The 127,585-nt window shown below is 29.8% G+C and overlaps 1 protein-coding gene across 1 annotated transcript; it reads left to right on the plus strand.

Annotated features, from left to right (window-relative positions):
- Positions 1 to 33,203: 33,203 nt before the first annotated feature.
- On the plus strand, positions 33,204 to 121,143 carry LOC142324028 (uncharacterized). Its single transcript, XM_075364593.1, has 5 exons — positions 33,204 to 33,455; positions 90,057 to 90,322; positions 103,569 to 103,721; positions 113,917 to 114,079; positions 119,015 to 121,143. Exons 1-5 carry the CDS (start codon positions 33,434 to 33,436, stop codon positions 119,017 to 119,019), a joined length of 609 nt encoding a protein of 202 aa, XP_075220708.1. The 5' UTR covers positions 33,204 to 33,433; the 3' UTR covers positions 119,020 to 121,143.
- The last annotated feature ends 6,442 nt before the right edge of the window (positions 121,144 to 127,585 follow it).

A 127,585-nucleotide genomic window follows, 5' to 3' on the forward strand; every position in this document is an offset into this window, starting at 1 on the left:
TTGAATATGCTATTAATTAATTGTTAACTAATCATTTTAATATCAATAGTACTCCTACTTTTATTAGTAAGTCAAATGCTTGTGTATCCCACTCATCCCTTTCATGCTGCAACTACACACACTTTGAATTCAGTTTAGTTTAATATACACAAAAAGAAAAGTTTAGAATATTATGTTATTAGTATTCTGTCTACCAGTATAACAGAGAGGTAACATCTTTACCTTTTACCTAGAAGTTTCTGGATTCAAATCCAGTAAGGCTTGGCATTTTCTCTCATGCTACAAAAATTTATTTCTCATCTACTATATTAAAAGAAAAAGACTAATTAATGACTCAACCTTCAGCAGTGAAGCAGAAATAAATATTGTTAATTTCTTAATATATTCACTAACAACTTTAAATTAATATTATTTGTACTCTGTCTGAAACATCTGGTAAGCATTTAAAAATTTTCTTCTACATTATATGAATCTCTCAACCCATAACTATTTTCTTATTAATCCTAGTTATATTTGTAGGTAAATACATTAATTCTAAAAGTAGATATATTAATTTTAAAATAATTCAATGTTAAATAATTGCAGTAATCTATAATACAAGTATCATTAATGTAACAAAAATGTAAAAAATTACATCATATCTTTTTAGGCAGTTGAACTCTGTGGAAACACATCCCTAGTTTAACTTTCATAATAGCATAATCATTTTACCATCTAACTGTTACTACCATTCTAGTTTCAATATTATGTGCACTATAGTCATATGTATTATTAGTGTAGTCTTCCTTTATAAAAGTTTGTTTAAATATTCATTTGTGGTAAATAAATACATTTGTTATGAGACCTCCTCATTTCACTTTGCTTATAGTCTTAGGCTTCATATTGATAAAATTAAATTTTATCAATTTCCATTTCTTAAAGCAATGCTTATTAAGTTTCAATACTTGGCATATTTTTAAAAGATTTAAAATCAGTAGATTGTATTTTAAAAATATGATTTGTATTGGAACATTTATAGAATTTTTAGAACAAAGCCTTTTTGAGCCACTCACACTGTTATTGGTAATTTTAAAAGGGCAACAATTTTATTAAATTTCGAAGACTAAATGAAAATTCACTGAATAATTTCTATATTCTTTGCGTTTACAATTATTTACAGTGTTATGGATTCAGTAATGAATAAATTAATTTTCTTTCTTCCATTTATTGCTATTAATTTAGTTTTATAGGTTTGTTATTTAGAATCTACTTGTATAATTAATGCATTACTGTTATCTGTTTTATTTACTTATATATATTAGTAAAATGTTAACAATATTCACAAGTTTTCTATAAACATGCACCCATTTATAAAAGAAGATTTTCAAAAGAACACCCATATAATGCTGCCTATATTTTGAATAGAAGATTGTAGTAATGGGATAGAATAAGATGTATCGAACAATATACTCGTTACTACAGATAAACTGCAATGGTGTGCAGCACAGATCTTGAATGACTTGTATACAAATATTATGATAATGCATTACTGTTATATGTTTTAGTTACTTGATTGTATAATAAACATTAAATCTTTTCTGATAACAGCATTTAAGTTTGTCTTCGCTTTTTAAACGTGTGTAATCTGTTTATAAATAAATAAATACAAATTTTTATTTTATTAATCATGTTACATAAAATCTGATTGCAGTAATTATTTTCCAAATATTGTGTCGTCACCACGGCCACGGTGAGAACGATGACGACGGAGGTGGCAGCGTTTACACTGCTACACATGCTGTGTGTGATGACGCTTGTGTCATCACCATGGCCACGGTGACAACGATGATGACTGCGGTGGCAGCGTTTACACCGCTACACACGCTGTGTGTGAATACACTTGTGTCGCCGCGTCAGACGGTGGTGGTGGTGGTGGTGGTGCCGCCGACGGTGTTGTCTGTAACAAAGTAAAGATTATTTAAAATCTCAATTTTAAAAGCTGATATATTGTAAAAGTTATTAATGTTGGGTAAAATTAACAAAAAATAAGATGGACAGCTCATGTTTGCCAAAAGAAATTGGTCTTAGAATAAACATAACATATACAACATAACTACATATAAAAGGAATATCAGCTGAAATTAACATAACTATAATATTAAAATGAGAAATACATAAACATACATTTTTCAAATAATCATTATTTGTGTGATAAATTCTAGATTTTCATAAACTGCATATAGGCTAATAAATATGAAAATCTGCAGTTTAACAAAGTCTGAAAACAAAGAGAACACCTTTTTTACAATTATAAACTTATAAACATAACATCAATAAACATAGTGTAACTGGAAAACTGTTATTAGTGAAACTGGTAAACTGCATTAGTGACATATTCTGTAATAATGATAATTAGCAATGAACAAATGTCATTAACTTAGAAAAATAAATTACAGTAAATCTTATTGGCACTGGCCTTTTCTGAATTATGAACATCAACATACTAGAATTACATGTTTTAATTATTTAATGCTAACATGTAATTCTAGTTTAGTGTAGAAAAAAGGCCATGATAATATTCCAGTACAAAAAGTGTTAATTACAATCAAATGTGTAATATGTAATCATATAAATAGACTTCATTAAGTAAGCAAGCCTTTTTTGAAAAAAATTTAAGTTTCTTAGTCATTCTCATGTTAATGACTTTCTAAAATAATATAATATATGATGGAGCAAAACAATATTTAACATTGACCAAAAATTACTAACAGCAAGAAACTAAAACATTGAAATTATGTAGTAGTTTGAATTACAAATTTTAATACTTGTTAATAAACAATTATCAAATAGCTATAACTGTCTCATTAAAATTGTTATTTTCCAAAATGAAATCAAGAGGTTGTGCAGTTAAGAGGCAATGAAGTACAATAGAAAACAAACATTCTTGAAAGTTGTAATGTATATAGAATGCTATTAACAAACACATTTATGTTCATTAATGTTTGTCATTTTTTTTTATAATTTTGAAGTATTTAATTACCAGTATATTGGATAATAACAATAGTTGGCATTAATAGCACATAAAATATGCTACACATGAAAAATAATAACATAACCTTTATCTAAGCCACTTGCGTGACTGTTTAGGAATTTAACAATACGGAGCATCTCAGATATGTAGCAACGAGTTGCTACATATCGTCTCAGTTTGTAGCAACTAAACCACTTTCAACAGAGACGATAACTACTGAATTCGAAACTTGACTTATCAAAGAAACGAGGCAAAATGAACATAGAAATCACAGACGAGTAGAACAAGAAGAGGATGGTGAGAGAATTACCACAACGTTTATGAATGCACGAAAGCGACGAGAGTACGAGAGAAAAGAGACAAAACCGAGACGAAGTTAACCAAACATATTGAAAGTCTGAACCATACTATAAGAGACAAAGCGAATCGCAGGCTGGTTCCCAGGCCAGAGGACCAGCCCATACAACTACACAACTTAAAAATCTAAACTGGAAGTGACCTGATGGAATGGAATGCAAAGTTGGTGGAGTTTGCAAATTCTCCCTTCGGATTGCAGAGCCTGGACAGTGTCCCTTGCTGTTGGACGATTCTATCGGGCGTGTTTTTAAAGGTTTACTATAGATTGTTTGTAGCTAATGACACTATGGTGAAGTGTAGATTTTATAATGATGTTTGGTCATCACTACTTTTAGAAAAAGTATAACCATTGATTATTTATTTTTAAATGTAAACAATAATCATCATTAGTTTTGAAAAATCAGACATTGAGATGGTAATTGTTATGGTTATTGTTGAGATGGTAATAGTATAATGACACCATGTTTGTAAACGTTATGTTTGTTCATCACTACTTCTAGAAATCTAGAGAAATCTAGAGTGAACAGTTGTATTATAAATTGACCGATTGGCCATATACGTTTTCAGATTATAAAAACAAATATCCCTTGTATTTGATTGTTCACGACAGGATGAATCGATAGAAATGGGCGTTATTGATTTGAAAATTAATATTGAAGTTGAAGAGAATTTTAAGCCCCATACAATTGCGTATTGTTTATTAATATATGAAAATTTAGTGGCTCTTACCCACCACCTTTGATGGCTTAACCATCAAAGTAATTAAACAACTTTATAAGTAGACAATTTTTGTTTTCCCTGAAAGTAATTATGTCCGGGTTTTTTGTGTTTTTTTTTTGAGAATTTACAAATAAATTTTTTATATTACCTCATTTTTTCCGTTTTTTTCTTGTTCTTTTTCTTTAAAAATCAAATTCACAATTATTTTTAAAAAATAAAATTAAATTAATAAATAAAAATCTTTCGGCACGAAAGGTTTCATCAACCCTAAATAGGAGCTAAAAAAGATTTCCACCTAAAGTTAAAAAATAAATTTACTCAATATAACAATTGAATGTGAAAAACGTTTCACATGTTTAGCATACGAAAAGTCCAATCTTACAATTCCAGGAATATTTTGGTCATCTGCCAAAAGGGTTGCCAAATATACACATGTGTATATGTAATGGATTTACATGCCTGTAAATATACAATTTCCTGTAAATGCCTGTAAATAGTACATAAAATTTTATTTCACTAATATTTTATGATTTTTTAAAACTATTGTAAAGTTTTTTTACAGTCACAGGTTAATTATTAATAAATCAATATATTTAAATTTAAAGTTTTTAAAAAAGAGAAAAAAAATCGATGCGTTTTCCCCTTGTAAGATGAAAATATTTCATTAATTAAAATTTTATTTGGCTATAACTGTGGAACCAATGAAAATAAGTACCACGTATGATATCCTTTTGTTTCAATGGATTGCAATCAAAAGGGGAGGTGCACAACTAGATGTTACAACAGTTCTAAATCCAAAATTTCAACATCCTACGGTTAATAGTTTTTGAATTGTGCAAGATACGTACGTACAGACGTCACGCCGAAACTAAAAATGGATTCAGGAATGGTCAAAATGGGTAATTCCGTTGAAATCTGATAACCGAAATTTTTCGCGATCACAATATTTCATTTACTTCGTACAAGGAAGTAAAAATGAATTAATATATTTTCACAGATTCAGGTTTAATTAATTTACTCCAATTGTCAAACTTGTTTATATATTTCCCTTATAATCTACAATTTAAAAAAAGGAACCTGAAATGTTCACCAGTTATTTCTTAAACGACTACTTTTCTTTATCTTATATAATTAAATAATTAAAAAAATAAATACCTTTTAAATACATGCAATCTTATTTTTTAAACTAGACAATGGAGCAATATTCTTTATTCTTTACTATGTGTGAAACCAATGATAAATGAAAAATACTCCCATTTAAACTTAATTGTTAAAAGAATATTTATTCTTAATGTCAATAACAAATAAGAAAAAATTTATAAAAACAATTTCTTCTTATTTTTCGTTTTGAAAAATTGTATTAATATTTATTTAAAAGTATTTTATTTTATGTATAATTTTTTGGAAAGTTTATAAACATAATAAAAATATAATACAAATTGTAGAATAATAGGCTCTTATAAAAAAAATTTCATTAATTTTATTAAACTGTATAACTAACATCTCAAAACAAATATTAAAAACAACGCACAAAATTAACAAAAAAAGTAAACTCAATTAGGAAAAAATAGTATATAGTATTTATTTGACATATGGTATATACTTACACAAAAAAAAGTTAATTTGGTATTGTACCTCATAACTTATCGGGATGTTCTAGTGGTGAGCGCGTCTACCGAAAACAGCTGAGTTAGAAATCGAGAGTTCCAGCGTTTAAGTCTTAGCGTTTTATTAATTACCTTCTCTTTATATTATAATTTCGTTATATCATAGAGTGACGTAGGTGTTTTAATAAGCAAATCGCTTTCACTGAAATTACATTTATTCTTTCCATTAATTGCTAAAATTACTTTTTTATTTTGTAATAGGTAGGCTAAAAATACATTCTGTATATCACTTGAATCCTCTAAAAAAGGCCTCTGATTCCTTATAAAAAATAAGTATTCATAGATAAATGCATATTATATTATATAGATGAATCATATATATATATGATTCAGGAAGAAGGAAATATAATTTGGGGACTGATTTCACGACTTCAAATAAGGGAAAATGTTGTTACTAAATTAACGTAGTGGTTTCTAAATCAGCCCATCATGGATTTAATCCTTGACAAGGGTTCGATATATTTTCACCAGTCATTTTAAACATATTATCTTACTTAATAAAATATATGTCGCCAATTTGTGGCTGAGCCGTGGCTCTGCCAACCGTTGTTTTTATTATTATTATTATTATTTTGACGTTAGGCTTGTCATCCATTGACAAACAGGATGATACCAGTTCCTGACAAGCTGTTGCTTCCTAGTGGGTGATAGCGAGGCAGATATTAAGTCGCAGTTCGTCGTAGTATTGGTGATACGTTGTCGTCGAAAAATAATCACCTCTATTGCGGCTTTCTAAATATCACTCGTCACCCGCTGGCTACCAACAGCTTGTAAAAAACTAGAAACATGCTGCTTGTCACCCAATGGCGTTCTCGCCTAAGAGACCCGAGGATCATTAGCCCAGTGTCTCAACCGGTGCCCAGCCACCCAACGGCGTGCCATGGTTTCATGGCACAACCACCCAGTGACTAGCCTTCCGGATGTAGTATCTGCTTTTTCAGACTAGTAAAGTAAATATGAATTTTATTTTAGTTACGCATTGCTATGAAACAGTATTTATAATAATTTTATTCTAAATTTAATTTTAATTTTATATACTTGGAATTATTATTTTTATTATATTTATATATACAGAGTGTTTCGAAAATGGTGGGCTGGCTATACTTTTTTGAATTCTACTTGTAAAACTAAACAAAAACCATCGTTAGAAAAAATGACAATTTCTCCTTCTTTTTCCCCTGGCCGCCATTTTGTTATTTTTATATAAAAATGTATATCTCACGTCCGCATTGAGGAATGACATTAATATTTTGTAAGCCTTTCGGTAATAAAGTTTTAAAATTACTAAATAATCAGGAATTAAATATCTTCGCATATTATAAGATGGCGGCCATTTTTATTTTTCATTCCGTTATATCTCCATAAATATTTTTTTCTTGGATAAAATATTAAGCATTTTATTTTGAACTAAATGACAATTCAGTTTTAAAAATTGGTTAACAAATAGTGGAGTTATGAGAGAAAAATTATGTAATTTTTTATCTGTTTTCATTTCCTCCACTTTACGTTCAATTCGATGAAATATTAATGGTTTTTATTTATTGTTAATTCTAGTATGTGTCAAATTAAGTAATAATTTTCGCCCAATAACAGACCTAATAATTGCTATATAATATTAATAGCAGTACTATATATATGTATGTATATACATTTATTATATTTTCTGTTTTTACAATAATACATTTTATTTATAATAAGTTATTGCATTTGTTAATGTCTGAATATCCTTGCCGAACCTCGAACACGCGACATTATTTACTCGCGATAAGATTTAGATCTACTACTCTGGTCGCTCTACATATTTTCCGATTAGTTTAAAACTTTTTTACTAAAAAAACGTGGTGCTCTTATTTTTCTGTTAAATTACACAAATCATCGCATTTTCTTCAAAATAATAGAAAAGAGTCATTGATACTTTTCAACGATATATTATAAATGACACTGATTTTCATTGGTTCCAGAGTTATAGCAAAATAAAATTGTAATTGATGAAATATTTGTATCTTACAATGGTAAGTTAAAGTGGTCTGATGCGACTTCATCTCCTTTATTTTTAATTATTTAAATATATTGATTTAATATTAATTATTAACCTCTGATTGTAAAACAAAATTTACTCAACGCGACAATGGTTTCATATTTAACCACATTTAAATAGAGAGAGTGAGAGAGAGAAAGAGATAGATAGAGAGAGTAAGAGAAGGTAGCATACATAGAGAGAGGATATAGAGATAGATAGAGGGAGTTTGATCTAGAGAAAGAGAGAGAGAGAGAAAGAGAGCAAGGTGAGAGAGTGGGAGGGTGAGGGAGATACACATAGATAGAGAGAGTGAGAGAGAGCGAGAGAGATAGAGTGACATACATAGAGAGAGGTATGATATAGAGATAGATAGAGGGAGTTTGATCGAGAGTTGAGAGAGAGTGATAGAGAGGGGGAGTGAGAGAGAGGAAGTGACAGAGATACACATAGATAGAGAGAGAGTAAGAGAGGGAGAGAGAGAGAGAGTGAGTGATAGAGAGGGTGATGAGAGGGAGAGATAGATTTATATATATAGAGAGAGAGAGGGTGCGACAGAGAGATTGATATAGATAGAGAGAGTGGGTGCGAGAGAGAGAGAGAATGATATAGATAGAGTTAGAGGGAGACACACATACAGAGAGAGATAGAAAGAGATTGATCGAGACAAAGAGAGAGTGTGATAGTGTGGGAAAGAGATAAAACATAGATAGAGAGAGAGAAATAGGGTAAGAGAGTGAGAGAGAAAGAGATAGATAGATAGAGAGAGTGCGAGAGAGATAAAGAGAGATAGAGAGAGATTGATCGAGGTAAAGAGAGAGATTGATGTAGAGGGGAGGGAGAGATAGGCATAGATAGTGAGAGGGGGGGAGAGAGAGGGAAAGTGAAAGATTAAGAGAGATAGAGATTGAGAGAGAGGGTGACATACATAGACAGAGATAGATTGGTCGAGCGAAAGAGAGTGATTGATAGAGAGGGGGCGTTAGAGAGAGGTTGAGAGAGATAGACATATATAGAGAGAGAGACAATGGGAGAGAGAGAGAGAGTGAGAGATAAGCCCAATCTTCTTATAATTAGAGAAATATTTTGGTCATCAGAAATATTTTGTACATATCAGAAATCGCTTCAGACAAAGATTTTAGGTAATGTTTTAAGGACTAACGACCACTTTAAACCGATTCGATACTTTGCCTATTAAGGGAGATATGATTTTTTTGTCTTTGAAATCCCATTTTTCCATCTCCTGTTCCTATAATTGATGATATCAAAAAACGTTCTTAGATAAGTTTAGGTTGTTATGAAAAGAATTGAAGGATTTTTAAACGAATTCGTTATTTTACTTAATTTAAAATTTATAGCCATATTTTTTTCGAAAACCCCACCCCATTTTCACCACTATGGTCTGATTTTTCCATTAACGAACTGAACCGAGTTTTTGGGTCGTTATATTTTATGTATCAATTTGAAAGTGACTGGCACAAAATTCCGGTAGTTATCGTCTCCACAAGAAAGTGAAATATATAAACTTTTGAACTGACGGTGGTTTTGGGATCTGCGGGATGTGAAACGGGAAGATATGTCGAAATTTTCCGAAAGAAAAATCATGGTACCCAATATAATAGATAGCCTTCTTATGAAATCTATCTAAAACTTACCTTGAAATTTACGTTTTTCTTTCATAAAATGCTTAGAAATAGACTTCAAATATTTTTCGGGGAAAAATGTTAATTTTCTTAATATATAATTGGGAGTTTAACTGTTATTTCTTTATAACACACATTTGTTGTGGCTTTTTGACAGATATTTGGTGGTGAAGTGCATTTAGATACATGTAGAACAGCTGATTGATATTTCCCCTCTGAAGCACCAATCATAGTGTAAATTATTGTGTACAGAATTTCCTGATAAATGATATTATTGCTTGTAACTCAGGAGCATGATCTTAGTAAACTTTGTAAGCTAAGAGAGTAGTTCAGTACAAAAATGTAAATGATGTACTTAAAACAAATATAAAATTATTTTTGCAATTTCTTGAAATAAATGTATTATATTTATATTAAATACAAAGCGTGCTAATTTTGGCTGATCTGCGCTGCGTCCCCCTGCCCTCCAAACCCGATTACCAGTGACGCAAACTTAATTAATATCGGCGAGAAGACCATTTAAATTATAAAAATAGCCCGCAAGAGACTAATAGTTAGGGAGTTATTAATGGCAAGACGATATAAAACTTTTCGTTACGCTACAAGTTTCTGTTCTGCAATTGTTTCGGTGTGATTTTAAAGACATTTCAAGTCAATAAAAAGTAATTCACCTGTATATAATATTTTGGGTATGATTTATAATTTTTCTACCTCAGATTTGACATTTTCATTAGTTATAATTATCTTCTCATTAATTGTACAGGTAGACATTTATAAAGGAATCGGTCAGCCTTTTAAAAGAAGTAAATACCAACCAAACTGTTGTCTGTTAATTGCCGGAACTAAACAAAGTTGTAGAAAATCTGACAAATACTTTCTCTTATATTATTTTCTCTTATATTAATTCTTCTATATTATTAGACACCCACACGGATGAACGTCAACTGCTGTGCCCACAGACAAATTAAGTAATTTTTATAAATAATATACGATATCTCAGAAACAAATAAATGAATTTTCTTCGTAACTACTCATTGAGTTCGGTATTTCAAGAGATAAACCTTTAAAACAATGAACACCTTTTAATTTTAATTAAAAGGTGTGTATGTCATTTTAGTCTTGTCTTAAAATATTTCATTCGTTTCTTAACAATCTATTACTGTATTTTAAGAATAAACGTAAAGCATTCTGAAGTTTAGATGGTTTAAATTTAACCCCACCGGGTTGGTCTAGTGGTTAACGCGTCTTCCCAAATCAGCTGATTTGGAAGTCGAGAGTTACAGCGTTCAAGTCCTAGTAAAGCCAGTTATTTTTACACGGATTTGAATACTAGATCGTTGATACCGGTGTTCTTTGGTGGTTTGGTTTCAATTAACCACACATCTCAGGAATGGTCGAACTGAGACTGTACAAGACTAACACTTTATTTACACTCATACATATCATCCTCATTCATCCTCTGAAGAATTATCTAAATGGTAGTTACCGGAGGCTAAACAGGAAAAAGAAAGAAAGATGGTTTAAATTTGTAGATTGTTTATTATTCTAGTAAAATGTAAATTTAAATCCCTTTCCTTAGGGTACTTAAATGTTGATTGGAGAAAATCTCTTTTTATTTTCTCTGCTTATTCTCTTAACTGTAAATATGAAAATGTGGGAATAACGTGCTGCCCTTTCTGTAGCTTTATTTGTTCAAATGGGATATAGATGTGCATCTACTCTTGGTTGTTCACAGCTTTTTAATAACTGATGCAATAATTTCATGCCCTTTATAATGACTTAATTTTATTACTTTTTTGAGAAGACATTTAAAATGTGTTAGTGTGTAATTCACACTAACACATACTTTAAATTTAAAAAAAAAAATATTCATCTAAGATTAATAATGTAATGAAATAAAGTAGTTTTGTATTTAGAATTAACAGCTAAATCAGTACATTACCATCTGCTTCAAATAACTAAACAATAAATATTGTTTTATTGCCAACAACTAATGTTTTCAGGAAGTAAGACTATGCCTGTATTCCCCTGTCTTTACCAGGCAACAGGATGCAAGAACTGGCACAAGTACAGTATAGATTAGTAATTTTTGTTTCTAATATTCATATTACATAGTTCTCCTTATTACCAGTATTTAATCTTTGTTATGATTTTTTTTGGACATCTTTAAATATTTTTAATGTATTAACTGAATAAAAGAATTGAAGATAAAGCTGTTTGGATTTTGCATAAAATTGTGTGTGTGTGTGTGTGTGTGTGTGTGTGTGTGTGTGTGTGTGTGTGTGTGTGTGTGTGTGTGTGTGTGTGTGTGTGTGTGTGTGTGTGTGTATGTGTGTGTGTGTGTGCGTGTGTGTGTGCGTGTGTGCGTGCGTGTGTGTGTGTGTGTGTGTTTAGGCAAAGGCAGTTACCACTACTGGCTTGCCAAGCCTGACATAGTGCAATGTAAAAGTAAATGTAAAGATGTACACACTCAGTTCGACCACTCTTGAATCTGCTATTAATTACATGTTTTAAACCTCCGGATTGGTCTAGTGGTGAAGTTGTCATTGCAAATCAGCTGATTTTGAAGTCGATTCAATTCACAGTAAAGGCAGTTACTTTTATATGGATTTGAATTCTAAATTGTGGATACCGGTGTTCTTTGACAGTTGGGTTTCAATTATCCACACATCTCAGGAACGGTCAATCTGAGACTGTACAAGACTACACTTCATTTACATTAATACATACATATCATCCTCATTCATCCTTCTGAAGTAATACCTTACGGTGGTTCTGGAGGCTAAACAGAAAAAAGAGAGGTCGACCACTCTTGAATATGCTATTAATTAATTGTTAACTAATCATTTTAATATCAATAGTACTCCTACTTTTATTAGTACGTCAAATGCTTGTGTATCCCACTCATCCCTTTCATGCTGCAACTACACACACTTTGAATTCAGTTTAGTTTAATATACACAAAAAGAAAAGTTTAGAATATTATGTTAATAGTATTCTGTCTACCTGTATAACAGAGAGGTAACATCTTTACCTTTTACCTAGAAGTTTCTGGATTCAAATCCAGTAAGGCTTGGCATTTTCTCTCATGCTACAAAAATTTATTTCTCATCTACTATATTAAAAGAAAAAGACTAATTAATGACTCAACCTTCAGCAGTGAAGCAGAAATAAATATTGTTAATTTCTTAATATATTCACTAACAACTTTAAATTAATATTATTTGTACTCTGTCTGAAACATCTGGTAAGCATTTAAAAATTTTCTTTTACATTATATGAATCTCTCAACCCATAACTATTTTCTTATTAATCCTAGTTATATTTGTAGGTAAATACATTAATTCTAAAAGTAGATATATTAATTTTAAAATAATTCAATGTTAAATAATTGCAGTAATCTATAAGTATCATTAATGTAACAAAAATGTAAGAAAAATTACATCATATCTTTTTAGGCAGTTGAACTCTGTGACAACACATCCCTAGTTTAACTTTCATAATAGCATAATCATTTTGCCAATGATTTTCATTATTATTAACACTGTTTACAAATTTACTGGTTATTAGTTTTTAGCAAGGCTTAACAATTACTTACCATCTAACTGTTACTACCATTCTAGTTTCAATATTATGTGCATTATAGTCATATGTATTATTAGTGTAGTCTTCCTTTATAAAAGTTGTTTAAATATTCTTTTGTGGTAATAAATACATTTGTTATGAGACCTCCTCATTTCACTTTGTTTAGAGTCTTAGGCTTCATATTGATAAAATTAAATTTTATCAATTTCCATTTCTTAAAGCAATGCTTATAAGTTTCAATACTTGGCATATTGTTTTTAAAAGATTTAAAATTAGTAGATTGTATTAGAAGCTCTATTTTGATTTTCATTTTATTTTAAAAATATGATTTATATTGGAACATTTATAGAATTTTTAGAACAAAGCCTTTTTGTTTGAGCCACTCACTGTTATTGGTAATTTTAAAAGGGCGATAATTTTATTAAATTTTTAAGACTAAATGAAAATTCACTGAATAATTTCTATATTCTTTGCTTTTACAGTTATTTCACTTTGAAATTCGCAACAAAAACTAAACATATTTTTTTTAAATTTAATATATTAGTAAAATGTCAACAATATTCACAAGTTTTCTATATCTGGCAATCACCCATTTATAAAAGAAGATTTACAAAAGAACACCCATTTAATGCTGCCTATATTTTGAATAGAAGATTGTAGTAATGGGATAGAATAAGATGTATGAAACAATATACTCATTACTACAGATAAACTGCAATGGTGTGGAGCACAGATCTTGAATGACTTTTGTATACAAATATTATGATAATCTGTGCATTTCTTAAACGTTTGCTGTTATTTAGAAATATTGTTAGCTCTTTGTGCAATGCACATGGTTTATTAAAGTGTTATCATGGATTCAGTAATGAATGTGTTAAAGAAAGAAAATTAATTTATTCCATTTATTACTGTTGTTAATTTAGTTTTATAAGTTAATTATTTAGAATCTACTTGTATAATTAATGCATTACTGTTATGTGTTTGTATAATAAACATTACATTTTTTTCTGATAACAGCATTTAAGTTTGTCTTTGTTTTTTAAATGTGTTTGTTTTACTTTATTTATTGTTTTCAAATATCTGTTTATAAATAAATAAAAAAATTTATTTTATTAATCATGTTACATAAAGTCAGATTGCAGTAATTACTTGCCAAATATTGTGTTCTGTGTCTAAATTACTATAAATCTCAAAGTTTTAGTTTGCTCTTATTTTTATAATATTATTTATACTGGTATATTTAAGAATATCAAAATGGCAGAATCACTTGAAAAATCCATAATTACTGTTGAAGAACTAGCCAAAAATGTACCATAGATAATATTTTTTAAATAAATTGAGTAGAATATTAAATATAAATTGGATAAACTATATAAAGTAACTAGAGTTTGAATGCAGTTGTCGCATTATCGCATTATTGCGGTTATGCTTGTGCTATAATCACCTTCTTTTTAACTATAAACATACTACATTTATTTTGTTTTGTTACAGCAAGTTTATATTTTAAACAAATTGAAATACTAATAATATAAGGTTCTAGATAACAGTACCACTTATGAGAGTAGGGAGTTACCATACAACAGAATTTCTTGATACCCTTTTGGGAGTCCCTACTTTAAATAAAATAAGGCAGATTTCAACTTGGTGCTATTTCTGAGTAAAGTTCATTTAAAATATCAATTTTTGAGTGGTTCCAGTAGCTTATTTGTATATTTTCGATCACAGCGAATTACCAGTCTCATGATCAAGGTTCGGGTTTGAGTTTCCGTATTGCTTTTTGACATTTTTTTCCTACATGCAATCTTAACGCAGATGATTTTTTTTGTTCTTTAGCAATTACAATAATATTTATAAGTATCTGGAAAATACTATATGAATTTAATTTTTGCTAATAATTATTTTATTTGAATATAACAATTAACTTAATCAGATTTTGTTTATGGAATTTGAAGAAATTAAAATAAATACATTTATTTTATTTTCACCTTGCCTGTTTTCACAATCCGAAAATATTTATGACACATAATATTTCTTAATTATCCTACTTATTGTAACAGGCGTACTAAAAGTTCAAATAAATTTATTTATTCTAATTTGTCAAGTTTTATAAAAGAAAACTGCTTACTGTCTATTTTTTCATTCTCCAGTCGACCCCAATTCCCACATGTTCATAAACATTTTTACGTTAATAATTGTTATCTATACTATTACATAAAGTGGAAGAGGTTTCTTTTTGTTCGGAATAAACAAAAAAACTACCCGATGAATCGCAACCAAATTTTTACCCGTGTTTCTTGGTATAACTGAGAATGTTTATAGATATTTCATCTTGAAAAATTTCGAAAAGTCATTAAAAACAATAAAAAAAAACATGTTAAAAAATAACGCTTCACTACCTCCGTAAGTAGTATGGTTGACTCTCCACTAGGCTGCTGATACGTTGCGCTCAGGCAACAACTTTTTACGAAGTATATTGGCTCTCCCCTAGGTGGGGGACATATTTTTTTTGTTTGTTTAACCTCCGGGACCACCATTAGGTATTGCTTCAGAGGTTGAGATGAATGATTTTTAGCGTGTGTGAAAATTCCATGCCCGACCGGGATTCAAACCCGGGATCTCCGGATGAAAGGCCACTCGCGCCACGGAGGCCGGCTGTGTGGTGGACACTTTGCGCTGAATTCATTCTACTTTCACGAGAGCATAAGCTGCCGATAATTGTTGAATTTTCAGAATTAAATAAATAAAATTAATAAATGATAATAAGTAAATAAAAATACAATTATAAAATATAAATTAAAGTAATTAAGCTTAAAAATTAAATAAAATAATCTGTAAATTAATTGACAACGGACTTCTTTTAGCGGGAGCCGTATGTAACGGCTCTGTTACGCTAAATAAAGAATCCTCTTTTTTTTGCTGGTAAATATTAACTAATAATCCCTTTCTTTTATTAATAAAATTAATAAATAACAAGTAAATAAATTCCAAATATAAGAACAAATAAAAATAATCTACGCTTAGAAATTAAATTAAATAACCTGTAATTTAATTGATAACGGACTGCTTCTAGCAGGAGAGAGCATAAAGTAAAGCTTTTCTTTTAGCGTGAAGGGAGCCGTGTGCAGCGGCCCGGAGCACCACCATTGGTCCGCTCTGCGCCAATAACAGCTAAAATAAAAATGTGAGCACATACGACAAACAAACAAGCCGTCCTCCGTGGCACGAGTGGTAGCGTCTCGGCCTTTCCTCCGGATGTCCCGAGTTCGAATCCCAGTCAGGCATGGCATTTTCACACGCTACAAAAATTGTCATTCATCTCATCCTCTGAAGCAATACCTAACGGTGGTCCCGAAGATTAAAAAAAAATCCAACCACAATAATGTTTTATAGAGAATGATTTTGGCGGTTTTTTCAGCGATAAATATTTGATTATTCAGTTTTATTTATTTATCTATATATTTTGGCGGTATTTGTTGAATTTTTGTTTTAAAATCATACCGAAACGGAAGAGACGTAACATTGGCAGAAAATCTACAGATGCCAGGTAAATGTCTACATCACGTTTACATGAGACTATGGAAAAGCGTGAGGATTTATTTTATGATGCTATATAATATAGGAAAGCCTCTTTAAAGATCAGTTTTGAATATGATCCTCATTTGGATTATATTAATAGTAAAGATTTAAAAATTGGGCAATGATTAAAATGCAATGCAATCATTGTTTTGCAAAAAAAATGGAAAGATGAAGCACCTGGTATTTGTTGTTCTGGTGGAAAAGTTTCACTTCCTACAATTAATTGGCTACCAGAACCAATCGTTTAGTTTTAGGATCTCATCCTTTGTCAAAACATTTTCTCAATAATGTTAGAAAATACAATAGTTTATTTCAGATGACTTCTTTCGGTGCTAAACAAATTGTAGAAGGGAATTTTATGCCTACGTTTAAATTGAAGGTTAAGTTAACCATCACATAGGAAGTTTATTGCCAGCTCCTGGTATCGATCACCAAGTTTTACAAATTTAGATGAAGTATTGAATAAAGGTCTCACTGAGATTGAAGATATTGTCGTTACGTTAAGTAAGAAATACTTATGCGATTTCGGTTTACCAACACCAATATGTGATAATCAAGAAGCTACTAATGCTTATGATACAATATTAGAACTTTCTTTCGACGTCGATGAACAGAAATGATTTGTAAGTATTAATCTTCCTAAAATAGTACCAGATCAATTTCAGGCATTTGATATAAATGACAGTGTTGCTAGCAACAACCCAATATTTTTTTTCTTAGATGCTCCTGGAGGCACTGGGAAAGCTTTATTAATCAATCTGCTTATTGCTCAAGTTCGCTCAACTAAAAACGTTGCAAATGGTGTAGCATCATCAGGAATAGTTGCTACACTTATATATAAATGATGGGAGAGCTGCACATTCCACTTTTAAGTTACCGTTAAATGTTGCATGTGGGCAAGAATCTGTTTGTTCTATTTGTAAAAATGGTCCACTTAGACAAATTTTGCAAGATGCTAAACTTATAGTGTGGGATGAATGCACAATGAGTCGTCGAGCTCATATTGAAGCCATTGATCGAACCCTTCGATATTAGATCATGCGGTAAATTAATGGGTGGTGTAACTTTCGTGTTCCCTGGACTTTCGGCAAACATTGCCAGCCATCGCGAGAGGAACTAGGGCTGATGTTGTTCAGCCATACTTTAAATCATCACTCTTATGGAAATTTGTCTCACTATTAACTTAAAAACTATATATGAACTGAGAATTCATCATGGGGGTGGCGATGCTAACTTTCCCTTGCAACAATTAAACATTGGAAATGGGACTCGATGAAAACATTGGTACCGTTGTGCATACAATGAATGATCTCATTTCCAATATTTATCCAGAAATTAGTAAGCTTTTACAAAAACGGTATGATTGGCTTTGCGAAAGATCTATCGTAACTCCTCGAAATATTTCGGCATTTGAAATTAATAATATGATTTTAGAAAAAGTTTGAGGGCAAAGCAAGGAATATCGATATCGGTAGATTCTGTAATCAATACTGAAGATGCAGTCCACTATCCTCCAGAATTTTTGAATTCTCTTAATCCTGCAGGTTTTTCAGCTCATAGTTTCAGTCTTAAAATGGAAATTCCGATTATTTTTCTATGAAAACTTAACCCTTCAAGGTTATGTAATGGCACGTGATTACAAATCAAAACTATGTATCATTGAAGCTATTATTCTGACAGGTCCAGCTGCAGGAGAGCTTGCTCTTATAACCCCCATCCCAATGATCCTAACAGACTACCATTTCAATTCAAGAGGCTGCAATTTCCTATAAAATTTTCGTTTGCTATAACAATCAATAAAGCGCAAGGCCAGATATTCAAACACACTGGTATTGATTTACGATCAGACTGTTTTTCTCATGGACAATTATATACTGGGCTTTCCATAACTGGTAATTCGGAAAGTCAATACATTCTGCTACCAGAAAATCAACACGCCGCAAAAAATAAATTTACCCGGAAGTTCTATCTATTTAATACTGTTAGAAAATGGGTTGGTACATTATAATCTCGGGCGAAGCTAAGAGGACGGATGCTATTGTCGTGTGTTAGCGACTCGATCAGGATACTGAGAGACTGACAATTTAGAATGTTTATATAATTACAAACAGTTTATTATTGTTAGTTTATTGATTTATAAACATAATTACAACAAGACTAATCAATACTAATGACGATGGTGATAATAATAATGATAATAAGAGATAATAATAAAATAATTAATAAAAGATTTAAATAAAAAATATTAACCATACTAATTACAACCACAATAATAATCAGGATAATAGTATTAACAATGGTAGTAAACGATAATAATATTACATGTCAATAACAAAGAAATCAAACAATATATAATATAATCAAAGCAATAAACAATCATCATATTACACATCAAACAGTCATAAATGTGTACACAAATGAAAATTTGTGTACTCTCTCCATACGGTGTAAATGCATACTAAGAAAATCCACTTTGAAATTCCAAGTTCAGTTTTTTAAAATGGAGTAACAATGAAATTTTTTATTTCTCATTAACAGACGTAGATATCAATTTAATTTTTGGTGTGTATAAAATTAATATGAAAAATCGATTTCTACATTTTTTGAGAGATTAAAAGTGCTAAAATGGATTTTTAATTTTTTAAACCCTTTTATGTTTTTAATTTCTCGGTGCCAGATGAAGAAATAAACTTGATTTTTGGTGGTGTAATCTTCATGTCAATAAAGCAATTTCTAGATCTTTGAAATTCGACCTTGAAAGGGGATGAAGAAAGGTAAAATAAATTTTGAACAATTATTGTAAATTTTCCCAATTCCGACTACAGTAAACTAGATATTCAGTAGATTTGGGCTTGCAAATGCTCTTCAGATAAATATTTAAAAACCATTTTAGGGTTTTTATTAATTCCAATTTTTTAAGGGGTGCGACGGTATATGGTAGTGTGGCTCAACCAACACAGCCACTGCCACTATAACTGTATGTGTGACTGGCTGCACTTATCTCCGATTACTTGACTTTTTTTTTTGTCTTCAGTCACTTAACTGGTTTGATGCAGCTCTCCAAGATTCCCTATCTAGTGCTAGTCGTTTCATTTCAGTATACCCTCTACATCCTACATCCCTAACAATTTGTTTTACATATTCCAAACGTGGCCTGCCTACACAATTTTTCCCTTCTACCTGTCCTTCCAAAATTAAAGCGACTATTCCAGGATGCCTTAGTATGTGGCCTATAAGTCTGTTTCTTCTTTTAACTATATTTTTCCAAATGCTTCTTTCTTCATCTATTTGCCGCAATACCTCCTCATTTGTCACTTTATCCACCCATCTGATTTTTAACATTCTCCTATAGCACCACATTTCAAAAGCTTCTAACCTTTTCTTCTCAGATACTCCGATTGTCCAAGTTTCACTTCCATATAAAGCGACACTCCAAACATACACTTTCAAAAATCTTTTCCTGACATTTAAATTAATTTTTGATGTAAACAACTTATATTTCTTACTGAAGGCTCGTTTAGCTTGTGCTAAAGAACATAAAATAAAAGAATTGACTGCTGTGGGAAACGCAAGTAACCATATAGCGCATGCGTAGCTGTGATGGGGAGCTAGTTTTCAAAAATAATACTAATAAGCAAACATGAAATTAGTATGGTTTTTCTAGATTCTTATAAATGTTATTATTATAAATTTTACATAATAAAAATTTATTTGCGTTAGTTTATATCTAAGAAAAAAATAATTACATGGAGTCTTGAACCTGATTCGTCTCAAAAAAGGGACCAGTATAGTCACTACTCATCTGTGCTGCTGCTGTGATCATAGATATACAAACAAGCTACTTGAACCATTTGAAAATCTTTAAATAGAGTTTACTGCGAAATAAGGCCAAGTTAGAAGCTGCCATTTTGGATTTTAAACTAGAGCCACCCAACAAAGGATGCAGATGGAAGAAATGCAGATGCAGATGCTTCCTGTAATCTGCTAAAACAAAAATGCATGAGAATTTCTGTATTCATCCATAATTCGTTCAATTATTATTCGCATTTTATTATACGAAAACATGATTACGATACGAAGAATATTTACGCTATACCAAATTCAGTAGAGAAATATATCTCGTTTTCTAAAAAAATATCCAAAAAACTGTCCGTTCAATTCGTGAATTCGTTTTGACTTACGCCGGATAGTCTTGACGTTCTGGTTTAAATTGAATCATATCAGGAAATACTTTTCCGAAAATGAACTCCCGTTAGTAACGCGTAAAGGTGTGTATCCCTATGAATATACCATCTCGTGGTCTGTGTTAGACGATATAGAGTTGCTGCCTAAAGTAACGTTTTATAGTAGTCTAATCGGTTCGAGTGTAGATGATAAAGATTATGTTCATGTGGAAACTGTGTGGGACTATTTTAAATCTCAACACGACGGCGTCTTCACCCTTGGAGATTATAGCGGTCTATATCTTAAGTACGATGTTTTGTTGCTAACCGACGTATTTAAAAATTTTAGATCGTTGTGTCTTACAGAATGCAGATTGGATTGTGCACATTATCTTACCGCGCTGGGTTTCTCGTTTGAAGCTATGCTGTACAAAACGAAAGTAAATCTCGAACTCTTGTCCGATTATGATATGGTTCTTTTCTTAGTGAAAGGCATTCGAGGCGGGGTTTCCATGTGCGTCACAAAATACGCTTCCGCAAATAATCCTAATGTAAAAGACGGTTTCGACCCTCACTCCCCTCGGAAGTGTCTTACCTATATTGACGCCAACAACGGTTGGGTCATGAGTCGGTATTTGCCGTTCAACATTTTTATGTGGGTCCGTGACGATTTAAAGGATATTATCCTAAAAGACGTGTGTAGTATTCCTGCCGAATCCCGAGTAGGGTTCATTTTTTATGTTGACGTTAAATACCTGGAGAGTCTGCATTTTGATCACAACTAGTTCCATTCCTCCAGAAAATAAACCGTCCGCTTTTTCTAAACAATGCAAGTTACTAGCCACTAGAGACGAAGAAAAATTATATCTGTCACTATGAAGTCTTGAAATAGGCTTTTTGTCACGGCCTAAAAGTCGTTAAAGTGCACAAAATTCTTCAGTTCAAACAAGCAAGATGGTTGAAACCGTATATCGATCTAAATACGGCTAACAGGCAAGCCGCTTCGAACGAATTCGAAAAAGATTTTTTTTAATTAATGAGCAATGCGGTGTTTGGGAAATGCATGGAAAACGTAAGGAAACAAATCAGCTTAGATTTGGTTTCATGCCCTTGTCGTCTTTCCGAACTTATATGAAAACGTACGTTCCTAGACAGGATAATCCACGATGAAAACCTATGCGCTGTACAGCGCTCTAAAGAGAAAATATATTTCAATAAACCGATTTACGTAAGTTTAGCCGTTTTATATTTAAGCAAAACACTAATGTATCAATTTTATTACGATGTTATGAAATCAAAATATGGCTCGCACGTTAAATTATTGTATGTGGATACACACAGTTTTTCTTATCAAACTGAAACTTTTGATTTTTACCGCGATATGCAAAACGAAAATTTGATTCAAAATTTTGACACGTCAGATTATCTGATAAATCACCCTTGTTATTCCCTCGCTAATAAAAAGGTTCTTGGTAAATTCATAAATGAATGTAAAAGAGTGCCGATTGTAGAATTTATCGGTTTAAGAACAAAGCTCTTACGTTCAAGACAGAGACCGGAAAAGTAGAAAAAAAACAATAGGCGTTAAGAAAAATGTTTTAAAATTTAAATTGCTTTAGACGATTATAAAGCCAGTTTGGAAGAGCCCGCGTCGACTTTATATAGTAAGATGAAAATCTTTCGATCTAGAAAATATATTATTCATACGATTACAATTAATAAGTTGGTGATATGTAATTATGACGATAAAAGAATAGCAATCGATGAATATGATACGATCGTGTACGTACATAAAGATACACCATTGGAATTGAGCAATCTATTTGAAAGTGTCATGCTATAAAAATTTTAATATGTTTAGCGACTTATTTTAGACGTAACATTCAATAGTATCTATTCTGTTTCTTTTCAGTTGACTATGGTCTTTTTTAAATCAAATTTTAGTCATATCAGCCACAAGAAACTAATATCATTAGTAGCATATTCACGTTTAGCAGTGGTAAAGACCATTCTAAGAGGAAATACTACTCGATGAAGAAGTAAAACACCTGTTATCGATATTAGATAGACGTAAATTGCAATTTAATGTAAACGCTTACTCAGAATATAACATGAAAAAGGATCCAGATCCATCCATATGTTCAAATTGCCTTGCTAAAATATTTTTTTTAATTTCAATACCATCACTATTAAAGATATAGTAGACTTTTACATTTGTAGCGACCCCACGGGTCGCCAAAACAGCAGTTTTTTTAAGCTGTCATCAACTGATAAATTCAGTAATATAATATCAATTCTACTTAATCAGAGACATGTAACTTCGGTTAAAGTATATTTTATCAGTATTAATTCAAAGAAGTGGTTTGAGTATTTATTGAGTGAAAAATATAAGCAGGTATTTTATAAAGAATAAAAGCGTTCCCGCCCTGTAGGCCGGGTATTATAGAATACGTTTACGGTAGCTTCTGCCTACCGTAAAAGGAGATGATCGCTTTCCCTCTGTTTTTAATACGTTCTATTTTGTTTACAAAGTGTAAAAAGCTAACGTTAATACACCATATATCTATTACTTTATTATAGATTGTTGGAATTTTGTATGTACTTTTGAGCTCATAATCAGACTACGTATTTAATTATTTGTAAATTATATATATAATCATTCTATGTTAAGTATTTTTTTTAATCAAATTATGTATTTTATAAATTATATATAGGTATTCTATGTTATGGTTTAAAATTATTTTCCAAAACACTAAAATTAAATACAGCCGGAACGGCGTTACAATATGTACATACACATATATTATCGAATGAAAAATACAAATATATAGTAGAAAAAGATTGGCGTTAAGTTTAAAATACAGTAAATAGAAAAAAAACAAAAAGCTTAATTTTGATTCCAGTCTGTTGTCTTCACTCCAGTCTTTGCCGTCTACAGGAAACGGTTGATTGATCTTGATTTCTGGATCTTGCTGCAGGTAGACGGGTAGATCTTCGTATACCTTTGTAGGGACGTAATGACCGTAATGGTCGATGATGAACCATTTAGGATGGTAGCCTAAGACCTCTCGTCCGGGACTGTTTAAACAACACGTTTTCGCTTTTTCCATGGCGTTTCCCACCGCCTCCACGATATTATAGAATTTGGTCTGTTCGCACCATCACATGTGCATATAACTTTGTTCATAGGCAGTCATGATTTTCACCGAAAGGACAGATTTTGTTCGTTTTACCGGTGAACATGTTGATCGGAGGACAATTGTACTCGTTAAGATTTTCCACCTTGTAGCGTTGTTTATAATTTAAAGTGTCCTTTAGCAAAGTCTTTTTGTCTTCGCCCTTTACGTACATTGTGAAATTAGACTCTAAACCTATAAGGATGAATGGCAGTGTCGAATACGAAATGAACCCCGAATTTCAAATATGGCCTATTTCTTTTTGTAAGTTTTGTATTTTAGATCTAGTAGCTTGAGACAATATGTCGTAGTAGTCGAAAGGCGGTTTAAATAAATAATGTTCGAATTGACGCCCGTCCGATGAAACGATGACCAGTTCTTTGACATACACATCGGTATCAGAAACGCGTAGACAACTCACGTCGGCCACGAAGAAAAGCATGCTGAGCTGTTGAGATAACTATCTATACTCATTAAGAAACGCTTTTTATTATCCTGTTAAAGGGGTATATTGTATGACACAATCACATCATCAAGCAATACGCGGTCGTGTCAACATCGGGGATATTGACAGAGGTTTGGATCTCGATTTTTATCTCGACTGCGCCAGTTTTCAAATTATCGTTCTGTTTCTAACAATCTATAAAGATCAGCGGTATAGAAGGGTATTTGCTCCAAATGATTAACACTCCTTCAGACTTCCTGTTATAGTAAAATCGATAAAATCTTTTAAACATTTCATACAGTACTAGCGGATCTCCCTGAATATTTTCGTACGGATAGTATATAGAATTCAAATATAAACGAATGTTGTTAATAGAAACGGAATCAAAATTAGAAGCGATTTTAGTCGCCTCTCCTGTTCTGGAAGTTTGAAATCCTACGATCACATAACGAGGTTTTCCTCGCGTCGTTGTTTTCACCGTCCGTATAATGTCTTTTCGTTTGCACTTCCAAGGACCCTCTACACTGCCTGCACTATAGCAACCAGGGAATCTCGATCCCCTTCCTGGAATCATAATAAATGCCAAAACGACTTTTCGAGGCCGCCTCCGAGTCCTTGCTCATAATCATCGTGACTTCTCTGGCTACATCGCCAGGTTTGATGTCAGGCTGCTGGGCTGAGCCGTCACCCGCAGACTGCGTCTGGAACAGATCTCTAAAATAACATCTGTCCCCTGTGACAGGTCCTTGGTCACATTGATCTTCTGAATAATACCCGCAGGCCATCTGCGAGGAATTAGATCAATCAATTGGTCGTCAGAAAGGGTCTCAGACAGAATATCTTCTTATATAACTTCTTTGGGTCCTTCTGTCTGTGTAACTTGCGAAATACCGTCTATAGGAGGGGATAGCTCGGTAAGCGAATGCAGACCTTTCTGAATCTTGACTAGGTCCTTTTCTTGCTGGGTAATATGTTTATCCATCCCCGAACCCAGATGCTACCGTAATTTATAAATCACCAGGTTTAACTGGTTCGCCAAGTCCTTCAATCTTACAGGAATAGGGTCCTCCTCTTCAGACGACACCGGCCAAACCCTTTTCGTCCCTTAGACTCCTGTCGCTTCGAATGTTCCTCCGAGGTCCCAGGAACACCTTTCTCCGCTGATCCGCAGACGGGAGTGAACTACGCCGCATCTTGTCACTACTGTTATCAGGGCCGTATTCCAATTCACAATAACACAGAAACATAGCGAGTCAGTGTTATCAAGACATAATCACTAGCTAAATTAAAATTAAAATTAATTCCGATAACCAAATAATAATATTAGTCTGTACTACCAGAAGATAACCTCTATTCTTATTCTACCGAAACTAGATAACTGATGTTATGCGAATGAAATACGGTATGCATGCGTGGTATAATTAAAATAATTGAATTAAATAAACAAAAAGTATTAAATTGAAATAAAATTATAAATATTTTAAATTAAATTGTGTGTGTATGTTTAAGCCCTACAGCAGAAAAAAGCCGCGTGACGGGAAAGTCCTACAACTGTGGTGTCAGTTTTTTTTTTCTGGTTATACCCTTTTCCATTACCGAAATTCTTACAAAATAACTTTATTCTATCTTATTTACAGTCGATTGTTCCTTTTCCGATAATTTTTCATTATTAGAGTAAAATCATTTGACATGTAAACTCTTTTGCAACTTCAGTAGTCTGTTTATGCATAATGTGAGTGCATTATTTTCAAACTAATCACTTAGTCTCTTATTGTTAAAATAAAACAGTTGTATAAATGAATGATGAAACCATGAATGATGTTAAATATACAAATTATAGTTTGGAGTCTGCTTGCACTAAATTATTTTTTTATTATTATTACTTTTTTTTTGCATTGAACGAGTAAATAAAAGATTATATTAAGTAATTTCTAGTATTAAGATGTGGTAAAATGAAAAACATAAGACTTCGTTTTTTTGTTAAGTTCATAAACTTATCAAGTGGTATTTTTCTTTTGAGTTAACCTTCAAATTATATTTTAAAAACTACTGAATACTAATAAAGGAAAGAATTGGACTATGTTTCAGATGTAAACTGATCAGTAATAGAAAACTTACTTCACAGTTTCATGTTTACGAAGCCACTATTTAATAGATTCCAATATTAACCGCTAAATAACACAAATGAGCAAAGGCTTATATGAATAGTTACAAGATTACCGCTAGATCGCATTCTTGTTTATTAATTAATAAGATCTTGTTTTTACATAGTTTAAACATTTTTGTGTGATTCGTTAACACGAAAATAATGTTTTTCACAACTGTCGATGGGATTTTTATTTTATTTGAATATTATCCATGAATGCATTTTCATTCTCTTATTGTAAAAATGTCAGATGTATAGTATAGAATTTCCCTCCCCCCATTAATTTATTGGTAATTCAATATTGCTTAAAAGCGGGTAACTGCAGGACTAAAATAAAAAGGGCTAATTAAGCTAATAATAAGTTGAATTGATCGCGGTTTATCGTATGGAGTATGCACCAATGTAACTAGGCTGTCTGAATTTGGAAATTTAAAAACTTCATATTCTAAAAAAATTAAATTTTGGTTAAAAAGAGATTTTAGAGGGCAAAATTTACCCATAACTAGATAATAAATGAATTACATACTTCTTTGGTATTTCTGCAGTATTTTTAAGAAAATAAAAAATATTAGTATGGATAAAAGCCAACTAATACAATTTAAAACTATGATTTAAAGTACTTACTTTTGTGTTTTTAAATGATTTTGCATTCTTTATTTAAAACAATACCGTATGCCTTAATTATGATTCAGGAAGGGTTTACAATTTTTTGAAGTTTGTAAACCCTTATAATATTTTTTTATGATCATTTGTTTATTTATCTTTATTAAAAAGAAAACTAACCTCGGCAAAGAAATAAAAACCATTGGAGTGACATTTTTATTATTTGGAATCATGGGTTGGTTATAAAGTTTCGTTGTTTAATCTACAAACTTCTGCTATCTAGCGTCGTTTATCGAAAACGAATGAGGCTGTCGTGTGGGAAGGAAGGAAGAAAGGAATAGGCTCATATTAAGTTAAAGGATGTAATGAGTAAAACAAGAAATTTAGTGGGGGAAAAGGCGTTCGAGGAATGCAGGGAACATTGGGGAAAGCAGCTGATATAGCAGGATAGCAGAATTATAAAAGAATCAAGAAGTATACGGAGAGAAAATTTATACAACAAATATATAAAATATGTGCGGTGAATTCCTGCCAAGTAGCAGTTACATATCCCGAACAAGTCAAATAACTCTTTGTAGATACCAGGCTAGAAGAAATAAGTAGAAGTTAGTACTATAATCGGCCACAGCGCAGCACAACGTACATTTTACTTGTTTGAATCTCTATTCTCCTGGTATCTGGCGGGCAAATACTAGTGTTTTGTGGACTGCCATAATGAAACGTCACTACCTTTTCATCCCCTCCTACTCTAACCACCATTGACATCATTATTTCTATATATTTTGCTATATCGTGCAGCAATCCACTTGTATTTATAAGGAGTATTTATAAATCTGCAGAGTTATTAACGTGAGGGTGTTTTAACAATTAGATTGAGAAAAAAAAAAAAAATCAGGGTTAATTCCTTATAATATTCAGTGATCTCTAACCATTAAATATGATTGTGACTGATTGTCCACTTTCCTATATATTAATTTAATCTTATGTAGTATTTTGATGAATTTCTACATATGCATTTAGCAATATACTGTACAGGCACCCATACACACTAACAGTAGCAACCTTAATGAGCAAGCAACTTTACTATTTAACAATATTTATTTTTCATGGTCTATATGTGTTTTTACTTTACCAGTTTATATAGTTATACTGTATCGCTATATACCGTAAATTATAAGGGAAGATATTTTCTGGCCAAATCTTGCTTCAAAACTATTGCAATTTTTGATGATTCATGATTCCTTGAACTAATAAACACAATTTTAGCATTGAAAAATCCCAAAAGAATGTCTGTACTTATGTAAGAATATGTATATGTTGGCCTGTTTTTTGTTTAATATCTCCAGATTAGACAGACCAATTTAGATGAAATTTGATATGATTTCTGTATATTCATCGCAATTAATTTTTGTCAAAATCGTCAAGGAGGACGGGGAGATATGGACCTCATGAAACCTGTATTTCAATACTTTAATCAAAGGATAGGTAAATTTTTTCACAACTTAATCCCCCTTAAATAGTTAAGATGTTTTCATCTTATTCAAACTACATAAATGGGAGAACAAAAATCTCTTTTTTCTTTTTTATAATTTCTGGACTCAAGTCATATTTTTGCATTAATTAATTGCTTTCATTACATTATTATGTCACTTTGGTTATGCGTTTGGAAAATTAATGGGTGCCAGTATTTTTTTTTTTTTGAGGCTTGAGTCAATAATTTGGTCAATTTTTATAGTTCAAAGGCCAGTTTATGAAGCTGGTGTAGCCTAATGGATTAAGGCGACAGTTCAAGGGCCAGTAATGTACCATATTAAAGGTCTATATTTCAACAAATACAGGAATATTTTAAGACTTTATCCGTAAAATATGCCTGAATTTGTTAAACTGTGACAAAAAATTTAGATTTGTAAACAAAATAAAATGCATGGTTTTTTTTTAATTAAATAAAAATAAAAACATAATGATATTGTTAGTTTTTGAAATTTTTTTAGGAAGAACTCAAAATTCTTTGGATTCTTAAGAGCAGAAAATTTTTGATTGAAAAGAAAAGCTTGTTTTCCTTTTGTTCAATTATTACTGATTACTTTATCTAGTTTTATGAGTCAAGTAATTAATTTATTCACTTCAGAAATTACTGGCTGAAATCCAGTTTCAAATATTCTCCCTTTTTTTCTGATGATGAAATATTAATTTTTTGGCGTGTGAAAAATGTCAAGAGTGACCAGGATTTGAACCCTGAACTTTGTGGTCAACATGTGGAAACACTTCTATCTGCCACACAATGGTAATAAATATTTTACTTAGGAAGAGGAGGAATCTTAAAAAGCTTCTGTAATAGATTTACATGGAGAAGAGGTGGTAAGTTAAAAATATTAAATTTTATCTTTATGTAATTAATGATTTTAAAATATTATAAAATTTTATATTCAGGAACGTACATGAACTACATATATATACAAATTATGTCAATACACTAATCAAATGAATTCCTAAGAGACAAGTCTGGCTTACCCAATCCATTGAAAATAACCAGTTTTTCCTTATTTTTTTTTTCCATACAACTCTGTCTCCAACTGAACAATATGTTAACTGAATAATATCTTTCTTTTTCATAAATAACTGTCTGACCTCTATGCTAGTTTATGTACTCACTAACGTTGAGGAATCAAAAAATGTTACTATAGTGCAAATGATCTGCAACTGTTGACATACATCATACACAGACTTGCTAGCCAGCTCCTACATCAGAATCAAACCTGATTTGGGGGGTTAATCTATCTTAATAGGCATATTAAAGAAATGCAGCTACCTCTGGTCGATAACTAAGTAAAGCTGCACATAATCCTTGAAAAATCATATATTGTTGTCTGACTTAGTCAGATGGGGATATTAGAAATGATATTAAAATTGATTAATATATATAAGTAAAAAGCAAAAAATCCAGAAAATGGTTGTACAATCTGATAAATAAAAAATTTGATCTGTACTGGTTTTGTTGGAAAAGTTGTGTAACCCTGGCTACCAAAGAATTCACTCTCAACATACTAATACTTAGCAAAAAAATTAAGTGGAACATTAAAGTGAGAAGTATACAAGTAAAGAATTGTGTAAAAAAGTGATGGAGTACGGTGTAGGAGGGAGTAGGCATTGACCTCACTTCCGAAAGCGGAATAGAGCACCGAGAGATAGGGTATGTTTCATTAGAGCCTTATTAAATTTGTGGATTTGTTTCTTGATTTTTAAGTAAATCAAGAGAACATTGAGTAAATTGAATTGTAGAACAAAATTGCTGTTGCGATCAACACGTGTTTTGTTGGTATGAGGATAGTTTTTTTTGGTGTTTAAAAACTCAATCAAGTATGATCTGAGTGCATAGTCTAATTCAGTGATTCCCAAACTGTGTGCCATGGCACCCTAGGGAGCCACAGCCTCTTCATAGGGGCACTGCGAAATATTGTAAAAGCTTCATAATTAATTGAACCAAGACATTTATAATTATTAATTAAGTGTTAATAAAGTAAAAAAATAATGAGGATACAAGAGTTTTATTTATTTTTATCTCTTACTTACAAGTAGTCATACTTTTACTTAGAGTAGGGCACCATGGAAAAATTGTAATTGAAATAGGGCACTGTGACTCAGAAACATTTGGGAACCACTGATCTAATTGAAGTTAGATATAGGAAGAGTTGTTTTAGGAAACCTTCGGTGTTAAAGGAAGGCACGGGGATCACACTTCCGTAAACTGGTTAATTTGATAGTTGAGAGTTGTAGGTTATGGTAGTTGGTCGTGATTGGAAAAGGCGATACTAGGTTGTGTAAATACACTGATGGGATGTCTGCCAAGACATTTGCATTGGTGGCATCCTGACAAAGGCCAAACTGACAACTGTGTCGTGTTATCAAGTTTAGAGGGTCTAAAAGACGACCTCCAGAAAAGCCCATCAGGGCTAGGAACAGAGGGGGTGGTATGGCGGCTGGGATCATCACAAAGCAGGTGTCTTTCTCTATGGGAGTCAGAATGTGTAAAAATGTTTACAGATATAGAATGTATGGTGACCATATCTCCCTGTCCCACTGATCAATTGTAACCAAAATCAATTGGCATCAAAGGTTTGTCTTCAGAAATCATAGTATATACATTTCATCAAAATCAGTTAATCCAGTCTTGATAATATTAATCGAAAAGATAACTGATAAAAAGAGAAAATGTTTTGCTTAGTATCCATCCCTCACTCCTGAATGAAATTATACATAACCAAGATGATATACTAATCTAATGGAATCATATCCTTAGAAATTTTTAATGCTTTTAGATCTGTTTCTATTTCTTTAAACCGATTCGTCTTTGTAGCTCTGTTTATGTAGAAATTAAATTGTTTTTTGTCAATCTTTGGTCATTCAGTCTGCATAAATGTCCATAAAACTGTAATCTTCTTTTATGTATTAAGTCCCCTATTTTTTCTGTATGATAGTAAATTTCTTTTTCACTTTTCAGTTTGTAAATTCCATCTTCGTATTTTCTCCTCCATAAATTTTTGTAAAATCCTTTCCTCACCTTTTGCTATTTCTTGTTCTGAAAAAAACTGCAGACATTCAGCCCCATACAGTGCTTCTGATAGGACTACAGATTTATAGTGCTTCAATTTGGAGTTATATGACAGGGATTTTTTATTGTAAATGTTCTTTGTGAGATGATAGGCAGTTACCATTATTCATACTCTATCTTTCATCCAATTTTTTTTTAGTTAAATTCAATGGAAACCAGTTAGGCTTTTTCATAAGAAATTTGAAGACCATTCGCTTAGTTTTAGAATTTTGATTTTAGCACCCATTTTTATTTTTTCGTTTACGTTTAACTTTTTAAGTTTTTTCTTCCATTCTCTTGTACCGTTTTCAAGGGCACAATTAAAGAAGACTGGAGACAGTCCATCTCCTTGCCTTATTTCAGTTTTAATTTTGATCGGTTCTGAATGTTCCCCTAAGAATTTCACTTTTGATTTGTGTTTAACGTATTTTTTATAATGCTTATTGTCTTGGGATCTATTTTAAATTCTTCAAGGATTTTAGGTAAAGATTCCCTGTGGATGGAGTCTAGGCTTTTGGAAAATTTATAAAAACTGTAACTAATTTTGGGTTTTTAACTTTTTAGTATAATAAAATTTGTTTTAGATTAAAGATTTGCTCTGCACAACTTCATCTAGGTCTAAATCCACCTTAAGTTATATTACTAAAAAGAGAAAAAAATCGATTCAATTCAATTATAAAATTGCTTTAAATTATATTTAATTTTATTACTAATAAAAATAATTCATCATTATTAAATTGTACTTGGCTAAAAGGATTTTAGTTCATAGTTATCCTTTCACCATATATCTTAATAAATATATTAACTATGTACGTAGAAAATTTTTTATTATCTGTGAACTGATTTTTCAATTCAAGCAATACCTAAGGAAAGAGTTTTCAAAAAACCATTATCTCAAATATTGTAAATATTGAATAAAATTGTAAATATGAATTCCGATCAGGTTGTTTTAACTGATTATATTACGATTTCGGAACAGTTATGCTATAGCTAAGTTATAAAATACAAATATTTGTATTTTTTTTTTAATAACAGGGTGATGTGGTTTGAAGTACATCTGTACATTAACTGTACTTATTCCTACGTTCAAACGTTGAAATTATGTCGTTCTTAAAATACACATACAAAAGAATAAGGGCAGAAATATATAATTCAGTGAATACTATGTAAAAAAAAAAACCATCAAAGTATATTCAGTATTGAGCCATAACGTTTGGAAAGCAGTAAACATTTGTGGGTTCATGAACTTATACAGCGTTACATATTCGTATATCGATTATAAAAAGTTGCAGATTGGTAAAAAAATAAAATATAAGGGAATTCAATAAATAGTTTTAAATAGTATTTTTTTGTTCTATAACTTGCATCTAGCATTATTAAATAGTTTTTTTTAAAAACAAGGGAGGTGCACGGAATCGATAAGTATGCAGAGAATTGACGCATGCGCAGATTTACCACAGCATAGCAGGCGCCATCAAGCGGAGCGTCTGTCTATACATGATCTTTGCAGAGGCATTATAATTACTTCGCTGTTATTCGTTCATTTGAGTGGAAGGAAGGTTAGCGTTGGAGATTTGTTGTCTCGTTGATTACACCGTTTCCTGCTAGCTATACAGTATATTGTATAAACTGACCTAGTATACAATAAAATATATTAACCGGCTTTTGTATACCGTCCAGTCTTTTGTGTTCAGTTTTATTGTATTTTAACAGACAAGTAAATTTACATAACCAAACATGTTTGGAGGATTTGGTGGAGGTAAATAAATCTTAAGTAATTTATTTTTTCTTGTATTATTTTTATAAGATTAAAAATATATGATATTTAATTATGAATTTATCCTATACTATATTTGTTTTAGTTCAATTTATGCCTTAAATTGTGATTTCCTTTAAATAGTTTTTGTATTTTTTAAAATGTATCGAGAAATTCGTTTATACTGTATAAAACTTGTCAATTCTTGTTACAAAACAGTTTTGCGAATTGTGCAATAGTCAATTTGATCCGGTCTTTATTACAAATTATATTTGTGTACATCCCTCTATTCTCTTAATGCATTATTTGTTTTAACTAAGAAAAGTTAGTGAAACTATTTTGTTACAGTTATGTCTTTTGATGTGTTGTAGCACATCTTTTTGATGTAGCTTTTAGTTGTAGTCATGGGAAAATGTTTTAATTTAGTAATAAAATTACAAATGATGCAAAATAAGGAATGTAATAATGAAAAAAAAACAGTTTGATGCAAACTAGGAGAGTTTTTTTTCTGTAAATCAATCTTCAAGTATCGGATACAATTTAATTATTATAAATAATCTTTTGAAAAAATATTAGTATGGAAACAAAGGTAGCAAAACAAAGGAAATAAGAAAAATAAAAAGGAAAAGAATAGAACCCTTTATAATACAGATATTTTGTAGAAGGGTGTTGAAAATTAAGTGGGTCAATTAAGGGTGGAAAATTAAGTGGGTTATAGAAGAGAAGGGAAATTTGTGACAGAATTTTGTAAACAGATTAACTAGATTTGTAGAAGACATGTATGAAATAGATAAATCAGGATATGGGCTGTATTAAATACATTGGTTAAAAGGTCGGCACAGGACAGAAAGGAATGAAGTTTAGCATCAAACTAGTCTGCAATGTACATTTATTTTATTGAATACTAAGGTTATCAAAAACATGTATTAAACAAAATAATCTGTCTGACATTGGTGTGCGATACACGATAGCATTATAATAGGAGCATTTGTTAAATTTTATTCTTATTGTTTCATTATTAGGCAGTTATTTAAGAGGTACTGTAGCCTGTTTTTGAAACAATAAAAAAATTAAACCACTGCCATTTTGATTAGGGTTGTCATAGCCCAAAGGTTTTTTTATATAATTTTTTTTTGTTTTTCAGTGTTTTTTAGAATTATGTGTCAACTGTACCCTTTCCATTTAACATTTTTTGATTTGCCCCCTATGGACAACTAATCACCATATCCCATTTATGGGCTTTGTAGTGTAGTGCTCTTTTACCAAAATATGAACATTTCAGTTGGGTATATTTGCTAATTTACAGCAGAAACCCCTCCTAGTTTGTACCAATCTGTTTTCTTTTTTACTATTATTACATTACTTTTTGTATAATTTGTAATTCTATTACTAAATTAAAACATTCTCCCGTGTCTAGAATAAATTTTGATTTAATTTTTCTATGTTTAATCCAGTAAAAACTTATTTGGGTGCCTACACATTAACATTACATTTTAATAAAGCAGTCGTTTATTTATCTCGTCAAAAGATAAAGTTTAAAAAATTATAATTTCTTATTTTCTAGTCTAATAAATATAACGATCAGAAAAATTTTAATTAACTAGTTTTCAAATATCCAATAAATTTTAATCATTTTATTAGTAGACAAGTAACCGATCAGGTTGTATAGCATTTTAAAAATTGTTTTAATAGAGGGGTCGCCCAGTTTATAAAAAAATGATTCCCGACATATTTAAAAAATGGTCGGTGTATCATTTTTAATACCGTAAAATAAAATAGGGGAGGTTTTTCATTCAAAATTTCTATTAGCTGTGTTATTTATTTTTCGATATGCTATTCCTTGAAAAATGAAACAGGTTTTTAGTCAAACCTCTGTTAACCAATTCAAGCAGGATCGACGTCGGTTACTCTGTTAAACCGGAAGTTTTTTTTTTTTAAAGAAATTTCATACTTTGCGATAAGTACCCGTGACATTCTAGATGAAATGTTGAGACGCTAACACTTCGCTACGGATATAGGCTTACAAACGCCAGTCGTCATCGACTGATGACTGTCTAGAGGTACTTCCAGTGTATCGTCTTATATTTTGTATTTTCTAGTTTTTGTTTAACAACCCTAAAAGTATATATAATAAGTATATAGAGTACTAAACATCTTTATGCAGTATTTAATTAAATAAAAAATGGGTGACCAATCAGCTTTCAGACAGTTTTTGTTTATTTAAATATATTTTTCAGGTTGTAGAAAGCAGACATTTAAGGTTGTCTAATGATTAAGTTCTTACTAGGTCTTACATTAAAAAAAGTGTCTTACATTGATAAGAAAATTTCTTCCTTCAATGAAAATATTTAAATGCAGTCAAGGGGGACTCTGAATAGTAATTGTCCTATATTAAAGAGCCCCCCTATTATGCAGTATAATTAAAATGCTGCATATTGATGTTTAGTTCTTTATTTCCATACCTCGTTTTCTTTTTTTTGCTTCGATTTATTCTCGTTTTTTGTAGTTTATTTTATTTTATTTATTTTTTATTTTTTTGAGTCTTATTTCTTAATTTTTTTATTTATTTGTATTATTTAATACTTTTTTGTGATCATCGAAAAAATTCACGATTCGAAAACTTATGGATATAACATATTTAACTTACTGAGCTAATGAGGAAACTGTAAACATTTAAATTTACTTATTTAATTGGCGGATACCAATATAAACTACAGATTTCTCAAGCTTTTGAGTTCCTCGAAGTCGTTTTACCGTGCGGATCATACAGTAATTTTCTGGGTCTAAAACAACTAATGGCTAAACTCTACAATTATCTCACGCGACTACTTGCTAGGTAGGCCTGACCTTTGGAAAAGATGCGAGTGCTCAGATCTACGACAGCTCTATCTAGGTTAATCCCTTGTAGTTTACTTACAGTTACAGCCCAACACAATATTATTGGCAGCATACGCCGTTCCACTTTGTCCCGGCCCCGGTAAAGCGTCAAATTCGACAATAGTGGGCTCAATCCTATGCCGACAGCATTACCTCTAATCGTACTGACAAATTCTATAAAGATCGTTTTTGTGGGAGCTCGCCGGGTTCAAGCTGGTCTCAGCGTAGCGTAGGTTACTCGATTTTTCTGAGTACATCGGTTAATTTTTGTTCTGGTTTGTTTTCATCGTGATTTTGTATTTTACTAGCAAATACACTGTTTGAATTTTGATAATAGGAAGATCGGTTGCGATGTTATAACAACATTTCCGAATAACCGTAATCTGTTAGATCGAAAGTGTACCTGATGCAAGAAAAAGTTAGTTTTCAACCTACTAACAAATATGCCGTTTGCATTTTGAAAATCGAACGATTGTTTGTAGAGATATTACAAAAGCATCGCACCTCCCAAAACAGCGCCTCAGGGACACCCCGAAATTGTTACCAGTTGATGGTGATGATCGATCTAGCCTCGCCCGAGGTGCTCGGATCACCTCACCACCCTAGCCTCACACGCAGTCCCCACGGGAAGCCCGTTATTGTTAAAAATAAATTTTTTAAACTTATTTAATGTAAATTTATTTCTGTTATGTTTTTAATATTATTCATTCGATTAATTCAGTTCAAAACCAGTTAACACAGTGATAGAGAGGCTCACAGTTCACAGGTAATTCAATTCATTAAAGTTTGTGCACAACCAGCAAATCTCCACTACTACATATATATAAGGGTGTCCGTCTTTCCATGATAACAAAAATGTATTCAAAAATAACGATTACAGTTACAGCTGTGCGGTTTTTGGCAAAAAAAGAAAATATTAATTTTTTTTTACCATGTCAATAAAATTCAACATGTGCGCCTTTTATCGCTCGTAGATTGTCCAACTGGTAATCAATTTCACACCATATGTTGGTTAACATTTCTTCGGTTACACTAGCAACAGCTTCAGTTATTCTCCGTGTCAATGTGTCCAGATCAGGTGGGTGTTGCAAAGACTGTCCTTAACATAACCCCACAGGAAAAAGTCTACGAGAGTTATGTCTGGTGATCGTGGTGGAGGGAGTGGAACCGTCGCGCCCAATCCATCTGCCATGAAATGATTCATTCAGAAAATCTTGACTAGTAATCCCCAATGTGGTGGTGCGCCATCCTGCTGGAAAACCACCCTAGGTAGCAAGTCATTTAGTTGAGGTATAGCAAAGTGTTGCAGCATATCCTGGTAAATGTTAGCTGATATTGATTGCCCAGTGAAAAAGAAGGGACCAATGATTCTGTTTTGCATCAAACCGCACCACACATTCACTTTAGGGGACTAATTTTTCCCCTGGTTAAGTACGGATTTTCTGAGCCCCGTATTCTCACATTATGCCTGTTTACTTTCCCTGGGGTGTGGAAAGTAGTGTCGTCTGAAAAAAACACACGCTGCAGGTACTCATTATTGTTATCAATCCGTTGCAAAATATCGGTCGCAAAGGCGGCACTACGAGGGCCGTCATCTAGCTGTAGATGTTACAATATCTGAACTTTATTCGCGTGCAACCTTACTTTCTTGTGTAAAAGTTTGTCCACTGTTGACCGGGGAATCCCTAGTTCACGAGATGCACGACGGGTAGATTTGGAAGGGTTATGTAAAAATGCTTGCTGCACAACCTCAATCTTTTCTTCATTAACGGATGGCCGCTCTGTTTGCGAAAGGTCGCCTACACTTCCACTCTTCGAAAACTTTGCATACTACGTGACGATACTCTTGCTATCAGGTGATGGTCGTCCGTATCCCCTTCTGAAATTTTGCTGCACAATAATCTGTGATTTTGGCTCGTGATACCACAACACACATTGCGCTTTCTCCTGGATTAATGGCATTTTATAAAAAATTGATCACAGTGCCGCTACTAAATTGATCACAGTGCCGCTAATTGATCACTCCGCTTCTACTTGCAACAACCAATATAAAAAAAACTGATAATTTTTTCTTTCTTTCGCCACAAACCGCACAGCTGTAACTGTAATAGTTTGTAATACATTTTTGTAATCATGGAAAAACTTTATGGATACCATATATATATAGCGTATGACACTCGCGGTAGAATTACAAAGCGGGATCATACATAAAAATCGGTTCAGCCGTTGATCTGCTACGAAGGAACAAATATACATACATATACACACCCCAAATACATTACACTCCTTTTTGGGCAGTCGTGTAAAAAAATAGTATGTACAAATTAGCATCTTCCGGGTAATGATTCATTGAGCAAAGGCTATCAGTCGCCGCTCTCAAGCCCAACAGTATCGTCTAGCCGGCTAAGGTGAACCGTTTAGAAATGCTTTTTTTTTTTAGAAAATGTAATACTGTATATTAAAAAGGTGGGTTTTAAATTTTCATCAGATTACTTATTAAGCCCTTTTTAGTAATAGTAATTTGATAATATTAAAATAGTTATTAGTTAATTATTTAAATTGTATATGCGTTTATGCTCAAATATTTTCCATTAACGCCTTTTTGTAATTACCGTAACATTTTTATATGTTAATAATTAAATAATTAATTCGCATTTATTTTTTTATTTTATAATTAATTTTGTATTCTTGAAGCTGCTCTGATGTTAACTTTTAGTATTTTATTTCTTCAGATAATGGTGACAGTAACAATAAATTATTTTAGTTAATCGTCAATGACCCACCGGGTTGGTCTAGTGGTGAACGCGTCTTCGCAAATCAGCTGATTTCGAAGTCGAGAGTTCCAACGTTCAAATTTCTTGTAAAGGAGGTTTCTTTTTTACGGATTTGAATAGTCTAAAACATGGATACCGGTGTTCTTTGGTGGTTAGGTTTCAATTAACCACACATCTCAGTAATGGTCGACCTGAGACTGTACAAGACTGCACTTCACTTACACTCATATATCATCCTCTGAAGTAATACCTGACGGTGATTCCCGGAGGCTAAACAGGAAAAAGAAAAAAGTTAATTATCAATAAAAGTAGGCATGATTTTGTTAGTTATAATAAAATATGTATCATATACTTTTAGTACTCATGTAACTGTATTTTGTTATTACATTAGTAAATTCTTGTTTTAACAAGGTCATTCGTTGGTATTATTTATACTGAAAGTTTATGATAATAATTATTATCAGATAGTAATAAACAAATCTTAACAATAATTTTAAGGAATTTTACGTGTATTTTTGAAGAAAAGAGAATTAGCTACAGACTTAAATTTACGTTATAATCTGTCTGACAATGTTTTTGAGTAGCAAGTCTCAATAATTAAGACGTTTCAGCTTCTCTTTTAAGTTGTTACATAGTACAGTTTCAAATTTAAATCATGAAGAATCTTTGTTATCATAACAAAGCGGTTTTTTTAATGATTCAACTACAACAGTATATCCTCTTGAATACGTATTTAAGTAATTTCTTGGGGTGGTATGTGGTCAACATGGGTCCTGAAATTTCAACGGGATTTTTATGCAGTAATTTTTTGCCCTTTTAACAAAGGTTGAAGTATTTTTAATAATTTTAAATTATGTTTTTGGTTCAGTTGTTGTTTTTATTTATTGTTTACACCAGTTTTGTTAATAATAGATTTTTTGATAATAAAATACTGTCTACATGGTATTGTCTCATATTTAGCCGGTATAATATTTTTTTGAACTGTGAACCTTTGTAAATTTCTTTTACTCGAGTAAACAAGATTATCCTCTATATGTAATCAGTTTTCCAATTTTCTTTTTGTATAACGCAACAGATGATACCGCATTAGTTGATAATATTTATTTCAATTGAAGAAATATTTGCCGTTATCTATTAAAATTTACCGGTAGCGTTTTCATTTATTTAAATTGTTATAGTAATTTTAAAATTCAATAAAATTTGTCATTTCTTTATCTAAAATCAGTTAAACTGCACTTACATGCTGGCTTGCTGTTTGTACAATACCCGACATCCAAATACAGTAAATTATGGTTGAACATAAATAATCCTTATGAGAGTTGCGTTTCGATTAAAGAAACCGGTTAGAATAATTTTTATGTACCAACTTTTTGTTTACCAGTACTGGCTTTTACATGCTTTTCTAATTCCTTTTATGACTCGATTTGTCTTGTCTTGTTTGTCTTTTATCTTTATTTTCTTTAATCTAACTGGGGTTATATATTTATTTTAATTCCTTATTGTTGTAATTCCTCATATATTTTTGTTTTGTTATTCCTTTTTTACATTATAAATTTTTTTTATTAATATTATATATACTGAAAAATATACTGACTTCTAAAATAAAGACTTCTTAATTGGAATAATTGTTTTACTTTTAACATGTTTTTATATATATTTTTTGTCCATTCTCCTTGTGTATGCTATATTTATTCTCGTATGTTACGTTTCCTTTTTGCGCAGTGATTTTTTCGTTGAAATTCATGTCACCTTTAATTACACAATTTGAATATAAATTGATGAATTGCTATGCACTTTTTAGAATAAAGAATAAACAAACTGTGAATTGTTTTTTAACTATTTGTTTTTATAGCTGGATATTCCAGGGACTGAACAGAAATGTTAAATTAATATTTTATTCAGAGATGCTCTTTAGGGTTCCTTTCACCCAGGAATGGTACAGCATATAAATAATTGTTCCGTATCTATTCGGATAGGAATTGGTACGTGCCTTGGTACTGAATCACTAGCCGCTTGCAAAATCCAGATTTTTCAATCGGTACCTTCGATCATCTGGCTTCACGGCCGAGCCGCCGCGCCTGATAAGTCTGCACCGCCGATATGAACACGGATTATTTCGACCCGATTATGGACCGCCCACTGCACTTCGTGGGAGTCCAGTTCTGACGTGTGGAAATGGAATGCAGAATCCGTTTGTTCAGCAAGTCGGATTGGGGTGAAAAATGTACCGGGTAAACCCAAGCTCGACCTAATTTTTATTAGTATAACCTTCCTACCTGGCCGATACCATTATCTCCTTAAGTACAAACCAAAATCTTGTGCAGCAGTAGACGGTTTGATATAGTTTCAACACTACCGGTCGCTTGTAGTATCATAAACTCTGGCTAGGATTCAAATTCATATCCACGTCCATTCAATTGTATTTCACCCGTACCTACAGTACATAATTCATTCCTTTCTTTATAAGCTTTTGATAAGTATGGAGATATAAAATTTCTGTAATCTCTTGGTGTCTCAGAATTAAGTCAGAAATTAAATTCGATTGTAATCCCAAATCTACAAGTACCTAATTTACGTATGATCGGGGAGCGAAAGGAATTCTTCTACGATGGAATAATAAAATTTCCAATTAAGAACTGCTTTGGCCTTTTTATATAGAAAACTCAACATCATCACAGGTATTCGTACCATATAGCCATTTTTCTATGAATTTTAGCCCTAAATAAGATGATTTATATTTAAATATCTTTCTAGGGAATATAAAATAAACCTGCTTGTTCATTTTGTAGAATTTTAAGTGAATCTCTAAATTTCTCTTAATATCAACATTAATTGTGGATCTTTAAAAGAGTGCCTACAGTTTTCATTTTCCTTTTTCTTATCGCATACCTATTGGCTTTTTTGTGGTCTAAAAACGTTTTTCCAAATTTTGTTTATTTGATAATCACCGAAACAATATTGAATATTGCATATCAGACATTATCAATCCGTGATTAATTGTTATTATCATTTCCGGACCTAGATATTAATTTTATAAAAAAACATTTGAGCTTATTTTCACAAATTTAATTTCTCTTTTTCTGTTTAGTCTACGGAACCACCGTAAGGTATTACATCAGAGGATGAATGAGGATGATGTGTATGAATGTAAATAAACTGTAGTCCTTTACAGCCTCAGGTCGACCATTCCTGAGATGTGTGGTTAATTGAAACCCAACCACCAAAGAACACCGGTATCCACGATCTACTATTCAAATCCGTATAAAAGTAACTGCCTTTACAAGGATTTGAACCTTAGAACTCTCGACTTTGAAATCACCTGATTTGCGATGACGAGTTCACCACTGGACTAACCCGGGGGGTTAAAAATTTAATCTACAGAGAGACTACTGGTCCCTTCCCGTAATATAACATAAAAGTCATTAACATTGTTCGTAGTGAGGTAGTTGTAAAGATTAATCGGCCGGTTTCATTTACTCGACAAAGTATCAGGTTTATTAGAAGTTGATGTTATTAGAATTATGATTTGAGTGGTAAGTTAAAACGGCAGATGCAAGCTAATATTAAATTGAAGAAAGACTTATTGCTGGTGTTCGAGTGCTCAAAACCAAGTGACAACTATGTAAACATAAAAGGCATATTCGTTTAGCGTTTTAATAAAGAAGCTCAATGGACACTAGCGCACTAAAAATAGAGAAAACGTTTTTTCCACCGGGCTGTTTCTCGATTCGGAACGATATGGACACCCTTTCTGTGGCTTGAATACCTATGATGGTTGAGGAATCCTATTTATACGATCTCCTCTTAAATCGATCGAGATAAGGTTTTCAGAATTAAATATTCCCCGTTCAGCCCTTCAGAAAATAACGAGAAGATATCTTCAGTTTAGACCCATTTAACCTGTTTTTGACTGGGACATAGCTTAAGGGAAACTTGTTGCAAAGCGCTGAAGCGTTTTCCCAAGTGTTTAATTACAGAAATAGGTTTTCTTATGCGACGAATATGCCATTTAATTTGATTAATAGATCTCGGGACTTTTATTTTTGGTTGAAAGAAAATCTCCATTTTTATGAGGAAATTATAGACACGTGTAATGAATGATATGATGCGGGCAGCGATATCTGATAGGACTGTACCTTTTTTAAGGAAGTACCTTTTAATATTTCATACCTTAATATGCTTGAAAAGCTTTTTTTTATTCCTCGGCTAGGTATGGAATTAATTGCCATTTTTCAGCAGGATGGAACTCCAGCTCGTTATGCTCTGTCAGCAAGGGAATTTTTAAATGAACACTTTGAAGGGCGGTGGATCTGTAGGGGCTTAGAAATTTTAGTGGTCGCTTAGAAGTTCACTTAAAACTACTTATGACGACTGCCTTTCAGGTATAATCAAAGAAGAAATCTCCCATTTGGATCTAAGAAATGTTGATGAGCTGAAAACATTTTACGACTTTGATCATTTAACTTTGAAGAGAATGTATAAACGCACTTGGCGACTGATAGAACTGTGTGCGGATAATGGAAAGAATATAAATATATAATTTGAAGTAAATTCTCCGTATAAAAATATTAAATAAACTAATGAAAAACAAGTCGTTCAAATTTCTTTATTGGAAAATAACTTTGTGCCCACTCTGTACACGGTTATTAAGTAGAGGTCATGGATTGATCATTTCATCTAAGAATTTTACTAGTGATGCCTGCTCTATAATATTACCATTTTGCGTGGTATATTTACTTTTAAAATTTATGGAGTCGGATTTATTTTCATTAATCAGTAAACAACACCGACTGAGATGTTGAATAGCTGAATGTGTATCTCCGAAACCATCTCTAATAAATCTACATTACCATCTGCGTAAAGTAATAGTATATATGTTTCTTTTTTATTATTGATGGTACTTCGACGATATATAATTATGAATAAAATTGGAACTAGTTCTAGGCTTATTTATATAGCTGGAATTATTTTAGACATGCCTTTTGCTGACTAAAGTCAATTGAAATAGGTTACAATTGCAACATGATTTTTTTTTTTAAATACGTGTTAAGTTATAAGCGATCATTAGTTTCCGTTTGTAGGAGTGCTGTAAAACAACCGATATTTTTACGTGAACTTTCAGTCTAAAAATATATATCTTTAGTTTCCTGATATTGTATTTTTTTTTTTTTTTTTTTTTTTTTTTTAATTTAATATATGTTTAATTATTTCTGTTGTTCTAAAAAAAAGTTTGTAATCGCTGTTGTAATTTTTTTAAATATATTTTGTTCAATTTTTTTGTATTTAATGAACTAGATAATTTGTACGTAAGTTTTTAGTGAAAAAAGTAAATTACTGGCAGTTCAGGTTAAGAATGTTAATAATAAAGAAGACCCGCCCTTGTATTTCATTGGATAATAAAAGTAAGGTTAGGAAAAAGGTTGCACCGCCTTTAAAAAATCGATTATCATTAATTTGGCGGTCATGGCGTGTATTACCAACATTTTACTGTGTGAAATTTATTTTCTTGCATTAAATTTATCACATTTACATAATGTACCTTGAACTCTATTATATTCATTAATATTAATGTAAATTTTCATCGCGTTTTATCTAAAATTCAGTTTTGTTTAACTGATGTAATAAAATATCCGAAAGTGGAGTATTGCTCCCATACAGTTAAATTTTTTAAATATTTCCTTTAAAAAAGTTTATTTCATTTGAAATAAATAAATTAACATTTGTTATTTTATTTCATTTGATTGCAATAAATTTTAGGCAAAATTTAAAAAAAATGAGTAGTGATAGTTTTCAACATTTTAAATTTTTTTTATAATGCCATTAAGCAATTAAGGTTTAACAGGATGAAGGATGAATAAATAAAATTATTTATTGAATAAATACCGAATTAACACCGAATTTTTTTGCATAGGATATCTTAAAAATTACTGAAGTTGCAGTTCTGGAACGTGTTTTATCCTATTTTCCAGCTCAAATTACATAAGAAACCGTCAACTTTACTCCTTAATTTGGGTCCCGAAAATTACAGTAGGGCTTCTTTTTATTAGAAGAGCTGAAATCCGGGCGAAATCTTTCGCTAGACGTAACTCGAAAACAAAGAGTTTCCAGAACTTTGTTTATATGAACCTTTTTCATTATTTTCACCATTAGAACATGTTCTGATATTTTTTCCGTTTTTTTGTGGGACATTTCTCTCTCTCTCTCTCTCTCTCTCTCTCTCTCTCTCTCTCTCTCTCTCTGTGTGTGTGTGTGTCTGTGTGTACACATTTTAGTAAACTATAATTTTTTTTTACTTTTGTTCAATAACATTTTACCAAATCGGGCCTATTTATTTAATAAATAATTACTGTAATAAATAAACTTTCTCCAGAACAACTAGGTTGAACGGGACTTAAAATATCAATCTTTTAATGTTTATTTTTCAAAATTGAAATTCAACTATATCTAGTATGAATGGTAACTTTTTTTTTTAAGAGTCCTATGGAACCTTACGTAAAAATGTTAATTTTCTTTTCTTATATGTTATAGCGTCTGATACTTTATTTTTCAAATTGTGGTTTTTATGAAAATTATTATTTGATGTGAGGTCTCGAGCATGGAGATCAGAAAAAATCAGTTTTTTTTAAAAATACAATATGATTTTGGTGATAAAACGACCTTTTGCCGGATTTATTTTATATGTATCTGTTCGTTGTGTGTCGTATTCCCAAGCGTAAACTTTCAGGGTTTTTTTACAATGAATTAATCGTTGACAGATGTGGATATATTGAGAAAAGTTTTATTTCTTTTTCGTAAATATCTAAAATAAATATAGAATGTTGTTCTTATAGATATTATACAGAGAATAAATCCGATCCGCGCTGCTGTTTATTATATATAAGAATAAGTATCAGATTATTAAATTTATTTGAATAAGAGTAAATGAATATCGCCTGATAATTTTAACTACGTATTGAAACTATAAATAGATATACCGAGGTTACGTTTTTTTAAAAAAATTTATCCTCGCAGATGTTTCTTACTCTGTAACTGAAATTAGTTCACAGCCGGGAATAGACGAATGATTGTTGTTAAATACATTTTTACTTGAATAAAACAAACACTTAATGTTGAATTTTTCAATAATAAGTAGTTAAATTTAAATTTGAGTCAATAAATAAAAACTGCATTGATGTTATTGTTTCATTTAATCATACCTTTTTTTAATCTCTGCGATATATGTACTGTGTAGGTTTTTCATGCCAAAATATTTATTCAGTTTTTAAAATAGTAATCATGTCATAGTTGTAATTAAAGAATTATTAATTTAAATAGTTGCCTGATTATATTATCTATTTTCACTTTTCCGTGAAAAAAGTGTATTTAATTGATAAAATATCAATTTAAAAAAATGTTAAACTTAAACTGGTTTTTTAACAAACATTTTTCTAAAGCTTAGTTTCATCAGATTAACCCACCGGGTTGGACTAGTGGTGAACTCGTCATCGCAATCAGCTGATTTTCGTGAGTTTTAAGGTTCAAATCTAGTTACTTTTATACGGATTTGAATACTAGATCGTGGATACCGATGTTCTTTGCTGGTTAGGTTTCAATTAAACACACGTCTCAAAATTGGTCGATCTGAGATTATATACAGGACTACACTTCATTTACATTAATACATATCATCCTTTGAAGTAATATCTTACGGTGGTTCTGGAGGCTGAACAGGAAAAGAAAAATTTTCATCAAATCATTACTTTTATCTACCATATCCTCAACTTCAGTTTTATCTTTTTTAAAGTACAATCAATGAAAAGAGCGACGATCTATTAAAATACCTTAAAAATTTAATTAAAATACAATGTAGTTGAGGTAATTGGCTAGGAGATTATTATGGTTGGTGAAGTGGTGATATCTCTTCCTTTTATCTGAATGATTTTCGGCTCGAATCCCAACAGGTTGGATATTTTTATAAGTTAAAACTTTCAATACTCGTTTTTTTAAAAAAGGGGGATTTTGTGTAATTGGTCTTCAATTTATAATTGTTGAAAATAATAAATTAAATAGAACCAGATTTAATAAGGAATAAAGAACGAGTATTTCGTTGTGGTAATCTTTAGAGTTTTATCATTTCAAAAATTATTTACGTTAATATTTTTATCATAAAAAATTAATCATTTACAATTTTTTTTTCACGTACTTAATCTATATTACGGAAAAGTAATGAGAGGAACTATTGCAGTAGGTTGAAATTTTAGTTTCGCGTTTTTTGTTAAATTGTTTGTTTGAGGCTCCCTGAGTTAAAAAATGTAAAATTAAAACTACGGCGCAATTCTGTATGTATAGATATATGATAATTATGGCATCTATACATATATACTGGCGATATGTGATGGCATCTATTCCCCTAACATTATGGATGGAATGGGTAAAACAGTATAATAATGAAATTTTTTTCTACTGGTGTATTATAACGTTTGAATTACGCGGCTGGAACCTGTATATATCATAATGAGGGTCATATTGAAACAAATTTTCATTATGATACAGGTGTTCATCCGCTCAGAGCCTACTCTTTTCAACCAGTAACCAATCAGAAGCGGTTGTTTAATGTATCAGCTGTTTTTTTTTACATTGATTTGAATCCGATTTAGTAGTTAGCAAACAGTCGTGAGTTCTAAGATTCGAGTCCTTGTAAAAGCAGTTTCTTTTATATGGATTTAAATATTTGCGTAGATTGTGGATACCGGTGTTCTTTGGTGGTTGGGTTTCAATTAACGACACTTCTCATGTATGGTCGACCTGAGACTGTACAAGACGACACTTTATTTTTACATTCATACATATCATCTCTCTGAAGTAATACCTTACGGTGGTTCTGGAGGCTAAACAGAAAAAATAAAAAGAGTAGTTAGCAAGCATAGGTTAATTTGAAAGTACAGCATAAGGTAACTAAGTTTCTTTGTTACACTATTCATCTTTTTGTTAATTATGTCTGATTCGGAGGAAGAAATGTCTTTTACACCGATCGATATTAAAAAAAAACAACTTATTACTAATAACCTGCTGCCACAGAAATGTATTGTTTAATGTATTTTTTATGAAAATTAAAAAGTACTCCTTAAACAATGATGATTGATTTAAACCAGTAATATCAATATTTTGTGAAAAAAATACGGTTAAACAGCTCTCTATAATGGCCGTTAATACACTCTTGCGAAGTTTTCTACACTCGTCAAGGTTCGTGTTGTAACTTCGTTCTTGTGCATTGATTATGCACAAGCGCATTATAGGCTCGTTGCGTAATGTACAATTATGTGATGAAGTGTGTATGAGGGAATTGATGTTATCGTTTAATTAATTAGATGATATTTGTTTAATATTTAATTAATTTGTAAATACAGTTGATTTGGAATGCAATATGAAAATTGTACATACGTAAATAGAATGGAGAAAAGGATGACATCATTATTGGAAGTCGAAATAATTATATGTAACAACGTTTGGCTAGACGTTTACGTAAATTAACATGTGTCATAAATAAACAAAAAACAGGGACTTAAATAGAAAAATTCATTTTATATTAATCATTATTTCTGCTTACTGCTTTTTTATTCATGTAACATAACGAAAAACATAAATTCATAGAAAAATTAATGTTTTAAACCAGGAAGTTTTATAAAAATGAAGTAGTAAATATGTAAACAGTATGTTTATTCATATACTAATATTAAACAATCTTTACTAGTTTTTTTGTGCGGTATTTTAACCTTGAGACCTACACTTTATATATAGTACTAAATACAGGTCTTGTTGGAACACTGCCAGCTTTGTGTTGCCGTCTGTGAGGGTGGTACTAGTATTTCCTATAAATGTGCATGTACGATTTACATACGAGTATTTTGGCGTGCGTGTCTTCATTTATAACGTAAAAAAAACGTAATTTTCTGAATTACATGTCATTACTAGTACTTTGTAAACCCTACGCATATATTATCTCGTTCATTAATACGAGTACTAATTATTTTAAAACAACTCCCTCCCTTCTTCCACCATGTTCTCTCTTTGACTCGCTCTCTAGATTCATATACACATCGTGTATATACATAATTACATTGTCTGTGTTCTATTTTGCAATAAAAATATTCTTGTATTTGCACGTTTTAAGTGTTTATCGTGCGATAGTTCACGTTTCACTGTAGGGTTTATTAATATGATTAAAATAAATGTCATTAATATTAATGACATGCTATTCTTTATAACACTTATTTGCCCTTCCCCTTACAGAATATTATATATTTTAGGTATCACTTTACACCAAAAAAGTTAAATTAACCGGTGTTCTTACAGAAACCAATTCTTATCTAATAAATAGAATTGATCCTAAATTAAAATATTTAAAAGTGTTACTTTTTATAATAAAATATATTGTTTTGATTTTTATTGTTTCCTTTAATTCTTGCTTCTCTGAATTTTTAAAAATAAAATACTATGCGTTTCAAAATTAATATCGGGGTTTTAAAGCTAAGTAATATTTGTTAAATTTCACGTAAATTGATTAATTATACATGAAAAAAAAGAGCGACTCAAACAGTTTAAGCTGTACGCAAGCTCATAAACTGTTTCCTGTACATTTAGCTTGAAAGTGCCAGTATAAAGATGGCGACCCCTCCCAATAGAAAGCGTTCTGCGTTTTGCAGTTAGCAAAATGTGAGTGTGTAATTACCGTTCAACGTGTGTTCCGTTTATGATCCCCGAGTGACAATAACATTTGTAGATGGTATAAGCAGTTTGAAATCACTGGCTGTATTTGTAAAGAGTACAGTAAGACCAAATATGTCCGAAGACAATGTTGAACGTGTAAGAGAGTCTTTTGTTGTGTAGTCCCAGGAAATTCGTTAGGGAGGCTAGCCGCGAATTAGCAATTCCAGTGACGTCTATGTGGAAGGTTTTAAGGTAACACTTACGACTGGTTCCATATCGTTTACAGCTGTTACATACTCTAAAACCTGCAGATTATGGTTTGCATGCTAGTTTCGCAAATGAAACTATGCACCGTGACGATGAAGACTTTCTTTATCGTGTCGTATTCAGTGACGAATCAACATTTCACGTTAATAGAAAAGTAAACGTTTTTGGGGATCAGAAATATTGCATTGTGGACGAGACTCCCCAAAACAGAATATTTTTTGAGCCATATCCCGACGGCAAGTTTATGGGCCGTTATTTTTAGCGGAAGCAAGGTATCTGAAACGGACTATCTTGATATGCTACAACCGAATCTCTTTTCTCAACTGCACTACGAACCGAAGAACTTTATTCGGCAACAAGGTGGCGTGCCTCCTCACCGGCATAACGCTGCATCTGATTGGTTGAATGAAATTCTTCCCGACCGCTGGATCGGTCACCGGGGACAAGATGACTGGGCTTTATTTACGTGGCCTCCACGTTCGCCCGATCTGACCCAGTGCTTTTTTTTTCTTTGGGGATTTATAAAGGATCAAGAAGTGTATGTGTCACCGTAACCGGCTGACCAATCCGACTTCAGACACAGGATTGAAGCGGCTGTCGCATCGATTACTCCAGATTTGCTGATTACAGATGAACTCTTCTATCGGTTGGATGTGTGCCATGTAACGTATAGTGCTCACATTGAACACTTATCGGAAAAACTGTAAGTTGTTCTTTCATTTAGCGTATAATTTTTATCTGTTTGTAAAACTTAATAAATATTACATAACTTTAAAACCCCGATATTCATTTTGAACACACATTTTGAATTGTTCCCGAAAAAGGGAGGAACAAATCCCGTTTAAATTTTCATAAAGGTTTTACACAGTTTTTTAATGTTCCGTTTGGTTTAATTTTTGTCGTTTGAAATTTTTCACTAAACAAAAATAACAGCTGCATTTACATCCTCTGCTACTTAATTATAAATTTAAAAAAATATATATTTTTGACAAAAGAAACCCCTTATAAAAATTAATAAGACTCCCTTATAAAGATTAATTAGAGATAGTTTAAAATTTTGATGCATTATATTTCATAAAATATGTAGTAGTAAAAGAATCATTTAAAACGGTTCAGTAGTTTCTGTATTATAAACGAATATCGGTACAAATATGCGGATGTTCTGTTTTATAAAAAGATCTACGAATGCAATATTTTGTTTTTATTTGGGAGAGTGAAAATTAAAAATAGAATTTGTTACATCTTTAGTGACCTTGTTCTGTCTAAATGTGTATAATTTTTGTTTAATTATTATACTGTACTCCGTAGAACGAGAGATTTCAAAATCTCATCGTTTCAAAATCATGAATATTTAATGTACATCGTTTTTTTTTTTTTTTTTTATAAATTGACTGATATGTATTTATTAAAAATATCTAATCAAAGGTAAAAACGTCATTTACAAAATGATCAGTTTATGTTTTAAGTAGATAAACTTTGATACAATTTACTTTGTATAATTTTCAACATAGAGTTTTCCTTTAATAATGAAACTTTAAGTTACGTTTCATCCTTCTAACTTTCATTAAAAAATTATTTTCATTCCTGAAACAATTCTTTTTTTTTCTTGTTCAGCGTCCGGGAATTGTAATACCGTTCAGGTATTACTTCAGAGGATGAATGAGGAAGATACATATGAGTGTAAATGAAGTGTAGTCTTGTACAGTCTCAGTTCAACCATTCCTGAGATGTGTGATTAATTGAACCCCAACCACCAAAGAACATTGGTGTCAACGATCTAGTATTCAAATCTGTATAAAAATAACTGGCTTTACTAGGACTTGAACGCTGGAACTCTCGACTTCCAAATCAGCTGATTTGGGAAGATGCGTTCACCACTAGAACAATCCGGTGGGTATTCCTGAAACACTTATCGGAAAGTGCATCGATGGTATCCTGACGGAGACCAAACTGATGACTGTGTTGTGTTATCAAGTTTAGTAGATAGTCTAAAAGACGACCTCCGGTAAAACTCGTCAGGCGGGTACTTCCCCTTTTGTGGGTCAGGGATGTATTGACAATAAATATACATATTAATATGTGTATGGAATTAAAAATATATTTAAATTGAATCGTAAAATTTTTTAGAGAAATTTTGTTTGATTTTTTAAAAAAAATGAAGAAAAGAGACATCTTATAATTTTATTTAACATTTGAATTTTCATGAATATTTTTGTGTTCAAATACCACCAAATAAATATTTACATAAAATAAATACTAGTTTTATTTTATCTTCTTTTTAAGCGCGCATTCCTTGACTGACGTTTTAACTACTTGAAGCATTATCGATAGCCAAAAAACAGTTGTTCAATTTTGTGATGGCAGTGAGACTAAATTACCAATTATTTAAATCTTTTATGTGTTTACACAATGACATAAGTAGAGTTAGGCCAAAAAGTAGACAAACGTTTTTCTTTAAAAGAAAATTTACAGTCAATAATAAAACAATTTTTTTAATAAAAAATTGTATAACTAATTTTTTTGTAGTTTATAAAGTAATTCTTTGGCAAGAATAAAATAAGTTCACGTCATTAAATTTAAAATAGGTTTATTTAAAAGAATTTTTATTTTATGCAGTTATATAGGGTATTTTATATTTTTACATTGTTATACGTAAAATGAAACATTTGACACGAATCTATTTTACTAAGTTAATATTTATGAATAACTGACCTTGAGAAAATGAAACATGCAATTCAGTTCACAGAAATATCATGTCAAAAGAATATCCATATTTACTCGTATTTTTGTTATCTATAATTTGACATTTACAATAAAAGAGAAAAAAAATTACAGAAAAAATATCTGAGTTACTGAACCCCCCCCCCCCACACACACACACACACACAGAGAGAGAGAGAGAGAGAGAGAGAGACATTATTAAAAAGTAATTTGTTTCGAAAAATAATAAAACGCGATGTATTATTCAGATTTATTGATTTGCTTGCAGATTTCTGATTCATTTTTCCGCAAAAAAAAAACAAAATAAATTGAGCTGGTCTTTTACTACGAATTTGAGGGGGGGGGGTATTTAAAAACATTTAAGACTAACGTTAAAAAATTAACTCGTAGTTAAATTTTTTGTGTGTATATATATATTTAGTATATATGTTATCGTGAAAGATTGATATCTGGCAAATGTCGATATTCTCCGGTGAATGTCGACACATACCAAAGACGTCGGTGAAAGACCGTTTGCTTATTCAGACCTCCGTCGATATATGTCGACAAACGTAGATAAGGTCTTGCTGGGGGGTCGAAACTATAACTAGAAATTAAAAAATCACCCGATACCAATCTCTTAGGTAAATAGATTACAAGAAACCCTCGAAAAAAAATAATAAAATCAAAATTTAAGCCAAACATAATTAACGTTAAATATACAAATTATATATGTTATTCTCCAACACTGGAGGCGATTAATCAATTTCACGTGTCTGGAAAAGTGAACGCTCGAAAGTGGGGATCAGAAAACCCACACTTTTCACTTGACCGATAGCCCAAAAATTAATATTTGGTGTGGACTGCTACACTATCGTGTAATTGGACCTTTTTTCTTATCGGAAACGCCAGTTAACACGAATGTCAGTCTGAACTTGTTAGAAAGCTTTGTTTACCCTCACCTAAGCCTGGGAAACTAACCCTGGGTATGGCTGACCATCAGCCAATTATTATGGCTCCAAGCGCTATAAAATAGTGGAGAGGTGCTTGCTGGCATTCAGCGACCTAGACGTGGCAGCAAATTTCTGCCTAGACGGAATAAATTTTATTATGGATGTGATATATATTTTTAGTAGTTGACGGAGTGCGCCTACCCATTTTAGCAAGTATATGACAAGTGAGTGGTTATGACACGTAAGCCGATGGTGTATGGCACCACGCTGTTAGGTAAGCTCTAGGAGCTGTGTTAGGATACTGGTCGCTAAACTGTTCGAGGCTTAGTTGCCGTTTGTGGCACAGAAATTCGGTCTTATGCTTTAGGGCGACCGAATAGGGTGGTGGCGGGAGAAATGCCAAGCAAACCAATGTTACCCTCACCTTGAAGAGTTACAACCCGAAATTATATTCCAACAAGATGGAGCGCCGCCACGGCACTTTGGGGTTTATTTGTGTGTGAATCCTTTCTTTCTTTTTCCTGTTTAGCCTCCGGTAACTACCGTATTTACTCCCGATACTTACTCAATATCAAAGTTGTTCAGGTATTTCCTGGACACCGGTATATATATAAAGTATATATATATATAAAAGTCATTCTGATGTAGAAAAAACATTTTTACAAATACATTAATTGGAAAACAACAAATTTTAGAATTCTCGTAAGTTCTAAAGAATCTTAGCTCACTTTCGGTAATAATATTTTTACCACCATTCTCGGATGATTTTTTTTTTATCAGTTTTCTTTACCTCGACATATTTTGCTAGCGATATTTATGGGTGTATCAAGATGTTAAATCTCCGATGTCGTGGCGGAGTGGTAGCGACTCGGCCTCTCATTTATGGTCCCGGGTCCGAATTCCGGTAGGGCATGGCATTTTTCATAAGCTACGAAATTTCAATTTCATATTTTCACGTACAAGCTTTTATGAATCATCCGAAAAAAATTCTAAAAAATGTAAAAAGATAATCTGTATTAATAAGAATAAAACTTGTGTGTCTGTCAGTCTGTTAAGCATCACTTTTGAACCGCCTAACCGAATTTGAAGGAAACCGCAAAATGGTTCTATTTTGATTTCGATTATTTTGAGTGTTAGTTCATTTAAAATTTCGAAAATGGGCCCAGAAGGCCCAAAAAGGGATGAAATTCAAAATTTAAAAAACTATTTGGCCGATCGATCTGATTTTCGACATACTATTAATACGACGTAAATGTCGAACATGTCAAACCCTTTGGGGCTACAAAACTGAAGAAAAGGTGTTTCAAAATTAAAAACAAAGACTATTGGACCTTTTGATTCAGAATCTTGCATAAGAATCATTCAAATGAAACAATCGCCTTATTTAGTTTATCGTAATTACTATGTGAAATATTTTTATAATTGAGGTTAGCAGTAGTTTCTGGAATTTTTTGCAGGATAAATTACATATTATAAAAAAATGTAATAACTTAGTTTATATCTAATACACAGTGTCCCATAAGTTTCCATACATAGAATATATAAAAGTAAATAATAATAATAGTATAATAAATAATTAAATATGGTTTTCATAAAAATATTTTTCCATGTATGGAAACTTACTGAACATTCTGTTTAATCCGATGTGTTTATTTAAGCTAACGTAAAGGACAATCCTGGCGAAACCAGGTACGCAACTAGTAAAGTATAAAATCGATTTAATAACTACACTAAAAATTAAAAATGAGTTTTCAGTTTTTTTCAAAATTCGACTTTTTAAAGTCGAAGCGAACTTAAAGATTAGTAAGTTGTTGGTAGCTGTTAGTTATTTTTTAATTTGGTGACGAATTTTAAAAGTCAAAATTTTAAAGACATTTAAAAAAATATTTTTTTTTTTTAATTTTTAATATGATATTGTTTTTATTTTAAATTTTGATTTCATTGCATTAATAAAAAATTGCCGTTATTTAATTTTCTTTTTAACCTCCGGGTCCACAGATAAGTATTGCTTCAGAGGATGAAATGAATGATATTCCGATATTTAATTGTTTATTTTTAATATAACGCATTTTGATTGCAGATATTTTTTCAGATTAATATTATATTGATAATGTTATCACAGTTCAATTACTAACCTATATTGTATGTAATATTTGAAGGCGAGTGAGTAGTGCGTTGTGACATCCCCTCCACTGCTCTTAACATCACTCAGCGACTTCTCACACCAGCAGCCAAAGTAGTGTTTCCAAAAGTCACATCCATTAAACTGCAATGACTTGCATCGTATCCAATTATGACGTTTCTAATATAGTAACGAAATATGTTCTGGTAATTTGTTATTACAAATAAAATTATTTATGCCAATTATTTGTTCAAGATGTATATGAAGTAATTTATTTATTTATTTCTTGGAAGTATGTTTTTTTTTTCAAATATGTTAACTAAGGTTTTGCTATAAACAGAAACAATGACGGAATACAAAAGTATATGAAATGAGTTGTTTATTATAGGCTATAATGTTATGATTTTCTTTGACGTGGCGTTGTTATTTACGAAAATTATTTCTAAATAGCACGCATTCATTAATAACTTTTTTTTGTAGGCCTACAAAACTACAAAATAAAAACATTATTTTACCAAAAAAATAATTAAATAAAGTGTTAAAGAAACGTCCGTAAAAGTAATATAATTATAATCATTATTCAATTTAATATAAAATAAAATTATTAATACTACACAGATATTAATTTAGCACTATAGTAAACGTAAAATTAATTAATTAAAACGTTAATTCAACTATACTTTATAAATGTAAAACATAAAATGATTTCATACAAGATTATTTATTTAGTAGCTCAAATAAATAAATTAGTACAGTAGATTAAATAAATAACATGAAATAAATAAATAATAATTAAACGACAAATTAAAATAAATGAATATGGTAGAATAAACTATAATAAAAAAATATTAATAAATACAAACAATATCATTTGGAGGTCTTACTTTTGTAGCAACCAGTAGCAAGTGTTCCGTATGACGGGTTATAGGACTGATGTAGAGAAGGTAAGTAGAGATAGCTTATAGGGAGAACCTGCGTTTAGATTTCACATACACTATAATTGAGAAATAAATAATCAAAATATAAGCAAATAAAAAATCATCTTTATGTAATTTATATTACAGATTTTTATTTCAACTTTCATTTTATTATGGTTTTCACTTAAGTGAACTGGAAGACTATTACAAAGGGACCTTTATACGAACTTCCAGTATTAAATTTGAAAATAATCATTGAAATCGATAAAAAAGCACAGGACGATTTGAAAACCTCCTCCTTTTTTGAAAAATAATTGTTAAAAATTAATAATTCGCTTTACAAGGAATTGAAAATAAAACGATACGTGATTAATTGTATGTTTAATTTAAAAATGTTTTACAATAAAATATTAAGAGGATTATTAATATTATGCGTGATACTTACACATTAGGAACATTAAAGTACTGTGCAACATCATTTGCCAAAAAGGAATTTAAAAAGAATGCCTTTTTAAGCTGTTACATTTGGCCTCGATTCAAACTAGGCAAAGAATCTGACATCATTAATATGTGATGTCATTCTACGCTAAGAATACATCATTACCGATAATAGTTTCTATTTCCTTAATTTTTATATATATATATATATATATATATATATAGTGCCAGTAAGGAATAACATCCACAAATATTTTTACATTAAAATATGTATATCAAAGATAACATTGATCTGCAACTAATGTAATCAGTTTTGAGTTTATTTTTGGGATAACTTTAAACCGATAAAAAGTATTTATTAATGATCAAACCTTAAGAAAATTTTATGGCTTGATCGAATAAAAGCATTCGTTACTGTCAAATAAGTTTGGTTTGGGAATAGAATTTAATATCCCAATTAAAATTAATAAACAATAACATCCCAATTATTATTAACAAACTATAATAATTATTAATATCATTGAAGTTGGTTCGTTATTCATTCATTCATAGTGTTCTGCCATTAGGGCAGGTCCTGTCATGGCTGCTGCTTTTCACCTTGTTCCATCCTTTTTTATCTCTTTGTTTCAGCATATTTTCACTTTTCCATAATTCCATCCATCATTTGAATTATCTTCCTTCCTCTTCCTTTCCTTTCAGTCACCAAGCCTTCTATCGCATCCACTAATAAACACCTCATAGTGTCGTAGCCAGTTCCTTTTCCTACATTCAGTCACATTTATTATTTTCCTGTTCTCTCCCATTCTCCTTAATACTTCATTTGTTACACGGTCTTGCCGTCTGACACTTATCATTCTACGCCACACCCGCATCTCAAGAGCCTCAATTCGTTTTCCGTTTGCCTTTCTCACCGTCCACGTTTCAGCTCCATAGAGCATCATACTCTAAATAAAACATTTTACTAATCTCTTCCTTAACGCTTAGTTTAACTTTCTACACAGAAGTCTTCCCTTACTAAATCCCTGCTAACTTCTTGATATTCTTGTTTTAATATTTTGTTTTTCTAAAATTTAATTTCCTATCATAATCTCAGTCCTCTCCTCTTTTCCACATAATACCATACATTTGTCTTCTTTCTGTTTATTCTCACACTCTTGATTTTTGTAAGTCATCAAGCATTTCATTTAGTTTACTTGGACTTTCCGCCAGTACCGTCATGTCATTAGAAAAACGTATACATTCTATTCTTCTTCCCCCGATCTTTATTTCTCTTTTCCCATTCAAACGGCATTAAATATTTCTTCCAGGTATATACTAAATAGAGTTGGTGACATGCAGCATCCCCGCCACACTCCCTATTAATCTTGACATTTTGTCTTCTACCCTCACTTTCATTCTCTGGTTATAATACAGCTCTTTTATTATGCGCCTCTCTTTCCAGTCGACTCCCTTCTTTTCCAAAATTAGCAGTAATTTATTCCATCTAACTTTGTCGAATGCATTTCTGGTTCGACAAATGCAACACACACTCTCTACCACCTTTCCATGTATCTCTCACCTATTACTCTTAGCAGCCCTGTAGCGTCCCTTATTCCAACACCTCTTCTAAACCCACACTGTTCTTCCTCAATACTGGTTCAGTATAAAAAAAAATTAAAGAGCATTCTTAGATTGCTTTGACGTTGCACATTTTTTAAATTTGTAAATAACGTATTTACAATCGTAAATTTTAGAAGAGAATAAGATGTTTCATCCTAAATTAGAAAAAAAAAATAGATCAACATTTTTCGCTTGTTGAGAACGTAATACATAATGTTCTTTACACTTTGTTTTTTAATTTGAATGCTTATAGCAGTGGGAGTCTATATTTTTGAAAAATATTCAGTTTTCAACTGTCAGATTTGTAAACATTTTAACAATGAAAAATTGCAGCTGCATAATCCATCATAACCAAACTATACTTCAATGAGAGAGCTGCCGTACCACGCGCACAATTTTAAATTATAAAATAGTTTGAAATTTATGTCCATCATGCGTCTTCATTGTTTTATTTCGATTTATAATTGTTATAGTCGAATTCGTGTTTTATTGACGATTCCATCTATACCAGATTTATCACAAATTAGTGGACCAGGTAATGCTTCACTATTGCCAGATTGTTTACCACATCACCAATCTCATTACTGTATATTCGTAAATCATACAGAAAAAAAGTATAAATAAGTAACCTAAAACTTCTTTTACTAAATGTAATCTCGTTGTGTATATATCGTCTATATCGATTGTTGTCTATCAATATCGACTTCCTCATACAATTACTATGTGATTAAATATTTAATTATTATATTATTAAATATTTTGGAACTAATAACATGTAAATACTCACGGGAAAGTAATAAATGTGAAATTTTCAGCGAAATCGGTTAAGTCCATCAGATTCCGGAATGAGTTTCTTTTGCAAATAAAAAAAATTAAACGCCTTATGACTTTCTTGTACGACTATTAAATTACATATACACATTTTTGCTGCACTTCATTTAAACTTATTTCATTTGAAAGTGAGACGCGATCCTCCAACTCTTTAATAAAAGTGGACAGTTACACAGTTGCTAAAATATTTGTTTTTATTAACGTAACATTTTTATACAATTATTAATTCAACAGTCTTACCTGAAATATTAGGTTAGAGTAAAAGTTTCTTGATTACTCATTAAATAAATTGTTTTCCAAATAATCAAATAATAAAAGTTGATTATTCTACACCGTAAGGTCAAAATTAATATTTGTAACCAGTATACAAGAGTTCACTAAACGGAATACTTTAATTATTAACTTTTAACTTTTATTTATACGTAGGCTTACCATATGGGCCCAACCCAGGAAATATGTTTGAAATTATTTAACAGTTTACTGAAACATTAAACTATTTATTCAGTTGTATTTTTCATTAGACATGACTTTTTTCAGAAATTTTTTGTATGTTTTAATTGTATCATAAAATTCACAGCAAGAAAGTTCTAAATTAATTTTAACATTTAGCAGGTGTTTATAACAGTAGATACTGTTAACCTACCCTGTGGTTTTGAATTACCTGGTTCAACAATGTACGTTCATCAAATAGGTCAACAATATTTATGGAATCTTTTATAATTTCATTAACAATTTGTGCACACTATCCTAAATCAGACCAGGCAATTTAAGTTCGTAAATTTATCTACTGAAACTTACTAATTTTATCAAAACTGCTTCTCCACAACTCTTAAGTATTGGATACTAGAATTATAAAAATTGTCTACTCTTGAGAAGAATTTTTTTTTCTGAACATCATTATTTTCTTTTAGAGTGCATAGCAATTATTTGGCAGAAGATTGTATAAATTTGTGGGTTTTTTTCCTGAAGTTGACAAATTAATTTAGAATATGTCTGAAACGCTTCTGTTGCTGTGATAGAATTAGCTTCCAATTTCAGAACTACAGTATTAAATAACTGTAGAGTACCATATAAAAATTTCAAAAATAGTTCATTTTCTGGATTATCAAAAACATTAAATAATAATTTTGGACTTTTGTCACAAGATAAGAAGTATGATTTTAGGCCATCAAAAATTGAAAGAATTCTTTCTATTGTAGGTAACAAACTAAGGAACCTTGTGCTGTTATGAGATAATACCTTTAAGTTTCGTTACTCTTACTGTATATGTGCAAATATTTATAAATTTTTGTAACAATAATTTCTATGTCCAGGGGTGGAGAGTCTCATTGCTGTTTGCACTGAATTGTGTACATTGTGGGCTGAACAACCAATTCCTAAAATAGGTCTATATAAATCACTTTGAACTTTTCCGAATACATTTTCATTCCCCTTTCTCTTCACACCTCCAAAATTACTGTTAGTGTTATCAGCAGTATAACAAACCATCTTTTCTTCAAGTTGTATGTTTTCAAACACTGCAAAAGATTACAGAGTCAAAATTTGAGCAGTTTCACGTGACACTTCATCTAAATTTAAAAGCTTAACTTGAATTCCCTTCTCCAGACTGAAATACCTTACAATAATCGGAACGAGTTTTACTTCACTTCAGTATGAGCTACTGTTACATAATTAATGTTTTCCAAAGAACGCAACACATTATCAAATATAAATGACGAAATAACGTTAACAATAATTGCCTTGGTTTTGGTTCTACCAGATGAAAATTTTGGGTCTTATAACTTGAACAAGTTTAGATTTGCAGTCTAAGTTTGTTTTCAAACTGAGTTAGCGTCTAGCAGTGTGGTATGAAAATGTAGTTTCTTTAGCAACACACTCAAGATCACTGTTATTGTTATTCCCATCTTTGGCTGTAAAAAATCTCTTGTTTGCTGAAGCAGTTGCATTAATATCACTCCTACGGTTAGCTGTTTTCTCGTGGTCTTCAATATCACTTTTTCCTTTATGTGCAACAGAAAATTCTCCAGTACATAGTGTGCAATAAACACCTTCATTGTTACTGTTATTACAGAATTTCAAAAATTTGTATTCCTGTTGCAGGTTAACATTAAACACGCATTTTCTTTTGCCCATTGCTAAACGATGAGACAAAAATCGAATAGAGATAAAATGATCAAAAACGTGTAGATGAGTTACTTCACACACGAAAACAACATAAACACATTGCCCCCGTTGTGTTGCCAGATGACTAAACGTTGTGGCGAGATCGGTAGCCACACCTCCGTCAAAATCGACGTCAGCGCTTGCTCCAAGGTCGTCTGAGAGATGCACGACCGTAAGAGAATGCTTAAAAACGCGATGTCGAACATATAGCTCTAAAATTTTAAAAAATCCTCGCCAGTCCTAAAATTCTCAAACCCCAGACATTTTTGCAACCCCATACAGTATTAAAACACCAGTACTGATCGGACTAATCCTGGACGGATGTTAGCTTATTTATACGACACACCAGAAATTTTGTGCTTATTGCGCGCAAGTGAAAAAAATTTCAAAAATCACTTTAAATTGAATACAATTCAATAATTTATTTTATTTTTCTGTTTATAATAACGTTATGATTATAATTATTTCCATTAATAATTAAATAAAATGATTTTTTTAAATAAATATACAACTTTTATAAGAATTTGCTAAGAAAGTCCAAAAATAATTCTATTCTAAATTATAATTTTCAATTAATATTAAATAATCAGATGTTTCACCAAATCTATTACATATACATATACGTAATGCCTATTAAATTACAATTGCACATTTTTAAAAATACATAAAATTTTATTTCATTAATAATTTTTTTTATTGAATTATTATTTACTGTATTTTTTTTACAGTCACGGGTTAATAATTATTAAATCAATATATTTAAATTAAAAAAAAGAAAAGTTACAAAGTTAAAAAAAAACAAGGAGATGAAGTCTGATTCAAAAAACCAATTTCCTTTAAGATCCAAATATTTAATTAATTTAAATTTCGATTGCAATCAAAAAGGGAGGTGTACAACTAGATGTTATAACAGTGCTAAATCCAAAATTTCAACATCTTACGGTTAATCGTTTTTGAGTTATGCGAGATACATAGTACGTATGTACTACAGACGTCACACCGAAACTAGTCAAATTGGATTCAGGGATGGTCAAAATGGATATTTCCGTTGAAATCTGAAAACCGAAATTTTTCGCAATACTTGATTAATGTCGTACAAGGAAGTAAAAAGGCACAGGCGATTTAAAAATCGTTCAATAGAACGATACTCGAAAGAGTGATAAATAATGAATAGATGAGCAATATTTTAAAGTATATCATTTTTATCGCCGTTTGTTGTTTTTTTTTGGTAGCTGGCTAAATTTTATTTTCCCGAAGATTTGTAAAAAAAATTTAAGTAGGTTTTGCCTGTATTCCTTGGTTCATTTTAGTGGATTGAAAATTCTTACCGTTGCATAATGCTTTCGTGATATTTTTTTTATAAATTACCGAACCATTTAAAAAAAATCTTCCCTAAAACATATTTAAAAGATTTTCTTTTACAGAAACAATGTTCTTATTTCGATGACTTTTTAAGTAGTAATATTAAAAAAAACCTTCATTTCTGCATCCCGTTCAACGTGTACATACATATATCCTGAAATAATGTTCAATAGCATTTTCTGAACTGTGATAAGTTTTTATATTTAAGTAATAATTGTGATAATTTTTGATGTAGGTTAATTTAAGAGCGTGCGGGTGACAATTTTGTGTATGTAGTATAACATTTTAATTTATTTAATATAATTTTATTTTATTTAACGTAAATTTAATTCTATTATTTTTGTAATATTCATTCGCTTAATTCGAATCATTCAGTTCAAACCCAGCTCACACAGTGATACAGGCTCTTAATTAATTCAGTTCATCCGTATATACATATGCCACTCCTGGTACCGTAAGGATTCTAACGCGGGGTCATACATCTAAATCGGTTTAGCCGTTAAACTGCTACGGTGGAACAAACATACATATATAGACCCTATATACATTACACTTCCTTTTTGGCAGTCGTGTAATAATTAATATAATAATAATATGTATTTTTTACCTTATATTTTTTGTTTTTATATTTATAATTAATCTAATAATGACGATATCTACATAATGAGTTATTGTGTACCGATCAAAAGAAATTATTTATTTTTTGACCGACTATAAGTAGTTTGCCATTTAGTACTCTATGAATTATTAATTTCGTTTTTCACCTAATTACGGTAGAGTGGCAAGATTTGAAAAATGTATGTAATTTTTTTATTGTATATCAGTTTTCATATCAGAATTATGATGGTAATAATAATTATTTAAACAATAAACAATTTACTTAATTATTGTAATAAATAAAAGTGAAATAATAATAATAATACTCAATTAACGTCAAAAAAAGTAACGTCAACAAACAAACACATTAAAATTCTTTAGTGTACTTATTTAAAATAGTATTTTAATCACGATAATAATAATAATAATAATAATATATTACTACATTTGAAGGACGTAGAAAATATGTGTATTTCAATCCAATAAGGAAAATAATGTCAATTATCTTAATTTGTTATTTATTTACTACTTCCAGTTCAATATTTCACGTTGATAAAACATTGGTTCTCTTTTAAAGATCATACTTAATAATTCAAATCATTTTCAGGCTTTTAAAATAATTCAGAATAATTATGTTTTAATAGTATAATTCGTTGCCTAATCAAGAAGTGTACAAAATTATTTTTTAATTAATTTTAATAAAGTAGGAGGTCTTCAACTTGTCTTTAATATATACATAATGTTTATTTTTATTATGCTATCACTGGACGGACTATCGTAAACCAGAAAAGGTGCGAATATAATTAAATTAAGAATTTTTGAGGGCATATTAATGTGTTTGAAATCTCCGCTATTTTTTCCATATTGTGGCCAAAATTTTTCGGTTGCAACACATAATTCGAAGACATTTTTATGCTTGGATATTTTTCCTTAAATGTGATCATTCGTTACGGAGCTATACCTCACTTCCAGTTGTACTTAACAAAGTGTAACGTGTAAGTTGAAACTATAAGTCCACAGTCTTGTAATTTAATTCTTTTAGTGCAGTTTTATTTATGTAAGATTTCATTATTTTAGTCAACTTTTAAAAACGGTACACGTTTTTTATTTTAACACGTTTAGGCGCAAATTCTGTACTAATCTCGTTATTCTTGTAGATAAATGCAACAAAAAATATTAAATTTTATTTCAATTTTTTAAAAATAAATATTAATTTAATGAAATTGACAAAAAAATATTTATATTATTTAAGCAATACTAAAAAACAAATTGAAAAATAGTTTTTTATTACAATTTAGGAAAAAATATTACTTTTAAAAATAACAATAAAAATAAAAGTAATGTAATATTTCCAAATAATTTAATGATTACATAATTAAAATTTATTTATGAAATTCACAACCATTCATGAAATTCTAGGCAAATCTTACTTTTTTAAGAAATTTGTTTTACAAAATCTGCTGTAAGGAAACATCACCTAAGACCCCATTCTATTCATTGTAGGCACATTTAAACTCGATTTGCATTAAGAGCTATCCTGTTGTAAACTAACCGCGTGGCGTTGTTATAGACTATCGAAAAGTTACGCGTATAGATTATATGTTTTGTGGCGCCGATTGAATCGAGCGAGTTATTTACGAATTTATTACATGACAGCTACATTTGAAGATATGTCACTATTAACAGAAACGCTATAAACCTGTGATTCTCCACTTTTTTAGCTTCATACCAAAAAGTAAAACATATGTAATGAATATTATGCGACCCCCCCCCCCCCCCACCAACCAAAATCCAATGAAACCTAGTTAAAACTATTTAGCTGCGTTGGTAGCGACGGGTATGAACATGAACAATTTCCAGGTTCCAACTTGTTATGTGTACGTGCTCCTTGTAATTTAGTCTGTTTGCACAATATTGTCTGTGAGAGTGTCATGTTCGAACATGCATATAATACGTTTGAAAACGTCGTGCTGTCAACAGTATAAAAGAAGCGTAAGAGATTACAGAACGTCAGATTACTCTCGAATGCAAAGCGTGCGCCTGGTGCCTTTATTTAAGTTTTTAAAAGTGTAGTTTCATTAAAAATAATAATTGAGGTTTTGGTGTTTTAGGATGCGGTCAAGTGGTTTAACTGCTATTTTTTCAATTAGATTTTTATGCAAAACTGTTAGATTTGTGGAAAATGAAATCGGCCATCAACATACAGTGAATTGATTGGTAAAAAGACAAGATTTTACAATGAAAATTTAAATTATGGTTTTACCTATTGTATGGAAAGCCATAGTGCGTTTGCTTAAGTCCTATCCGACGAAAGGATGAACCATAAAAATTAATTTGACATTTGGAAACTAAACATCCGGGTCATAAAAGCAAACATTGGAATTTTTCGAAAGAAAATTACATACTTTGAGAAATCAACGGGCTTCTATTTGTAAATCAAGCTGTACTGATAAAAGTACGTTTGAAGCATCTTATCTAATGGGGTTTGAGCATCTCTTAAGATGTCCAAACCCCATAAAATAGCAGGAAACTTCATATTGCCTGCTGCAATTGATGTGGTCAGTGTTTTAATAGGCATGGAAGAAGCAAAAAAATTCTGCTTTCAAGCGACATAGTATCAAGCCGAATCGATGACACATGGCTGCCGATGTTCGCGATCAGATAAGTCAGCAAATGAGTTCAATTGAATTTTTTAATATTCAGTTTGATGAATTAACAGATTTTCTGTTTTGCTTCAATAAAAAACCGATTTTTAAAAGTTTTTATTTACTTTTTATCGGCTGCATTATTAATTTTCTTAGAATTAAATTCTCTACAAGTTTTATTACTAATCTTACACATTTATTAATCATTTAACAACGTTATTGTACTACAAACCTAAAAAAAAGTTATTTTTCGACACCGAATTTTTTGTTTTACGTCGGATATCTTAAAAACTGCTGGAGTTACAGTTCTGGGACCTGTTTTATCCTATTTTCCAGTTTAAATTACGTAAGGAACCACCTACCTTACTCCTTAATTTTGGTCCCAAAAATTACAGTAGGGCTTCTTTTTATTAGAAGAGCTGAAATCCGGGTGAAATCTTTCGCTGGCCGTAACTCGAATACAAAGGGTTTCCCGACCTATGCTTATATGAGCGTTTTTTCATTATTTTCACCAGTAGAACACGTCCTGAAAGTTTCTCCATTTCTTCGTGGAACCTCTCTGTATAATATATATATATATATGTATTTTACTCTGCCTCATTCTAGTATTTCCATAGGGCTCGGTGTTCAAGTTATTCCGATTAATGTTTCGGTGAATAACCTGCAATATCTTATTTTAAAATATATTAACCTTTATGTTTAATTAAATTCATTTAATTTAAATGAATCATTCCTATAAGGTTATTAAAGCGTTGTTTTAATGTAAAATAATGCATCGATAAAATTAAAATACGAATTTAAATGCCCATTAATGTAAAATATTCTTTAAATATATTTAGTTTTTAATAGTTCTTTTTTATTCTAACAAAAAAAATTTACTTTTCTGTTATGCATAAAATGCCGTGATAGTTAAAATACATTTTATACATTACTTTGAAAATATTTATTTTTTAACTACTTGTATAGTGTTATCTCACGTACTGTTTTAAATATTTGTTTTCTTAATGGCTTTCAACTAGAAATTCTTTCCTATTTAGTAATATAGTGATAGTGTAATTTACTGCATACATAAAGAATTAAGCATTATGTATTTGTTTCGTTTGTTGAACTACGGTTTTTTTTTTTTTTACAAAATTTCAGACTTAATATATTTTTAGCCGAGGCCGAGTAGGTAGCGTCTCTGCATTTCGTGCGAAGATCCCGGGTTCTAATTCCAGTCAACGTGGCATCTTTTCATACGCTTCCAATTTCCACCGGGTTAATGATGTCAGCTATCGATGCCCGCTCTTGCATAAAAAAAATAATAAATTTATAATTGATCAATAATAATTGCATCTGGCGAATAAAACGCAACCCATTTATGTAGTAGGTATAATTAAAAGGTCAAATAAAACATCCATTTGTAAGTTATTAAATTAAGTATTTTGTTTCCAAACATTTCCAATACCTTAAATTCTAGAGTAAATGCTGGAAGTCGGCCCCCTATCATCATGGATACACGCTTTCACCCTTTCAGTTGTGTTTCTTGCCACTGTTTTCAGAGTTTGTGGGTTGATATTTAAAAGAGCTTGTTTGATATTGACTTTCAGTTCAGGTTTTCGTGGTTTGTTACTGTAAGTTTTTTCTTTGAGGTAACCCCAAAGAAAAAAATCTGACGCATCAAATCTGGAGATCTTGGTAGCTATAAGCTACAAGTAGTAACGCGATCACCAAAGAATTCGTTAACGAAATCAGAAGTTGAATGTGCGTAGTGTGATGTTGCACCGTCATGTTGGAACCTGACCCCCGTAAGGGAAGACAACCCCCGCCACCCTTCCGTTCAAGGTCTGTGGGCTTTACCGGAGGTCTCTTCGAAACCTCGGCTTTTGACATATTCCAGTCCGCCTCGGCCAGGATGCCACCAACGGGAATGTCGCTCGTGGCTTTCGCATACTACTATTTAATGATATCCTTAAAAATCATACCCTACGTATCTCTCTGTGCTCTAGTCCGCTTTCGGGAGCGACGTCAATGTCTACACTCTCCCACAATGCAGCTCCATCACATAGTTCTCCGGACATCCATTCTCATCCCAACAGCGAATATATCAACTAACCGGGGGCTCGATGCCAAAACGCTTATCTCGGCGAAATAAGCACCCAGGCGGGCTCCTAACCACCCGGGTTGCTATTCTACATGTACACCTATAACAGCATCAGACCCACTCAGCCGTCCTCCGCAGGGCTAAGAATCTAAGGAAGCCAGCAAGTATGTTCCATTCCCTTTAGGTTTTCCAATTAAGTAGCAGATCAAAACCACAATTGATCTTTGCAAGTTCTATGGCTACTTTGGTACGTTCAGCTTCGTACCTCGGGCAGATACATAAAATATGGCGCACATCAAGCACTCCGGACGCAAGCCTGACTTGGTGAAGACGTCAACATTGTAAACGGTAGGCAGAAATCCTTTCTTTTCTGTGTTTTTATTAATATTTTGTTATGTATCCAAATATTTTTTTATTTTATTCCGTTTTTGTAATCTTGTTTCATAATATTTACAAACATAATATCTATCATTGCATAGTAGTGAATTGTGGTAAAAATTTTATAACTGATTAAATGTTTATAAGTATTTTAGTTTATTTTTTATCCACTAATAGAAATAAATAAGAAAAGAACAACAACAATAATTTCCATATAATCACTGTTTTTTTTTATATTTAAATTTAAAAAAAAAACTGTACAAATTGCGAGAAACGTCAAATTATATCGTAATCTGAATATTCATTTTAGTAGTTGACTTTTCAGTATAGAAATTCAATTATGTAGTTTTGTTATTATTACTTATGCAAATAATTAATTCCATTATTAGTTCATTATATCATAATAAAATATGTTGGATTGTTTGCTATTAAGTAAACATATTGTGTAAATATGAAGAGTTATTTAAGGAAAACAGTTTTTTAAATTATTTTTCCTACGTATTTCTATTACATTATTTATACGAAAATTAAGTCGTAAATAATATGTTCTGTTACGTAATAAACTTTTATTCTGTCATATCACGTACTTTTCGTGTGTGTGTATGTGGGTGGGTAAAAAGTAACGTGTTATTTACGTTTTACTTTATTTAAATTTGAATAATTTAACGTTAAAAGAATAAGTCGTTCATTTATATTATCACGGATATTTCGCCTATAGTTTTCGTACAGTAATATTTTTATTTTCCCTTCTATAGTTAAAACATATTGCTAGAATTCATCGTAGCCATAATTCGATCGAGAAAAAATTGGGTTACGGGTCGTTGACATCTCGCTTATAATTTGCATAATGTAGTATTTTTACTTTTTCAAGGAGTCAAATGGTATCCACATTATTGTACTGTAAAGTTTGATTTTTTTTAATAATTAGTATGATCATTGGTAAAGGGGATTAACTTTGATTTTTCTCACTTATAAGTTTAGTTCTGCATAATTTTTAAGGTAAAATTATAATTTTATCAACGGGTCAAATCAGCTTCCTATACCCTGTCTGCCAAACTAATAAAAACACAATTTTTTCTCTATTATTATTATTATTATTAAATACGAGGCATGTTTTTTAAATTAAGTGTCGTTTTTAATATAAAAAAATAACAAGCAAATTTTTGTTAGAAAAAAATTGTATTCATCTGAAAGCCTGGATCTTAATCTACAATTATATATAGTTTCCGCCTACATTAAGGCACTTGTATCGTGTGACCAGTTTCTGTATTCTAGCTTCATAGAAATCTGCTGCCTGAGAATATAACCATTGCTAAACGGTTATTTTGACGTCGTCATTGTTGTCATGACGCTAACCTCCGAGGTGTTGCTTTAAATGCAGGAACAAGCGGTAGTCACTGGGCGTCAGGTCGAAGTCGAGAGTTCTAAGGTTCAAATCCTAGTAAAGGCAGTTACTTTTATACAGATTTGAATACTAAATCGTGGATACCGATTTTCTTTGGTGGTTGGGTTTCAATTAACTACACATCTCAGGAGTGGTCGACCTGAGACTGTACAAGTGTACACTTCATTTAGATTCATCCATATCATCGTAATTCATCCTCTGAAGTAATACGTTACGGTGGTTCCGGAGATTAAACAAAACGAGTCGATCTGGTGTCGTGGGCACCAGATCGGTGGGTGATCGATTTGTTCCCAGTCAAATAACGGGATGAGATCTTGGGTATGTGAGACGTATGTGGTCGAGCGTTGTGAAGCAGGAGGATTACCGCACTGAACGGCCACCCCTTCTGTTTTGGATTGCGCGATGCAGTTTAGTCAAGGCCTTACGATATGTCTTGGCATTTATTGTTTTATCCAGAGGCAAAAAATCAACAAGCATCGGCCCCTGTTTATCCCAAAATACAGTGCACATGATTTTCCAGGCTGTTAATTGTTTGCTTGATCTCTTCACTTTCTCAGGAGATGTTGAGCCTCTCCATTCCATGAACTGTCGTTTTGATTCTGGTGCAATATGAAATACACATGTGTGGACACCGGTAACAATTCGGCTAATAAAATTCAAACCGCTGGGTTAAACGTTAGTTTTTATGAGCACAACTTCATTTAATTTAAGCGTACCGACACGATTTCATAGAGAACACTTCATGATATTAATGGAAATTCATTACACAGTGATGAAGTCGTAGACCGTCTATTCCCACGGACTTTTCCATTTACTCTCTGCACCAGGTCATCAGTAATGACAGACGGTCGTCCACTCTGTGCCACATTGTGTCCATTTCTATAAATTTTATGTTTCAGGTATCCCCCAAAAAAATAATCCAGAGGAGACAGGTTTAGGGATATGGCAGGTCATTCTATGGGTCCCTACGACCTATCCAGCGATTTGGAAATTGTTCATTTAAAATTTGCCATGCCCTTAGATAATAATGAAGTGGTGGGCCTTCTTGCTGAAACCATACGTTATTATTTAATCCTTGTCCATTTGCCTGGATATTTGGTAAAATCCTATCGGCTAACAAGTTGCAGTAAGCGTCTCCTGTAAGATTGTCATCTAAAATAAAAGGCTCTACAATACAATGACCGACGATTCCACCCAAACTTCACTCTCTGAGGGGGCTGTGTATGAGCTTCCGATATCCATCTGGGATTTTATCGCTCCAGTATCGATAGCTTTGCTATTCACACGGCCATTTAATATGAAAGTATCGTAGTCGATTTACTCAGCTGTTGTCTCTTTGGAAATTTATTATTAAATAAATCACATATCTCTTGTAAAGGCCGAACTCTGTCGCCGTACTCGTACATCAACAGAGTTATTCTTTTGGTTTCTCTTAAAGAAGGCATTGTTATTTGAAGATACATTATTCAATAAAACTAAATAAATGAACGAGGAAACTAATAATAAAACTTTCACAAAAAAAAAATTTACTCGCTAGGCCTTTCTTTATTTTTTCCTGTTTAGCCTCCGGTAACTACCGTTTAGATAATTCTTCAGAGGATGATATGTATGAGTGTAAATGATGTAGTCTTGTACATTCTCAGTTCGACCGTTCCTGAGATGTGTGGTTAATTGAAACCTAACCACCAAAGAACACCGGTATCCACGATCTAGTTACCCGCTAGGCCTACAATTTAAAACTAGCACTATCAAATTTTACCATTACAAGTATGTTGAAGTAAAAAGGTGAAACGAGGAGTTAATAACTTGCATTGTGTCAACGTAATACAACTGAATTTTTGCAAATTAACAGCTGATTTACTCAATTAAATTTTTATTATATTTTTTAAGTAGTTATTTCCAGCTGATTTTTTTAATTTACGAAGTAACAAATATCAGCTGATATTATCGCTAGAAGTTAATTTTTATTTAGAAAATATAATCTGTTGATATAGCCGTTTAATTTGTTGTTGCGTTGTTAATTATTAGTTATTGTTTATTATTATCAACATTAGAACATCGTTTAAAGTTCGTTATTGTATGCATTATGATTGTAAAATGCAATAAAATTGATTGCTTATTTATTGTTAACGCAATTTTTCCGTCATTGCAACTTTAAATGCTTATAACTGGATAACGAAGGCACTAACAGAAAAACTGGTTTCACCATTATTTTACGTGTAAAATTTTAAATCGATATCATGTCATATGTTCACCTTCCTGTTTAAAAAAAAAATTAGTTTGATTCAGTATGGCAGATCCAAGTTGGACAAAAATTAAAAACCCAACATAATGCAGATTTTTTTTTAACTATGTAGAATTCAATTTCTTTCTGCCTCCAAATACCTCTCATATACGCAGTATAAAGCTGTTTCCATACTAAATATCACCCGTTGTATGTATATATATAGTAAAATAGAATTTAATGACTATTTGTTTTTATATTTAAAAATAAAGTAAATAATAATAATCGACAATGTATAGTGAATTAATACATGTACTATACTTTGCAGTATGACATTTCAATTTATTTAAATCTACTGATTAAATGTGTTATAATAAAGAGATGATTACTTAGAATATAGATTTTTAATAGCAAATACAGTAAACAATACTGCGTTTTATTTTGAAATAACAAACCAGTTAGTCGTTCAGACGTAAAATTTATGCTTCGTTTTTTCCCGCAATTTCTACTACGTGTGTTTTCATCTACTTCATTGTTCCATTTTCAAGGTCGGCGCACGGAATAGTATTCCGTGTACGCCTCTTCCTTCCCTCTCTTTTAAAGTTACCTCTTTTATTGCTATAGTGATGGTGTTAAATGTATGTATATGTATATATATATATATATATATATATATACTGTATATTCTTTTTTGTTATTGTTACACACCTTGTGGATGATTCTTAAGTGTCTGCTGCGTCTCTGCGTGACTTGGCCAGTTTTGCTCCCACCAGTATCTGATTATACCCAGTAATTATTTTGTTTATTTATATTTTCTTGTTTTTTTAGGATTTAACCTTTAATCCCTTTTTTTCTAGCGGAGAATTAAATGTATTATCTATTCTACAAAAGTATAATAAGTGTACATTTTTTACTTTATAAAAAACCGGTTACTTATTTTAGATGTTAATTTACCACCTCGATAGCGCAATAGCTCTAGAAGGGAAAGTATTGTAATCGGTTCAATTTGGGCATGTGCGGTTTTCACCGGATCTTGACGTTTCACACCTAAGGAACCCAAAAAACCGAATGGAAATTTTCTGGATGTTAATGTTCATATGTACGTGTGTTCGGTGTTGGCTTCTAAATCACCTTATATTTCCAGAACTACTAAACCAATTTTGACCGAACTTGGTCAGATTACGTCTTATACGGGGCATTGATGACATTAAATTTTCATCTTAAAAGGTCAAAGGGATGAGGCTGTAGATCAAGGTCACCCTCAGTATCTCGAGATTTCGCCTAATTCAGGACTCTGTATCTGGTGCGTTAAGCCTCGCGGCTAAACCAGTCTGCCGACCGTTAAAGCGAAATTTGTTCTATGTAAGTTGTGAAATTACATTACTTTAGTTAGTGCCGACCGTCGTCGCTAGTACCTCCACACCCGCGCGAATTAAATACGGTATGCGCGCGCGCTTTAGTTAGAAAAAATAAACCAAAAAGTATTATACTTAAATAAAACGATAAATATTTTAAATTAAGTTGTGTATGTATATGTGTAAGCCGTGTAACAGACACAACCCAAAGTTAAACTTTTTTTATTGTGAAAAGTACATTTCACCAATTACGCGTACTGCACTGATCGGTATATTAGGTAGTTTTAAGAATTATGTTATTCAGTTGAACCGGTTATTTGTGGGATTGTTTTTAGTCAACTTGCTTGTCATTTGTGCCTGCTTCAATATGAAAAGTTTCCTCTTTTGAGTGGTATTGTATAAAGAACGTCACGTAAAAACGGAAAAGGTTTTAAAAGTAAAGAAGAAAGTATTGAAGAAGAATCCTCATATAAACATTCATATTTAAGCAGTATTTTAGTTGCGTATTTATAATGAGCGAAGTTATAATTTGATTTGGACCGTGAATATATTACGCTTATTTACGTCATATTAGAATACTTTTTGTTTTATATTATATTTAAATATTAGTAATGATTTAATCTTGTTTATATATATCATTAAATTCGTTCCGCAATATTACTATATTTCAAATTTAATGTACCGTAAAATATAATTATAAATAACACTGTAACCTTGTATAATTTTATTTTTAACAATGAAATTCAAAGAAAACGTAATCCGAAAGATAGGATTTCTTTGGAAAAAACTATTACATTTATCACCGCACGCATAAGTAAATACTTTTGTTGTAACTGTCTTGGATCAGTTTTTTTTATTTTTTTTTACGTATGTTGCAAAATTATGGTAGTTTGTATTTAAATATCATCTGTATAGATCTTTAAATATGTTGTCTTTTTTTTATTTTTTATTGCACTATGAAGGTTGCAACTGTGAAATAATGTTTTGTGTCTTATTTAATCTTTACCGATGAATTCGAATTTTAATAAAATGTTTCATTGCAAAGTTAGAAAATTGAAATCAGTTTTATCCTCTAATCCTTTCTCTTTTAATCTGTAAAGTATCATTTCATTACTAAGATTAGTCTTTACTAATCTAAAAAGTTAAGAAAAATCTTTTTAATTATCTTTAAGCCGACACCAATTTATGCTGTGAAACTGACAATAAAAATTGTAAAATTATGGTCTTTTAACTCCTAATAACTAATATTTTTCTTACTATCTAAGCCTAATTTAAGTATTTTTTGATCATTATTTTTTTGAAGTAGTAGCTATTTTTTACTCACACACACATATATGTATACACCTATTTTAAGTAACTATTATTATGACACTTTTGAAGATGTATATATAAATAATATTAAAACATTATTAATATATAAATTATAATATAAAACATCGTATTCTGATATAATGTAAATAAGCGTCCAAACGTATATATTGACAGGTCAGGTGAATTATTCACGGTCCAAATCAATTATAATTTCGCTCTTATATTTTAAACAAAAATAGAGTTAAATGCGTAACTTAACTACACATAAATATAAATATTATTATTATGACAGAGTTGAATGCGAAATGGAAAAACCCCTTTTAAAATATTTTCTAAATTGACGTAGAGAAAAATAAATGTAATATTTATAAAGATTGTGGACTGCTGCTCATAAAAAAAGATGCCAACTAATTAATTTACTTGGAATAACAAGAATTTTGGCGTAAAAAAGAACTTCGGTTTTAGACAACACTAATCAAAATTGAGTCTATGTAATATTTTTCATTGACGATTTCAAAAGTGGTCTATACCAAATTCAGTTAGAGTTGAAGTAAACAAACTGGGCGTACGAGTATTTAGGCGGTCGATTGCAGGCATCTCCTGTAATTGCTGATGCATATAAAAGAAACTATTCGACGTTAATATTCAGTAATCATGCGCTATTATATTTTACGAAAACTATATACATATATTTTAAATTTAAATAAATTAAGACAGGTTAAATGATCAATAAACATTTCTTACCTTGGGCGGCACATTTGATAACCCATCAATATTTTATTATTAAAGTTGTTTAGTTTTATGTAGTTTCCTTGAGTTTTTTAAGTGTTATGAAATTGTCAATTGTCCACTAACAGTAAACGTTCACTTTAGGTAAAATTTCTATGAAAATAAATGAATAATAAATTCAATTCAGTTATCTTCACCTGATTGCGAGCAATTCGTAGTGCTGCCGCTATTAGATAAAATGATAGGTTCAATTTTGATTTCCAATTCCCAGTAATTAGTTTCAACAGTATTCGTTACGTGTTTTATACAGTTTTTCCATTCCTGCTGGCCCGTTTTATTGATGAGTTTTAAGAATAAATTTTTAACATAGATATTTTGAAAGCAGTATTTTCTGATGCTACGTAACTTTTGAATTGTCTCCAAATTAACTCAATTGGATTGAGTTCAGAAGGTAATCGAAGTAAATTTTATTCTATAATTAAAAGTAGGAAAATTACTTAAGGATTGCTATACATTTTTAATACTGTATATTACTTTTTTGTCTATATAGTAGCTATAGCTATATAGAAGGGTAAGTTGGTGATCGGTAAAATTGGACATATCCGGTTTTCACCGAATCTTGACGGGTTGACCCATAAGGACCCCAGAAAACTGAAAAATGGCATCGAAATTTCCGCGACAAGATGTGCGTACGTATGTGTGTTGGCCTGTAAATCGCTTTAAATCTCCAGAACTACTTAACCGATTTTCACCAAACTTGGTTATAATATTTCTATAGTAGGAGCATTGATGCTATTAAATTTTCAATTCAAAAGGTCAGGTGAAATCGTCTGCAGATTTTACTTAATTAAGGTTATATTTTTTTAAAATAAGTTTGTGAATATTTATAAACAACTTTTGTAAAAAAACCTTTTTGCTAAATTTCACCCCTACCCGTAAAGGTGGTTTTAATTTTGAAGAGTTGCAGAAGGCAGTAAAGGGTAATTTTCGTTGCATTTTTTTAATAAATATTTTTTTGTGAACAATTTGAACAATTATAAATAAAAAAAACATCTTTTGCGTAAAAGATTTTTCGCTAAATCGCATCCCCATTCCAAAAAATTGTTTTTTTTTTCATTGAAACGTTGTGTTGTAGAAGGCAGTACAGTGGGTCTTTTTCGTTGAAGTTTTTTCTATTAGCTTCTTGTTAGATCCACGAATTTGTTCCCCATCAAAGTGAAGTCAACCCAGCCACTCCCGTTACATACCCCACATCCCACTTGACTGCCGGACTACTGCTGCAGTCGACTGTATGTTGTGATGTCATAGATGAATAATATTTAAAGTGCCCGCTAGTACCGCCGTACCGGCTCGAATGAAATATGGTATGCGCGCGCGCGCGCTTTAGTTAGAATCATTGAATTACATAAACAAAAAATATTTTATTTAAGTAAAATTATAAATATTTTAAATACGATCAGAAAAAGCCGTGACGGGAAGATCCTACAGCTGTGTTGTCAGCATTTTTTTTATAATGAAAATTGTTATTATAAAATCATTTTAAAAGCTAATTTCAAGTGTTTACTACATAAATATGATATAAATAATACATTATAAATACATTAATAACTACACGTAATTGCATAACTGAAAAAAAATAAGTAACGCAATCCTTTAAATATCAGTGTTATGAATACATCCTAATATAGAGTTTTTTTAATTGTACCGTAGTAATATTGAGAATATGTAGAAAATTCAAGTGTTTTTACTTTTTATTTTTTAAAAATTGTTAGGTAAATTAAATTCACATCAAATATATGCTATAATATTTTTTAAGGTAATTCTTTGATGTTGGATGATTTAAAAAATATTAGTATGAAACGTGTTTTTAATTTATAAGTTAGTAGGTCGTGTAATGTAATTTTTCGCCTTGAAGTTTAATGTTGCTTATGTGTTCGCGAGACGTAAGCCACAGCCTACAAATTACAAAGTGTTTTCTTTCTTTTTTTCTGTAAAAAGATATCTTTCATTACTATATATAGAATATAAAAATCGCTACAATATAATCATTTGATTTAAATTTATATATTTTTACATTTATATAAATGACTCATCAGAACGGCATTTCCGTAGTATGTTAGTAATTAACTTATGATATACGCCGCATGTTACGCGTTATATTCTAGTCTTTCATAACACATGACCTTCATTTGTTTAGGTCATATTAATTAATTACTATTATCATCATCAATGCATATTTAATTTTATGAATACATTTTATCTGTTTTTAGTGGTTTTTCTTAATTTTTTTTCAAAAAATATCATTTTAATATTACAGTTGTGCAGTTTTTATTACACAATTTGTTGTGGATCGATAATTATCATTTTTAATAAAAGAAGAAATATATAAAATGGAGATTTACTAGAGAAATTTTTATAATGATTTTTTTTTTTAACAAATTTATTGTATTTATTTTAACGTTAATATATGCATCATAATCTACATTTTTTTAACGTTTTTTTCCACATAATCACCTCCTAAGTTCAAGCAATCGTCAAAGAAGTCTGCCGCAATTCGATTAAGCCACTCACAAACGGCTGTCTAGACGTCGTCATCACTTTCATAGCGATTACCGCCAAGAAACTCCTATTTTTTAAACTGGTGGAAATCGCTTGGAACAAGATCTGGACTGTACGGCAAATGATAAAAAACTTTGAGAAATGAAATAAATCAAACACTCCGCGAGTTACAAAACGATTTCTCTATTTTCGTCTATTTTGCTTCTATAAAAAAAACCGACTTTTATAAGTTTTTATTTACTTTTATTTTTATATTTACATCAATTTTCTCAGAATTAAATTTTCTACAAGTTTTGCTACTAAAACTTCCGCATTTATTAGTCATTTAAGAAAGCTATTGTACTACAAATCTAAAAAAAACTTGTTTTTCGACACGAATTTTGTGTTTTACGCGGATATCGTAAAAATCATTGGAGTTACAGTTCTAGGACCTGTTTTATTTTATTTCTCAGCTCAAATTATAGAAGAAACCGCCAACTTTACACCTTAATTTGGGTCCATAAAATTACAGTAGGTCTTCTTTTTATTTGAACACCTGAAATCCTTTGCTAGTCGTAACTCTAAAAAAAAAAGCGTCTCCAGACTTATGTTTATATAAACGTTTTTCATTATTTTCACCAGTAGAAAATGTCCTGAAAGTTTTTTCGTGGGACACTGTTTATTACTTAAATTTCCAGAGTAATTCAGACGGATTTAGGAATGGAGGTTCTTCAAGATTATTTCTGAACAGCTTTTGCCTCATATCTCAAAAACCTCTTTGACCAAAAAAGTTTAAATTTGGCACAAATATTTGGATATGTGTATATATATATATATGCACACACACACACACACACACACACACACACACACACACACACACACACACACACACATTTATCCCATTTTCGGCTTGATTTTCAACTCCATTGGACAACGAGGTATGGTATTCATACTTTTTTTTTTTTATAGTAAACTATAATTTTTTTCAGCCTTGTTGAGTAAACCCACCGGGTTGGTCTAGTGGTAAACGCGTCTTCCCAAATCAGCTGATTTGGAAGTCGAGAGTTACAGCGTTCAAGTCCTAGTAAAGCCAGTTATTTTTACACGGATTTGAATACTAGATCGTGGATACCGGTGTTCTTTGGTGGTTGGGTTTCAATTAACCATACATCTCTTCAATGGTCGAACTGAGAATGTACAAGACTACATCATTTACACTCATACATATCATCCTCATTCATCTTCTGAAGTATTATCTAAACGGTAGTTACCGGAGGCTAAACAGGATAAAAGAAGTGTAGTGTAGTGTAGAGCCTGTTGAGTAATATTGCACCAAATCAGCCTGTTAATAGAAGTAAATTATTACAAAAATAAATATACTTTTAAGCTCCAAAAAAAACAAGAGAGCTAGCTGAATGTGACCTGTACGTAAAATATCAATTTTTTTTTAAACTTTAATGTTCAGTATTGAAAATCCTATTGTATTTAGTATTAATGTACACGGCGGAACGTTTTTAAAAAAGGGGATCTCATGGAACCCGACTTAAGAACATTAAATTTTAAAAATAATTTCTGATCATTTTATCAGTTTTTCAAGTGTGGCTGTTATTAAACTTGTTATATGAGTTAGCTGTCAAGCACAGGAGTTAAAAAGATTCCAAGTTTTTTTTTATCATTGTAATTCTAAATACAATCTAATTTTGGTTTGGCTTTATTTTATATGCCTCGGTTTAGAAATTTCATACTGTAGTGTGTGATAGAACAATAGTGACGATTATTCTGATGATGGCAAGGTAATCAAGGAAATTATAAAAAATATGCAGAAATCAAAAATGTGGAAATATAAGTGATGAAATGCTACAAGTAATGAGTTACTGAAAACATTTGACATGATAAAAAAAATCATCATGTATAAAAATTTCCATCATGTTTTTTGGGTTCCTTAGGTGTCAAAACGTCAAGATCGGGCGAAAACCGCATATATCAAAATTGGACGCCTACAATACTTTCCCATTTACAGCTATAGCGCCATCTAGACGGGAAAGTAAAAAGCAAAAAAAAATTAATTTCAAAACAAATATTACTAATATCTTAATAAATATATAAACGATTCAAAAATTATGTTTTTTTTATATATTATTTTTAAGTTGAATCGGTCATTAATGACTGTATTTAGATTAACTCATAAATTTTCCAAATCCTAGTGGGAATTAAACTTATGACCTTTGGTGAAACAGAGAAAATACATTACAACTTGTGGCAAAAAAACAGTACTGTTTACTTTTTATCAATTAAAAAATTAAATTTTTAATTTGTATCATTGATTTTTATTTGTTTTATGTAATTAAATTAAATTAAATTTCGTTCAGAGGTCCCAGGTTCGAATCCCGGTCAGGCTTGGCATCTTTTAATATGTTGTCAATTTCCACTGGGCGAATGATTATGTACCTAATTTTTTTTTATTAAATATATTTTTTAAAGGTAGGAGATTCTATAATTGTTTGGTTTTTTAAAATTCAAGCCACTCAAAATATCCTAAATACATATTTAATGGAACCAAGTTAAAACTTATGGTTCTCATGTTTGCTAAGTTGTGGATTACAATTCCTGTCATGGAACACCAGTTAATATTAATAAAAAAAGATAAAGAAAAATCACACTTGCACTCTAGAAATAAATAAACAATTAAAAAGAAATCCTTGAAAATAATTTTTACTCATAATGAAGAATAATAATTCTATAATGAATTTTAATACAGTTTTTGTGCAAAGAATTATAAAAATCTAAGCATGTGATCTAAAATTACCAATTGGCCTTGAACTTTATTTTAGGTTTGAGGGTAGAAATACCGATTAAGTAGTTTAGATTAGAATATATGTTAGGTTATATTTTCACTCTTGAAGATACATTCTGTCACTTTGAATGACTACAGTATATAATTTAATGTTATACCATAACCTATAATATAAACTAAAATGCCTTAAGGTTGCAAATTCCATTGTACTGTATGTAATCAGATTAAATCTATTTTCCTTCACTCAATCATTTTTACGTTATGCTGTATATCTTATGTTACAATTTTTATCATATATTTTAATAACATCTTTTAAAATGATTAATATGTATTATGCATCTAGTTTCTTTTTAATAGCACTTTAAAAATGTTTAAAGATATCATCCAATACTCCTAAATTACATTTATTACATTCAGGACATGACCTACTGTGAAAAAAGTTGATATAGACATACGTCTGGAAATGCTGTGTTTTTGAGTTACGCTAGCTAAAGATTTCAGCTCTTCTAGTAAAAGAAGCCCTACTGTAATTTTTGGGACTCAAGTTAAGGAGTAAAGCTGGCGGTTTCTTCTGCAATTTGAGCTGAGAAATAGAATAAAACAGGTCCTAGAACTGTAACTCCAATGATTTTTACGATATCCGCGTAAACACACAAAATTCGTGTAGAAAAACAAGTTTTTTTTAGATTTCTTATGGACCTTGAGTTGGGAAATAAGATAAAATGGGTCCCAGAACTGCAACTCCAGTGGTTTTTAAGATATCTGACAACATAAAACATAAAATTTGGTGTCAAAAAACAAGTTTTTTTTAGATTTGTAATACAATTGCTTTGTTAAATGACTAATAAATGTGGAAAATATAGTAACAAAACTTGTAGAGTATTTATTGAATTTTGAAAATCGGACGATTATTTGCAGAGATATTATAAGAGCACCTCATTGCACCTCTGAAAACAGCGCCTAAGGCGCACCCTGTTTGTTACTGGTTGATGGTGATGATTGGTCTAGCCTCCCACAAGGTGCTCGCTTACCTCACCACTCTAGCCTCACATGCAGCCCCCACAGGAAGCCCATTATTGTTAAACAGAAATTTTGTAAATTTATTTAGTGTAAATTTTATTCTATTATTTTTGTAGTATTATTCATTTGATTGATTTGAATCATTCAGTTCAAACCCAGCTTTCACCGTGATAGAAACTCACAGTTCATTAATTCAATTCATTACAGTTTATGCTTCAACCGGCAAATCACCACTACTACATATATTTTTTTTTCCCAAGATTTTTCTAGTTGAAATATATCTGAAAACCTTTTCAGTTATGCCAAGAAACATGGGTAAAACTTTGGTTGCGATTGATCGAGTAGTTTTTTTTGTTTATGCTGAACAAACAAAAACCTCTTCCTCATTATATAATAGTATAGATGTATGTATGAGTATAATCTGTGAATAATTCATTATTTGAATTCAACTAAGAAAATATAAAATTTATGTATTATAAACTTTCCAACTTCTGTAGTATTATGGTAGGCTAATGATTCAGGATATAGATAAATATATTATTCGGATCAGTACATAATATTACACTATATAGATCAGATTATGAATGGACAGGTTTGGTACTTTATGGATAAAATAAAAGAAAGCATTGGCAGCAAAGTAGCATCGCTACAAAATAAACAGTTAATTGTAAAAAAAGCCTAATACAGTGTTCAAAAAGTGATGCAATCGTATGGGAAAATGAGTAAGTTATAATAGTTGTTGAAAGTGGCCTCCGTTATGCAATTCACATAATTGAATACGACGATGCATGCTCTTAAACACATGTTGTAATGTTTGTTGAGGAATTACACCGATATATCTTTCAATTTCGCTCTGCAATTTGGAAATAGTGTGAGGATGAGTTTTGTAAGCAGCATCCTTAAGTATCCCCATAAGAAAAGGTCAGAGATGGAGGGGGCCACAATCCTTTCAAAATCACTTACCCATGAAAACGCTGATCTAAGAAAGTTATAGTGTTGTTGGTTGTATGAGCTGTAGCATTGTCCTACTGAAACCACATGTACCCCAGCTGGTCTGCAGGTATAGTGTTTACAAATTGTTGCACCATTTGTGTGTAGCGCTCACTGTTCACTGTGTTGTAAAAGAATTTCATGAAGATTCACCTACGCGAAATTGTACACCAAACACCCGCTTTTTGCCTGTGCGGCTGATGTGGATTTTCCATACACCATATGCTTGAATTCTGTGCGTTCATGTGTCTATCAAGGTGGAATCATGCCTCATCAGACCAAAACCAGTCATTAAGTTTTTCACCATCTGGTGATACAGATGACATAAACCATTGACAAAAAGCTACACGTTTTCCAGTGTCTGCAGGTAGCAACTTGTGAACAACACAAATTCTGTGTGGATGCATCTTTAAGTGCTTGTGCAAATCCGTGTGGGCACTGCCGATGGAGAGACCAGACTGGCTAGATAGGCTTCACACAGACTTCTGGGAACTAACAAAGTATGTAACTTGCACGTAATTCAACTTTTCAGGTGTTAGCACTTTCAGTTGACCACTTTTGGCTGCATCTGCCACATTCCCTGCCTCTTGGAACATACACAACCGATTCATGGAGGTCTGTTTTGTCCATCCACACTGTACTTTTCTATGAAGGCATTCTGGGTGTGGGCATAGCTGGCACATCTAATCTAATGGGAGACAATGAATATTCTCTGTTGCATTGTATAACCCATTATTCCTTAATTTTCCTCAGTTAAACATGTAACAAATGAAAGAAACATTCCTCCATAAGGTTGCGTCACTTTATGAACACTCTGTATAAGAAGATAATTGAAAAAACAACAAATAATTGAATTGAGTGCATATATATTTTTACCTTTAAAAAATGCAGAAAATTATAAAAATCATTTAAAAAACATCAACAAAGTAATATTGTTTCTGTAAAAGAAAATTATTTAATTTTATTTTAAATAAATTATTAGGAAGATCTGTCAGTCAGCTAGGTAATGTATTAAAAGTGGAAATGGAAGCATAATAAGATTCTTTCTTATATACCAAAGTATTCTTCTTGTAGTTTTGTTATCAAGATTGATAGAGGTAAATGTTAATGTTATATTTTTAAGAATAATTAGGTATTTACATTAGCCAGTAATACTGGCTGTCATTGTAATTTTATGTTAACTCATCTATTGAAACATTAAATAAAATCTTTGTTATGAATAAAAGATATAGAATTTCATGTGAGGATAGGATTCTCAAGATCTATGTTGTCAATTAGAGGTTCATGAACACTGAATAATATTTTGTAAGTTTTTCAACATTTTTGAAAAAAGTTCAAAAGTATTTTGTTTATGAAAAGGATATTTTTTTTTTTTTAATTCAATAGCTTATTCTCAAACCATTTTTTTCCATTTCCTTTTTTTTAAGGAGTTTTATTTTCAAATTATTTTTATCAACCTATGCTTTTTTTGTCCTTCATAACTCTGGGACAATTGTACAATTTCACTAAAATAATATTAAAAAATTCATCAAAATTAAGTGCACGTACTGATTATACAATGGTTTATGGAAAACAGTTGTCAAATCATCATTGGTGATAATTTATAATACAGAGTGTTCCAGGTAAAGGTATCCAAAAGTAATGACCTATATTTAGAAAACCAAGTTGTAATCTCTCTAATTGTAGGCTCAATTGACAAGAAATATCTCAAGATTTGTTCTGTATATTCTGAAGATCAGCAGAATACGCATGTGCAGGCAAGCTGACTCGTAATGCAGTTGTAGTCTCTTTTATTTATGATTCCTGTTTAGGGATTTTTAGTACCTCAAATTTAACTAACTTTACCACACATATGAAAGGTTGCCACATCACTAAATAACAATGTAGCAAAATAATTAGGATTTTTTTTAACTCTGTGCATTACCTCTACAGTAAACTGATATCATAAGGGGTGTTCATTTGGTTTAATGTGATGAAGGAATTGTATGTTCGCAAACAGAGCTGCTTATGATCATTGTCTTGATCAGTGGAACAAGGAATTTTCAATTCATAACTAGCCTGTCTAATTGACTTTCCAGGAGTGGCAGTGAATGCATCACATAGAATATCTACCGTCTCATCACTAATTGAAACTTTTGGATGATTTCCAATTTGTGAAACCAAGCTTCCAGTCTCTGTTAAAGTTGTTTCCCGCTGATGATTAGTTGTGGTTACAGGAAGATTGATATGCCATTCAATTTGTACATGCCATTGAACACGTGTAATTGATTGAAACTCCACTAACAAAGTACACACTGAACCTTCTGTTGCGAGATCCACATCTCACTGACTACAACTGCATTGTGAATTGGCTTGCCTGCACATGTAATTCTACTGATCTTGAGAATACAGAATAGATCTTTGAGATATTCTATGATACAATCATAATACTGCACGAGTTGTTTGGGGAGCATGCAATTTTTTCGTGGACTGTGACTGTTAGATGGCCAGATTTAACTCTCCCCCAACCCTCGCCCCAAAGTTTTTTCTTGGGGATATCTGAAGAATAATGTCTATAAGAACAACCCTCACACAATTGACCGACTCAAGCCCAACATCGAAGACGAAATATCCCTTATAAGTGCAGTGACCATCCGAAATGTAGCAACTAACATGAAGAAATCTGTTAAGCCATATATAGCAGCAGATGGAAGACATTTTCAGCATCTATTGTGAGAAAAATAAATAAATATGAATACTTTTTGTTCACCTAAAAAATACAGTAGAGTATATTGTATTAATAAAGATTTCTTCATAATATTAATTATTGGGTTGTGTTCAAAATAACTGTTGTTTATCCATGATACAGTATTGCTTTAAACAGCCCAAGTCAATAGTGGAAAACAGTCAACCATATGTAAACTTACTTTTTGAACTGTGTAAACTCTTCACTTGTTCTTCTTTTGTAGTATTTATCAAGTTTTTTAAAAATATTTATTATTTTTCTATTGTTATTTTTTGTATTCTTTTATTCATTCTAAATGTTGTTTATGTTCACTAATCTCTGAACTATTGATGATGACTAAGCAGTCAAAATGCATATCTAGGTTTTAGATTTTATAACTATTCAGTGTAGCTTATTATTCATTTTATGCAGGTAGAACTTTATTATCAAACAATGAACATTAATACTTGAATATTTTAAATAGTTTATTTAACCAATTTATTATTGACCATGTTAACTTTTAGACATGAACTATTTCTGAATTTGAAGCATTCTTTTTTACTTTTACTGTTATTACTGTTAGTTACATTAATATTTGTATACTTTTGTGTGTTAAATGAACTATTTTAAGATCCTGTTGACTTTATTTGTTTGATAAATTATGTCTTTGTTAATTACTTTATTTATATGTTAGTCTGCATTTAGCAGATGCTTGTGCTGCTATAAATAACACGAGCAGATAGAGTTGAATTATGGTGCTTCAGTGTTTTTTTGTCTATCATTAACTCTTTGTGGCACAGAGCTATGTTTTAATGACCTTATTTGCACAAGGTATATATTTTTCAAAAAAGTGTGAAATTTTCTTTTACTGTAAATTATTCTACTGTTAGAAGATGATTCATGTTGAAAATAAAAATGTTATCAATCCAGCTGGCCGGAAATTTTAGTTTCAAATGTGGTCAGTATGGCTGACTACCAAGCAAATATTTACTTGGTAAAAGGTGTGAATGGTGTTCAATTTAACCAACCACCTTTTTGAGATTAGTATAACAATAAAATGATCACATTAGAATGACAATAACGGAAAGAAATTTATTTTATTCTTGAAAATTCTTCTAACAATATAAATGAATTAAAAACATGAAACAAAATAAATTGACAATTTTTAACTTTGATGAATGAATTGAAAACAGTTCTTGTCTTTTATAAGACACAAAGCAATATTGCCCACAGAACAACTCCAAACCAATTACACTAGTTTTGCTTTTGTACTGCAACAGGCGCATATCATTTTATTGTCAAACTAACTGATAATGTAGGATTACCAGGTGACAAAGGCGTTAAAAATGCTAAAAAACTTGTATCATCTTCACTAAAAGAATCACTTTCTGAACAATCAGAAAATAAGATGTCAGAATTTATGCTTTTTTTTATCTTTTGGATGGCTCAAAAGGTGGATCTTCATCTGTCATCTGACAGTCCACTGTCAGACTGTGGGGATTTCTTCTAAATATTCACTAAGTTTGTCTTCTCCAAGACTTCTTGCTATTTTGTAACAAAGTATATTTATTTTATTGCAGCTGCAAGTGGTAAATAATGGTAGGTGAAAATAACTGTTAATTAAAATTTATGAAAAAATAAAAGCGATTAACATAAATCAAAACTGTTTCACAAGTTTATATCACTATTTGTTTTTTGTTTAATTTTGTAACCTTAGTCTTAACAGAAATAAAAACGTTTTTCAGATTTTTTGAAATAACACTTAACTTAACTGGTTTTTACAACATTTCTATTTGGTGAACACCACAGCTAACCACCGTAAAAAAAGTGTCAAAACATAAATAAAACAAACTATATTTTAATTTTATTTGTATGTACACATTACTTTTTAAAATATTTTACTTAATTAAAAACCATAAGAGAATAGACTTACATACTTAAATACAGAAACAAGATACAGCACAAACTCAGATATGAAAATCAGCTTATAAGTAATTGCTTTACGAACAGCATCATTTCAAATAGGTGCTGCCATCTATGAACGCTATAAGAATTAGTTTACGTGTTTAGTTGAATTGTACACCATGCATTTTTAATGTGATTTTATTAAATAAAGTGGTGAATGCTATGATCACCAAACATATTTGATAATTTATAGGTGGTTAGCTGGAGTGACGTCTATGCTCCAAAGAGTTAAGAAGGAGATTAAAAAAAAACTTCACATTAAACACAGACTGATTTATTACACTAGACTAAGGTAGTTTTAAAAAGTTTTTTAAACTATATGAATAAATACTTTATTATTATGTTGTTATGTTTAGTATGCACTCAGTTTAGAAGTGTAATTATATTTTAATAAATTAACAGTTTTCATACCTTAAAAACTGGAAACAGGCAGTTGAAATTTAATCTTTAGATAAGGAAACTTATCGAAATGTAGGTAATCATTTAAAGATGGAAAATGTCGAAAATCATAGAGTTGTCCTCAGCCACTTGTTTTTTTTTATTGTCTATTAATGATATGCTTTAATAGCTTGAATAATTCATTGTTACTCTCTTCACATATGACACAACTGTATATCTCCAAAGATAATATTTAAAAAGGACTTGAAATTCCTACACTAGCAGTTCAAAGAATTATTCAATGAATAGATTATACATCTAACATCTACCCATACAAGTGTCATACAAGCTTTTAAAGGTTTCTATTACACTTCTCCTGCCATCTTGAATAAATTGCCAAACCATTTCTCTCTAATTTATTTAAAATGCAATTAAAAAATTTTATTTTACAGAAACTGCATTGTTCTGTCAATGAATCTTTAATTGATAGTAAATAAATTTTTTTTAAAGACTGGTGAATTTTCTGTATTCTATTCAATGTGTACATAAATATGTGCAAAGACAATTTTCATTAATGACTTCTGAATTGTGAACTATTTAGTTGTTATTTTATAAATTCAGTATGTTTAAATGTTTAATATTAACGCATGTGTCTGTATTTTAAATAATTAATATGTAGTTTAATTACTTTTCTTTTTTTTAATTCTTAATTCTGTGTTTTGTGATTGTGCTCTGATCAAAATTTTACCACAGTTTCCCTTAATCTATCCCGACAAATTTAGGCAGTTCCTTTTTTTGTCCCTGGAGTAAAAAGAATATCTACCCATTCCTTTATTGATCTGTATAATGTATTATTATGTACCAATCAAAATAAAAGATTCATTTATTTTCTTCATAAAAGTATTTGGGACCAATAAGAAAAATGACATCTGATGTATTTTTTTTTATAATTTGATGTCTTTTTAAGATTTAATGTCTTATAATCTGATTATTTCACTACACATGGTACATTGAAAAAAATTATATATGTATACATAAAATTTGAGAAAAACAATATATATTACATGAGGAAAAACAAAATTAATATTATTTGATTATATACTGAAGTGGTTTTCTAACCTTTTTAAGATGGGTGCTATTTAAGTAGAGATACTACTGCCAAGTCGACTTGGAAGTGAGGTCCGAAAGGTGCTCTGGAATTAAAAGTTCAACATTTATGTTTGTCACACAGTTTGGCAACAGAATATAAAAAACTATTATAATATTGGATCTATTAGTAAATAGACATTATTTTCTAAAAGAAATTTTTTTTTTAAATGCTAAATTATTTATTACTTTTTAAAATTTGGTGCAATAAGAAATAATGAATACAAAATAATAAAAAATAACCAAATTTGGTTTTGATTTTTCAGCTTTTTATGCAAGGTTGTATACTTTTACCGAAATTGACTATTTTATTCACTTTTTGTATGTAAAAATGAATTAAAAGGAAATTATTTTTCAATAATCTTGTTTACTGTGATGTGTTAAGTATATTGAACCTATTTTTTTATTGTTTTATTTTAAATATTAATAATTTACTATAAAATTGTTAAAAGTATTTTTATTTTAACGTGATTTGTACAAAAAAAATACAGATAATTTACAAATTTCTGATAGGTATCTATGTTAAGATGTTTTTATCCCCTCATTCACCAAGCATCTAAAATGAAGTAGATCTTGTAATCTCTTCTTATGTAATTAATAATAGATCGTAAGTGGTTTATTTTTTATTGATTGTTATTTTTTGTTTACAGCTTTGAAAAATTTGACTGGAAAAGCTGAAGAAGCATTAGAAAAAACAAAGAAAGATATTGAAGGACTTGCTACTGAAAAGAAACAAAAAGCAACAGAATTACTGGAACAGCAGGCAAAGAAAACTGGTGAAGCACTTTTACTTGGTAAGAGTGAATTAGAAAAAACAGCTGTCGGTGTAGCTACTGATGCTAAGAAAACTGCTATCGATGGTTTTGATAAAGAGGTTGCAGACGCTGAAAAGAAAGTTGATGATGCTGTGAAAGAGGTAATTACTATACAAGTTAAGTATAAAAGTTAGTTATAATTATTTGAGTTACTAGTTTTTTGATTTGTTGTGATTGTTTTTCAGTTTTCTTGTTAGATTTACAGTGTTGACATTATCTTAGCAGTTATGATTTGTGAACATCATTAATTATGATTTAAGGAAATTTGAAAAACCTATAGCAGACTAAAATTAGATGAATTGGATTGTATTTAGACTTCCCTAACTATTCAGATCCATTATTTATTAACTGTTCCTGTTTTTTAAATTAGGCACTATTTTTCTTCAGCAAGATTTTAGGTTATAGGAATATTTCTTTATATTAACTGAATCATTTTAAAAATAGATTTATTTAGTTCACCGTAAGTAATTTTTTTTTTTTTTTTTTTTTTTTTAATTTTTGTGGCAGTTTTATAAATTAATTTATATTTTGAATACTGGGCATGAAGGCAGAAAATTTTATTTAAAAATAATGATTGAATATATTAAAAAAGTGTATTTATATTATAATTTTATTAAGTTTTAAATGAAAGTTGATGTTTTAATTTTCTAACTACATTAATCACTGGAAATTTCCTCACCTTAATTTTTTTCCATTAATTTTCCTGATATCTCCAATATACTGGGTAATAAACAGCCAGTAGTTGAATTAGTATTTTGGCAGCTCAGGACTTGATAATCAGATAGGTCAAGAAAAACTGTATTTCATGAATATAAAATATTTATACATTTTTACAGTTTTATTATTAAAGTAAAACTAACAGAAAACTACCAGAAAATATAAACTAATACTGAATCACAGTAAATTTATCTGAAATGAAATTATTTAATCATAAAACAATTGGTGAATTGCTTGTGATGTATACTTCAGTGCACTTGTATGGGCTTCTCCTACAAACTAACCGCTAACAAAACAAGATAGTATGTATCTAACCATATTGGGCTCTGGTCATGTGCCATCCATTCAACCTTGACTGTATCATCACAACCAGCCATCTACCACTAGTAGTATCAAACCTGATTAATGCATCACTGGTTGTCACTGTTAGGCCAAATGCCACCATCCTTCCTCCTCTCGTCACCATGTACAGTCTGCATAAGATAAACTGAGTAGAGCAGAGCTTGCTCTGAGTATCATAGTGTATCTTTCACAAGGTGATATTGATTGGTATCCCTACAATTTCAAACCTCAATTAACTGCTACAGAAAACATTTTGGCATTTCTCATTTCTGGTGATTATAGTACAATTCATTAACATCTACACATGGGACCAGATTCCCTGTTCAAATTTCATACAGAGCTCTACAGTTGAACTGTTAACTCCAAAAATGTATGCTCCCTAGCATTCGAACATACTGTTCATGAAGTTACTAATAATGATGATAATTGAAATATTTTGGAAAAGTTTCATCTAATTTCAATTGTAGTAGTTCAGATTGTGATATGTATTTGAAAGTACTTACTGCTTACCGTAACTAGTAATTAATTAACTGTTGTTGTTAATGATTAAAATGAATAAACAAAATTAAAAGGCATGCTGCCTATTGTTGCATATAAAAATAGTTTTATTAGATTTTTTTTACTAATGAAAATTATGATTCTACTTGCAGTAAGTTTTGAATGATTTTTATAACATATTTTCAACTTGCATGTTTCATGAAATTTATCTTATCAAAATCCACTGCTTGGATTAATTGTTAGAATCATTTCAGCTGTATTGTGATGTTACTGTATCTAAATACAAATCCAAGTACAGGTATGCTTTTTTTATTTGATTTTTCATAGGTTTGTTGACGTATTCTATCATTTATTTAAATGTTATCCAGAATTAATGAAAGTCTTTTTTAAATGTTCTTTAACTATTGGAGTTCACTTCATGGTTCATTGACTCGGGTATGGTTTTCCTAAGATTGCATAAGATCAAGTGCTGAATTATAATTTTTTTTACAGTCTCTTTTAAGAAAGAGTATTTTTTACTTTATGAAAGATTAGCTAGCCCAAATTTACCTAATACACTTAAAGCCATATTGCTTACTTTTCAACCACCAATAGGAAATGGAGTCTTTGAATTAATCCATAGGGAGCTCCTCCAACTGATTATACCAAACATGCCCCAATCTACAATTCCCAGTCTCTTGAAATTTACAAACCCAAGTTTTGATTGTGTGTGAAGAATGAAACTTGACCGCGGGGCAGGATCTCATAGTATCGCAGAAACACTCTTTATGCAGCTGTCATACTGTCACCATGTCGGTAAAATGCCCTTACGGCAACCCCACGCTCTAGGGCATTCCACTGCTCCATCACAACTAAATGTCCATTACTGCTCTATAGTTTAACATCTTTCTCCCACTTATGGTATACTGCAGGGCAGGTGTACCATACAAATTGAGACATACAAATACATGCAAAGGAATTAGCCTTGGGCCCCCCATCTCACCTTTAATTTGTGGAAGATAGGTATGTTTACCCGGGATGGAAACAACACATTCCTGATAAGCAATTTTGTTTTGAACAACTGAAATATATGTTCCAATAAATCATTTTTTTCTCCAGATATTAAAGATTTGCTTCATGTCAAGTTCAGGATTTAGATAAGGAAAATGTTTATGTATCCCAGAATTGTGGGCATGTGGAATTATCAGTGTACTGGTCAATTTATAACGATTCAAGTTAATTGCTAAATCATTCATTCAGAATCCATTCAAAGGTATGAACTCAACTTATAAAAATAAATAACAGTGATTCAATTTGGATACACTCAGTGTTGATTAACAACCATTATATTAACAAACCATAGTTCAACCAGCATGATTGATAAAGGATGTGTATCATGTTGTGACCAAATATTTAATTTATATATATAAAACAGTGTTTTGTTTATAAAATATACCGAGAAATTTATTGATAAAAATATTAAAGGTGGGGAAATTCTCTTGTGTACTAGTTAGATGGGAAATTAATAAAATTAATTTTATTTTTAAAGTATTGTATAAAATTTGAAAATCTTTAGTGTTCATTAATGTTTATTTGATGAATTTCATCATACAAATATTATTAAAATTATTAATGAGATCTTATTCATTTAGCGACTGATGAATTGGAAATCCATTTGTTATATTATGTTTAACCACCAATTGATCTAATATATATTTATATGTTTTAATTAGTTCAGTTTCAAAAAGTTTGTTTTCATTACCAGATTTACGTATATACTTAAAAACAGAGATGAATCATGAACTTGAATGGCATTGATAGTTAAGACAGTAGCCAAAGAATGTGAATGATATGCAGTTACCTATCCAAATGGAAACTACACACAGTATTAATAGTTTCGGCTGACTGCATTTTATTCTTATTTTATCTCCATTTTTATAGCAATACGCTATACACTGATATATTCTAAGTGTAGTAGAAATATCTGAGACTGTAAGGGAATGTAGTTTATCATTTTGCCAAAGACTTGGTATTATTGCTAATGCCAAAGAATCAGTTTGTTAATGAATTTTTAATCGCTTATATTATAGAATTTTTTGGTTGTTTCATATGAAAATTTTTTTACATTTTGAAAAATTTTAGAAAGTAAATTGTTAATAATAATATTTCAAGAATCAATGTGCTTGTTTTAATAATTTTATTATTATTTTCTTGTACAAAAGCTGTAATTAATCTAGGATTACTTAGATTTTCCCAAATTCAGTTGAATTTCCATGTGATGAACCTCTAAATAGCAAATCTTTCCATTTAACTTTTTTTTTTTGTTAGAAATTACATTTGAGGGCGTTAAAAAGTGTACATTTTTATAGAATTAAAATTTCCATAAAGGGTAATTTACCAAAATATGCAGATAGTTTGGCAGCTCATTTTACATGTAAAAATAAAGAAAAAAGTATACATAAACATAGGTTTGGAAACGCTTCATTAACAAGATATGGCTGGCGAAAACTTTCACCCAGATTTCATCTCCTCCAGTGAAATGAAGCCATACAGAAATTCTTGGGACACAAAAATGTAAGCTAATTTAATAGTTTCATATGAAATTCGATCTGAATATGAAAACAATGAGTCTGAGAATTGTAACTGTAGTAGGTTTTTTTAGAAAACCGACATTTAAAGCTGTCTAATAAATCAATTTACCCATACCACCAAAATATTACTTACTGCTGTTTGATATTATATATAATTTGTTATTTTCTTGTTCATGACATTTAGCGATAATAAAAATTAAAAATTGTAACTTTTATTATGACAGAACAAACCAAATTAAATAATAAAACATTAAAAAAGTTATTATTTTAAATGTTTTCCATCACCCTTTAATTAATTGGATGAATCTTCAGAAATTTATAATAAAAAGAGTTAGCATTTTTAATTAGATATAACATTAAATTAGTTTTAATTTAATAAAATGCATAGCAGCTATGAATGATTACAGTATAAAGAAGCTAGATAAATTAATGTAACTCTAAACAAAAGGTAAGTTTAACAAATTCACATCTTTAAAAAGAAAAAATAATTGTGTTATATTCCTTTATTAATAAAGGTCTTACATATACTTTTGCATACTTTTACTTGTTACTTTTGTACATATTTGAATACTAGACAATGGATATCAGTATACTTTAGTGGCTGGTGTTCAAATTAACACATACTTTAGGAATGTTTGGCTTGAGCCCTCTTCGAGATTATACCTCATTTACATGTCATACATATCCTCATCTCATTGGTTGTCATACTTATTTTTTACAAGTTGAATAGATTGAAGTGTACACATTAGGAATAGAAATTAGAAAGTAAAAAACTTATTCCTTTAAACTGTAATGTCAACATGTATTACTTTTTTGGAAAAGAACATTTAACTAATTATAATATTACTTTTAAAACTAAAAACAAAAAATAAAATAATAAAAAATTTATTTCTAATATTTATAACAAATCAGGTGTCTATAAAATAAAATGTTTAGAGCAAAATTTAGAAACTTTTATATAAGAATGAGTGTTAGAAACTTTTGGAAATTGACCTCTGCAACTTTTAATAGCATATAAATGCAGCAAACCTATATCAAATTAATGTAATTTAATTTTGTCAGTCGATGCAATTTAAATAAACAAATGTTTTCAAATGTAGAAAACATGTTAATATTAAAGGTATAATACTAACTAATTTAAATCCATTACACTGGAAAAATAAAGATAATAAAAAACAGCAATGAAAATGTAATTAACGAACATGATGAAATTTATCATTTCTATTTTAAATAAATATTCAGATATGATTACCATAGTTTCGTTATCTACCAACAGATATTACTGTGGAGTTGTTCATTTTATTTCGTTGATTGAGTTAATAGACTTAGATATGTGTAGTTTTAATATTAGGTTTTAATAAAAACTCATCTGAAGAAGCAGAGATCCCTGAAAAAATACTACACGGTGATATTTAACTATTAAAACAGCTTTATATTACATATCTGAGAGGTATTTATAGGCAGAAAGAAATGGGGTTCTACATATTTTTTGAAAAACCTGCATTATGATGGGGGGGGGTTTTTAATTTTTGTCTGTCTTATTGAATCAAACTTAATTTTTTTGAATAGGAAGGTTAACATAAAACACGTGATTTGGATTTTAAATTTTGCAAGGAAAACAGTGGTGAAACCTGTTTTTCTGTTAATGCCTTCATTATTGAGTTATAAACATTCAAAACAATAAAATAAGGTAAAACACGCTGCATCAACAATTTTACTGGATTTTACATTCATAATGCATACAATATCGAACTTTAAACAGTGCTATAATATTGATGATGATAGTAAACAATAACTAATAATTAACAACACAAGAACAAATTAAATGGCTTTATCAACTGATATTATTTTCTAAATAAAAATTAACTTCCAGCATTAATATCAGCTGATATTTGTTACTTATCGTAACTGAAACAAATCACTTGAAAATATTTACTTAAAAAATGTAATAAAAATTTAGTTGAGTAAATCAATTGTTAATTTACAACAGTGCAGTTTGTATTACGTTGAAACAATGTAACATATTAACTCATCATTACACTTTTTTTTTACTTCAACATACTTATAATTGTTCAGATTTGTTTTTTTATAAAAGTTTTATTATTAGTTTCTTTGTTCATTTATTTAGTTTTATTAAATATTAAGTCTTCAAATAACAATTTATTTGAAGACTTATGCCTTCTTTAAGTGAAACCGAAAGAATAACTCTGTTGATGATAATATTTAATACTTAAATTATAATATTGAAATATCACTTGTATATTACTTTAACAAAGTAATATATATATATAACTTTGGTGGTGAGATATTTTATTCCATCTACTGTCTCCATTTATTTTATTATTGAATGTACAGGATGTTGAAACTGAATTAATTAAAAACAAAACAATACATAAAATATGATTATATCAAATGAGGGTGCATATTTTAAAGTATCAATTTAATTTCAGTACTTTATAAACAGTAAAAATTCCTTTGTTAAAACATACTACTAATTACATAGGTTTATATTAAAGTTAAAGAGATTTAACATATAATGCAGCTTGTATTGTATTCTGTTTCTCTACATATACATAATATTAATAATTGTTTTATCAAGGCCAAAAATTTATAATTAATTTTTAATCATTTTATTTTTGTGTCAATTACACATTATGCTTATTGGCAAAATTTTTTAAAAGTAATTTATTTAATTTTTTTCACAAGATATATATAGAAATATATATATATATATATATATATATATATATATATATATATATAGAAATGCAAAACTGTATAACCATTTAATTCAATAATTACAGAACACATTACTTTTTAAACCATTTAATAAAGTAGAAACAATTTTTTTTTAATGTTGTACTTTTTTTAATACTGTTACTATCACGTATATATTTCTATAGTACTTTTATTAATGAGTATTGATTTAAAAACAATATTATTTTTATTGCCATTTACCAATAATTTATTGAATATTATTAAATAATATATTGAAGTAGTGCAAACTTTTACGCCAATATTTTTTTTTAAAAACCCTGATGGAAATAATACAGAAGCTAGAGTCCTTTTTATGTGATAATTTGTTTGTTTTACAGATATTTGAGTTTTAGATATCTCTGTACATATTTATCAAAGATTCATTAGTATGAATTAAATAGCAAAAGAGGTCAACAATTTTTTTTTTAATTTTCTCTTATTAAATTTTTTTTCTTTAGCACTTATCTGCATTACTGCATATCTTGAGTTGTTGTAAACAATAGTTATTTATTTGTACTCTCCGATAAAATATCTCTTTTAGAATTATTTGATTCATTTCTACATTCTTTTATGTTCTTTGTATAATACTAATAAAATTTTGTTAAATTATCAAAAGCTCCTGTAAACATTCAAATAAATTTAGTTTGTCTTTAATCTATAAGTTTGACTGCTTTAAATGTAATAACTTCTACATAAGACAAACAGGTTGCAGAGTATCAAAATAATATCAAAAAAATCTTCACCACTGAATCCATTTATACAAACTACCTGCTGGATATAAGTCGCATGTCCGCAGTCATCAGCAAAAACATAATAGTGTTTTACATAATCAGTAAAGTGTTAAAACTCAGCTTTACTTGAACAACTTGAAATATACAAATGCATAAAAATAACATTCTAATTGAACAAATTTAATGTAAATATACAGATATTTCAGATTCATGATGAAAAATCGAAGTTAATCCATAAGTTAGCACCATATAGAACATTAAAATGCTTAGCTCTTCTAATGATGAAACTGAACTTTTGTTCAAAAGTTCAAGAAACTGAACTTTTGAGTGAAAGCTACTCAGCCTCTGGTAGTTTTTTTTTTTTACAGCTTTCACTTAAAATAAATTTTAATGTAGTCAGCTTCAAAATTTATTTGTAATTTTAATACAGCATATCATAGATATTTGGCACAAGACGAGGCTGTAGGAAAATTGTTGAAAATATTCTGTGTGAACTGCTCAAGAAAAATCCTTTGTGTGACTTAAAGATTAGATCCATGCGTACAGAGAAACACCCTGGATTGATCTCCAAAATGTTTATTTTTTCATAATTAACTTATGAAGTTATTGTGATCCCAGTTTCCATAAATTTTTTCAGTAAGATTCCCTTCCATTCTTAAAATAATGAAGCCATAATTTTTTTGATTTGATAGGATTTGGAATAAATTTCTTATGTTTTTTTTTTTTTTGTGAATGAGTGTTTTTTTTGTGAATGAGTGCCCCATTTTTGGGGCAGTATCTTAGTCTCATTAGCCACAAAATTGATCTAATTTTTGTCTTCATAATGCTGTCAAGATATTTATTCACCTTTTTTATGGTAATGTTAAAGAACGTCAAGCCCATAGACATTCTTTGAATTTTGTGTGCATAAGTTAGCATTTAGGTACCACCTTGCATAAAATTTTTGGAAATTCAATCTGTGAACCATGGTCCTATAAATTTTTTTTTCTTGAGTGCACAACAAACTGTCGTTATCGATGCCCAAACACAGCTTTTATATAGTAAATAAATAAATATTAACGATTAAAGATTAAATTAAAATCTAAAACCCTGTAATAAATTGAAAACGCCTGTGACATACTGAAATCGAAATAAAACTACAATGAAATATTACATTAATAATCTAAATTAAAACAATAAATTTACCATCTGTCGTATGCCAAATGGCATAGCTGAAACATAATACAGAAAACTCAGATATTTGAATATAAATGTATGGATAAAATGGGTTTAAAACCGCTTAAATTGATATTTTCTGGAATAAAATACTAATAAAGCATTGCTATTTGGCATCTTAAAGTATAATAGTAATATAAATTAAGAGTTAAAAGCAAGCTTTTAACTAACTTTTTTTTATTGTTTTAATTAAGTTAACTACTTTGAAATCAATAAATCTTTTTTGAAGTTTTAAAGCCAAGATACCTAACAAATGTAGAACATAGATTCATATAACTACTTCTTTCCATCAGGGAAAAAATTATAATTTTTAATATTTATTTATTTTGTCATTTATAATTAAGATGTATGTTTTTAATATTTAATTGTAATTTTAATATACTTGTAATTTATTAATTAATATGTAAATTTTTTTACCTTTACTGCAGGTGCATTAAAGAGATGATATTAATTATTACAAAAAAATAATCTAATTATTAATAATAATAATAAAAGTGTTACATTCATAACATAAATATTTTCAGTTATATAAGTATGGTTTTTAATATTAATTGCTTTCTAATAAGGTTGTTTTTATATTAATTTTCAGATAAATCTCTTCTTTTATGTTATGAATGTGTAATAAGTGTTTATCGGTGCGCTTATGTAATTAAAAATTTAATACATTTTTTCTTTAAATTTTATTATGTTTTATTATACGTAAAACATGATTTTATTAAAATTGTTTGTATATGTGGACAGTATAAAAATGTCACTTCTCTGAAGTGAATATTAAATAAAATTGAATCATATAATTTACTAATAATTTTTAATCTAATTTTGATGTGTGTTTTATTATGATTATGATTCATTCATCTTCTTTTATTGCACTTAATTTTGTTTCATGTGCAGCTGGTAAAAATAACTTTTATTATTTATTGATGTGTAATATATTATTGTTAGATAAATTTTTTTTTTGGCTTTTAATTTTACTTATTCAATGTGGTAATTTATGTTTTACTACATACATCAATGAATACAAATACATTTTAAATAATAATTCACTTTCTTTTAGTAATGTGCTCATGATAATATTTTTTTTTATAAGTGGAATCTGAAATCATGCCTTGATGGAACATAATTTTTGTGTTTGTTTTTTGTAATTAATACTTTAAAATTAAAAAAACAAAACAAAACATTTTAGACAAGTTAAAAGTATTTTTTTTTAAATATTATTTTAATATATTTTGCCTGCCCATTTTTTTCTTTTTTTTATTTAAAAGGAAAATATTCTAGTTTGTAGTAATTTAAATTTTTTTATATTATTTAATTTTTAAATCACTTGCAAAATAATACCTGCCACAAATTAAATAATTACATCATTACTTATAATTAATACAAAGGTTATATTTATCTACGTTGTTATTTTCTATGTAATCTATTGTTATTGTTTGTGAAATAGGTATGTATAAAATTGTTGTCTGCATTTGCACTTTATTTCTGTTGTTGATGAAAGAAATGCTTAGTCTTGTTTGCATGTTTTATGTTTTTCTGCATCAGCAATACAGTTACACGTATCACTGAAACAAATGCAAAGTTACATCATATATTACAGTTTATTTTTTGTAATACAATCCATTTTGCTGACTTATAAAAAACATAAAAATTATTAACGACAGTCATTATTTTGCTGTTAAATACCAAATTAAGTTTGGTTGTGGTTAGTTAAACAGTTACTGCGTTGTTTTTTTTACCATAATTTTCAAATTTGATCATTCTTGAAAACTGAAACAGCACAGAATACTATATAAGATATGAACTTTAAGAAAGTAAGGGAAGTAGACAGAGTACCAAAATCGTACCATCCTACCGAAAAAAAATCACCAAGCAGATGATTATTACCTTTGGTGTGTGGGTAATCATACTAGATCATGGCAGGTGTTAATTATGCATGAAAAACTGTCATAAAATGTAAATTTCATTTATTAGAATGAAATATCTTTAAAACAGTAATATTTAAAATAAATTTAAATTGAATTACAGCTAACTGCGAATGAAGAAATTGAAATTTTATAGAAAAAAATAATAGAATTCTATTTGTTTGTGATAAATTTATTAAAAAAATGATAATATGAAAATGTTTATTTAGACTAATTATTCAACTTTGCCGGCCTCCATGGCACAATTGATAGCATCTTGGCCTTTCATACAGAGGTCCCAAGTTTGAATCCCAGTCAGGCATGGCATCTTCACTCACTTCAAAATTACTATTTCATCTCATCCTCTGAATAGCGGTACCTAAAATACGGTACGCTGAATAGCGGTACCTAACGGTGGACCCAGAGGCTAAAAAAAAAATATTCAACTTTGTAATTTTGTTATAGTAATAAAACTATTATCAAAAATACCAGACTAAAAGTATTTCTGATGGCCTCTTGTTACCTTTAATTATTCTAAAAAGCGAACAGCAAAAGAATAGTTATGTGGAACAGTTTTAGCATATGCTTATCTTTAAATTAGTAGGTCTTATATTCAGTTCCCTGCAAGATTTTTTTTTTCATGTCATTTTATCCATCTAATCTTTCTCATTAAATTATTTGTAAAGCACATCTTAAGATTTTACCATAAAAATAAAAGTAACTAATTTTTTTTTATTTTAATAAAAATAAAGCTCTTAGTTTTTTTAATCTTAATTTAGTATCCTTTTATACAGATAATGTTTACTAACTGTAATTAAAAAAGAGTTCTTAACTTCTTATAGTATTATAAAAACTTGCATTTATTAAGTAAACTGTTTTATGTAAATTTATATTAATCCTCTGATAACAATTTTTTTCTTTTAGTTTCATCATTCAAATATTGTTAAGGATTTTAAAAGTTGCATATTAATTTTCCATTAATTTTATTAACAGTATATATTAAGTTTAAACTAAATGAATTTGTTTTTTTTATATTTATAAATAATGCAGGTCAATAAAAAAATAATTAATTGGAAATGAGACAAGAGTAGGTGAATTAGAATGTATTTTTTATGTTGAATCTTAAAATGAAATCACACAGCAGGAAAAAATTAACCATCTCTTCTGAAGTATTTCAGTAAATTTTCGTTTTGATTTCTATATACTGAAATTTTAGTATCCTTGTTTAATAAATTCCATTCTTTAGACGTGAACCTAGGAGTTCTGCATGCTTCGACAAATACAAGTCACAAATTAGATCTCTCAGTTCTGCTTATGTGATGATGTGAGGTTCAGTATCTGATTCTTCTGAAATGTAATTAATATCTATTGAAGTTGAGTATTCATCGGTTGAGCCTTCTGGGGATTCAGAACTACAACTACTAAGCTCAGGCTACAAGTAAATGTTTTCCAGTTTATTTGAACTTTTGCATTATAATTCCTTACTATTAACAATAATGTATAAGAATTATTTCTTATAAAAACTTTTCTTGAAAGCAGCAGAAAGACCAGCTTTTGAAAACAGCACTGGCCATTCATAATTCATTTGACACCATCTGGCAGTTGATTTTTTTGCATATTTGAAAATATTCACTTTGTTGTTTCTTTTTATACATATACAGTTAAAATTTTGGAAAATCAGAAAAAATATAAAAAAACATGAAGGTACATTGTAAGTATTCCTTGATGGTTATCGTTTGCCAGATGTCTGATGTCCTAGGAACAATGCTTATGAATTGTTAAAACACCAGGATTATTTTTTGATACTGGCTAAACCAACAGTCGATTGCAATTGACAATTCAATTTTGAACCTTTTTTTAAGGTTTATTTTATTAAATCAATTTCTTTTAGAGGTTAGTTTGTTAAATTCAGTAAAAAATGAACAAAATCCACTCTTTACATAACTACTAGTTAATTCTATTTTTGAGTGATCATTTTTCTTTTGATTTTTACTTCTAGAATATTATAAATCAGAAAACTAAATTCCTTCCTCTGTTATTTTTTATTAACCTTAATAGTTTTTACAACCTTGATATTACACAAATCTTTTGTTACAATGGAGAGGCATTCTTATCCATGTGTTATAGAATATTGAATGATGTTTTCCCTAATGAAGTAACCATTTGATGATTTCATTGTTAATTTTTTGCAGCAAAATAATTATTACATTAACCAAATAATAGATATTTATAACAAAGTAACAAACTAAAAGCTTGTGCTGACAAAATCAAATCTTCTTGGTTCATGGCAAGACGAATCAATTAAATTGTTTACTTTATATTTATGTATTACAAAAATACCATGAAAATGTCGCTTAACACAAAACACAACATGCTTTAAAAAGAGATAATATGCTTTGGTAAAATGGAGGTATATTAATAAATTTATTGTGTGTAATTATTCAATGTGCTTTTTGTGTGTGTGTTTTTTTAAAGTTGACATTTATGCAATCATGAATTCAAGTTGCACTAAATTATTATGTTTTGTTTGTCTTTTTTTAATTTTAAATTTATTTTTTTTTGTCTGCATTTATTTTAATTTTTAGTTATTTTATTTTCTTTTATGTTATAAATTATTAGCAAATAATAGAAGATAAAGCAAGTGCTCCTACTGCTCCTGGTGATAACGCTAAAGATGCAATCGCAGGTGCACTTGGAGGTATTGGTGCTCTAGGTGCTCTTGGAAATGTTGATCAGGAAATTAATAAGGCTGTAGATGGTGCTGTGAAAGAGGTAAGATGCATGTGTATTCTTTTTTTTATTATTATTTACTTACTCATCAATAAATTTTTTTATTAATTATTTGATATTTTGACTTTATGAGTTAAATATTTATTAAGGGAGAATATATTGATAGTATGGTATTATTTTCTTAAAGTATATAAAAAAAGTACCTAGAATTATGCCATAGTTATGTTATATTAGCCTTTGTCCATGTTAACTGGATGTTGTAGGATCAGTTTCCACTCAGCTCTGCAGTTATAGTTTGAAAATTTCCACAAGCAATGGTACCAAATTAATATTATTATATCATTCTAAAAAAAAATAATAATAAGTAATTACTATTAAAAGAAATAGTTATAAATAAATAATAAAGAAATAGTTTTTTGAAAAAGATAACAATAAAAAATAATTTTTTATTGCTTTATATTTTTTTTATTCCTTCCTCCCCAGTGATCTTCTTAGCAGAAATTTACAGAATTGGATTTGTAACATTTACATTTGTGTCATTTGGAGGAGCATGTCACTCTGCTCTACCTTTAGAACTAACGATTTGCTATCTGGTGGGCTGTACAAAGTGTATTCTATGGCTTTTCTTGTCAGCAAAATTCAGACCACCTAATCCCTCTTAACACATAATAACATATCTAATTATTCTCTGGACATGACTGTAAGCTACCTGCTTTTCAAAGGAGCTTGCAATTTCAAAGTTAATTTTAAAATATTCCTTTTCTCTGTATTTTTTTTTCTTCCCAAGTAGATTGTAATGGGAATTTTGGTTGCCGTACCAGTCCATCTTTAAGTAGAAGCACGTTGTATCTATATTATTATTATTATATTGTATCTGTTATAATTTTTTTCTTTATATAGGTCCTTTTTATCTCTTCAAATAGTTCACCTTGTAACACATTAGGTCATTTATTTATTTGTGGTTGTTTCTTTTTTCTGTTTTTCTGCCCAATAACTCTTCATTCTTTCTGATATCTCGTTCCTTTGTTCTTCAGAAAGTTCAGCTCTGTAGTTCTTACGTTTTGGCACTTCTTGGAATCTTTTATTTTTATCTTTTAATACTCTCTTTAAAATTTCTCTTTCTTTTATAATTTCTTCAGTTATCTTTAATTCGTTTAGGTCTTCTTAGATTTGTGTGAACCACACAAATTTGCCTTTAGTTTTTTTCCTCTGGAAGAAATAAAAAATTTGTTTTATCAATTTACTGTTATTCATTCTAAATAAATGGTAGTAAAATGCATGCAATTTGTTGTTGCCTTATCATGGCTTAGTCTTTCAATTTTATTATAGAGTCTGTTGTATAGGTCCTTATTATGGATATATGTAAAAAAAAACATATATACAATACATGCTGTTCTGCAACAGAAAAAATATCCTAATTATAAATTATGGTACTTGTGCATTAAAATCTGCATGCATATTATTTTGCATAATTTTCTTATATATTTTTTATTTATCTAATGCTAATCTTAAAAGTAATTTGAAGTAATTTAAAAAAAATGATAAAATAATCATTTGATATATGTGGTACCATTTAATTTCGTATCATTCATGTGAGGGCCAGAAAGGAGATATTCCTTTCAGTATTTCTCCAAACAATGCATTTTTGGAAATTTTTGCTGAAACATAAATAAATGATATCGAGCAGTACCTCAGTGTTTTTTGTTCCTCCACTAAACTGATCCCTACATTCTTTTGATTTATTGAGTATGTGATCCCTTCTCTGGGTCTATGACATTGTAACGATGGTTAACTTGTAGAAATGTGTAACCAGCCGCCTCTAATTCATCATACTGATAACCACACCGACGTCTGATATGATAATTGATCCCGCTTCAACTTTTTCTTTAATAATTTCTGGCAGCGGTTTTGCAGAATGATCAGGAACTTCAACGATAAATATTTGGTTTAGTTCTTTGCAAATTCTCCCAAAAAATCTACTGTTGTGGAAGAACCCTGCCCACATTATTTTTGTGTCCTGTAAATGGACTTTCATCGATCTTCACAATTGCACCGTCTCCATCTATTTTGCCCGTCAGAAGCTTACTTACTTTTTCCTGTTTAGCCTCCAGGAATTACCATTCAGGTATTATTTCAGAGGATGAATGAGGATGATACGTATGAGTGTAAATGAAGTGTAGTCTTGTACAGTCTCGGTTCAACCATTCCTTAGATGTGTGGTTAATTGAAACCCAACCACCAAAGAATACCGGTATTCATGATCTAGTATTCAAATTCATATAAAAATACTGACTTTACTAGGACTTGAATGCCCGTCAGAAGCTGATGTTAAATAAAAGCACATATTTCTCTTATGTACATATTCCAGTCGACCGCAATGCGTTTACTTATGTTCAATTGTTGATTGCAGAAGTCACTTCCTTGCACCAACAGTAAATGAATCCTGTAACAGTAACTATTGGAAGCCAATTTCCAACATGAAATCGCTTATTTTGTTACATTTCCAGTTCACTCCATCACTGAAATATAATTTCATGTTATGTTTCTGTCTGTATTTTTGGGAATGTAACATTACTCCACATTCCTGTAAAAACTGTACCGTTGTCTCTTCAGTATTTTGTAGCTGCCACAAATTCATTACTGTTGCTTCTTGTAGGAAACTGAATGATGAAAATACGACAGCTAAATAAACTAAATAAATGAACAAAATAATTGCAATAACAAACAGATAACGAGAAATAAAGTAACTTTGATAACAGCACACACAACAAAAATAATGTGTAATAATAATATATAATAGCTATATATGTAAAATAGTAGCTTTACATTTGTATATAATAGCTGTATATGTAAAAAAATATATATATGCTGGTTAATGCACAAATACCTAAATTACGTTTAGGATTAAAAATTATCCTTCAACTGAATTAATGTAACTTAAGTTTGTTACATAATTTTATTCCCTTATAAAAGAATACCTGTTTCTACAATACAAACTATAGTTCACTCATTTACTAGTAATATATGAGTGGATTTGACTAAGAGTATTGTTTATTAAGTGTCATAATCGTAATGGTTATAGGTAAACTGACTTCAATTACAAATTAGTCCTGAAAATAACATAGCCTTCTTCAAAAATAACAAGCATCCCATGCCATATTTACTAGAAGTGAAGAGTGAAATGATTTTCTGTTACCTTCTTCATTGAGCCTAATGTTTCTTGCCTATCAGCATGCTAATTCCACATAAATGCAGGTGATATTCAGCTCTATGAGCAACATCTTCAATCTGTTCACCACACAGACTGTATTTTTAGTGAACATCAATACTTTCAGAGAAATAAACTCTGACAAGTGTCTCTCTTTTCCTCGCATATTTTACACCCATTACATTCATAAGGTAGACAGGGATAAATTGTGTAAAATATCAAATTAATGTGGTGCTACTTTCTGCCAAAAAATATATAAGAATAATAGGAATAAATAATTTGTAATTAAAATGGTCAAATTTCATTTATTAAAACATAAAAAAAGAGGGGAATAGAAATATTTTACGGGCTTTTTAATGGTGGGTAATTTTCATTACATCTTCCTTTTGTCATAATCCTTATAATTTTATTTGTATTTTAAATAAACCTCAGATTCTCCAATAGGATTTCCAGAAAATTATTCTGTATTTTTATTAAATAGTTAAAATATCTTATGTAAATACTTTCTTGCATATTCAGAATAGAAGTATACCAAAATGATAAAACAGGCAGTTAGGTATTTACTCAGTGCATATAACCACAGAATAAAGCTAGGCTTCCTTTTATTAAAAAAATAATTTTTAATTTCAACTAAATTTACTGAAACATTGGTAAAATTGTACTTTTTCATTAGGGCATATATCGTCAATGAGCAAGTACTATGAGTTTAAACATTTTTAAACTCAAAAGAAAGTTTAAAAACTTTTTTTATCCATCTCGAGCAGAAATCTCAGGTTTATTTTTGTTTATTTCTGTTATGTTGTAGAAGTCTAAAAAAACTTTAATGTAATAAATATAATGTTTTTATTTATAAGAATGAAAAATACGAGTGGAATTTGTTTAATGTTGAGTTTTATTTATTAATAACCTTGTAAAATGTTAAAATAATTTATTGTATGATTCATTCATTCAGTTAAGTTGCTGATGACGTTTAAATAAAATTATGTATTGCAAAACCTTACAGTAAATTGATTGTTAACTTTGTTCATACATAATTTACAGAATATCTAATGTATTGGGCTACGCCTAATAATTTTTATTATATCCTATAATTGAATGTAATTACAGTATTATTAGTTTTATCAATTTATCATAGTATGAAATAAAATAATAATACTTAACAGGATATAAATTTATATAATGGGCAAAAAAAATTCTACTAATTAGCTCCTAAAATCTTTTGTTATCCAGACTTGTTATTTTTTTGTGGTATTTCCCTGTTTAATTTTTGATGTTAGGTGATTTGAGTTTTTTAAAACTAGTGTTATATGATAATTTTTTTCATGTATTTTAATATTTTTGATGAGGTTTAACTGTTAAGTTATTTATTACATATTATAAACAGTGTAGTGAGTCTTTGATTTATTATTGTCACTATAAAAGGTAAGTAATTTCTTGAACTGATAAGAGTTTGATATGTTAGTTGATGATTGTTGTTGATGTCTGTTGTTAGATTGCTATGAAGTATTGATGGTGTAATTTAATGTTGTTGATGAATGTTGCATTTTTGTTTTCATGTAGATGATGTTTTTATTGTCATATTTTAGAATAAGTTAAATGGTAATTTTTTTGTTATCAGAATAAATATATTATAATTATATCATTCATTATTATTTTGTTCACTTCTGTATAGTTGGATGTGTTATTTAATATTTAAATATTTTGTTCTTGTTAGTTATATATGAATAGCATTAAATTTATAAACATATAATTGTGTGTGTACTGTATATGTGTGTATTCAAATTTCTTTCATCCAGTTTCATATGTTAAAGTAAAAAACTTGTAAGTATTTCCTGATAAATATATTGTCTGAAGTTTTTATTGATTAGTTATGATTAAATTTAGTTAAATCTGCTACTGCAGTACTAACTTATTAATTTGGATGTCGGTAGTGTTGTCTTTCAGTTAATCTATTCTGATTAAGCTGGTGCATGAAACTTTTAACAATTTTGAGAAAAAATAATGAATGAAAGAATAAAAATAAATCCCTTTCGAGTGCTGTATAACCATTTTAATTATTGAACAACAGTATCTTTTACCACACATAATTCATAGATGAATGCATAATACATTTTATGAAATTAACTCGCTTGCTTTTTCATAACCAGTCTACTATTTGTAGCCTTTTTGTTTAATTTAAATGAAAATAAACAAATTTGATGATTGTACAACTTCATAATATAATATAATTAAACTTTATGAAATAGATCTGTTGTTCCCTTATTTCTTATTCCAAAAGAATATCTTTAGGATAGCCAATGGATTCCTTACCAGAAATGTCGGGTATCTTGGATTGTTCCCTGACTAATCCCCATGATAATATGAAGACATACCTCAGTTATAAAAATGTCCTTTCTTGAGATCTGGTGCTTAGTGTCCGCATAACAGCCTAGGACATCATCTAGGATCTGAATAGAATATCTAATATTTAATATACTCCCATTCTGTAGTACACAAAACATCCATGGTATATTAAATGGATTTTACTGTGAAGTATGAATGTAGATTATGTTATGTTTGTTAGACTATGTAACTAAAGTTCTTTTGGTATTAACAAATATCACATGAATTATTCACGATGGTTAAAATCATCAGTAATTGTATTTTAATAAACTACCTGCTAATAGCATGAGTATGTTTAGGCAAGTGAATGATAAATCTAGTACAAGAAAAATAATTTAAAATTGAAGGAATCTTTTTATAAAAAACAGAATAAGACAGATTTGATACAATGTAATTGTGATAGTTGCCATAAGTTGGCTTAGTGCAGCAAGAATGGTATCAATGATTTCTTTAATAATGTTGATATAACATTCAAACTGAAAATTAAAAAATTATTACCATTTTGTTTAATTGTAATTCATAAATTCATCAAACCTTTTTTTCAAATTTAAACAAACGCTTTTAAAAATCTTAGAAATGTAATGAAAAGATTTGGGTGTTTTCCTTTTTGAAAAGCAACTTAAAGGTGCAGATCTATAAATCACCAAGGTACTGTAATTCTATTATTATATTAACATTATCTTAACATTTATCTTGTTCTTGATATTTTATATTAAAACATTTGTTGAAATCCATTGGAGACTTACCTTTCCTGTGATATGTAGGTTATTATGTGGAAATCCATTCCACATTCTGGAAGAATGTAAAACCTCACATCATGTGGGAAATCCTGTTTACCTTGGAATGTTAGAAATATCTTCCTGCAATATATCATGATATCTTATAAAAAGTCCTGCATATCTTTGGGTACACATCGGATGACTCAGTTATTGCTAAGGATATCATGGGTCATATTATTCTTATAAATTTTTTTTTATAAACAGTTGCAAACTTTCTCCGATGGAATCTAGGCTGTTAGGGCTTTTTGCAGTAATGGTCCTGAAGAGGTCTATTTGTATGTTTGGTGAGGTAGTCCTGAGAAGGGCTGTTGATTCCGTTATTGGTCTTAATAGACATGGTCCCTTTGGATACATCTATTTCGTGGGAGGCAAAGCTTTCTCAGTACTGGGCTACTGCTTATAAAGCTAACCAGCAAGAGGTGGGGCTGCAGTGCCACTATGGAGGTGGTGTTACACGTTCAGCTGGCTTGTTCCACTTGTTCTTTGGCCTTTTTGAAAATTTTTATTATCTAATGTTTGACTGGGTAATCAATCTCATTTTTAGTTTATTTTTACTGTTAATTCTTAAATAAATTTTGGGATGTTAATCAACAAGGTATTTCATTTACAGATTGTAAACAATATCTACAATTATATAAATATACAATATACAATTATATTATATACAATTTATTATCTCGTCTGGAATTCCATGTATATTTTACATTTATTTAGTAAATTGTAATAATTTCAAGATATCATATTTTAAGATATATTAAAATGGTCATTAACTATTAATAAATGCAGCCAACATGTAATGAAACTGCATCTAACATAGTTTACCTTTAGTGATGTATGGGTCTATTGATATTACTTTGAGCAATGGCTTATTTAAACTTATTTCATATTTCTAAATTTTCTACTCTGGTAATCCCTGAGTGATTCCACACATTTTGGAACCATTTTATTGTAAGAGGACATATTTATTATTTTTATTTAACTGCTTACACAGTTAGCCATTCAGAAAGCCACTGTGGTCTAATGTGAAGTACAGTGAATAGTACTGCATAGTTAATACTCTTCACAAGACTAAATTACAATTACACTTCCGTAAAACAAAAAGAACAATAAAGCTCTTTTTTGTCAAATATAAAATGTGCTTGATTTTAAATTATTTGCAGAATAATCTTTGATTTATTGATATGAATTCACTAATTCCCAGAATACACACCTGTTTCATTTGATATCTGTTCATTACAATGTGTATGTAAGACTACTACATAATCAGAAGTATAGGAGTATTGGTTGAACTTAACTGAAATTGTCAAAAACAATTGACAATTATTTTGACGAAACTATCAATAGTAACATTTTTTTTTAATATTATAATATTGGAGTAACAATTCTTGGAAAAAATTAAGATTTACATTATTCTTTTTTTATTCAAACAAAAATGAATATGAAGAATAGTGATTGATACTGATTTATCACTATGAGAGAAATTTTATTTAAAACGTATTAGAGTTTTGTTTTTTTTATTTTAGGATTGATTACAAGACATTTGCACTACAGACATTTTCAGTCATTTAGGCTTATTGTATCGGTTATTGGATAGGAAACAAAGTTAATGTACTAGTCTATAAGTGACTGCTATTCCTCCCCCCACCATCAGGTCATATCAAGTATATTTTTGGTTTTTCACAGTGACTTTCTGAGATGTGCATGAAATAAATGGGCTCACCCTCAGGACCCAAAATAAAGAAAAGGAGGTAGATTGTAAAAAAAGACAATTTATTTTTGGAGGAAGTATGACAAGAGACTAACAACTTGCCCATAGGACAGCTTAAACCCCCCTCAGGGCAACCATGCTGCTTTCAAACCTTGGGAAGTCAAGGAAATTTTACTCAGATTTACTATTAAATTCATTGAACAGCTTGAATGTATACACAGCAGTCTTGTTTACCTCATACTTATTTATTTGGTATGTGAGAGTATCTAAATGAAATATAAACTATTTATTTAGCCTGATCTCTATTGACATGTTACTCTCCTTTGGAGTAGGAAGCAAAATTAATGAATGTGATAAAAAGAAAGATAATTGTGAATTTGAGTTAAATATTAAGATAAGAGAAAACATACCAGAAATCAAAGAAACAGTAAAATTAGAAAGGACGGACAATATAGAAGGTCTGTTCAGAAAATAACTGAACTTTATTCTTTTAATTTTTATTATTAATTTTACAGATTTACAAAAAAAAGGGGTCCTTGTCCCCTTCAAAATATTCTCCTCTCCTACTCGCACACCTTTCCAGCAGTGTTTCCACTTGGTGAAGCAGTCCTGGATAACGTCATTTGAAATGGCGTAAGGTCCGTGACAAATTTGCTTTTGGGTCATCAATAGTCCCAAAATGGCATCCTTCCATCACTGATTTTAATTTTGAAAATAAGAAAAAATCACAAGAAGCCAGGTCTGGGGAGTAGGGAAGCTGAGAGAGGACAGTAATCTTATTTTTGGTACAAAGCTGACGAATTGACAAAGCTGAGTATGCAGACACATTGTCATGGTGATGGAACTATGTGTTGTCCCACCACAACTCTCATCTCTTTTTGGGGATCTTTCACATAACTGTTGTAAAACGTCTTGATAGTATGCACGGTTCGCTGTTTCATCTTGAAGCGAGAATTCAAAATGCACAATTCCATTAAAATCGAAAAAACAGAGAGCATCATTTTAACTCAAGACTGACGTGCTTTTTTGGGAGTGTAGAGATCCGTTGCCAAATCATTGTAATGACTGAACTTTTGTCTCAGTGTCATAGCCATAAACCCAGCTTTCTTTTCCTGTTATGATCCTTTGTATGAACATTTCATTGTCACTGGCTTGTTCAAAAAGTTGCTGACAAACGTGATGTTCTTTCTGCTGTTTGGTCATCAAACAAGGAAAAACTCTGCTGCAACTAGATGCACGTTAAAGTTTTCAATCAAAATATGATGGAATTATCCAATTGAGATGCTAACCTCTTCTGCAAGTTCTTCAACAGTCAATCAGTGATTTGCATGCACCAGATCGTTGATTTTCTGAATGCAGGTGTCATTAGTTGAAGTCAAAGGCCTTCGTGGTCAAGGATCATCTTCAATTGACTGATGACCACTTTTAAATCGTGAAAATCATTTTAACATGCGTACAACCCAGATCATCATCTCTGTAAGCTTGTTAAGTTGTAAAAGTTGAAACATTTTTGTAAAAATTTTCTCCAGTTTCATGTAAAATTTTACATTGTATCATTGCCCTCGAAAATCCCACATTACAAAAATCGCTACTAACACTTAAACAGCTTGCACTCAAATAACACTAACATGAAAACTAAGCGAGATATCAACATTCCAAGAACATGTCACAGAGGAGATTATGCGGAACACACAGCTACCAACCGCACATCACTAAATATCTCCGTTGGGGTGTAATTAAAAATGTTCAGTTTTTTTTTTTAACAGACCGAAGTCAGAAAAGTGAAGAGTTTTGAAATATAGAAATTGTTGCAAAAGATCCTCATAGAAATACGGTCCATTTCGGGTTAAAAATTAAGAGGTAAAGTTTAAAATAAAGTGGTTTCAAAAAGAGTTGAAAAACTAGTGGATGATTCTAATTCACTTTAAGAAATAAGTTAGTAGACCATATTTTTTAGATATTTATGGTTAGTTTGTTTTAATTACATAAGGAAGTTCCATATCAATGAATAAAAATTAACAGAAACATGTATTTACCAGAAATTGAAAATAATGATGGAAAAAAATTACAATATAATTTTTGTTTAATTTACAAAAACAATAAGTTATCTGTTATTACATTTATATATTATTAATATTATTATCATAATTTCATTTTTAGGTTAGCCATGTGGTGGATGAAAAAATGAAAGAGGCCGATGAATTTGTTGATCATAAACGTGACGATGTAGTGAAACAGGTCCAAGAGAATGTAGCAAACGTATCACATTCTGCTGGAGAACAAGTCGGTTCTGTGCTTGGAAAAGCTAAAGGACTTCTCAAATGTATGTCTTTTCAGGATTTTTAATACATAAATGGTAGTAATAATTTACTGGCATTTTTCAACAGTGTCTTATCAGGCCCACTTGCATAGCATAGATCCTAAAGTTTTTGTTACCTGATGCATTTAATTTAATACAAATGACTAGTTTCAGATTTTTAAATTTAAAACTTATAATGTTGAATTAGTATTAGGTGGTTAAATTTTTTATAGCAAAAGTATAGTATTTGAGGGTTGTTTGTAGTTCTTAGCCTGAGAAAGAAAACACAAGATGTTTCTGAAATTTTTTTTGTTTTTTATTCTACTCACCTTGCAATTAGATACATTTAGACCGATGACTTTCTAACTTTTCTATACCTTCAATATAATGTGATTTGTTCAGTTTTGCAAAATAAGCAGTTGTGTCTCAGCTATGATCTTATCATTTAAAGTGAATCTTCATTCATTGAGCCAGTACTTCCTCTGGGAAGAGAAAGTACTTGCTGAGAGCCAAATCTGGCAAATATAGCGCATGTGGAAGCACCTCAAATCTTAAATCGTGGAGTTTTGAAGAACAACCTGCGATGTGTGCAGGTGCATTATCGTGGTGAAAGAGCACTTTTTTTTGGCCAGATGCGGATATTTAACCTGAAAAACACCCTTCAATTGGTCCAGTAATGAAGCATAATACTCTGTGGTGATGGATCTTTTTCCTAGTGACTATGAGGTCTACACTGTGAGAATCCCAAAAATCCTTAGTCATGACTTTTCCTGCAGATGGATCTGTTTTATACCCAAAATATCATGTAAAATGTAGTAAACACAGTCTATTGATATATTTCTGATGTCAGCAGGCTTAGTAAACATAATTTAATACAACGTTGTGGATCTTGCCAGTCTTACTGATTTTCAGATGTTCCAAACATTCATCATCTTGAATGGATGTACAGTCATGTTAAAATTCAGCTGATCACTTTTTTACCATCAGGATTAAACCTTTTAAAACAAAGTATTTTATAACAACTTGAACTTCAATTATATCCATTTTTCAAAAAATGTCAAAACATGTTTGCTTTACTCGATCACCATAAAAAAGCAACTAAATGCATACTTCTGAAACTTTGCAGCAAACCATTTAAAGGATCATACTTAACAAATATCATAGTCATCCTGTCAAACATGTGCCATCACTATGTTATGTAATTATATTAAATATGTATTAATCATATTGCTATATATTTAATCAGTTCAAGTGGCATAAAAAGGTGTAAAAGTAGTTTAAAATATATTTCTATGAATAAACTAAAAGTTTATTTACATTCTTGACACTGAGAAAATCTCTTAGATGAGTTTCAGAATTTTCATTTTTAAAAAAAAAATGATATATTTGGGGAGATTTAACAGTTTTTACACACTTTGGGAAATACGGTGCTCAATTCCACTTTATTTTCATGTTTTTGTTTTTAATGTGATAAAAAATCATTTTATTTTAAATATATTACTCAATTGGTAGTTAGTTACACAATAAATTTTTGATTGGTTTTTTGCAAGTAGTTACTTAAACAGTGAATTCACTGTGTTTTGATCACAGTACTGAATGATCAAATTAATAGATTGCATCTGGAATTGATGGGCAGGGTCTGCAATCATCATCAATCTACATTGTAACCAACTTAACTTGATGGGTGGGAAAAATGCGAACTGACTATTAGCAATTGAAGCAGGATGATATAATCTGCCTGTTTCTCTTCATCAAAATATTTAATAATATTGCTAATATTTCTATCTTCACTATGAACATACTGTTTTTTCATATCTGTGTACTTGTACTTGTTTAAAGTAATTAAAATTGCAAAATAAATACTAAAAAGACAGGATAGATGATTTAATAACAAAAGAACTGGTAGACTAAATTTAATGATAACTAAAAATTCCATAAATAAACAATGCATCATTAAATATTTGTATTAAATACAAATAGTAATAATGTGTTATATTTATTACTAATAATAAAAGAAACTAACAGTGCTTAATATACAAAATATGAACACTAGTAATGGACATGTGCAACCCATCCATATTTGTACAGATCAGTTGCATATGACTGTTGAATCAATTGACAGTATAGAAGTTTTTAGTTCACTTTTTTTTCCACATGCAATATTAATTTGGTCATACTGTACATTTTGGGACTATGATGTTCTGTACATATCTGAAACTGTTTATGTCAAGTGTTTTAATTCTATTTTGTATATTATGTATTTTATTATTTATTGTATACCTGATAAGTAACCTGGCCCTGAACTTGGCTCGTACTAGTTATTATGTAATGCAGACCAAATTAAAAAATAATAAACTTAAAAAAAACACACTTTTCAGCAGGAGAGAGAAATTTAAGTACTTTCCAGACTTCCAAAAAAGGTTTTTAAAAAAGAATAAGACTGAAGACACTGAAAAACTATGAGTTTTAATGTTTAATTATATGGTCTTTTATATTATAAAAAAATTGCAGAAAACCATTAGAAATAAATGGTTTGAGACTGATTGAAAATTATATGGACCCCTTGTTTAAGAATTCAAAATGTTTTAGGCAAAGATAGTAGAGTTTGTGAAAATTATATGGAGGCCCTCCATATAAAAATTATGGAGGCCCTCCATATAATTCTCCAAATTATATGGAGAATTCAAAATATGTTTTAGGCAAAGAGTAATCCAATGAAGTTGATTTCAGAGTCGTTAATAAAACTGTTTACATAAGTAGTTGTGCTGCTTTAGTTCAAAGTGATTTGCAGGTATTAATCTACTATTGAATTTACAATTTCCTAAGGAAACAAAATCCAATTGAGAAATAGAAGGTCAATTGAAGAAATAGTTGACGATTTTGATGAAATGAAATTCATAAAAAAGTACACAAATTTTATTTTCAAAGTGAACTGCCTACAATAGATAAAATGTTACGAGTTTTAAAGATGATAACAATTTACCAGATTTCCGAAGAACAACTTTTTATAAATTTTTTAAAAAGTATGAATTTTAAATACAAAAAACGGGGCCAGGAAAGTACTTTAATTAACAGGGATGATATCTATATTACAAAGACATTACCTTACTGAAATAAAGAAAATGAGGCATGAAAACCATAGAATATATTACATGGATGAAACCTGGGTCAATGAAGGCCACATGAAAAGTTTCATTTGGAAAGGTAAAGCTGTGAATCAAAGGTAAGCCATGCTTCGATAACCTCCCTGTCGTGTATTCAATCCAATTGAGTTAATTTTCGGACAAATCAAAAGTTACATAGCATCGGAAAATACTACTTTTGAAATATCTAATGTTAAAGATTTATGCTTAAACGCTATTGATAAAACAGGCCAGCAGGAATGGAAAACTGTATAAAACATGTAACAGATACTGTTGAACCAAATTAATGGGAATTTGATAAGATAATAGAAAACAAATGGAGCCTCCCGTTGTATCTCTTAATACTAACAGTATTATGGATTTTTTGTAATCAGATGACAATAACTGAATTGAATTTATTATTTACTTATCATAAAATTTTATCTAAAATATTAGTGAACTTCTTTTACTCTTAGTGGACAAGTGATAATTTCATAACTCTTAAAAAACTGAAGGAAACTGTGTAACAATAAAAACTTTTAATGAATAAAATACTAATGTGCCAAACCAGGTAAAAAATATTTGTTGATCATTTAACATGTCTTATTTATTTAAATTTAAAATATACATATAATTTTTGTAAAATATTATAGCGCATGAATACTGAATATTAACGTCGAGTAGTTTCTTTTATATGAATCAGCATTTACAGGAGATGCTTTTGAACACTCGTATGCGCAGTCTGTTTACTTCAACTCTACAAGTTAACTGAATTAGGTATAATTATTTTTTTGTCATCATTCACTTTATAACAGCATAGCATAAAACCAAGATAATTAAATTTGTTTATTTGCTCTAACAATGTAACATGGAGTACTATTTTTGCAAGAACCAGTTGTTGTTCCCCTCTAAAAACTCAAATTTTTGTTTTATTTAAAGATATCTTAGAATTATATACTCAGAAAAATTATTAAAGGAGTAAATTATATGTTGTGATCATCAGGATTTGCTAGAATAATCTAATTTCACCCACAAACAGCAATTTATTCAGTGGGAAGCTGTGAATCTTACATAGAGGCTTAAGTTGTTCCTGTCATTTGTTAATGATATTGCCGATGTAAAATTGAAAAAATACAGGTGACAATGGACAATCTTGTTTCATTCTCTCACCATACATTTTCTTCTCCTCATTATGTCCTCAAAGTCTCACACATATCTAAGTGATTTTATACAACTCTCAATAATGCTTGAGATGATATGACACACCTTTCTTGTTGAGTATTTCCCACAGCTTTAAACAGTTATTATCAAAGGCAGTAAAATAGAGGAAGATAATCCCAATAATCGAGAGAACAGAAGAACCTAGATGAGAGTAAAATCTAAATGGAAATTCTGCAACCCTGGAGGCATTAAGGTATCTTACTAAGGTATCCACTAAGGACCTACTACCAGGCTTAACCAGTGATAGGCCAGCACTCATCCTGGGGATTACAATTTCCTACTTTCAAAGCTATAAAAGGAAAAACCAGGATGGACTTTCAGGAAACAAAAATAAAATAAAACCAACTTCAAAAAATTACCTTAAAAAAGTAAAAGATAGTACTATATCAATTTTCTTTAAATCTTGACATTTTTTAGTCTGTGCTAAATTAGGAATTTATAAGTTGTCAGTTGTTTTCTATTTTGATGACTTCTGAAAGTCAAAATCGAAAGAATTGATACTATTTTTTCTTCTGCTCAGCCCAGATTTTTTTGAGTTAATTTGATTTTTCTGAAAGATTATTACAATTTTTCATTTTATTATATAATAATTTATGTTTTTCTTTTTTCTTTTTAGTTTAAGATTTTATGCTAGCAGCCTGGACTTCTGCTTATATTGCCTGTCATCATCAATTCTGCCTAAAAAAAGAAATATTAGAGTGGAAGAATCTCTGTTATATATATTTTTTATTACATGTATATGTATGTATTTATGTATAAATAAATATACAAAATTTATATTACACAAAATTTAAAAACAAATAAATTATTTTAATAAACACAAGTGAGATTATTTTTGATTAATTTTTTTTCTGTTTATTTCTATTGTTTTATTTAATAAAGTTATTTTTTAATATAAAATTTATATATATGTATAGTGGCTGTTTATAAGAAATATTAATATAACAGCATATTGTTATTGTTTCAGTGTAATTTAGTGCACTTTTAAGCCATATAATGCAGTTAACCAGTGATTATAGTTTATGCATGTTGATACCATGAATACAAGTATATATTATTTAACACTTCAAAAGTTACAAAGTTAATTTATTTTTATTATTTTGTATTTTGTTATTACTGGAAAAAAATTTAACTTTTTTAAGAGGTTTCTTTATTATATATAGATTAAAAATTAAATATATGTTTGTATTTTATAAATTATAATTTTTATATTTAAGGGAAACTGTTTTTATAATATAGTTATTGATTTCTAAAATTAAAATTATTAGTTAAGAACTAGAATCAAAATTAATATTTGTAGTATTTAAAATGCACTTTCAGATAATTTTCTTTTTATTACTGTTTTTTCAATAGTGAATAATTTTTTTTTTATTAAAAGAAATTTTGGCATAATATCTTATAAATAACAGTCTAAACTAACCTGATGTAACTAGAAAAATTTCTATTTTTTATGTTTTAAAATTGTTTATCTTTAAAAAATAAGTAATAGATATTATTTTAAATTAAAATTTTTGATAACTGTTTTCAAACTAAAAGTAATTTTATGCAATCAAAATATATCATGAGTATATGAGGTGCTGTAATTTATATCTGAATGATTCTTCTTCAGACCTGAATATATTCTTGGGATACTGGGAACATTCTTTTATTCAAAATATAAATAAATATGTTGAGCTTAAAAAAATAGCACTTTTGTAATTTACTGTCAAGATTATTAATTTACAATATCATTTACATTTTAGTTTCACTTTTAATCTGTAATAAAACTTTTAAATGAATCTGTCATTTTTTTATAAAAATTTCATGCTTTTACAGCCTTTCATTTTGTAGTACAACTTTTACACTTTTCTCTTATTAATTTCATTATACATATACACATTAGAGAAAAATTTATCAGTTTTTTATTTATTATTATTATAATTTTACATTTCTTTTTTCTTTACAAGTATATGAATATTAAAAAAAAATAGTATCTATACCAAATCATTTTGCACAAATTAAGCAATTATTTTTGCACAAATATATATCATGTTTAATAAAAATAGGAGAGAGGGAAAAATGTTTTTAAATAATTATTACAGCCTACTAACATAGCTGAACATACTTTAAATTGTTTTATATCTTTAAATAAAAATGTGATAGAAACTGTTTATAATTTTTGTTTTATTTCATAATTATCTGACAGTGCCTACACTATTATATTTCTACCATTATTAGATTTTATTAGCTTTATTTATTATTTTTGTATATTATATAAACAAAATAAAATATAAATTAAAAATAAATTTGTATTAGATTAAATCATAAAAATGTATGTTAACATAAACATCCTTAATCTGAAATGTAAGGAAAAAAAATTATAATTTTATTTTTAATAATTTTATAATTATAATTTTTTTCTTACATTTCAGATTAAGGATGTTTATGTTAACATACATTGTTTTTCTTCAAAGACATTCATTTCAATTGAATATTAATTCTAATATTGCACTTAATGTCATGCATAACTTCTGTTGTTTTTCTTTTTGTTATTTTAATTGCTTAATAAAAAAGTGGAATAAAATTTAATAACAAAAAATAAAACAAATTATTTTGTACAATTTAATAATATTGAGAATTCTATTTTTATTGTTTTTTTTTTTTTTTTAATTTTTTATTATTTAAAAAAATATGTTTAATGATTTAAAGTTATTTTAATAATTATGTTAAAATTAGTAAAAAAGAAAATAAATTTATTTATATGTATTTGTGTTTTTTTTATATTATTTTTATTTATTAAGTTTTTACCAGTATCCTATTATTGTCGTCAGACAGTTAAATTTTTTTTTAATCAAAATATACAATATCATAATTTTTTTTTTTAAACATAAGTTGTTATTAAAATACACACATGCATATTCAAAAATATCTTTAGCTACATAGTATAATATATTGTATTTGTCAATTATTTATATTAGTATTATAGTTATGTGATAATGAATATATTATCAAATATTTGTTAGTGTTAGTTACATTATGAAATGTGGTCGAAAGTATTGTAATGTTGGCTTAAATCTAATTTTCTTTCAAATAACAATCTACATATTTTAACAGTTTATATTCTGTTAACTGTTTATAAAACTTAGGAAAAAGTTGGTCTTACAGGCAACAATGTTGCCAGATAAATTGTTATAATATTCAATTACATATATATAAATATAGAAATGACAACATGATGGAAATAGTCATTTGTTCATTATATATTTTATATAAAATGTTGGTTACTCTGCAGACGCATTTTAAGAACTCACTACACATTGTTTGATGAATTCAGAATTCAATGCTTGACTGTATCGTCTATTTCCTTGGGTCCCACTCGAATGCAGCTTGGATAAACAGCATTTTTCATTTGATATGCTAGGAAGATTGATGGTTTTACATTTGCATATGCAATATTCTCTACAAATTTTTTATGCTACTCATACATTTGTTAAACATACGGGGGAATTCATATTGCATTTGAACAACGGATATGTTCATTACATTTGTTGATTTATGGATTCACTCTTTGCAAATTGTAGCACATAAAATGACATCTTCTACGCCATTGCCATTTCCTGTAAACAAAAAACAGTACTCGTGTATGTCATCGAATGGAACTAATAGGCAGGCTTTTAACCTTTGAAACTTCCTCATCCTGTATTGTGTTTCTGTTTTTTAATAACCCAGCGTAATAGGTATCAAGCCCAGTAAGTGAGATATTTTCAACTATATAATTTAAGTCATAAAGATTTTGGTCACTTTTTAGATTAAAATAATGTTGCTGGTGTTGCTTATAAAAACTAAGTATGGCTGTTGATTTAAAGAAATTGTTTGAAAATTCTATTTATCTTGGTGATCCAGAAAGCTTCATTTTATAGCTCTACAAGAAATTTTGTTAAATACTTTTTGATCACACCTCACATAATTTTGATGTTATCTATTACAGGAATAATAGTAATAGTAGTAGTAGTAGTAATAGTAATAATAGTTATTATTATGATACAGTGGGGGATTTATATTAAATATAATGGTGCATGTTAAGATAATAGCATCATTGAAAAAATCTTAAATAATAATAATAATACAATTAGAAGTGAAAAACATGTTATCTATTTTTTCAAAGTGACAAAATTTACTTTCTGAACAAAATAACTACATATTAGTTGCCATTTAAGTAAATGATCTTTAGCAGTCCCTAGCAATAAAGTTGTTGAACATACTCCCTATAGGTTTCTACCTTTGGCCATAACTTCATTGATAGTAACTTTTATCTCTTGCGTAATTTAAAATTCTTATATTCCTGACCGCAGAAGATTAGACGACCAGAAAGATCATGTAATGTTACCAAGCTGTGAAGTAGGATATTTAAGTTTGTTTATAATCAGTGATGTTCTGTTACTAGTGATATAAGTAATGGGCTTCTCACTAGAAGTTAAAATTATTAAGGCCTGACCTCTAACTATTATCTATTCATAAAAAAAAGTTGTTTACATTATTATATACTAAAGTAGACGGTGTAATAATTATTTTGAGTTAATTAATTAATTCAAGACAGGAAAGAAAGGAGAATAACATTAACCATTTAAATAAGTAATAAAAAATCCACAGTTTCACAATTCCAAAATGTCCACATCATAAATTTAACTTAAGAGTATGCAACATTTTAGTAATGATTGTTTTGTTTACAGTAATTCATATTTTGCATTTCAATAAAATTGTTCAAATAAAATAAGCACATTGTACTCATGTACAATGAATAATGAACAGTGTTACTTTATACTGTTACCTAATAATATTGTTTAATCCTGAAGTGTCCATGAATTTGTACTTTTAATGATAAATTCAGAAATTTCAAATAATAAAAATAATTTAACTTTTTAGAACTTATTTCATAATTAAATTGTTAAGAAAGCTCAATACTAAAATAAATGTTCAATGGTTTATTCAATAAGAATAGTTAATGTTAAATACTGAAGTGTTTTTATTATTAAAATTTATATTGCAAAGTTTTACTCAGCAAAGTTTGTTTGTTGCACGATGTTTTAATAAGATCACTTGAATTTTATACAGGTCTAATTTTAAATTCATTTATGAACTCTCTTAGAATCATTGAGAAAATTCTCATATTTTGGTTTATTATAAGCTAAACAATGTGTGCTCACAAGTTTTTTTTTTTATTTTAGACAAATTCTACTGTACTTTTACCATTCGCAAAGGTCCGTGTTTAGTTTCTATATTGTACTAATATTTTCAAATTTCTTGACCCATTCCAAAATTTTTATGAATGGAAGAACTCCCTTGTCATACCAGCATGAAAACATAATTTCCTTTTTTCTTTCATAGTAAACTTAAGTTTATTGTTAAAATCATATGTAACGCAGAATTATCCATTACTTCTGATCAAAACAGAAAACGTCATCAATAGCCAATTGCCCACCATATGATTTAATTTCTCTCTGAAACCTAGACTTAAAAATAAGGAAATCATTATTGTTTAAAGTACTTTTTTATTTTACTACAAGACTAAAATGTAAGGTTATTTATTAGAAATATGGTTATGAAGTGAAAAAAATGTTTGTATTGTGTATGTAACGTTAAATGTATTGTAACATGTAGCTGTGATACATTGTCAGTTAATACTTAATGTTTATATTAATATTATAATCAACTGATTTGCCTCGGTATTAGTTTATTGGAAGGAAATATTCAAATTAGAGCCATCCATATTTAAATATGAGATGGTATATTTGATAGGCATCTAATAATTTTCTGGCATTAGTAATGACAACACAAATCTTTTTTGCCACGTTTTAAGTTTTTTCACATTATCTTCTTTTAGCTCAATATATTTATTCCTGTTAATTAATTTTTTTTATACACAATCTGAAAAATATAATTTTTTGAAACCTACAAAATATTTGTTTCATTAATTATGATGTTCATTTAAGGAAATTTCTTTTCAGCGAACAATTGCTTCTCATTTGGAAACTTGTTAAGAAAAAGTTACATGATGCTAAATGTCAAGAAAATTATGATCAATTATGCAATTGATTACATAATTTGTATAATCTTGCTTGTGCAGTTGCTGTTGTGTGACCTGGTGGTATTGATGTGATGGAAAAGCACTTTTTTCATCGTCAAATGTGGTTATTCTTATAATATTATACACTTCTTTTGAGACTTTTTCCTTTTTTCAAATAATGTATGATTTATTATATCTTATGCATCCAAAAAAAGCAGTCTCCTTCCCAGCCAAAGAAGTAAGTCATGCAATGAGTTACTTCTTTGGACAACTTCTATCAGCTTCTACTCATTGTTTTTCTGTTTCATTTTGGGCAATGACTGTTTTATGTACAGCTATATAAATCAACACAGCAATTCATCTGAATTATATTTAAACATCATCTTTAACAGTATATTTTACTGATGCTTAGAAGAGGCGACACATTTGCATTTTTGATCAACTATGAGTAAATGCAACATCATCATGTCTTTTCAAGTAAGACATTGTATACATAATTAGTTAGATGTTTACAATGTCAGAATTCTTACACACTTATTCAATAACATTTTAATTTACAAAATTAAATGGTTGATTTCATTGGTACAGAGTTGCCAATAAAAAGTTATTGAACTGTGTGGATGAAATTTTGCATTACTTGAAAACAAATCTAATCACTACTCAATGTACTACTTTTTCTTTTATGTATATTAAGTAGTTGTTTACCTTGAATGGCGTCACAAATAAACTAATTAGTGGACTCTCATGAACATTTGACAGCAATCATATTAAAGGTCACACCAGTCAAATGTCATATCAGTTATTCATTAAGTGGTGTCTCTGTTGCTATTTTGTAAAATTATCTAATTCCTCATAAGTAAAATTCTTGTTTAATAATTTATTTTTGCATGTATTCTATGTTTATTAAGTATAGAAAATGATGATTAACCTGAGAGAATATTATGTATTTTTATATATATTGTAAATATAATAAATAAATTATGAACTGCCCCAAATATGTTATGTGAGCAGAACTCATCCATTGAAAGGAACTTTTTGATCCTTAAATCAACTAGTCCTTTTTTATTATGATTTATACAGATATGTAATTTGTAAGTGGCATTATTAGAATGTTCATTAGCCACTAATAAATACCAACAACATGCAGTAAAGTTCCACCCACTGATGTTTAATTATAGTTATTTACAGGGATGGATTTATTAAACATAACTTTATTTGTTATCAGTGCTTCACATCTTTTTTCAGGATGTTGGTCTCAGAGGTGTCTCAAGTTTTTGTAGAACCATGGGATTATAAGGGGATGTAGTTCACCATCTTACTCAATTCATATATATTATTATTACTGACACAACATTGCTGGTTATAAAAAACATCCATATTTGATTAATTTTTTATCTACGTATTAGTATTATTATCTGAATATTGTTTTTGCAGTCACATGTAAATTAGAACAAAAATCAAACCTAATTTAATAAGAATAGAAATAGGCCTCTCAATTGGTTAGTTCTTTTCACATAATTTACATTTGTTGATTTATTTATCACTGATATTGATGATATTATTTATATAAAGTCTCCTAAAGAGGTTGTTACCCCCCTCCCAGGAGGGGTTAGGGTGGGACAGAGCAATCAATAACTACTGAAGAAGGTTCTGGATGAAGTTATTTTTTGTGATGTGGTTTCTTCCAAAGCAAATCATACTTCCTTACTGTCTATCCCTTGGCTTTATCCTTATTCACTTTTCTTTAATCTGTATCCTGTAAGCCTAGTCAGGACCCTGTTGGTCCGCACTTAGGATCTTAAAAATTGTAGACCAGATGAATTCTTAATTTGTTGTAACAAAAGCCAGCGGGCTATAAATCTGTTCAATGGCTTCATTATAAGCCTAACAGTTAAGGTATTTATTAGTTTAACTGTTAAATTTTCTGATTGATTGGTTCCTTAATATTTATTTTTATATTTAAAATATTTAAATACATACAGTAAATATTACTATATTAGAGTGAAAAATTAAATATGATCTTACTTCAAACACATATTTTCAGTTTCATTCTCATATTTAGTCTTTGAAGTTATTGTAAATGAAAAAATTATTTGAAGATTTTCAGTAATATTATTTACTATGATAACATTTTTAATTTTTACTAAGCATTGATAGAAAACTTTTAAATGTCTGTTGCTTTTTACATCTATGTTAGTCCCTGCCTTGAAAGAAAACATCTATGCTTGAAGAATTATATTTTATCATTATTTGAAGGGAAATATTGGTATTTTTTTGCATTATAAATTTAATTTTTTTTTAATCTTTTAGAATTACAAATATAGAATACCGTATTTTTGCACTAATACAATTTTTATATTACATAAGGCTCTGTTAAGAGATGATACAAAATATTTGTATTCAAAAGTTTTATCTGTTTTTAATATACTTTAAAAAAAATTTTTGCTGTTTTAGTTCCCTATAAAAAAGAGATTTTTCTTACTGAAGTACGTACTAACAACACTATTAAAATATATTATTTTTATTTTATTTAACAACAGGATAGTAAGAGGATTGTGAATATTAGAAGGGTCACAAATAACGCTGCTGGGATCATGGCCATCTATGTTGGAAAATAGTATAATGTTATATAAATAAACAGATGTACAGAAAAAAACAAAATGTGTACCATATTCTAGGTAACATGTTCCCAAAAAACGTGAAACTTAAAATAAGAATAACACCCAAATCAGAGACAAAAAGCTTTAATTTATAAAATGTTGACTGCCATGTATTAGTTAAATTTTACTAAAGTATCTTAAATCAGTATAAAATAATTCAAAATATTACTAAGTTAAGTCAAACTACAAAATTTTTATTATTAGTTCATTTGTTAATAAATAATGCAAAAATTATTAAATCAAAGACTAAATATTTAATTTCACTTATTTTTAATAATAGATATAAAAATTTGTAATCACAACAGTTGTGGATTGAAGTAAAAGTTATTTTAAATTTGGTAATGAATAATAGATTAATCGAAATAAGAAACAAAGTTTTATTTTTAGCAATAAGTGGTCAATAAAGAAATAAATAAAATGGTTAATATCATTTTAACATAATTTTTCTTCATTGAACACTTTTGAAAATAATTCCTTTAATTGC

The sequence above is a fragment of the Lycorma delicatula genome, chromosome 4, assembly GCF_047948215.1.
Source record: "Lycorma delicatula isolate Av1 chromosome 4, ASM4794821v1, whole genome shotgun sequence".
NCBI lineage: Eukaryota > Metazoa > Arthropoda > Insecta > Hemiptera > Fulgoridae > Lycorma > Lycorma delicatula.

Excerpts from the sequence above, each read along its gene's own strand:
- LOC142324028 (XM_075364593.1), top strand. The coding sequence starts at position 33,434 with ATGTTTGGAGGATTTGGTGGAG. Across the intron at positions 33,456-90,056 it reads GTTTGGAGGATTTGGTGGAG|CTTTGAAAAATTTGACTGGA; the intron begins GTAAATAAATCT and ends TTTTGTTTACAG. Across the intron at positions 103,722-113,916 it reads TAGATGGTGCTGTGAAAGAG|GTTAGCCATGTGGTGGATGA; the intron begins GTAAGATGCATG and ends TTTCATTTTTAG.